We start from the raw sequence: 144179 nt of genomic DNA, 5'->3' as shown, positions 1-144179 counted from the left end.
AACAGCTATTTTGCTATAGATCATTATTCAATCTTTATAAAAAGAAAAAAAAACCATAACATTGATCAATGGTCTATTTGTGTACATGTTAACGTTAAATGAAAAATGCATTTTGACTTTATTTCTGCTAACATTTTGGCCACGTTTAAACAAATTTGCAATATGTTTTATATAGAACTGCATATTATTTAGTCCTGGTATCTATGATGAATTTATTAATGATAGACAGTGTAAACAATATTCAACAGTTCAAATTTTTTTCAGCAGAATTAAACAAATAAACACGCTTACAAGAATGCATATGCTTTATACTACAAATAGCTATGGAAGTATTTGTCAAACGTTATTGCATTGATTCCTGAACACATTTTGTAGGAATATGTAAATGTTTTGTGGCAGTCAAAAGATAAAAAATAACTGAAAAAATTAAGCGTATGTTTTATAATAACGCAATAGCAATAATACCATATCTTCTTATTAATATAATTAATATACATTACTGGCTTTATTACAATGCTTTGCTGAAATATGGTACTAGTATCATATTTATTCTCGTTGGAAGATGGTGCAAAACTTTTTAATTATTACTGTTATCTTTTTTATGTATTATGTATGGCCACATATTGGCGACTTCGCAATAAAATATATGACAAACGTGAGGATTGAACTTTTCCAGTTGTTAACTTTCAATTTGTCAGCAGCAACATACCTCTGCCTGAGCGTATGTCATTAGCATGATAATTAACACAAAAACAACTGAAAGAGACATTGCGTAAGTTCTACGGTCATCATCCCGAATTGGTTGAGAGAGTAAATGTATCAGGTCAACTAACTACAAATATGCGAAGGTATTCGAGATACCTGTAGAACTTCTACTAAAAATCAAAAATGTGGTAATTTTATTCAGTTAATCATATATTTGAAAGATATATGACGAATAAGTGATGTTATTCTATCACTCAAATATAATGCATAACCCCTTTGAGTAATTACTGCCCTTATTCACTCACAAGATACATTGGGATAAAAAGTATGATTTGGCACTTGCATAAGAACATGATTTTACTTGCAAATGAATTGAATGTGTTGGAATATTAATTTAGCTAGAAAGCTCATTACCATAATAATTAAAAAATTTCCACAACATATGAATATGAGTTTATACTACGTCAGTATTACTAACATGAACAAACGTATGCTTAGTGTCTGAATGTGTTTTTTTGCTATCTGTGATTCTTATTATTGTTTCATTGTAATAATTATTGCACTATAAGTAAATCTTAATTCAATAGATTTTCAAAGAATTTTTGAGACTGTGCAATTAACTAATGCATTTATTGTAAAATCAAAATGAAAAGAATTTTACATCATGATCCCAGCTAAAAGTTTCTTAGAATTACCATCTTAGTATGACACAATTGCCATTTCCTTTGCATTCTTTCAAAACAACGTATACGTACCATACTAAACCAGGACAACATTATGTTCCAGCCAATACACGGTTGTACATATTCGTTGTATGTGAAGACATTTCGCCCAAGCCATAACACACGTATACTATAAATAAACATATAACAAAAGGGATACGGACTTAAGAATATAGATATGCTTGTTCGTAGTTTAAATTAATTTAAAGCCTGTATCTTTGGTTAGTTATTTTTAAACTTTAGTTTTTCTCAAAGGTTTATGATATTATTAGACTTAGCAGGTATTCATGTCCTGAAAAATGACAGCAAAACACACACAAACCAATAAGATTGCTTTACAATGAAAGATTGCGAAATACGCAGCTATTTTAGCTATTCACCTCAACGATAAAATTGACTAACGATTTAGGGGTGTTTTGTTTTACAAAATTTGCTTAAAAAGCAATTATTTATATACGTTTAGCGGCTGAGTAAAATGCAATATTTGGTTACAAGTACCCTTATCATTCAACTATTATCAAGTTTGGTTCCTGCTAAACAAGGCGTTCGGATGAAGTTCGACCTAGTTCAGCTTACCTATACATATATAAATGGTTCTGCCTCATAATATTTTAATCCGTTCATGTAAAAATATGAATTGTTTCTTTCTATCCCGATTTCTCTATCTGGACAATCTTTTCTGTAGGCTCGTGTCAATGGAATATTCATCTTGAACATCATGCTTAGAAGCAACAATTGTAATGTGTCTGCTTGAAAAGTTAGTTTTTAACTACAGATTCCTAAATATAACATTATATTAGTCGTTATAACAGCGGAATGTTCATTTATATTAGCTTTTTAGTAAGTTCTTCCTTTGATCAATGTCTTTGCTGTGAAGATGAAGTTCCACTCTCTTCACTTAAACCTTCTTTGACGTTGTCAAGAGGACTGGAAAAAAAAGAAAAAGTAAAGAATAAAACACAGGGAGATACTTAGCATTTTAGAACATAGTACTAGTGTAATGAATGATTTGATTCAACACTGATTGCTTACAAATGTGACATATTTTGTGTTTGTTCTGTTTATAGTATCAAACTTGCTTGCTCTATGGTCGGGTTATTGTCTCTTTGACACATTCCCACTTTCCATTCTCAATTTTATTTCATATTTTTTTTTATATTGAAAGTTCAAATTTTAAAACACTTGAATTATCCGCGTAACCGATAATGTTTCCATCATTTCATAAGGGACGACATCAAAAGTTCAATGTAGGATAAAAAAAAACTTTAATCATATAGTTTTTTACTGACCCACCTCTTAACTTAATTTGATAAAAATTGATTGACCAATAAGGATATATATAAAATCGATGTCAATTAAACAAAACTTGCAGCAATTTTGACCCCCCACCCCCAAACTATGAAATAAGTTTTATTTAGTCTTCATTGAATTTTTGATGTCGTCCCTAAATAAATGTGTTCGAGATTATTTATCCTTCAACGTTTAGCAGGTCAGGACCACTACCTTATATGGAAATGCATAAATTAGCATACTTATGTTCTCGCACATGTAATTGTTTATTTACATGTGACGCAATTCATTTTTACCTAGGTTTTTGACCAATCCACTTAATGAGTCACAATGCATGATGGACTACTACGTGTTTACAATCAACCAAGAACACGTGTTATTTACTAAAATACAACACATTTTTTCGTGCAATGCGGGATTCACAATTTCGCTTAGTTTTTCATTTTATGTATCCCCATTCATAGTTCATGATATAAAGTATTACTTCCATGCTCAGATTAAAGAAGAGTTGTTTCTATGCGAAGAAAAAAGGGTTTGAATTTCCCGATATATAGCCATTAACATGTTTGATGATGGCACAGAGATTTCATGTATTTGTCTACCAGAGTGAGACAACATCGAAACAACAGCGAAAAAACACAATTACCCATGAGACAAACTCAATAGTGTAAAGTAAGCCGTCGATAACAACCGGTGCTGATATTCACGAGTACAGAAATGCCGGTTTAAAAAATAATTAAAGCGGCAAATGTGGGATCCTTGAATTTTGTGTTCGTAAAAAAAGCGAAGAAATATTTACATACATGGCAGTGTTAACAAAATCTATAAGTATTTTATTGTCACATTTCAGTATATGGGACTTCCAAACTGTTCCCTTTGTTTTGAAGGTAGTGAAGTCAGCAACTGTAGTTTCAGTATGTTAGTTTTTTAACGGGCTCGGACATTTGCCAAACTGAATAAAAATATTACAGCTGATTTCTCATACCTGCGAAGTAAAACTTTGGTTGGCTTGCTTGCTTTGTTTGCATAATTGTTTATACAAGCTTTGAAAATAAGATTGACATCTTTAAAAAATATAGGTATATAGGCATAATTTAACTTGTATATTTTATATTTTGTACAATATACAAACAAAGCAAGCAAGCTAACCAAAGTGTTGCTCTACATGCATTAGGAAATAAGCTGTAATGATTTTATCTAGATGTATGTTCGACAAGGTTGAAATTTTGATATATTTTGTGAAAATTGCGGCGTTGGATCTATAATAAAAAAGATGTGGTATGACTGCCAATGAGACAACTGTCCACAAGAGACAAAAAAGACACATAAATTAACATTTATAGACCACCGTACAGTCATCAACAATGAGCAAAGCTTATACCGCATAGTCAACTATAAAAGGCCCCGGTATGACAATGTAAAAAAAATCAAACGAGAAAACTAACGGCCTTAATTATATAAAAAAAAAATGAACGAAAAGCAAATATGTAACACATAAACAAACAACCACTGAAATACAGGCTCCTATACAATTTTTTTTTTTTTTTTTGAATAGATTTCTTGTCCTTTTACATATTTAATTGGGCCTGGTTTTTTTTTGTTTTTTTTTGTTCTTTGGATTGTTTTACACAAGTAATTTTTGGGTCATTAATAGCTTACTTTTCAGCATTGAACCTATGACTGCTTACTTTACTAAATTATGTCTTTTTTTGAAAGATGTCTCATTTGACACTCATATCTCATCTTCTTATTTCTATATACAAAGCACGTTTTAGAAAGAAAAAAATAATAATTGATATGGCACCCACTATGATCCAGAGACTTTTAATATTGGAGATATTTTACATATGTCAACAGGACAGCAGCCGAACGACAAAAAAAACTCTGAGGTATATTTTGTGATAAAAATAGCAACAAACGGATATTAGGGAGCTACCATTTGATTTTTAGGGGAGGGGGGAGGGGCTAGGATGAAATTCGAAAAAATAGGCAGGACAGGAGTTTTGAGTAAAAAAAAAATTGGTAGCTCCCTTATCGATGGATGAAACTATTAAATATGGATTGAGCTATACACCGTACCCGCTCAGTGGCGGATCCAAAAGGGCGGGGGTTCCGGTGGATGGACCCCCTTTTTAGGACGATCAGTGCATTTGGATGGGGTAGTTTGAACCCCCTCCCCTTTTGTCCAGGGTTAGGCCCCCTTTTTTTGAAATGGCTGCATCCGCCCCTGCCGCTTCCATAACACATATTTTTTAAACATAATGAATATCGTGATGTTCTTACTATTAGTTCAGGTCCTGATACACATTCAGTACAGAAAAAAGTGTTTCAATGAAAGTTTCCGTGTTTTTCTAGGCATAAATGATTTTGGAATGAATTTATACAGGTTTAAAAGAGCTCAAATGATTTTCGTACTGGACAGTGGTCACTTCATTTGATATTTCACTGTGTCATGTCGTGAAATTAATGCAGGTTCAATTCATAACAATGCACAAAACCGGTTCAACTACTTTTGCAAGGCGAAAAAGAAAGTCGAATCGTGAAGCCAATAAACAATATTTTTTTAATCTGAGCGTGCAAATTGAAGATTACGTTATATATTTTACATTAAATATATTTGCAAAAAAAAAACTTTGGTAATGAGAGTCCCAGACAATATATTAATTGACTGTTTTCCCACTAATTCCACGTGTTTTAAGTAGTAGTTTACTCGTAGTAGCCCACAATGCATTGTAGTTCATTGAGTCGATTGGTCAGTTTTTCAAGGCCATATTGGCCTTGTGTTTTGGAAATTACTATGCAAATATATTCTGACGTCAGAAAATCTAGAGTTCTCGACCTGTTTAGATAGCATGTGAACTTTAAAAATTATTGAACACTGATCACATGATAAATAACGCCAATAACTGGAGTGAAGATGCAATATTTAACATTATCAACATATAGAGCAGATTGAAAACCCATTTTCTTCTCCATTGTTTGAATTATTAAGCAGGCCGATAATTATAAAAATATTTATAGAAGAATGTAATTGATCTGTCAATAACGTTATGCTTTATAACAATATTTGCCGGAAGGTTTGTGCCAAATACATTGATAATCAGCGTTTTCGACTTTATATGGTTGTCAGAATTTATGTAGAATTAAAAATATAAGACATGAATCAAACTTTATAGGTAATTTGATAATTTATTTAGTACCTTTACAATTTACAGGCTTTTAAAATCGTTTAATCGAAAAAGGAAAACAATGAAATAACAGTAAGCCTGTATAAGATCTCAAAACTATACAATGCTATATAAAATGACATTTCTTAAGAAACGAAAAGTAACACATTACAATAAATAAGCTAACTTAAGATAAACTTCATTCAACAAATCAGTCTTTTTCGATGTCTATCTATTTATTTATTATATATCTCAATTTTCTCGGACTTCATACAATTAGTCTTATTCAGGTATTCCCGGGGACTTGTGTAGTAATGATGTTCATAGGCGGATCCAGGGGGGGGGGGGGGCCTGGGGGGCCCGGGCCCCCCCCTTTCGTGAGAAAATTTTGGTTGATTATATAGGGAATCATTGAAGCATGACTGGAGTGGGCCCCCTCTTAGGTCAGTCAGAGGGCCCCCCCTTAGGAAAAGTTCTGGATCCGCCACTGATGTTATTACTTATTTTAGCTTGTTATGTCATGAAAATATGTTGTTTCTGTCGCAAACAAAAATAAGTCACGGACGAGTTTTTTTTTAACAAAAAAAATCCGCTTCTTTCAGAGCTCTATCAAAATTCGCCTTTTCAGATTTTAAAGGACTATGGGTAATCTAGTTGTTCGTACACCTAAATGAAAAAAACGTAACGTCATTGGTTGAATTTTTATTGTTTTTATTGTTTAGAACGTTTTAAACCAATCGCAACGTTTGGGTTTACACTTTTGAAAATATAACCCAGAATGCATTAGATTTTGAAACAGCGAATTTGCGTTTAGTAAAGATTGAATCAAGGATATTTATAATCTAAATATGCACGTGGAAGAACATTATACTTACACGCATTCCATTCTGCTAACACTAAACAATCGCAAGAGATATGACCGTTGTTGGTTACTTTGTTGAGTAGTTGGTACAAGGAGGTATTGTCCAGGGTCAAGGAAGAATCGACCAGAGGTCTCTCTGTATTCAGCATAGGTTTCTTCATTCTCAGGCATAAGTGGATCATTATGATCAAAAAATGTTTTGTTAAGTGCTACAGTTGGTCTGTTAAAAAGCTGAAATATGGATAATACAGTTTAATTTGTTTATCAGAAATATGAAAACATGTTTCATGATAAGTAGCCTTACTTACGAGACTATGTTTGCCTGGTAAGAAATGTACATTTAGAAAACGGATTCACTACCAGTGTTTGTATATATCTTTGTGTGTGAGTATTGAATTTCAGGGAAAAGATATTCGAAATCCCCGTATATTTTCTTAGTCATCAGAATTCAATTAAGACAAAACGTTAATATAACCACCTACATACCTGAAAAATTTCAAATCCAATGGCGAACATTTCCCCGCCATCCAATTTATGCTGCCTTTGGAAGACTTGTAATAATGATACAACAACCGGAAGACGACCGTTAAATCGTCGCTGAACGCTAACTGAAAAATGTATAACAATGTTAAGTTTTAGATATAATGTTGCATACACATTTCTTTAAACAAATGAATGAACATTAACTTTGTTCCTTTTCCTCAAACCATATCGTAATTGTTTGGATTGTTTTTCAAATGTACACAAATTTCAAGGAATAATTCTATAGTGAAATCAATAGAAACTGAAATAAGATATATAGCGTCAAATTGTGTTATTGTTACTAGAATGATATACTTACTGTCTGTATGGAGGGTAAGTATGTATTGTGGATTTGTATGGAAGCTTTCACACTCAAGCCATCCACCAGCATTTATCCCACGTGCCCATCTACCATAAAGATTTAACTGATACTCTGTAATTTAAACATATAAAAAATTAAGATGTGGTATGATTGCCAAAGAGACAACTCTCCACAAGAGACCAAAATAACACAGAAATTAACAACTATAGGTCACCGTACAACAATCAGCAAAGCCCATACCGCATTGTCAGCTATAAAAGTCCCCGAAATGACATAGTAAAACAATTCAAACGAGAAAACTAGCGGCAAAAAAAGCATGTCCGTTTAAAGTATTTGAAAGAATTGGTTCACGAACTTTTAGTTTTGTTTTAGTAGTTTTCTGTTATCGACCATTGTTTTATCGACCAAAGTTTTTCAAATGCTCATTTTGTATCTGTTTTTTGGATTTTTTTCAAAATAATTGTTTGTTTTGATTTATTTGTCATTCTGCTTGTAGATAATTTATGCGGTAAAATTACTTTTCAGGGTCAGCTTGAAACCATATAGCAGAATTAAAATAACATAGAAAAATTACTATCTATATAAACTCATCATCAAGAGCAACATCATATAAGCAGATATTTGATTTTTCTTGTTATTCATTAATTAAAAAAAAACCACTCATGTACGATATAAAAAGATGAAAAACGTAATACCAACATAATATCTTTGTTTTAGCTTTTTGTTATTATTTTTTTATCAGAGCCTTGTCAGCAATAACATCAATAATTACCATTTTAGAAATAAATTAAAGGTTACTCAAATAACTATCTAATATACTAAAGCGCAATGTCATTTAAACTTTATTTCAATAAACAACTTCTGAATTGTGTCAGCCTTTGAACGAGATGCGTGACGTCAATCAATTTAAAAAAAGCTAGATTTTCCAGTAATATAAAATAACTTCCGTGAAATCAAAAAGCTTCAAGTATTTATTTTATGTAACACTCGTGTCTTCTATGATGAACATACATGATCAGATTTTATATTTGATTGTTCTTTGTTGGTATTTTAGGAATTTAAATGGATAGAGATAAAATGAGAATGAAAAAAAGAACGCAGTTTATCAATAGACTTTTGAAGATATTGTTAAAGATAAAAGATAAAAGCCAAAGAAATAAACGTGGCATTAATCAATTTTAAATATCACGACAAAAGAAAGTTTGAATCAGTTACTTTAGCGTTATGGAGCTTAAATAATGATATTTTTCACGATCACAAGGTGTGTTTAACACAAAACAAATATCAAGTTTGAAATAGTGCATAGATATTAAGTACAAACTGCAAGATCTAGATCGAATACTCATCGGTGTTTACATTAGCCAATAAAACAAATTTATCCCAAATCAGGAGCCTCTAGGTTAGTGATTGTAGTTGGTCTATGTCTTTCATCTGTTTTTCGTTAATTATTTTGTAATACATAAGGCCATTATATTTCTCAAACGAATTGTTTCATATTTTTCATGTCGGAGCATTTTATAGCCGAATATATGGTACAAGATTTTTCTCCTTGTTGAATGGATAACAGTTGACTTAAATTGCTGGCATCCACTTCATTTCACTTTGGTGTATAATAGTCTCATTGGCAATTATTCAACATCACTTATTTCTATTAAGAACTAAAAAACCGGCAAATTAAATTCACATTTTACACAGAATTCCAAACAATCTATTGTTTCTTAATACGATAACATGGTAATACTATTATAGTTTTTGAATGTTCTGTTGATAGTACTCAAAGTTGACATAATTCAGTGTGTTATTGTTCTATGGTAAAATGTTTGTATTCTTGTCTTTCATTTCTGCTTATGTGCTTTGTCTTAATGCCGTTTTGTGTTTCTTTGATACATATGACGTGGTTCTGTCCTTGTCTATATGCATATTTGTGTTTGTATGTTACATGTGACGTGGTTTTGTACTTATACACCCCGTCATTGCGTAGCTGTGTTTTGGTAAATTTTTGTATTCTTGTGTTTCTTTTTTTGCTAATGTGCTTTGTCTAAATTTTTTGTGCTTGTTTTGTTAATATTTTATTTGTTTGTATATTTTTTAATATGTCCCTTACGTCGTAACTACAATCCTATTTCTATCATGAATATGACCTCCCGAATTAGACTATTTACCGGATTTGTTATAACATAAGCAACACGACGGGTGCCACATGTGGAGCAGGATCTGCTTACCCTTCCGGAGCACCTGGGATCACCCCTAGTTTTTAGTGGTGTTCGTGTTATTTATTCTTTAGTTTTCTATGTTGTGTCATGTGTACTATTGTTTGTCTGTTTGTCCTTTTCATTTTTAGCAATGGCGTTATCTGTTTATTTTCGATTTATGAGTTTGACTGTCCCTCTGGTATCTCTCGTCGCTCTTTTATTAAGATATTTGCACAATTACACAATAAACTGCTGATTCGCTATTTTCGAACATCGTTGTCAATATAATGTAATTTTATAAGACTGTTATTTAAGTGAGAGGTTTAGCTAGCTATGAAATCAGGTTTTATCCACCATTTTCTACATAAGAAAATGTCTGTACAAAGTAAGGACCATTGTTTAAGAAGTACAATTGAAAACAAAAACAATGAACCAGATTATCTAAAGTAAAAATAATAGTCGAAACATTTGATTTAAACCAACACTCGCCAGGTTTCAGTTATATTTAATTTTATGCAGTCATTTTCCTTCAATTACGCCATAGGGACTTCGAGTAAAATGAATTAATGACAACATCAACATAGACTGAATAAAACGTCAAAAGTGCTATTTGTTTATTTCGACAATTTTACACTTACCATTTTCTCCTTTTATCGCTAAGACTCGATAATACGCATAATGTCGGATTAAAGCAGGTTATATATACCCATGCGGGGATAAGAGCAAATTTATATTACTACTGGTGTGTGTATAACACAAAGTTTTAAGGATTATGATTATAAACATCTAATAGTTTTTTGCATAATCTGTCCCTTATTGTCTCTGGCCTACACATATAAAGTGTTATTCTTTATCAAAGTACTATCATTTCATAAAAAAAAGTGAAATATGCTTTTCTAACTAATGTCAGCTTTATATAACTAATTATCAATATATATATATATATATATATATCGCAATGGTGAACATACGCGTCATGTGGTTAAATCGAAAATATAAAATTATAAGAAAAGCAATATCTTGAAGACAAGACCATGTCAATTTATTAGTAGATGCATAATATACACCTTTTCAAAAAGTAAAATCACAAAAATACTGAACTCCGAGGAAAATTCAAAACGGAAAGTCCCTAATCAAATGACAAAATCATATGATTAAACACATCATACGAATAGACCACAACTGGTTATGCTCATAATTTTTTTTTTCAGTTTTGAGACTCATGACCACATTTAAGTCGTTTAAAAAGCATAAATTTAGAGTGCAATCTATTGCAATCAAATTCTTTACAGCCATAGAGTGGCAATGTGTCTTTGTTTGTGTTTGATTTAAGCGTCACTGAATATGGACTGAATAAAATGCTTTCAGTATGTTATTTCTTTTAAGGGCTTTAACCACTGTTTAATCAGGATGTTTGGTCTAATTTTCTTTCTTTTTTTCATTAGGAATAATGTTCTACAATAATATTAATAATATTGATTCAGTCTGTTGTATGTTTATTTTACTTTAATTTCGTACATAGGACTTTCTGCTTTTTACTTGCCTTCCGGGTATTGATATTTTATTTTCCTTCGAATGACGTTTTTCCTTTATCTTTTACCTTTTATTGATTTAACTACACGCAAATTTTCGACAAAATGTCATTTCCTCGCAAATAACTATTTGCCCTTTCAAAACAATCATAAATGATTCTTCTCAAGTTTCCTATTGAGATCCGTTGCTAGCTATACGGCAAGTAAGTTTAAGCATGTTGCAAAATCACTACACGAACTTACCATTTCTTAAAATTAGTTATACGACTGTTTATAATATAAACAAACTTTTAACTATATCTGGCAAAGACGATATTTATCAAATACTTGATTAATTGGCCGGACTTCATTATCACAGAATAATATTTACATTTTTTTCAGGCATTGGGCACCAAGATTGATAATTTAACAGGATAATAACAACTAACACCTCTCTGTAAGACCAGTACGGCCTCTAGTGTACTATTTGGTGGTGCCTCTCTGAAATTAATATGGAATTTATTCTATGTATGAACATACCTGCTTTGTCACTTATTCCATCATGATCAAAATCGGGAGACAAGTTGCACACAATCATATTGCAGTATTCTTTCCTGAAGTCTCTATAATTCATCCAGAATTCCCCATCATCTTGTGTCTTTAATTCTAATTCTAATTGCACAGATTCAGGTACGTGACACCACTCGTCACTCCTTAAGAATAAGATTTTATATGTATATGTATTTACAAAATTCCGTACATCGCATAATTGACAACTTGAAGAAGGAAAGCATTATATTGGGTCACTTTTGTGAGGAAGAATGAAGCAATATCCATTTGTTGTGCCATAGTTTATTATTGTAATATTACAATATGAATATTATCTAATTTGATAATTGATGAAATAATAAAATAGCTTCATAACTTTATTTTATTGATATAGCTGCAAAATTTAAGATAATATTTGTCATAATATCCATGGATTATCATTCAGTAACATTTAAACATTGAAAAATAAAGTCATCATAGATACCAGGATTGAAATTGTATATGTACGCAAGAAGACTCATCAGTGACGCTCGAATACAAAAATGTTAAAAAGGCCAAATAAAGTGAATACACATATGTGCGTGCCTGTTTATACTTACCCGTCACACCAAGCACCGTTCCACTCGGTATCCCCCCAAGGATTTCTCATTCGGATAAGTTTAGCAGTATTTTGTAAGTAAGGTATCTCTTCCACTCCAGTAATGACATAACTGTGATTAGACACCATTCCTTTCTTTTCTCTTTCATCACGATCGCCTTTATCCTGGATAGAAAAACGTCAAGATTCGTGAAGGTTTCTTACATTTTTCGTTGAAAGCAATTTGAGAAAATAAAACATTTAAATAGTATTTCTTGAAAAAAAAACTGTATTTACTTATGTTCAAAACTCATAAATCTATTATGAATGAACAAACAAAAAAAATGAGGGAATAGGATGAACTCAAAACAAAGTGAGAACGAGTAGACACTGAAGATAGATTGATACGCATGATCAGTCATATGTCATTTTCTACAGAGAGTTTGAAATGCTACCCTCTAACGTATTCCATTTAAATATATCATCTAAAGTCAATAAATCAATTTTCATCAAGTCAATTATTCCTGCATTGTCGTTTTCCACCTTTTTATATTTGTCAATCTTGATGTCGAATATTACTGGTGCCAATTAATAACACATTTAAAGTCAACTAGCCATTATAAACACATAATTTGCATATCTCGGATAGATGCCATATTTTATGCGTCTAATGAAAAGTGTTTGGTACAAATATCCACATGCACGATACGTCTCCGTGCAATGATTTTCCACAGATATATGAGGTCCAATGTTTTTCTGAATATTTGTTGTATTTTTGAATTTTTTTTTTTACATTTTAAAAAGTTTTTAAAAACTATATAGAACAACCGTTGTCTTTTTTTTCAAATAGAAGGGACTGATTTCAATGATAATCAAGATTAAACTGAATTATGTGTGTTACTCTTAATAAAATAAATATGAAATTGGACTACTATGAGATGTTTAATAAGAAAAGTGCAACCTTGTTCTAATAGGTCCAAAAATAACACAGTTAACTTGACAATGGTGGTACACATACGAAAAAAACTTATTGCCATAACTAAATGTGCTGCAATACAACAATATGCAAAGCAAATATATTAGTCATTTAAATCTCTTGTCAATAAATTGGTAATTGTCAATAAAAAATATTTTGAGTAAAAATTCAATCAAACCATGATTCTACACTTATGTAAACATATATGTTAAGGCAAAGTCGTACTGTTCTTTTTCCGGGAAAACACGAGTCAATCCCTCGTATATATAATTTATACATATATTTTGTTTAAAATTGGTTTGTCAAAAGATTAAAATACAAAAATAAAAATGAATATATATGTACTTGCAAATTGAAATGATAATTGCAGAAAGTAGCTAAAAACATATTCCGTTAAAAGGAAAGAAAAGGTTTGTGAAAACCAAAAGCTCTCTCAATGATCTGTAAATTTGAATAAAAGTTCATGGTGATTACTAGGTACATGCATTAGTGAAGCGATTATTCTAATACATGCAATTATTAGATAAAGCAATGGTTGCTAAGGGTTGTAGTATTCTCTTTTTTCCATTATGTCGAAAGATTGACTTAATCTAACTACTAGTTACATCATTTTCACTTCATTGTTTCTATTAATAAATTATTCTTGTGACGTTACCCTTTGTTTGCTTCAGGTTATTTTTTCCCTCCGTTATTAAAAGTTTCATTGTGACATTTATGTAAAATTTGCCTGGTAGGAGTTGGTCATTATTTATCTTCAAATTGACAGTTTCACTAATAATGAGATTTTAACTAAAAAACCTTGACAGTGGTCATTTGGTTTAAACAAAATCTATGTATATGCAAACTTGAAAAACTCGGATACGCAAAAAGGATGTATATGAGATATTCCAAAAGGGTACGCATGAGGACGCCCCTGTAAACTGTCCTGAACTCGATTATTTATAATATCTGTTTATGATTCAAACCCGACAAAACAAACATTTCAAAAATTGCATTACATTTTAGTAGTTTTTAGTGACGTTAGGTGTTAGAGGGACAATCACTTCGTAATGCTGAACATAATATCTAAATGTAACACTAACAGTACTTTATGAATTTTTGTTTGGAAATAAATTTACGTGACAATGCAATTGTGCAAAAAATTTGTTGTGAAATGAGTAAAACAAGACAAAGGATACATGCAAATAACAACTCAGAAATGTTACAGTTATCATTGTACATATGAGGTGTTGTTTTGTTTTTAACTATTATTTTCAACCAAATTAAAACCAAATTAATACGCAAATATTATAGAGCCTGAACATTTCTAGCTGATACAGAATTTTAAAAACCTACTGTATATATCTGCACAGATAATGACTTAAAATAGTACAAACTTTAATTAACGGAAGCTAAATGAAAACTTATATTTATGATTTTACACACATTGAGTGTGACAGCACATACATTAATCTCTGAATTCAATTGATATGGTAATATGCACATCCTTGTTCATGCTAGAATATGACAAACACTTGAGAGGTTTATGTTTATATTATGTTCATTTTATCATCAAATAATTATTTTAACAGCAATATCAAATGAAAAGAGGCCGAATAACATCCTTAATGCATGACTTCTCTTTTCCTTTTGTCTACTTGCTACTTTTGTGCCACATTATATCAAATTTACAGACACTTTGCATTCTTTATTCCTCTTTATTATTTTCAAATTGAAAATAGAAAGCAAAAACCATGATTACAATTAGAGTAGTGGTCCTATCATGCACATATACATCAACTTTATATTTCATTAGCACTGAAGGAAAGTTTATTAACAAATGCTATATAACGTGTATATGTAGAATTATCGTGATAAGTACAAAGTTAATAGCAAATGACAATCATTTATTGATGCCAAAACAGTTTTGTCTTACCTCAACTCTGATTCTAATTCGACATCCCTGAAAGAAACACAGAGGATAAAAGCGAGACAGAAAAAGTATAAAAATGCCAACAATTGGTTCATTTGAAATAATATCGTGAAAAGAAACATCACTTTTTCTGTTCCGGATACTATCCAGCATAAACACATTTTGTAGGTGATATGGGAAACTTTTCCTTGACAAGTCCTAGGCAAATGCAACAAAACAATAGAAAAGCAGAAACTCAAAAATACTATAACGACTAAGAATAACAAATAATGATATTGTGAATAGAAACATGAATGTGAAAATTACTAGAATACTAGATAGAACTTTTCCTTAACATAATTCACTTTAGATGGACGATGATAACCTGTATAGGAGTAAATTGTAGAACAATGTACACCGTCGGAGGATCATACGACCATCAGATTGTCAGTAATCGGAAAACGTGTGCGCCAAGGAAGTGGGAATTCACAACTGTACGAAAAATAGGATCTGTTGTTTTGCCCACATCATCATATATCTTATGATAATGTAGCGTTTTGTTATAATATCAAAAAGACATTTTACATCCCAAGTAATACCTTCAAAATAATATACCATAATAAATCAACTCATTTTCAAAAACTAGAGATTTAAGATATCAATTGCTCTTGATATTTTCTGTCTTCACTCAAGATTGCACATAGTTATATCGTGACAACTCATGTCGCTAGAAATTATCAAAAAATAAAAGGAAACTATTACAGATTTACAGAATAATAAGAACTATTCGACTGATAGTATGTTGTCTCTAAAATGCATTATATATCTAAATCAATTTGAAGCTGAATGACGACTAACTTTTGATAAATCTAGTGCGTGCGTCCTAAGCGCATGTCTTGATTATAAAAAGAAGACGTGGTATGATTGCCAATGAGACAACTATCCACAAGAGACCAAATCACAAACATAAACAACTATAGGTCACCGTACGGCCTTCAACAATGAGCAAAGACCGTACCGCTTAGTAAGCTATAAAAGGCCCCGAAATGACAATGTAAAATAATTTAAACGAGAAAACTATCAGCCTAATTTATAAACAAAAAATGACAAAAAAAAATTAAAATATGTAACAAACATAAACAAACGACAACCACTGATTAACAGGCACATACATACAGAATGTGGTAGGGTTAAACATGTTAGCGGGATCACCAATCAGCCCCATAACCTTGATCAGTGGTGTAACAGTACAACATAAGAACTAACTATAAAAATCAGTTGAAAAAGGCTTAACTCATCAGATAGATACACATACATTAGATTGATTAGCTTTCAGCAGGAACACCCAAATTGAAAAACTTGCAATTGAAAGCCATTCGTGAATAAATACGAAGACTCATTCGGAGTTTTAAGACAAAATTGCAAAAAAAACCTAGTCAAATTCATCTATGGTAAGCTATTCCGGAGTATGTTGAAACTTTTTCTTTTAATAAGGACATAACAGTCAAACAAAGAAGCGGATGATACCCACAAGTCTATCAAAATTTAGAACATGACAATAAAAAATTATAAACTCCAAAATTATTGTCTAAAATACAACATAGACAAACAATACCAACAGTACGTTTGCAATATTGATATCATATAAATGCTTCGGTACGGGGAATTAATACATGGAAATATGGTGACTTCAATCAACCTGATAATGATGTAAAAACGACTACAACAACGTATGCCAAAATATGCATGATACCATTCACATCCAAAAAGAATGCATATTGAAATTGAATAATAACGCTTTTGTTAAGGGTATCTCTTAATTGTAGATAATTTTTTTGTTTTGCAATTTTAAGATTCAAATGTGAATACAGTATATAAAAAAATGTCGAACTGCATAGTAAATTAAAAAGAAGGAAAGTCCATCAAAAATGACAAATTAAACGTTATCAAACAACAGACCAACAGAAGGAAACAACTGTCATATTCATGACTAGATTCAGGCATTGCCATAAGAAAATGCGGGGAGATAAACCTAGTTTTATGGCCACCAAGGGTAGCATTCCACAATAAGAAAATCGAATTAAAACTGATACACACGATCGTATTCTATGCTAGGCTTTATAATATATTAAGTCAACTGTTTGTGTCAGACATGTGCATGTATGTAATGAGCATCCTCCATAGATTTGATTTTCAAAAGTTAGAATGATGAAATATGTTTCATTTTTTTGTGTATTCATGTCAACATTCTGCATTTGTTCACCATAATATGTTGCAAAAAGAGGTATGAAATGGCAAATATTCCCCCGAAATTTGGTTCAAACTAAAATGTTAATCCCTTTGAGTGATATATTTTCTGAGACTATAGGCATTAATTATCTACCTTCAAAATTTGTTACAAAGTTCATGGGATAAAAATTGGAAATAACAACACAACCATTTAATTGGCCAATTTCTTGAACAGATATGAAAATACAGACTGTCACATAGAAAAACAGCGCATAATAATACATTACAAAATCTTGATGTTCCTACAAACACACTATGAAGGTTATATTAAACTTCGGCTATCCAATAATCATTTCTATTGCACACTAGTTATTATATTTGGAAAATCTATAGAGGCCAAAATGCATAACACACACCTAGCTGTGAGATGCTAAATACACATCCCGTTTGTATGACAGTACGAAAGATCAGAGTCAAATTGCGGCTTATCAAACAAAATAATAAAACACAATATTGGAAACATTTCAATATTATTCATTAAAAGTAATCTAATTTTCATTGCTTGTGCACCTACCGTATATATATGAAGTCGTGCATTTCAAATTTTGATGAGAAACATGCCATCAACAATGTCAACAAACTTTTAATTGCTCTCTAAAATATGGTATTTGTGCTGTTTATTTTTATTTTTGCAACAACGATTAGACATAAAAAGGTAATTTTACAAATTGTAATATATCGAAAATTGAGTAGAAATTAATGACCATATTTTAATTGTTTTTATCATTCAACTGATAATGTCCTTGCGTCTGATCAAAGACTTCTCAAGGTTGCAATTTATAAAGTAAAACCTTGGTATTATCGATGATCCTGTCTGTTTTAGTATGAAAGACTGCGAAATATATCTCTAATGAGTTGAAGAAACCCATATCATGCTTCGGTCAACAAAGTCGTGACTGTAATGCAGTGCTGATTTCAGTTTTTTTATGAGTAAAATGGAAAGTTGACTATTACAAACTTGAATTCACAACGTTTGCGTTAGAGTTTAGTTTAAAGTCGTCCATCTCAAGATCTTGGTCAAGATTTCAAGCAGACTTTGACTTTGGCTAGCCGCAAAACCAGGTTCAACCAACCATTTTTTCTTAAAATGTCCTTTACCAAGTCAGGTAAATGGCAATTGTGATCTTATACGTTCGTTTCTGTGTGTACTGCATTGTCGTTTTAGTTTTTTATTGCACTTCAGTGTTTCTGTTGTTTCATAAATTTCTTCATATAATATATATCTTCTAATATATGTGATGTGTTTTACCTCAGTTTTAGTTTGTTACCCGGATTTGTTTTCTCTTAATCGATTTATGACTTTCAAACAACAGTATACTACTGTTGCTTTTACTGGATTGTATTTTTAATTTTGGATTTACTTATATATTTGAATTTCAAGCACTAATTGATTGATTGATCGATTTATTGAGCGATTGGTATTTATAGCCACTTTCAGTACTATTGTGTTTTCGTGTTTGTCTGTTTTTACCGGTGAATAAAGCTGAAGTGACCGGAGATAACCACCAACCTCCGGTAGTAAAAACTGACAATCCTGGTCAATTAGGATTTTAACTCTAACCAGTGTTGACAAGCTAGTAATACAGTAGTTCGACTCCTCAGATCACCCGGTCACCGAGATTCCCAGCACTCACTGAAATGTGGTCGGAGTCAGACGGTCTTAATCTCAAGCAGTTATCAATATATTTCATAACAATCAAATATGGAAATTCAAAAAGAGGCATACAGACAGACAAAGATACGCACAAAAAGTCACGAATCACTACGCAAAATAAAGGCAACAGTAGTATACCGCTGTTCAAAACTCATAAATCCATGGACAAAAAACAAAATCGGGGTAACAAACTAAAACCGAGGGAAACGCACTAAACATAAGAGGAGAACAACGACACAACACTAAAATGTAACACACACAGAAACGGACCAAGTATCAGACAAAATCCCACGAGAATAACAAATATAACATCAAAACCAAATACATAAATTTGGGATAGACAAACAAGTACCGTGACACGTACTATCGCAATGTGAAATTACCCTAAAAAAAAGAGAAAACAAACGACGCAACGTTAACATGTAACACACACAGAAACGAACAATAATATAACAATGGCCATATTCTTGACTTGGTACAAGGAAAAAATGGTGGGTTGAACCTGGTTTTGTTGCATGCCAAACCTCGCACTTTAAAGGCAATGTTAAGTATAACAAAACGATTGAGCAATAGAATATTCAACTAATCATATTCATATACATGTATAAGCCATTATAAGTGTTAGAACAGGATTTTTATAATAGCAAAGTTTTTTGAGAATGCTCACAGCTCCTGGAAGCTTATTCAAAGCCAATAACAGCTAAACCAAGAATAATGTGTCTAGAACCACAATATTAAGTGTAAAGATGTAATCAACAGCTTAGGAATAACATTATTTTGTGCAATGTCAAAGTAATAATATTGACATAATATAACATATAGAAATAATTTAAGGTTATTTTTTAATATTCAATTTAGATCATTACATTTTTTTTCAAATTCCGTACTAAATATAATTTAGTTGCGGATGTCGAAGGACTAAAAAATTAGATATGAATAAAATGAGAAGCTGTACATACGACAATGAGACATAAACAGAAAGACAGGATTCCAGAAGTCGAAATATAGTCCCCAACAACAGACACGCTGCTTCCTGATAATTTAAATACATTGATTAGATGTAGTTATGTTTTCGCATTGTTTCGTTAGTTTTGGTTAAAGAGGGACGAAAGATACCAGAGGGACAGTCAAACTCATAAATCGAAAAAAACTGACAACACCATGGCTAAAAATGAAAAAAAAACAAGCAAACAATAGTACACATGATAAGTGTTTCGATACGAAAAAGTTTTAAATATTCCACATTACCCTGTACTCTTTTATAAAGCAGATGTTTTGTGGATAAAGTTAATTAAAGTGACTTATTATCTGCTTAAGATAAACATCTATAATTCTAAGTTTATGCATATAATACAAAAACATACACTGGAGTTAAGGAAGACTTAACCGAAGCCCAACAAACAGTTTATGTGTCCACGTTTACGGATTGGTTTCCTCTAAAGACTAGAAATACTATCCAATGACACTTTAAGTTATTCAGCCAAATGAGGTTTGCCCTATATATTATGTCATAGGATGCTAATAGAAATTTACTACTGAAATAGGTTTACGTTAATATGCATAAAAAGACACTTCAGTAAATGGGAACAGGTAGGATGTATGAAATAGAAAACATTATACATAGCAACAGTGCTAGCTAGATAGCAACTACACAGATGAAATTACCTTGAGTTTTTGATATAAGAAAAGATTGATATACGTGGGGGTTTATGACTTTAGAACACAAAGAGCGCCCTATACAAATAAAAAAAAAACAACTACAAATATTTAAACTTACAACACTCAAGCATCCAATCACAGCTCCGCACTGAAATGCTGCTCTTATGAGGTAGAAATCTTCTTCTTTTAAATCAGCAGGATTGTACCACTCGGCAAGTCCCCCAGTCAAATCAGTGAAAGCATCAGCCTCGAAACCATACTCCAATGCTTCGTATGATCTGTTAAGTCTGAAAAAAATTAATCAACATATATATATCATAAATATAAATAAAGGCAACAGTAGTTTACCGCTGTTCGAAAGTCATAAATCGATTGAGAAAAAAACAAACTAAAACTGAGGGAAGCACATCAAATATAAGATATCAAATATAACTACGACACAACAGAAACACAACATGAAATTGAACACACACAGAAACGAACTTCAATATGACAATAGCCATTTTCCTAACTTGGAACAGGACATTTTAATAAAAAATAAATGTTGGGTGGAACCTGGTTTTGTGGCATGCCGAACCTCCTGCTTTTATGGCAATGTTAAATATAATATAAATGTTCTGGGCGAAAAATCAATATCGGTGATTTTACCTAGAATATTTTTTCAAAGAGCTCCATTTTTAAAGGACGGAAAATTTGATAGTCATCGATACACTCAAAATCACCTGCCATATAGGCAAAGTTTCAGAATAGAATAGCTTCTTCTACTTTGGTTATAAACAAACCACACACACAGTTATTCTCAATTCAAGAAAGATTTTATCAATAAGTAAGCAAACTGCAAAAAAAAAGAAAAAAAAAAGTTTTCAAATAATTTGATCTTGAGCGTCACTGGCAGAAACCCTTTGATTTAAAATTTGTCTTATTTTTGATAAATTAATAAAACACTAAATGTGCATTGTTATCAAATTGTTACCCCACATGGTCGTCTTACATCCCGTCGGTTCTTTTATTTTGACATTGAAACAACTACCTACCACTTCACACTAAATCTTAGGTGTTCTGATTGACATTTTAGTCTTGGTTATTTATCTTTTAGTTGTAAAAAATTTCAATAACTGTGATTAGATACTTCGAGTCAAATACTTTTGACTATTTTATCGTGCTGTCAAAACACTGGCCCAGATTATGGGAAGGTTGAAAGCTTACAAACATATGTAACCCCTTTGTGTTGTGTATCTTCCTGACGTAGTAAATTGTCTCTAATCCAGATGGATTTTGCTGATTGCTATCTGCCATAAATGATATTCGTTTATTGTTTTTTTCGTATAAATTGTGCTTTCAATTTTCTCTTTTCTAGTACAAAGCACCTGGTACTGTGAAATGTTCAAGTCTTACACAGTGATGCATGGACGTTGACAAGTGATAATACAAAGTAGAACAACACTGGATGAATTTCGTGCGTAAATGTGTTTTTATCGATTCACTTGTATCAGGGCCGCTCGCACGCAAAAATTATAAGGCCAAGGATGTTCATTGTTTCAGTACTTGAATAATTTGCATATAAAAAAGACTAAAAGAAAATAGCCAAATTCATCTAACTTAAAGTTAATCTCAATAAAAAGGAAAATGTTTTATAGCTATTTTATACAGAACTTTTGTATTAATATTTGAATGAATACGGATAAAGGTGAACATTAATATATGCATATACTTACTTTGCATAGGCTTTTTCAACTAAGGACACCCAGAATTCCGTAGGATCTGATGAATGAGCAAAGAGAATATCTCCATTCACAGTTGGTAATAAATCGTCTATATATACATCAACCCACTTTCCAAACTGCCAAAACCGACAGTGGAATTTCCCATTGTATGATGGAGTTCCGAATGTGTTGTCTACTGGTATGATCTAAATAAAAATTATTCATTATATAATCAACAAAAAAAGTTAATTTTACTACATGTATATGTTTAATACAAGTTGCAATATACACATTATAATTTTTGCTGATTATTTTGTACAAGTTGTCAGTGTTTTATGAAACGCTTAACACAAATGGATGATGCAAGCACATAGTCTTTTGTTTTGCATATTTCTGTCATACTTCCAAAACTACATGATACTGTCTTATGCTGAGCATTGACACAAACACATTTTAAGAGCACAAAAAGACTTTTAATGGATGTGATTTTGGTATAAGGAGAAACAATGGGCCAATATCTTTCCAGACAGTTTAATAATATCTACAGTATACCCATCAGAACCAGGACTTACTATTTGTCATAAATTTTAAAGAATCAGCACATTCTTTAAAAGTTAAATTTCCTTCAAAAAGATCTCTTTGTTTTTCTGTAAGCTTAATGTTATGATTAAAAAATGATGTATCATTGCAATCTATTTTTTTGCTTCAGGACATTTTTATTTCTTTTAAGTTCAGCAATTGTTATTCCTTATGTATAACCAATAATCTTTGTATTTTTTTTTATGAAAACCTGATACGATTCGCAAAGATCTGTTTTTCCGTGAAGTAATTGATTATTTGCTTTCTATCAATTATCAAACGTTTTGCCAATGACAGTCATGTCTGCAATTAATGGTGATAATGGCCTTATGTATTTTTAAAGGAAGCAGCAATTTCAGCATATGACATAATTTTTATCAAGTACCTTTTCCATTAACTGTGGCTTTTCCGCAATCGCAGACAGAGTTGAAAGGAACCAACAGTCATTTAACTCTCCTTGCTTCATATCATGTCGACTGGTTCCGTCTGATACTAAGACGGGATTAAAAATAATTTCCTGTTAAAATAAAATGTATGCAACATTTCACTTTATACGTGTCACTTTTTCTCTAATTTATATTTTCTATGAAGAAATTATGAAAAAAAAATGTTTTAAATTATTGATGAACATTATTCCATAGCAGAAACTCGAGAAAACTATTGTACCAGTTTTGCATATTTTTTTCAGTCATTAATCAATTTTGTCTACTTTACAGATAAGTCTGAACCGAATGTGAGTTTTCTAACACTTCCTTTAATATAATTGTGCTAGAAGCAAAAAAATATTTCTCTCATCTTTTGAAAGTAAGTGTACAGTATAATTGATATGCTATTGAAATAAATATGGTTAAGAAGCGTCAGTAATATGATTGTACTGTGCATGTAGAAAATTAGGTAGACAAGAAATATATCATGTTGTACCTGTGATTGTAGACAATAAAGCATAAAATAAGAATATTATGTTGTACTGTGCTTGTTTCGGAGCAGTAAACAAGGAGTATAGACTTCTTGCTCTGTATTGGTTTTACAAATAGGGTTAGAATTAGAAATTTTATGAAATTTAAGTGTAACAGAATCTAAAACTATTTAATTAAAAAATGTTCCATTTTTGATATTCATGTCAACATTTCGGTGTTGACATGAATATCAATAATGTGGTCATTTTTATAAATTTCCTGTTTACAAAACTTTGAATTTTTCGAAAAACTAAGGATTTTCTTATTCCAGGCATAGATTACCTTAGCCGTATTTGGCACAACTTTTTGGAATATTGGATCCTCAATGCTCTTCAACTTTGTACATGTTTGGCTTTATCAATATTTCGATTTAAGCGTCACTGATGAGTCTTATGTAGACGAAACACGCGTCTGGCGTACTAAATTATAATCCTGGTACTTTTGATAACTATTCCAACACTTGTACATATGAAATTCATAGACTGAAATGTTAGTTATAGTCCTACACTATGGCCTTCGGGATGTTTTTGTTCAAATGTTAGAATTTTGCATGTTGTATGCTCATCTTGAACCTGAACCGTAATATGTCTTTTACAGAAAGTGCATTGGTTAATTTTATTGGACTTTGGGGTTTAAATTTTAGGTCTTTTTTTCAATTCATTTTAGATAATACTGAATTTTCTTTCATCTTTGATTAACAGTTTAATATTTCCTAAAATTCACGAGGAAGATAACATGATATGATCATAACATTAAAGTACGCACATCTTTCTAGCTGCAACATTATGACTAAGTGTTTTTGAAAAAATACTGAGAATTCACTTCTTGCGATCATTAGTTCAGTTTAAAAATATTTATTTATAGTGGATTGAGTAAAATTGTGCAACTTATATTAATCCCTTTCTAACTTGCGATCATTGCAAACCTATCTACTTAAACAGAGAACCAGCAAGAAGTGTAGATAGTTCGTTCATGATCCCTTTTTTATCTGGCATTAGAACCAGTAAATTTAACAAACCATTGTTTTCCTGTCTATTACTGGAAGATTGTACAACTAACAATAGACTTAATAAAAAAGAGAACCAGCAAGAAGTGTAGATAATTCGTTCATGATCCTTTTTTTTATTTGGCATTAGAACCAGTAAATTTAACAAACCATTGTTTTCCTGTCTATCACTGGAAGATTGTATAACTAACAATGAACTAGATAAAAATTAACGTGATCATAACTGTCTTGTAGTGAATGATTTATTTGATTTTTAATAACAAAAACAACGCCTAACTACTCCTTAACTTGTTAAAAGGATAAACAAACATAATATTTGATATATAATAATTAATAAATCCGACAAAGCTAGCAGTTATTTTTAGAGTGTAATACATAAACTATCATCGTATTTTTTCCTGATATTGTTTTCAAATTGATCGAGATGAATAATTTACTTTGTTTTGTAGATTTTCACCACGGGGTTTATTATACGATTATTCTGTGGGCATACATAATTGATGAAATTCTTTGTTTTTCACTCATAACTTCTTTTAACTAATGATAACTTTCTACACAGATCAGTGACACAGGTTGGTCACAATACAACTTTGGTTAAATGAGTTAAATGTTTATAATATTATCACGTTCAAAACTGTCCGTTAGCTTAGTAACTAATATTTCATTGCAAAACTTACATTTGGTCGTTTCCAGATTATCTTCTTTGCTGTCACCTTATGTTTAAAAATGGAAGACATATCAGCACGAAAGTCTGGATCAACAAACAGCTTACCATTTCTCCTTGCCTTCTGAAAGATTAATTTTTAAAATATCTTACTTTAAACTATTCGTGTATGGCATTTCAAGAATTCATGTAAGAATTGAAAACTATCTTCAAGACCTTCCCCTATTTCAAACCTTGACTGTTAATGATTTCACCATTAAATATAGCAGTGGTCCTCCTTTGTCGTTTTTGTTAGTTTATGTGTTTATGCAATAGCAAGAAACACTGACAAATATATACAAAGGATATGATAGTTTATCTTTTGATTTGTGTATACTTTCAGAGGTTATTTACGCTCTTTGTCGTAGTTGTAATAGACAAGTGTTTTGATCTTAACCAAAATGTCAAATAACTCAATTAGGTTACCCCCGTAATCGACTCTTCAACCCGCTAATGTAGCCCTCTCAGAGCAGCAAATATAAACGACTGAAGCATTCGTGTAAAAAACAATAAAACATATAGTGTCAAAAATCATGCAATGAATTATTAAATTTACAACTCATTCAAATAAAGCTTATCTCAGACGGATTTGGCTGTTTTATTTGGGACGTCTTTTATTTTTATTTAATGATTTGTTTTAAACTTTTTGGCTATCCAAAAATTAAGGTCACAAACGCATCTGATGAAAGTAATTCCAGAAAGACGCGTTGTTTGCATTGCTATATGACCATTTTTTTTTTACCTTAAGAATGACAACAAGTCAAAAGAAAGAGACCCCCTCTCAAACTAAATGAATAATAGCAATAAATTGTGAAAGAAACCTGACTATATAGCAGGATATATCTCTGAGTTTTAAACAGTTCTATCGATACCGTTGTATTTATGAGTTTGACTGTCCCTTTGGTATCTTTCGTCCCTCTTTTTGTACTTAATTAACTTGGAGAGTACCGAACAAGGGTGGCTTGAAATTTTTTCTGGATTCACATTTATCCAAGCGACCAAAATTTAAGATAACGGGGTAAATGAAATTAAAACTCTTGATTAATGATTATTGTTTACGTTAATTGGTAAATACACCATGCATATTCAGGACGACAGAGGTGTCATCATAAAAGCAAACACAAAATAGACACCGTAAGTCAGCCATCATGTTTTGAAATTGTTTTGACAATCAACTACTAGTATATGATTCGCAAAGCTTTTATTTGGACATGTGCAGCTTTGGGCACATTTCGAATATTTGAATTAGACTACAAAATAATCATCGAATGGCAAATAGAGAAATAAAAAGACACAGACACACCAGTGCTAACATTTCTTTCTTTTTGTAGGAACACACAAAATCACATGTTTTGTTGGACAAGTTTCGGTACACAATATTCTGTAATTTTCAAAAGCAATTAATTCTATTTCCGTTTGCAGATATTAAATGAACATATCTCCAACTGACAACTTATCATTAACCCCGTGTCCGACATATCAAATAAGCGTTATAAAGTAGTTTGTGAAATCGGAAAGGAAAACGGAAATTTCACAAATATCACTATGTTGCATTGTATGAAAATTGAAACACTTTCCATTATAATGCATTATCTTCGATATAAAGGGTAAATTGTCATCTTTACTTTAATCTATTCAATTCATTTGACATTTGATATTCAGATAAATTAAATACAATTTACGAAGGCTGAAGATCAATATTCCATAATTATCCTGCAAATATCTTTAATTGTTTTCTACTCTTATAACATATAACGTTAATAATTCTGAATATTCCATTTCAATTAGTGCATTGATTTAAAGGTCTAAATTCGGAACTTAACTTCACGCTTTGTGAAGCATATAAAATTCAGATTTAACAAAATGGGTTGTCGCATTATAATAAGTTTGATACATTTCCAAAGAACAAACGAGAAATAGAACATTTAATTGGTTTTATAGTTAAAAGTTCATATTTTTAAAACAAATAATAACCTGGAAAGAAGGTAAATGCTTTTTTCAAAATTATTTGGTTACACTATTTTATATTACAGTAGTTGTTTATGATATTTTGCCGAAAATAAATAAAATATTATTAATCCATCAAATATTAAAAATCTTTACAAAGCATAGAGCTATAAAAGAGGGACGAAAGATACTAAAGGGACAGTCAAACTCATAAATCTAAAACAAACTGACAACGCCATGGCTAAAATGAAAAAGACAAACAGAAAAACAATAGCACACACGACACAACATAGAAAACTAAAGAATAAACAATACGAACCCCACCAAAAACTAGAAATAGACAACAAGGGAACAACAGAAACACTGAACTGCTACAATAGCAAACACCATCACGTTTGAGACGGACTACTTGATAACAACTGTCATATTCCTAACTAGTTACAAGACGTTTAAAAAGAAAAGACGTGCTAAACCTGGTGTTATGACTAGCCAAACCTCTCGCTTATATGGAAATGATAAAATATAGCTAAAAGGATAACATAACGTGACAGGAATACAATACTAGTAGATACAATTCTTTGCAAAGCACAAAAATGACGGCATTCACCTCAAAAGCTAACCAAACCTTTTAACAGACTTATCCGGAATGGATATAGTTATGATACTGCCCTAAAAATATGTTTTGATGTAAGATGATTTATGTATCAAATTCATATATCAAAAGAAAAAAAAAAGAAAATAAACTGATTTCAACTCCTGACTTAAAACTTATTTTAGACAACATTATGTAAAATTGCCATATAAAGGCTTTAATTTAACAAGTTTGAAACGCGATCATGCGATCATGACATTAAAACCGATACTTATAAACTGCTGTGTACATTATTTCATCCAATTCATTAATGAATTACACCCATCCTATTTTTACACGATTGATTTCGGAAAGTTGGGTTCTCGATGCTCTTCAATTTTATTAAAACGAACTTTATTTCTAAGTTAAATGGTCCGTGAAATTTGAGATCAAAACATTAACACGGCTTTGAGAGTACAAAGAACTTATAATAGGGAATATGTGTACTAAGTTTCAAGTTGATTGGACTTCAACTTCGTTAAAAACTACCTTGACCACAAACTTTAACCTGAAGCGCGGTAGACGGACAGACGAACGAAATAGTAAAATCACAAAAATACAGAACTCCGAGGAAAATTCAAAACGTAATGTCCTTAATCAAATGGCAAAGTCAAAAGCTCAAACACACACCAAACGAATAGATAACAACTATCATATTCTTGACTTGGTACAGGCATTCTCTATTTTTCTATGGTAAGTGAATCGTGAAATTGGGATCAAAACTATATACGACTTTAAAAGTAAAAAGAACTACGAACGGACGAACGGAAAAAACATAAAGCCAATAGATGGGGCATAGAATTATTATACAAAGCATGGAAGAAAGTTTCAAGAGTCGACATATTTCTTGGGTATAAAACTGTTAACACTAAGAGAAAGTTTTTTGTCGCGTTTTTGCATTGTAGCAATGTACCATTTATTTATATTTTGCCAAGGAAGGATTGGGGGGGTGGGGGTGGGGGAGGGTTAAGTCGTAATAGCGGAAACCAACCACAAGCACAACACTTCATAAATAACATTCAAAATATGTTGTCTTGAAATGTTACTTTATCAATTGCAGATATCTACATTAAAACAAAATAATCTTGTAAAACTTTTTTTTATCGAAAGAACATTTAGTTCATGGTTTCGAAAATGAAACCTTTCATTAAATGCATATGATTTAATAAACAGAAGTGCAAGGTAAATATGTATTGAACAAAAACAATCATTTTGGTACCAGTTATTATTCGACATCTCTATTGACCTTTGTGTGCGGAAGTGTCTAAACAATATCAAAGTGTTCTTTTATCAATAAGATTAACTTGGTTCTGAAAGGTTTTAAAAGAATAAATGACAAAAATACAGAACTCTTAAGCCTCGGTCACACCTTTAAGCCTCGGTCACAACTTAACGGATAGCTCGAACGGATAACTTTTTTTTTCAATCCGTTCATGTCCGTTAAACGTCCGTTCTTATCTGTTAGACGTCCGTCCATATTCGTCGCATGTCCGTTTAGCATACGTTTTAGCCGTCGACGTCCGTTCTGTCCAGTGGAAATTTTTGAGCATGTTCAAAACTTTGAACGGACGTCCAACGGATTAAATGTCTGATGAACGTCCGGTAGGCGTCCGTTTAGTACGGTACTCGTCCGTTTCATTTTCATTTTGTATCTGTTACGTGTCCGTTATACATCCGTTGGAGATCTGGAATATAAATTCACCAACGTACTTCTACCGGACGTTTAACGAATAAAACGGATGTTGAACGAATGAGAAACGGACTTCTATCGGAAGTATAACGGATAAAACGGATGATGAACGGATCTGAAACGGATAAATGCCATTTGAAAATTTCGCATCAGAAATGCCAATTAGATTTCTTTAGGTTCATGAATTCTTATCTTTCATATTCGATATTAGAGTAAGGGCACATCTTAACAATCAAGCAGCTCTTATTCAGGCCAAACACTGGCCTTTTGCGGCATTTTGAAGAACAAACCAAAACCAGTTACACAGAAACACTTTGAATATTTATGCGATTTACATGTATTTTATTGTCGCCTAATTTTTCCGTATATCTTGTTCATCCGTTTTATCCGGTACGTTTCCGTTAGGTGTCCGTTTTATACGGTACTTGTCCGTTGGATGTACGTTCGACATCCGTTCTGTCCGGTACGTTTCCGTTTCTCATACGTTACATATCCGGTGTGTGTCCGTTATGCATTCGTTACGCGTCCTTTTTGTTTTGTCAGTATATGTGACCGGGGCTTTAGAAAAGTTCATAACAGAAAATCCTTTATCAAATGCAAAATCAAAAGCCCAAACACATCAAACGAATAGTAACAATGGTTTTATTCCTGATTTTATACAGGCATTTTGTTATTTAGAAAATGGTGGATTAAACTTATTTTGTTAACTAGCTATACCTCTCACTTGTATGACATTCGCATAATATTCCATTATATTGAAAACAATGCGTGAGAAAACAAACAGACGTATTATGTAAAAAGTAAAAAGTAATGAGTTCAGCAGTCAACATTGTGTTATAATTGAATCTCTTTAAAAACACACATATATGTCAGCAACAAAAAAAATTGCAAATTGACACTCTATAGATTAAGCACATAAACAAAAACGAATGATAGGAAAACGAAAACTAACCGTACCGTTATAACAAAATAAAGGAGTTTACAACTTCTTTTGGCAATAACAATGGCCAAATGGTGGTTATTTAAGACCTTGTTCTTTTATCTTTTTAACTCATCGGTGACCTATATTTTTTTTTATTTTTTTCAAATAAGCTATACTCTAACTAAACTATCGTAAAATTTAAGCGATTTCTGTAATTTAGTACTTTTTTTAATTTTGATATTACCTCTATTTCTTCTATTAGTTCAACCGAAAAAAGTACATGTACAAAAATGTATGCTGCTTTCGAAGACAGATTGTGAGCTTAAATGAACGGTGACCCCATTTTTTATTTTATTTTTCTACTTCAGTATATGATAAAGTTCATTTATCGGAAAATATAGCAAAATTCTATATTTAAAAAAAATGATACCCGCGAGCCCCCTTAAGCTGAATAAACTGATTATGAAAAATTTTAAGAAAGATACATGAGGTAAAAACCAAGAAAATGCAATAGTATATGAAAACATTCAATCTAGTAGGAAATTAAAGCTTTAATAAGAATCTATTTTTAGTCATTCAATTTGATATTTAAATATTTTTGTCTATTTTAGGTGGTTACTAGGATCAGTTTCCTCTAGAGTGTCTTAATTCAGCATATAGACTGTTTATTAATAGTAATTAGTGTTGTAACATTACTGCAAATGCATTGATATGTACTATATGAAAGGGACTTTAAAATAAAATCAATTGGGACACACACACACACACACAAAATAACATAGGTAAAAGATAATGACAATAAATAAGGTAGAATAGAATTAAACATTTCTTAACATTGTGCAGTCTCGTTTTATATATTAACAGAAGTTTTGTGTTTAACACCGTTTTAGGGGTTGGTACTATATTTGGCTCATTATGTTCGTCCATCCATTAGTCCATCAATGCATCCATAAAGATCTTTGTCATCTTTTCACAGAAGCCACTTCATAGAATGACTTAATATTTGGTCAGCAAATTGATATTAACGTATGCACACTCTTGGATACCTACGTCACCTTTCCGATACTTTGATTTTTTTTTCTAAATATACATTTTCAATTGCGAATGTGGTATGATAAGCAAAACAACGCGAAATGTATATTTCTTATAATAACCTTAAGAACCCTCAGTTGTTATCAAATAGTCGGTTTCTATGTATGTTGGCGTTTATTTTTTTTTGCAGTTCATTGTTTCTGTTGTTACGTTGGTTTCCTCGTATAGTAAATGTGTTCCCCCTGGGTGGCAGATTGTGGACCGGATTATTTCGCTTACGCGATTTATGCCTATTGAATAGCGGTACACAACTGTCTTTCTTTATTCAGTAAAGCTATATACTTTACAAAAGGTCAAACTAATAAACAGTTTTTAATATGAAGAAAATTATTGATGAGTTGTAGTAGATTTCATAGCGCCCATAACGACACATTAGATTTACATTAATTGGTCAACGCGACTGTTGAACTACAGAAAGTCTTGTGTTTCTTATCGATTAATCTAGCGATGCTCATGTTTATTCCGAAAACACATGAGGAAACAGAGAATTCGATTTCAGATGACAGCATGTATGGAATACATTTCAATTTTATGTTGGAAAATAAATATTTACCTTTTGCTATACGCTATCGTTAAGCAATTATACTTGTCGCAATTAATCTGCTAGACGTATTTTTTCCTGTATCACAAACGTTATAAAGCATCGAACTAAATTGAATACAATATCTGATATGTAATGACGTCAAAGTTGAACTATTGTTTGATCCTTAATGAAATACAAATATTAAAATTGATACTAGGCGTTATTCGTTCATCATATCAATATCAAATAAAAAAAATCTGCAGAACTGTAAATTAAGGTAGCATTGTCTAAAGCCGCCCAATGACCTGCACTTGTGTACAACTTTATGTTTTAGTCTCGATTTTTATATTCGGTATGAATATATTCAAATTTTTGTCTTATACATTTCTCAAGAGCTTGAAACTTTTATTATGTAATGCCAAACTGCAAACAAGTGAAGATTGCATGTTTTTTTTATAACTTGTCATTGATTTTAAAATGATGAGGTCTTAAATAAATGTATATCTTGATGTAAAATCATTCATATATTCATGTAAAGATTTGGATATTAACTGAAATTAACCCCTGACCCATAGCTTATTTCAAAAACATTTTTAATGTAAAATTGCCTTGTATGTATATATTGTTATGCCTAAGGGTAGGAGTTAAGATTGATAGGTTTATATGTATCATGTTTCTTTCTTTTCTTGTGTTGCTCAGAGAGTTCATTTCTACTTTCACTTTCATTTTCGTGTTCCGTTACTCTGAGCTGCACTGTTATATTATGAACGGAAGGACTATTCATATGAACACTTTTATTTCAGGTATCGCGGCCGTATTGTATTGTATTGTATGTATTACATTATTGTTAATATGGGAAATATTGATAGGACAGGGTTCGTTCTCACTGTTTGACCAGAGGGGTACTTTGACATGATCCCAGCTTTAGTTTGACCTGTATATCGCTTGTCCCTTTTGCTCACCTGTTTTATTCAATCACGTTAAGGGTCTATATTGTAACCAGTGTACGTTCCCACTAAGGGTTATTCTTGATAAGCCCATATCTTCCCTTTTTCCTCGACAGTTGTGTATTTCTATTTGTTTTTGCGCCATGTTCCATATGGGAACTTCCGGTTTTAAGGACCAATCGGAATGGACAGAGATAATCTAGTTTCCAGAATCCGGTATTATGTATATTTAGAATTACAACCAATCGCTACGTTATTTTTACGGACACACTTATCGTTATAGTAACGGACACACTTTCTGTGTCCGCAGACTTCCGGACTATATAAACGGTTGTAGCAGACGATTCTGGACAGCTCAGCTCACATTACCTTGACCATTTGAATAGATATACCATTATTACCAGAGCCTATACCACTTGTGAACCATTACCAGGTTAATGATAACCCTGATTTTTATGATATTTACGACCTGACAAGTGACCTATATTATTTACTACAATACTATAAATAGTAAAACCACTTTCCCATGTTTACGCACGACGATTAACATCCAAGGGGGGCTCTGAACCGTTTTTGCTTTGTGATATTTATTTATAACATGTATATATACTGATTTATGACTGATTAAATAGTCATTGCTAAACTTATAACTGTTTTTGTTATATTTTGTCTTGAAATGAATAAGAAACCAGTGTCTTAGATTACTCAGTCCAGCTACCAAGGTTTGCAAGTTACCATTGCATGTTTCACGATTACCAGTGAAAGTTTATAAAAGGCCTGCTACCAAGGTTCTAGTGTTAAGCAAGTAAACACACACACACATTTAAATATGCGAGACGTAATGCTATACCAGAGGCGTTACAATATGAATACGTCAATTTAACATGTCGTTACGATATCATGATATTAAACCCAATATTCATGATTGATTGATTGATTGATTGTTGGTAGCTTTACGCCGTATTAGCACAAAAAGGCGCGGCGACCCCACTATTTATAAACTAATGTCCCCATTCATTAAGGAATAGAAATAATCCCATTTTGTACCCTATTGAAAGCTTTTCGAAATTTTGGATCCTTAATGCTGTTCAAATTTCGTACTTTATTATTCATAATAATGAATTGCAAAATGATATCAAACTTCATTCCAATACTTTAAAAGAAAACATACGAGTAAATCAAATCAGCATAATGATTCCACATTACATTAGGTGCTGTACACAAAGAACCATGTCGCAGAATATAAAAAGCAACAAAAGAATAAGATGCTACCAAACTACTGAATGAGATTAATCCAAAGCAGCATGTGTGCTTGTGTACCTACACACATCTTCTATATGATTATGATAATGTCTCATTGTACATGCATCTGTCACAACAATGACTATACAAACTTAAACGTCTTCACCAAAAGTCGATATACACTTATGTTATTGTCATTCTGACTTTGATTTCATGTCAGAATGAATAGATTAGTTTCAGGAAACATGATTCATCATCGTCACCATGATATTGTATACTATTTCAATTTCGAATTACCAGTAGTTTATTACTACAGAAACATTTATTGGTGATATAACTATTCTTTCTCATTTTTTTTCCTTATTATCGTAAAATCTTCAGGGTAAATTATTCACTCTTTATTTACCTTTCTTGAAGCCATTTTTTTTTATTTTTGCCTGTCATTCTATTCTATAAATCTAAGAGCAATTTTTAGCACATTCAGCAGTCCAAACTTGGATATTTTACACAGTTAAAAATCCATGATATATCTCCAATAGTAAAATAAGGATACCTTTCTAAAACATTATTGTTTGCAGTGAAATGATATCTCCAGAAAAGTGGAGGCTTTATTTATCTTAGTTGTTTGTTTAAAAAATTCAAAATCTGTCGAACAAAGAGTTACTCTTCTTGTATGTTTACTTAATTTCTAACAATATTGTCTCAATCAAATTTTTATGATATTGCGCTTTTAAACTTTAATTCATTTTTTAAGACTATTACCAAATGGGAAATACATCATTATGAGAATCACACGACGGCGGGGATATTGATTAAGATCTCTATTCATCTCCTTCGATCTTAATCGGAAGACTAACAAACGTGTTCATAAAAGAACATACAATAAAATTGAACAGGAAAGCTTTTAGCGATGAAATAAAGGTGAAATAGATATAAAATGTACGAAAGCACAAAAACTTAAGTTTGATTCTATCCATAAAAAAAGGTATGAAAGAAAATTCCGAAACGTTAAGGCAAAAAATAAAACAAATATGATATCTTCATCCTTCAGTAAACACATTTATTAGAAATGAAAATATCACGTCAATAAAATCAGAGACAAACACACGAAAATCGAAAAAATTGGAAAATTTGCATTCCATTTATGATCATATAGAATATATGATGAACCATACTAAGCAATGAGGGGGGAAATTATCTATAAGAAATGAAAAGCATTCAGTTTATTAATGAGTATTATCTGAAATTCTTAAGAATAAATGGTGCATGCTTTTTACACCAAGAAATTTATGTAGGTACATGGAAAAGATAACGTGTTCCATGTAAACTAGTATTCCTAAAAACATTCAGAGACAACCTCCTGCAAGAACCAGTTCTGGCTTTATACTGAGTACAGATATAGCTAAACTTCTCTTCACGATTCATAACGAGTATTGTATTGTAGTCTTGTCATGTAATGTTGTCATATTAATGTTATATGCAACATTGCCATAAAAGCGGGAGGTTTGGCTAGCCACAAAACCAGTTTCGACTCACCATTTTTTTTTTACTTAAAATGTCCTGTACCAATTTAGGAAAATGGCCATTGTTATATGATAGTTCGTGTCTGTGTGTGTTACATTATGTTGTGTTTCTGTTGTGTCGTAGGTCTCCTCTTATATTTAATGTGTTTCCCTCAGTTTTTTTTTTGTAACCCAGATTTTTTTTTCTCAATCGATTTATGAATTTCGAACAACGGCTACTACTGTTACCTTTATATAGCTTTATTCAAAATAATAACTCACTTCATATGGATAAACAAAATTACACAGTTCATTGAAGCAGCAATATAACAAGTGTATAAATACAAATCAGATGCATTTATGTAGGTCATCTATATACGGTTAGACATGATGTTTTCAACAACAGAATGATGACTTATAATACACGTGTGCAATTTATTTTTTAATTTATTCGTTTTGTTCTCTTTAGTTTTCTTTCAATCATCTCTTCCTTCCTTTAATCATCGTTATCATTCTTTTTTCCCTGTATATTGTTGATGAATGTCATATAATCATAAGAGAAAAAGATAGTGTGTGTTTAGAATCTATTTCTATTGATTTCAAAACTTCAGAAACAAAAAGTTTCCAATTACAACGATTATACAAAGTCATGGTTATGCATAATTGCTTGCTGTAATAGTGCAATGACGTCATTAAAAGTCAGAGAAAAACGAAACATTATGCCATGCCAAAATATAGGTATTGACAGATTGCAGTACCGTGAAAGTACATGTGAAATGTTTAGTATGGTTTTAATGTTAATACTGATAACAAAATCAATATCTATACCAATAAAAACAATATTGACTCAAAAAGATTATTCCATTTCATTTTGTTTCATTACGAATATCTATGTATGTTAAAGCATGGCTCTCGTTTTATGTAGTATTGTTTTACAATTAATAAATATCGATTGTACTTATAAGATGAGACTTGTATAAAGTGAATATTACATTTAACGCTCCTTAATGTGTGTCATGTTCGCTTAAATTTGCAATAAAATTAATTCAATTTGCAACCAATTCTCCCAAACTGTCAATATGTTATAAGACACATTATTTTTTTTTCTATATTTTTATTTTGCCTCAATTTCCATAGAATATATATAATTAATGAATTATTTTCACGTTAGGAAGTAATCAACGGGAAATTATATTTGTTTGACACACGGCGTCTTAATTTCTCTTAAGATAAGTTTTCTGCACGCGTACGCGTGAATCTTAACAGTATTATTATTTTCATTTGGTATTCGAATCTATTTTTATGAGCATTACTATATAATTATGTATACACGTCATAAGATATTATTAGCAGGTATCACAATTTGGTTCTAAAAACATATACAAATTTCAAAATATGACAGACGCATAAAACTCCATTATATTGACAACGTTGTGTGATTAAAACAAACAGACATACAAGTGAGAAGTTAAGCTAGCTGTAAAACCAGGTTAAATCCATCATGTTCTGCATAAGAATTTAGCTTTTAATTTTGTCATTTGAATACCGATTTTCCGTTTTGAATTTTCCTCGGAGTTCAGTATTTTTTGTTATTTCACTTTTAAGTAGAAAGTATGAAATATTAACATGATATCGTCCTGAGAACGCATGGTATAATTGCTACCAGACGTTCAAAAAATAAATATCTTCTCTGCAACATGCTGAATCATTCATTACATTGAAATAATAGATTGAAAAAACTTGATTATAAGGGTTCAGAAATGAATCCAGTGCATATACCAACATCTAAACGCCCAAAGAAGTTTTGTCTTGATGCCTTCTCTTTAGGATGTCATTCATTGTCATCACAGACTTACTGAAATGGTCCGTTTCTGTGTGTGTTAGTTACATTGTAGTGTTGTGTCGTTGTTCTCCTCTTATATTTATGCGTTTCCGTCAGTTTTAGTTTGTTACCCCGATTTTGTTTTTTGTCCATGGATTTATGAGTTTGAACAGCGGTATACTACTGTTGCCTTTATTTTACGAAGCTACAGCCAAAGGTAGATTGCAACACTGAGAACATTCATACTGTTGCTAACATAAATATTTGCTCTTTGCGTCATCTTTCAATTAAGGATGAAACATAACAGTATTTTGTTACTTTGCAATATTATAATAAGTTCATAAATAAGGAAATTAAAAAGAGAAATGGACATTATCAAACCATTGTTAGCAATATCTCCTTTGTACGACGTATGGATTTATGTAATTTGTTTATCATTTGTATGGAAAGTATACATGAGTACCTTGTTTTGATTAGAATTGATTTTTACAAAAACAGCATATCTCCTTTTTTTAATCCTTCTAAAGAAACGTATATTGTAAAAAATAAAACATTAATGTAGTTCCGTTATCATGACATAAATTGTGAATAAAAAGTTGTATGATAATATAATTTTTATAATGTTTTAGTTCGTACAGATCAATATAGACATTATATTTTAACATACCTTTTAGCTTTCGATAAGAAATTAATCGATAAGTATTCTAAAAAGAATTCTAAACTATAACTGGACTGGATCTAGCTTTTATGATTAATCTGAGTTAAAGAGTTGATATATCCATGCAGTAGATTAAGGAATAGACAAATCAGTGTACGTACATGAGTAGAAATCAATTAGCAAGAGGGACAATACAAGTTCGAGTCAGCTGAACACCGGACCAGAAATGTTGAGTCATATAACGGCATAGCTTCATCAAACAAAGAATACCTTATCTTCATGTATTCAATTATAACTCTATTCATTCATTACGTTCATTTTGGGGGGCTTTCGGTATTTTTTGTTGATGGAAATCCCGAAAAGCGCTTCGGATACAAAAACCTTTAAGCTTGTATTTTATTCAATAAAGAAAATTCGATGCGGCTGCTGGTGATTTGCTAGTGTAAGCGATCAATAGTCAGTGCTTCAGTACTGCCATGATTAAAAGCAATAGAACACACCCGCGCCATCGCGTGTCCGTGACGGCATTAAACTACCTACGCCTTATTTTCAAGCTGAAATTTTAGTATTCCTATTGTCATTTGATAAAGTCATGCTGATTATAAGTATAAGGTGAACTTTTTCGCTGCTTTCAACATCTTTGCTGAAATTCGACTTGGTTTTCTACTTACAACCAGAAACTACTTATAGATATATTTTTGGTCAATGATTGAATTTACTAGTGTCAATCCGATAAATGGAACCTTTTGGATCTTATTTAACAGAAATTATTAGGACGAATTCATATATGATTATGACCAATGTAATTTGGGATTTACACCGTTTGGTTGTGCGCCTGACAGGTGGAAGGTACATATTAGGTAACAGGTAACAGGTACTATTGGATTCGACACGAAACTTGCTAATTATTGATAATATTAATTATGTGGATAACAAAAGGGCCAGGTATAAATGTAATTTTTAATCAACACCATTGTCCAATACTTGCAATATATGAAGTTGAATTTTTTGAATCGACGTTTTAACGTCACGCTGACTAACAATTGTACCTCGTTATTTTAGTTAGTTCTTACATTCAAACTTATAAATCATAAAGAAAAGGGACGAAAGATACCAAAGGGACAGTCAAACTCATTAATCTAAAACAAACTGACAACGCCATGGCTACAAATGAAAAAGACAAACAGAAAAACAATAGTACACATGACACAACATAAAAAACTAAAGAATAAACAACACGAACCCCACCAAGAAACTATGATTCCACCTACTTAGACGAAGTTGACCTTAGATGGATTTTGTTAATAGTTATCAAAGGTACCAGGATTATAATTTAGTACGCAAGACGCGCGTTTCGTCTACATAAGACTCATCAGTGACGCTCATATCAAAATAGTTCTAAAACCAAACAAGTACAAAGTTGTTAATCTTCCCTGGTATGTTCCTTTAGGTCCTAAGTTTTTCATTAATTTACTAACTTATACTTATACAACCTTGGCTTTCGGTTTGGTTATTTTTAGTTTAAGCGTTGCTGATAAAAGTAAATACAGAAAAGCTTCCAAAGCACACATAATTCATATTGTGTTTTTTTTTCTCTTCATTTTCATGCATGTTAAAAAATGCATATAACTTCAAGGGTACAGCTTTAATAAGCCGTGAGAATTTCAATCAACACAGACATGATGTTAAAGTTTGCCAACGAAAAGCTTGCTCGGCTTTGGTTATACTTTTTGTACATTTACGTTTATAAACTCTTAATTTTTTAGAATATTTTTTGGATTTTGAAATATCTAGGTACCGGGTTTCGCTAACGAGACATTTATTGTCCAAATCATAATCTAGTGCAGTAATATTTGAACCGTTAAGGTTCTCGCAAACCTTAATAAGCAATTTTATCAAAAATTAAAAAAGGAGCACAGATGAAATTCGAATGTGAGAATTTGAATTCTTACTGTGAGATCGGTTAGTTATGTGTCTTTTTTCATTTTGTATCATGTGTTTCGTCGACTTATTGCTTTGCTTGTTCCTTAACTTCGTGACATGAGGATCTACATAAAAGAAATCTTCTATCAAAAAAATATAACGGAAAATAACTGACAAGGAAATTAAAGTGTCATTGGTGTGCTATGTATTTTAAGTATACGTATATATAAATTAATAATGCTGCTGCGGCGAAACACAGATATATTGTCCGGGTCTAATACAATGCGTGGGTGAACCACCACCTTAAGTAGAAATAATAAACAAAGACAAACAAACAAACAAACAAACAAACAAACAAAAACAAAACGAAACAAAACAGACAGGACCAGTTTACCAAAGGTTTAATTCATCCGAAACACTGATTATTAAAAAAAAACATGTTTCAGTTTTTATAAACTGGCAATTCTTAGATTCAAGTACTACACTTAAGCCAGAAGTCACTGTGCTAGTCTAGGGACAAAAGTTGCAATGGTACATATACTTTAAAATATCGACCAATTGTTATTGTTATTTAAAACAACTTTAAAAGTAAACAGTTAAGTCGCGGTTTTTTACTCCGACTGATTGCATTCTTGTTTAGTTGTTACCAACGCAAATATGTAGTTGCAGTAACATGTTGACTAATTGTAATTATTGTTTAGTTGTTACCAACGCATAAATTCAGTGTGTGGTCATCAACCGTTAATGTTCGATATGGAAATAAACATTTAAAATGGTAATAAAAAGTAAATTCCATCCGTTCAAATGATTATTTAACACATATAAAAAGGGTTTACCGGTGGATGTCGAACCGCTACAATTTTTTTTTAAGAAAAGTTTATTCAACCTTGTAATGAAAAAAACCCATTCAAGTATCAACAAGGCATTTGAATAATAATGTACAAACCCTTGGTATCAATAAATAATTGATTGAAATATTATATTTGGAAAATCACTAGAAACGATTTTTTATATGAAGATACCAGTTTGATGACATTTAGCATTCACTTATAGTCGGTTAAAGTCTGATATGGTCAGTTTTTGTTGTTGATGTCTGAATCAGAATCATACACGACCTAAGGTATGAACTGTCCTCGATTAAATAGTTAATGATTAATCTTACTTTATCTTTCTTAATATTGTGACATTCTATATTTCAAATAAAAAACATTCTTTTTTTTCTTTCTTTTTTTTTTTTAACTTTTTTTAAAAAGGGCAAATTAAATAAAGACTTGCATTTTAAATTTTCATGACTAATACAAGAATAGAAAAATATTTTTTTTATGATTTTTCTATTAAAAAACATGCATTTACAGTCACTATAGCAATTAAAATGACCGTATTATCAACTTTTAAAGAAAGTGAAAAGATTAATTCGGATTGGTCGACTTGGGAAGACTAAGTACAGTCGAGTTCTGCCCGTTTCAGGGTTTTTGCTGGTTTGTAGGTATTAACATTGAAATGTGATTTTGATTGAGGCAAATTTACAGAAATAAGATAGTATGTGATTGTCGTGTATTCTTATACAATAATGGTAATTATCTATCAATTTCTTTCGTGTCCGATAACAGTTAATCATTTGTTTTCGTATTCAAATTAATATTTTCACACTAAATGAAAGTCGATACAAAATATCATATGCTAGAAAAGTATATAATGAGTATAACCAAATAACACTCGTAAAACAATTATAGTCAAAATGGACATTTCGAATCCTATTAATATGTTCAAAATTGTTAAATTCCGATGCATAATAAGAGTGGGAATTGTTCTGAATGAAATGAAAAAATTCCGAATTTAATGAATCATTGATATTGTTTCTATTAAAAGACAGGTTAAACATATAATTTATAATTTGTTTTTGTCCTTTTATGCTTCATAAAATCATATCATTTTCTACTAAACAGTCTGAACAATCACCCCTAGATGTCTCAAATGGTAATTACATTCATAAAACACAATCTGCCTCTAAGGTCTTGTTTAGTTGTTGTATGTGCATTACTATAAAATACAATTATTTTCGTGGCTATTAATATTTGTGGTTTGAGAAACACTTGTATTTTCGTTGATATTCGATTTGTGTTTTTTCCAATATCTCCACATAACCTTTTAGAAAATATGGAGCTCGTTGAACATTAAAATTCGTGGTTTATCTGTACACACAAAATTCACTAAAATTGGTACCTAATGAATAACAATGAATCCAAAGTATTTACTTTTTTACAAAGGATTGTCCTACACATCATTATATTTTCGATTTTATCAGAGTTGTTAATAGTGTATACTTATAATATAATTATTATAAATTCAAGAGTTTAAATTCACAACTTCTTAGTTTAAAAAAAAACCAACAGTTCACTCCTTGTGTACATGCTTTGAACAGTTGCACTTTACACGCGTATGTTCCCCGGCACAGCAAAGATGATCAGAGTATTATACTATTGTGTTAAAACAAAATATTTTGTTTAATTATAACCAGTTTATCATACTACTGTCTGCAGATGTAGAAGACTTTACCTTTTTTCATTCTTAGAAAACTTGCTTAATGAATTATAATTAAAATATTGGAATGTTCGAATTCTTTTCTTTCTTCAATATGCAAAACCAAACAAAAACTGTTCTCAACTTCAAGTTCACTAGTGTACTTGAAAATTATAAAACTTAAAATGTACACACTGTAAAAATGGTAATGTACTTACTCCGGCCCCTCCTCCGATGCCCCCTGCCTTGACCACACTTGTCCAGTTCCGTGGTGTTAGCTTGTCCTTTCGGACTTCTGTTTGTTCAGATGAGTTGTCAGTTATTGTTGCTATTTTAGGTTTTATAACATCGTGGGTTTTTCTTGAACTAATGGTTATTGTGCATCCCATTTGAGGCATAAGTCATATTTCCCTATGGCATAATTGTTTAATATGTATTCCAGGTAGTCATTTTAATCTAATTCCGCTCTATTTATGTCGATTTAATTTTCCAAATGATGATCTTACTCGCTTTTGTGGAATTCAACATTCTTTGTGTTTGTATATACTACTTGAGAGCCCAATCCTATAACAGAATGAGAGGTTTACTATACTTCACTATCCGTTAGCCTGTATTGATAATACCCTGAACAAATACGCTTAATAAAAACAAACTACCTAAACTAAATGAAATCAACATCATCAACACCACGTGGTTAGATTTCAGCAGGTATTGCAAGCGGACCAATCAATACGAATTTTACCTGAGTTTAAAATGCTTTTAGTTGTCTCCCTTTAGAAAAAGAAAAAAAAGTATTGTAATTTAACCAAATATCTGATTGTTTCATCAATCGATGTAAGGATCCTGTGTCTATGAAATTTTGCCTTTTATAGCATTGGATCGATACGCTATTGAATTTACAGAAGTGAAACGCATTGAAACTATTAAACGGTGATTGGTTTTCCATAACAGTATAAATAATAAATGAAATATCTGACGTTAGAATATTTAATGTGATTAATCTCCAATAGAACATGGTTGAACATGCAATACAGCCATATGAATAATGCCCTCGAGGTTGCTTAATTTACGTTTTGTATTGACTCTACAGATGATATACAAAGGTCAGAGCAAAGAACGAACATTATTTTTCCATTCTTGCTTGCAAGGACTGATCAATACTTTCATTTTGATAAGTCTTGATTATTGATAAACATTGTTCGATTAAAAGTTTTTAAAGGAATAAGTGATACGAATGTACATTTGCATATAACAAATATTAGTTTTATTTTTAATTACTTTTTCAGGTAGAAATACTCTTAAACAATCGTCATTGACTGGTAACCTCCAGGTAGCATTTCTAAGATTCTTCCAAAACTGTGACGTAACAAAACTGTGACGTACACTGCTAGATGACGTTACATTAAAACTAATGATTAGTTTGAAATTTTCCAAACTAATTAAACTATTATTGATTATTGACAACAAGACATTATCTTTCCATATCGTTTATTTGTTGCTTATGCTGTTAATTGTAAAACAAAAAAACAACAAACTAAAAACCACACAAATGAATGCAAAATACAAACTGGAATCGAGAACTCTGAACATGCTTAAATTAAATTAAATTTATGTCAATTGTCAACGTGGTCCTTTTCTAACATTAATTTATACAACAATTATTTTAAAAGGAAACAAACTTAAAAATCAAAAGACAAGTTCTTTACAATTAGACTTTTAACAATGCGATACCTTTAAAAAAAATCATGAATGGAATTGGGTGCTCTAGAAGAGCATATCTTGCTAAAAGTTGTTTACATTGAAATACAATCGGTAAACCATTTTGATCTTGGAGCTTTAGGTTTCACTTAGTAACAGCACACACTTAATTGGAAAGTATTAAAAATAACGATTCTGAACATCCGCTTTATTTTAGAGCCTCGAGTGCTGGTAGCCTTTCGGTTGAATTCGGTCCCTGATCGGGTCTAAGCAAAGACACGAAAATTGATATCTGCTGCCTAAATCCTAAGCACGTTAATAGAAAAGACTGGTTGGCTAGAATTTCGAAATAAATGTCCTGCAACGGTAAACTCTCTTCCTTTGGAATTTTAACTTGAGCACGTTACAAATCGGCGTCCGTGTGTTAGTCTAGCACAAAGTCAGGAACCTGTTGTTCAGTGGCTGTCGTTTGTTGATGTGGTTCATAGATAAAGGCAACAGTATTATATCGCTGTTCGAAATTAATAAATCGATTGAGAAAAATCCAGGTTACAAACTAAAACTGAGGGAATCACATCAAACATACGAGGAGAATAAGGAGAATAACGACACAACAGAAACAGTAAAATGCAACACACACAGAAACGAATTATAATATATTAATGGCCATTTTCCTGACTTGGTACAGGACATTTAAAGAAAAAAAGGTTGGTTGAACCTGGTTTTGTGGCTAGCCAAACCTCCCGCGTTTATAACAATATTAAATATAACATTGAATTGACTACATTACATGACAGGACTACAATACATATAAATGGAAAAACGTACAGAGGACAGCGAAACACACAAAAAAACACAATACAATACAACAGCACGACATTGTAATAGTTACTAAAGATACCAGGCTTATAATTTAATACGCCAAACTCGTGTTTCGTCTACATGAGAATCATCAGTGACGCTCAGCTCAAAACAGCAAAGTATGCCAAATAAATATGAAAGCCTTGATGACCGAAAATTTTAAAAAGTAGTGCCATATACGACTTAGGTTATTCTCGTATTTTTTCATATAGATTAGACCGTTGGTTTTGTTATATGATGTGCTTTACATTTTGTGGCCCTTTACATCTTGATGTTTGGTGTCATCCAAGGCTCCGGGTTTAAGGCCGTACTTTGGCCTTTAATGATATAACTTTTTATGATTGTGATTAATATGGAGAGTCTCATTGGCACTCATACGACATTTTCTTGTATCAAATACCGTTTCAAGAATGCTCACAAATGCTTAAAGAAAAGAGTCAAACATACATAAACGGATGATCAACTCATGCCGTCTTTCACTGTACTAAACGTTGCAACAAGAACAGGAAGACATAATCAGGTAATACATATACATCATTTCAACGAAGAAAAATCAAAGAAAACGTTTTGTCTTGTTTAAATACAAAATTAGGGAGTCATATTATTAGAAAAAGAAGGCGTAGTATGTTATTGACTTTCTAATGCATAGTGAACATGATTTCTAAACACTCTCATGTTGACATACACATGTTTGTTTAGGGGCCAGCTGAAGCATGCCTCCGGGTGCGAGTTTTTTCCCGTTATGTTGAAGACCCATTTCTGACGTTTTCTACTCCTTGGTCGGGTTGTTGTCTCTTTGACACATTCCCCATTTTTTAAATTAACTGTTTACAAAATGTGTTTGAATTTTAGAAATACTTAGGCTTTTCTACCTCAGGAGTAGATACCTTAGCTGTATTGGGCAAAACTCTTTGAAATTTTGGTCCTCAATGCTCTGTAACTTCGTACTTTATTTGGTCTTTTTAGCTTTTAGGGATTCGAGAGTCACTGATGAGTCTTTTGCAGACGAAACGCGCGTCTGGCGTAAATACAAAATGTAATCCTGGTATCTATGATGAGTTTATTTACCACTGTGTTGATGCCACTGCTGGTAGAGTTTTAACTCCCCGAGGGTATCACCAGCCCAGTAGTCAGCACTTGTGTGCTGACATGAATTGTCATTGATATGGTCTATTTCATAAATTAACTGTTTACAAACTTTTCAATTTAAGAAATGCTAAATGCCAGGAGTAGATTAACTTAGCTGTATTTGGCAAAACTGTTTTGAAATTTGGTCCCCAATGCTCTTCAACTTCGTACTTTATTAGGCATTTTTAGCTTTTTGGATTCGAGCGTCACTGATGATGAGTCTTTTGTACTCAACAAGCATCTGGCGTAAATACAAAATTTAATCCTGGTATTTATGATGAGTCTATTTACAATCACTGGGTCGATGCCACGGCTGGTTGAGTTTTAATTCCCCGAGGGTATCACTAGCCCCGTAATCAGCACTTTTGTGCTGACATGAATTATCATAGATATGGTCATATTGATAAATTAACTGTTTCAAAACTTTTGAATTTTAGAAATACTTAGGCTTTTCTACCTCAGGAGTATATGACCTTAGCTGTATTTGGCAAATCTTTTTGGAATTGGTCCTCAATGCTATTCAACTTCGTACTTTATTTGGCCTTTTTAGCTTTTAGGGATTCGAGCGTCACTGATTAGTCTTTTGTAGACGAAACGCGCGTCTGGCGTAAATACAAAATTTAATCCTGGTATCTATGATGAGTTTATTTCCATTCTCAATTTTATTCTTGATTTGTAACTTGTTGATCTTTAACTTGAAGTTTTTTCTTGAGAACCGAAACTTCTCATTGGCTGGCAGTGATAATAATTACACTGAAATTTTCGCCCAAAACGTGACTCAAACAAAGAAATTACAATTAACAAAATAATAAATGTAAAAACACATGAAACGAACGAAGAAAGTACGTTAACAAATTAAGAGATTGCATTCACACATTGAGAAGTTATATTACACAAATGAAAAAATGTAGAAAATCATAAAACGAATGTAGATAATACATGTTTAAAATTAAGAAATTATTTTTACAAATTCAGAAATAAATAATTATGGCAGATATTCCTTTCCAATAAAATACTACTTCCCAATTAATCTAGTTTTTTTCTGGAAATTAAAAAGATTACTGTCTAAACGATAACTTTTCATTCAATACTGCATAGATAAACAAACATTTAAACAATAAAATTTAATATTTTCATGGTATAAATGAGGTCGCTATTTTATAATGTATAAATAAGGTTATTGTATTATAATGTATAAATGAGGTTATTGTATTATAATTTATAAAAAAGGTTATTGTACTATAATGTATAAATGAGGTTACTGTATTATAATGTATAAATAAGGTTATTGTATAATAATGTAAAAATAAGGTTATTGTATTATAATGTATAAATGATATTACTATGTTATAATGTATAAATGAGGTATATATTATAATGTATAAATGAGGTAACTGTATTACAATGTATAAATGAGGTTATTGCATTATAATGTATAAATAAGGTTATTGAATTATAATGTATAAATGGGAATACTGTATTACATGTATAATGTATAAATGAGGTTACTATGTTATAATGTCTAAATAAGGTTACTATAACATAATGTATAAATGTGGTTACTATATCATAATGTTTACATGAGGTTATAATATTTCAATGTATGAATAGGTCATTTGTTCGGAAGAACCACAGAACAAGTTTACATGGTAAGTAATAGAAAATGTAGTACACTTAAGAGGTTTCACTGTAAGTCAAGGATAAGATGCACCATGTATATTTCTTTTTTTGAACTTTAGTTATTGATCTAACTGTATTACATATCGGTATACTCATTTGTTAAGTTTTAGCAAACATCTTTTTGTTATAGAAGTTCTTATGAAAATATGGTATCAAATCAGAAGTTTCCTGTGTATTTTTGAAAATGATGTTTTTTGTTTTAATAAATAGATATCAGAAAACCACGAAGGTTGACATTTGTACATTAACACATAAACCTTGTTGTCTTTGCAGTGTGGTTCTATCATAATGACATTTTAAAGTTCTATGATAGTGCCTTGAGGATGTCTGTTATGGCCCAAGTCAACGTCAAGGAACATTTCTTTTTCGAGGTTTTCGTTACAGCCAGAGTTTACGTGTGGGTCTCCTCAACCTGAATATGTACAGATTCACAATTAAGTGGTTTTTACAAACGTGTTTTACATAAGACAAGAAAACATGTTTAAGACAAGCCATAAAAAAGTAAACTTCATATTCATTTCTCAGGACTTCAGTACATAATCAAAGCAGCACATAGTTTAGTCTATTACTGTTATCATCCATAACATTTTTTAAAATCAAAATATTTTACATGACATGTACTTATTTGGTTGCTTCAATTGGATATTGTAACAGACGAATGTGAAAACAATGTACTGGAATAAGGGAGATAACAAGAATTAGCTCCACCAGAAGATAGTATTATGCCTAACTAGTTATTCAGCTTGATTTTGTCATTACTGTCCTTACTACACATGCGTATAAATGTTTTATGACTGTTCTCTTATTTTACACATATAAACTATTGGTATTTTATATGAACAAAATCTAATGTCCTGTGTTCACAGTAATCCATAAATTTTGAAAAATTTACAAACAAAATAATTGCTGCAATACCATCTTTGATGACAAATTTTATATAAGAAGAATGTTATATTTTAGGCGCTTAGCAGATAAATAGAATAAGCCTATCTTTTTGAAGGTAAAACTAAAAGACTTTAAATCTTAAGCTCGATATAATGACAATGTAATATGTAACACATTTGCATTGTAAAACATGCATACTATAGTGAACTTATCACAACAACAACAAAAATTCTGAAAGGAATTTGCTGCGATTAAGATAGAAACTTAGACATTGGAAATGGGGATGAAGTAGTAATTGTGTACATTGATTCTTTTAGAAATACATTATTGCCATTATAGATAAGATTTTGAATAGTGTAAAAGATCACATTTTGTAATGCTTTAGAAATTTGATACAAAAGGAATTATATTAAAAACTACTAGTCTTCTTGCATGAGTAGAACCTATTTTACAATTTGTATATACAATTTACTATTTGTGTATACTAATATAATTTGTTTATAATTATAAACACTATTGCATTTAAATGGCCTTTATAATTAGTGCCATCGTAAATGGGAATACCTTCTTCCTTGTTTACGTACTTACTATTCATATATACATATAATTGGGTCTTCTTTTAATATATTGAACAATGGTCAAAATTTCCAAACGGTGCACGTAAATTCCTTAGCCCTTTTTGAAAATGATAGCTGTGATTTTTTCCTATCTTAACTAAGGTAAGGACAAATGAATCGGGTTTTTATGTGTATGTGTGTGTGTTGTTTTTAAGGGGGAGGGATTAACAATTTTAACCATATTTCAGAGCCATATTTCAAAAAAGGAATAAAAAATGTACGATTCTAATACTATATTACACGATACCGAAATATTTTTTTATGAAACCTACATGAATTCAGATACATCAATGCACATTTGAAATAAAGAGAAGGCAAACGAGAATTAATAATCTATAAACTGTAAGTACTCGTTGCAATTAAAATGTTATTCCATTTCCAAATTTTTACATTTTCCTCTCAATTGTTAAACTTATATGCCGAATCCTTATATCGTTGATATGTCAAGTCAATGTACTGTTATTAGTCAAGTCAATGCACGATGATTGTTTTTATACTGCAATCTAGAACAAACATTTGCAATTGTTGTTTAATGTGTTAATGTTATTTATTTGATTTAAATTTTGGGAAAAATCCCCCTTTATAAAAGCCTCATATCAGGCGGAGAAATATACAACACAATGAAATGTACATTACCTGTCGAAACTCACAATCGATAGTGAACGAATTCGTTTGAGTATGGACTAAAATATCAACAATAAGCATAAAACAAAATGATTTTTAGGTTTCAAACCAAAAATATTAACAAGTGAAATACGTTTTCCCAAAAGTTGTAAATGAATAAGCTTGAGTCGTTCCACGCTTCGTTGTATGCAATGGAAACAAGAACAGGCGGAAGAGGTCGTATGCATAATTAAATATAGTTTCGGCAACTTCTATTTAAAAATTCCTGAGGAAAAGGGATATCGGATCAGTGGTTGTATATTACATAGAAATATACAGTCAACGCATTTTGACTGCTCAAATAGAACGAGTGCAAAAAGTAAAATAACAAATGGCAAAATCAAAAGCGCAAATATATCAAACGAATGGAAACAACTGTCATATTCCGGACCTGTTACAGGCATTCCCTTAAGTAGAAAAATGGTGGCTTAAACCTGGTTTTATAGCTAGCTAAACCTCTCACTGATATGCAATCCCATAAAATTCATTCCATTGTTGACAATAATGTGTGCGAATAAAACACAAAGACATACTAGATAAAAAAAAAGTCGAAAAAGGGGTATAGCGGTCAAAATTGTGTTATAACTTAACACCTATAAAACAAAAAAATATGTCAACAAAGAAAGACAAAATGACATAAAGACAAAGTACATAAGCATAAATTAAAGAAAATTATATAAAAAAATGACCATAGTACAAAACACAATGGTTGGAAGTATAAGTACAGAAAAAAAATATTTTCCAGAGCCACTTTTGTATGGTTTTATATTTAATTCTTCAGGGTTCAATTCATTATTTTACTTAATGAAAACTTAAACAAATAATATGTGTTACAACATCGGTTTTGCAATAAGTTTATTGTATTATACAGAAAAATGAATAACAGGAATCGCTAACAATATTACACATAACATCAGACCACAACAGTAACCAACAAGCTCAGCAAAAAACAAAAAGACATACAAACAAAACCAAACAACACACGGTAAAGTTAGAGTCACTAATGTAATTGTATGTTTCATATAAACCTCATACTGTTCAATCAAGCTAGGATAACAAGTGTACACACAACAAATTAGCATAGTAATAATTCCCGTGCCTAATGTATATTTCAATACAAATACAAATAACTTTTAAGAGGTTTTTTTTATATCAGTTAAGCTTTTCATGGTAAAACCAATTCTGGAAAAGATGAATCTTAGGATTTGCATAGCTTACTAAGGATATTCGCTTCACTGACTGGCCAATTAACATTAAAATTCTTTTAAATATGCATTCAAAATTTAAAAGAACTGTAAAAAAGCTTCTTATAGCAGAATTTGAACATGGCGATTGTCAGATGAGGATGAAACGATTACTTAAAGAACCCTTGCGTTCACCACTTTTCTTTTAAGTATTTTTGCTGTTCAGCAAAACTGTCTGTGGTGTTTTGTGGTGGCTGATATTCTTGTAGGCGCTATAACGTTATTGCTGATGATTTTTTTTGTATCTCACAATGCCGTAGTAGTTTGACTATGTTTTGTTATATTTTAGAAACGGCTGTGTAGTTCGTTTCAAAATACAAGTGACATAATGACAGGATGCATCAAATGTCTAATATTTCTTAGCTTGACGGGTCGAGTGTTTTGTCAATCGTAAGTATTTATATATATATATATTCAAGTATAATTATAGTAAATCAATTTAAGGATGCGTTTTTAAATTACTTATATAATTTATTGAAACGCACTTTACGCCCATATGGGATAACAAACATACACAAATAAAAAAAAATGAAAATGAATAATACATATACATATACATATATATCTTATAGATATGATGAGTGTTTTTTTTTTCTCTATATAAATACAATAACACAGAAATATTCTTAAGGACTTCCTACCCTCAGACTTTTTTGTTTAATGGAGCATAATTCGTTGGTATTAGGAATTTGTTTTAATTTATCCATATGGTGTGAGTTCCTTTTAAAAAAATCTTCCTTAATTTTACATTGAAAGAACAGACATTGTCAAGATACTCGTTTGTTAAATTATTTTACCTATTGTCAGCATTCCTATTGGAAGAAACTATGTATCTCCTTGCTTGGCTGATTCTTGATTCATATTTGGTGGATTCAAACTCTTAAGATGAATAAGCAGCTTAGCTATCTATGTCTTTGTGAAGTTGTTTCATTGATTATATCTAGATGTTGAGATATATCAGCTAACGAATAAAATAGTTATAAAAAGAATTGCCACTGCTATTCCCCAATAGTGAGTGACCACTCATCAAGATAAAGTTTAAGCTCGAGCTAGAGCTGAAAACGAAGTTTGAGTAGACAATGCTCTATATATAAATAAAACATTAGAGTATTAAAGCATATCAATGATCATTCTAAACCTTTTTGTGAGGCTTATTTTTCTTTGTCATCAACACTTAATAATTTCAGGATATGTGGGTATTATTACACAGTTGCTGTGACAACATCTGTTTCGTGTGGTCCATGGAGAATGTTTGGATGCTCATCTCTAAGGTATGTATGGTTTTAGAAAGTTAGCATGACAAAGAAAAATTCCTTGTGTGTCTTTCCGGGTATCAAAATCGATATGTACGATATTTAAACAAAGGAATGATTAATGATACATAATTATTAACAAAAAAATGATATAAATGAAACAAAATAAAAACAACAATACATTTGTCATGGTCATCTGTAAGGTATGCGGGTTGTTGTCCATGTTCTAACATCAATCATTGCAACTACATTACACCTATGTCGGATATGACAGCTTACCTTTTGAAACCTTCTAGGCTCATGGTATCTTTTTTGAGCCCACCGTTATAATGTATCTTGTATAGTTACAAATTCTGTATTTGTCCAGGTATATATTCGAGGTAGCTGTATTGTGTCCGATATTCGAAGAGTTAATGTAAAATGTACAGAAACAGCCAGTTCGGTCCGTGTATATCTGCGTCCATTCGTTTTTCGTTTTGAAATATCAAAAACAAAAAACAAAAAACGAAAGTGTTTTCATTTTTCGTTTTTGATTTCATAAAAACCAAAATGAAAAACGAAAGTGTTTTCATTTTTCGTTTTTGATTTCTTAAAAACCAAAGCGAAAAACGAAAGTGTTTTCATTTTTCGTTTTTGATTTCTTAAAATCCAAAATGAAAAACAAAAGTGTTTTCGTTTTTCGTTTTTGATTTCACAAACAAAAAACGAAAAACAAAAGTATTTTCATTTTTCAATTTTGATATCTCAAAAACTAAAATCGAAAAATGAAAGTGTTTTCATTTTTCATTTTTGATTTCACAAAAACAAAAAACGAAAAACGAAAGTGTATTTATGTTATCTTTCCAACACAGTTTAATTGTCATTCAAAAAATGACAATGTTGTCATTTGTCATTCATTTAAAGGTCGTTAAAGTATACATGCACAGCGGTTGTCAGATGAATACTACTTTAATCGAAGATAATGTCGACGGATGCAAAAGTCTTTATCAATCTAAACAATAAGGGTGCGTGATCTTTACTTTTAAGTTTGGAGTGGTTAATCTAAGATGATAATATTGTAGCGTAACTAGCCTCTTTTACAAATAAAGCAAACTATATATTGTTGGCGAGGGAAGGGCTCAAGGACTCCAGAAGAACTGGAAAAAATGATACAAAATCTTTCACACCCTTTCTTAATCTAAAGCGCAAGTTTTAATTTATCTATTTTATTATGTTCTGGTCTCGGAGCAAAATATATAGATACAGTGTAAGACTTTTAGTATTTACATATATGAACAATATCAAAAGACATATGTAGGATGATGAAAAAAATAATGTAATCCACAAAGTCAAGTGTGTGGCTATTGTTAGTTTGAACATATTTATTAATAGTGGATTGGAAATTTTCTCACTGGAACGGGGATCGAACCAGGAACTTATGTTTTTGTATAGTCCGATGCACTAACCTATGTTACTTTTGTATAATGAGGATCAATGGTCTAGTTCCTCGTTGAAGACCCTCCAGCTCCTTTCAAGATGAAGAACAGGCATAAAAGCCCTGGACTGGGTTGCACAAACGTCTATTAAAGTTTATAGTCTATTAAAAGTACACTTAAATTTAATAGTCTATTACTTGCGTTGCACAAAATTTAATTAACGTTAATAGTCTATTAACTAACTATCAAATTTAATTGAACGAAGGAGCGCTATTAAGTCCTTAATTGTACATTTAAAATGGATGCCGTGACAGGCTTCTCAACTCGATGATTTGACGTGATATCCCACATTGTATGATTTCGTCACAAAAAGAATTGTTTTTGTTATTATTTAGATAATAATAGAAAGAAAAGATAAAAATTGATAAGTTTTTGAAGCATAAATAAAGATATAATTGTAATTCTATGATTAACCATTTTCATTATGAATCTATTAGGGAAACAATGGTTTTATTTTCAATACGGCCAAGTGTCGTTAAACTGAAGAAAAAAACTTTTGCTCATCCTTGGAAGTATGCTTTGTTCAAACTGAAATAAATTTCTTAGTATAAAATCCATTCTCCAAAATTAACAATTTTTAGAAGGCATGCATGGACGAAAGCATTGGACATTTGAAAACCTTTTATAACAGGGGTGAAGAATGTGCAATTTTGTTGACGCTTTGATAAAGAGTGCTTTCTTTCACGTCCGCATTTCTGTTAAGTATGGCATGCCGGGTTAACACTCTAATGATTACTACAGATTGGAAAAATGAATAACAGAACAGTGCACAATAACGTACAATAACATACACTGTTATTCGTAGGAGATAAAAGAAACTACGTGATAATGTTGATCTTTTTTTTTATTCAAGATGGCATGGTATATATTGTCCATAATATTTATATCCAATACATATTTAACATTTTATTTTTTTGCAACTGAAAACTGTAATGAAGATGAAACAAAACTATCTGACACTTTGGTATCTTGGAATGGATATAAACTTAAAATAAATATCTGATATTCACATGGGATAGGGTTCATAATAACAGAAATTATTGGACTTATTTGGGGTTACCCAGATATTCCGAAACATCATTATTCCGAAACCCCACTGTTCCGACACCCCAATAGGCCGACAAAGGTTAATAACTGCAGTTATAGAAAATATACTTCATGAGAAGAGCTTCACGAGGGTGTGGATGTGGGTTTACAGAATAGAGAATAATGGGGGGAAATTTAAAGAATAGAGAAAAATGGACCAATAACAAAGAATAGAGAAAAAAGAGGTGTTTAAATATAAAGATTAGAAAATAATTGGCAAAAAGTATAAAGAATACAGATAGGAATTAACGACCCCCTCCTCCGCAATCCAGACACCCCTTCATAAAATAGTTAGCACTGTCACAGGAAGGTTCCAGTTTTTATCATTTCGATTTACCAGCATTTTTTGCTGTTGCAAACTTGTTCTTACAGATTCCTCATATGTGCTCATATGCATAGACCGCGGTAAATTTTACAAAGTTCTATTTGGTTTAACACTGTCTTTAGAGTTCAATGTATTAACTTTAAATAATTCACTCTTGAATTAAGTAGTGTATAAACATTGTTGTATATAAACAAACTAAACTACTGTTCTTTTCAAAATAATTCTGTATAAATGCGCGGATACACCGGACTGAATCGTACGATATCAATATTCATTGATTGGGTCAAAGGAAGGCGTCCCAGAAAAAAAATAAAATAGCCTTGCCAGACGTCAAAATTATTTGGACTATGTCAATATTATAATATTGTCAATGATTTTACTAGTCTTTGCTATGCAATAACAAATATGGCAGTTTTAAATTACAGCCGTAGTTTTTCTTCGTAAAATTCTACATCCAGCAGATCGATATTGGTGTCAACATTGAAAATTAATACACATTTCCCCTGAAATACGATATATAAACGAATAATGTGTAAATGTAATCTCCATTGACGTTTTGATAAAGAGTGCTTTCTTTCACGTCCGCATTTCTATTAAGTACGGCATGCCAAGAAAACATTTTAATGATTACTACAGATAAGATTTTTGAAACACAAATAACAGAACAGTGCACAATACCATACATTGTTATTCGTAGGACATAAAGAGAAACTACATGATAATTTTTATATATTACACAGTGAATTAATTTAGTTTTTTTTTAAATAAAGATGGCATAGTGTATATTGTCCATAATATTTATAACCAATAATACATATCTAACATTTTTTTTTGGCAACTGAAAACTGTAATATAGATGAAACGAAACTATCCGTCACTTTTGTATATCTTGGGTATAAACTTCAAACAAATATCTGATATTGACATGGGATAGGGTTCATAATAACATAAACAATTATTGGACTTTGGGGGATCTCGCAGATATTCCGACACCCCACTGCTCCAACACCCCAATAGTCCGACAAAGGTTAATAACTGCCGCAACAGAAAATATACTTCATGCATAGAGCTTCATGAGGGTGTTGATGTGGATTTACAGAATAGAAAATAATGAGGGGGGGGGAAGAATAGAGAAAAATGAGGTCCTAAAATAATGTGCAAAAAGTATAAAAAATAGAGAAAATGGCTAAAAATTTTAAAGAATACAGATATGAAAGACCCCTCCTCCCCAATCCAGACACCCCTTGGTAGAATAATTGTTGACATGGTATTTGAAATATTCGTTCTAATATCACAGAAACAGATTTTAGCATGCCACCTATCGGGTATAAGTATCAAAGAAGTACCATGACCATATGCATATAAAGAACTTTGCAAGTTTTGGTTTAAGAAAATGGGAACACATTCAATTAAAAAAAAATGTCATCAGCAGTGCAGTCTCTCTTCATAAAGAAAAATGTTCACATGATCAGGGAACGACCATTTAACTTCAAGGGGAATGTTTTTTTTCCTAAAAAAATATTCTGATCCCCAATTTGATGGAAACAAATATTTCTGGTCAAGCAGATGAAAAAAAATATTTTGAATGCAGATTCCCCTTACCTTATATAGTGTTAAACAAAACATGCAAACATGCGACACGAAAATTACTCTAGCAACCAACACCACCCCTTTTGACACTCACAACGGAAGGTGCCAGTTTTCACTATTTCGATTTACGAGCATTTTTTGCTGTTGTAAACTTATTCTAACAGATTCCTCACAGAGAACGCGGCAAACTTTACAATGTTCTATTTGGTTTACCACAGTCTTTATAGTGCAACGTACCGCGTATTAACTAACTCTTCAATTAAGTAACTGTATAAACATTGTTGTATATATAGACAAACTCAACTAATTTTCATCTCAAAATAATTCTGTACACTAAACTAAGCATCTTGCATATAATCGTCTAAGCGGTAAAGCCTAACTGGAGCCTTAACTTTCTAATTTCTCTGCTTTGGGAGAGATACATAGCTGTGTATCGTCATGTTAGTTATTCGATAAAGCTTCACAAAGCTTATGTAGTTTGACAAAATGTTCGCTACACCGCGTCTCATTCATTCTTTATTTTCGGGGTGAAAATATCCGACCACTTTCACTAATACATATCTACCTACCAACCGTGATTGCCTGATGCTGCTGCAAGGCAAATTCGCGGCGGTTCCTATTCAATACTAGTGTGTAATGTCATTGTCTAGTGTCAGTTCAAGTGTCATTGACCTTTTTTCATGCCAAATGGCAACTATTACAGGGCCTATCTATTTTTTGTTTACTGTCAACTGATTGTTCTCGGCCTGAACATGCATGTCAGTAATATTTGCCACTGGACATCACGCAAAATTGAAATATTGTAAGTACTTTATGAATGTTACTTGTATCATTATTTTTAGTACTATCAGGAGGAATAGGTTTAACTGATGGGATTATTCTCTTGAAATCAAAATTATTTATTTAAAAAAGTTGTTGAATTATTCCATGTCAGACTATTTGGGGTATCGGACTATCATGGGGTGTCAGACTAATGGGGCGTCGGACTATTGAGTTGTCGCACCAATGGGTTGTCGGACTAATTGGACATCTGAATAACGGGGCTGCCCCGATTTATGATACTTAATTTCTCCCCTCGTGTATTTTTTCCGAGAATTTTCAATCCCTTGCAATGACAACACAAGCAATTTCTTGTATCTTGTTTGAAATAAATTAGCGGCTAAATTTTTCTCATGGGAGATTTAAAATTTTTGATTTTACCACGATTGTGCCAAATACTATAGTAATTTATTTTAATTCCCAACCTTCCATAAACGAAGTGAAAAATCGACTTAGATTGAGTCAGACTCTCGAAATGGAAGATATAAATATAGCAGGCTGCAGTTGTCAATTTTCTTTTGTAGACGTCGACAATAAACTTTATATTTAAATTAGTAACATAATGGAATTTAAGACTAATGCTTTTTTATTCCCCTATTCCCCTCGTGTTTCGAGATTTTTCTATCTTTTTCAATACAACATATGCAATTTCTTGTATTTTGGAATTGGACATGTTTTGGTGTCAATTGAAAGTAGAACCAGGGTTGCGTTCACTTAGATGTATGACTATTGAACGTGTTGCTAGCCTAGCACCTACGTAGATATTGATAGCAGCTAGGCTAGCTACACGTTCAATAGTCATAAATCTACGTAGCACTACGTAGCATTATTTAGCTGCTTCGATGTTGAACACAACCCCGTTGAAAATTGATGAAAATCGCTGAAATCGTGTTGACGTCATGAAAAATTGATGAAAATCATGAAAATCATAATGACGTCGTGAAAATGATGAAAATCGAGAAAATCGTGAAGACGTCGTGAAAAAATGATGAAACTCACAGAATTAAATGGAGCTTAATTGACTATTGAAATGTTAATAGTCACTTAATTGTCTATTAGTTAATAGTATCCTTAAAAGTGATTCGTGCAACGCTATTAAATCACTCTATTAACTAATTGTCAATTAGATATTTAATAGTCTATTAGAAGTTAATAGTCTATTAACTTAATAGACGTTTGTGCAACCCAGTCCTGTTCATTAATAATTTGTATTTTTTCTATATATTGTGTGCGATTTTGTCCCGTGTCCATTTACTCCACATCTCTTTATTTTTTATTTCGGACCTGGACACGGCTCAATGCTAGTTTAGACCTCCAATGTTAAAGGTCATATGTTTTTTTTTAAATTATATATTCGATGCCGTGAGATTGGGATTTTTAGCTTTAATGTAAACCATGTCAGGTTTTTAACTTGTATTTACAGCAAAGATAGCCAGTTTTGTGTTCTGTAATATACTGTAACAGTTTAATTTTACTTGTCCGGTCGCATCGGAACTTCTCAAAACATCTTCCGAACAATATCTGGACGTCGGTTTCGTGGTCATGTACAATTGCTAAACCACACATGAACGTTCTTTAGTCTTCGTAGATCTATTCCAACTTGAAGTCTTTTTGAGTCTACGACAAGCAGAATATGATATTTTATACCATTAAATATTGAAGCCATAGTCATGAAGATCGATTACTTGATTGATGTTCCGTTAACGTAGCCGCAGAACAAAATCGCGAGAGCTACTTTTGAATATTTCTACAATTTTAAGTAGTTTTCCACTCACAAACACAATAATATTTTCAACATTTATCAAATATTTTTTTATTACACTTTTTAACTTTTATGTTGTTTTAAAATATCAATTTGACTTGAATTTGGGATCCCGCTAACATGTTTAACCCCGCCACATTCAAAATGTATGTGCCTGTCCCAAGTCAGGAGCCTGTAATTCAGTGGTTGTCGTTTGTTTATGTGTTACATTTTTGTTTTTCGTTCAATTTTTGTGCATAAATAAGTTAGTTTTCTTGTTTGAATTGTTTTACATTGTCATTTCGGGGCCTTTTATATCTGACTATGCGGTATGGGCTTTGCTCTTTGTTGAAGGCCGTACGATGACCTATAGTTGATAATTTCTGTGTTATGTTGGTCTCTTGTGGAGAGTTGTCTCATTGACAATCATACCACATCTTCTTTTTTATATTTATATGAGTATATTAAATAAACATGTATATATAAAGCTAAGTCAGTTTATATCTTGTTTTTCGTCTGACTATACAAAAGGCGAGGAGAGCTACTTGATAGATCAGGTTGACTGATAAGCTGTCTGATATAAAGTAATGGGACAATGCATGGCATGAAGACATCACCAAATCACCGTATGCAATACTCAAAAAGACATCCAGAGCTTACCATATAGTCATCAACTACCCACCAACAGGCCGTGAGCTTTGGGAGGCTCTTAACTCAAATCCAAGAGCACAGCAAAATGTCAAAATATTCTATTCAAACTGGGTGACCTGGGAGAAAAACATTGAAATTTTCCAAAGAAACACACACACCCCTCAACTTTTAATGAGGAGATTTGGTATTAATGCAAATGAGTCAACTATCCAACAAAGTTCAAATGTAGTGGATGTAAGCAATTATATATAGGCAACCATATAATCTTCAACAATGAGAAAAAAAACATACGGTATTGTCGGCTACAATAGTCCATGAATTGAAAAATATGAAACAGTTCAATTGAGAAAAATAACAGCTTATTTTAAAACAACATGAATTACGAAAAACACATATAAAAGACATCAACAAACGAAAACCATTGAACTACATGCTCCTGAGTTGGAGCAGGCACATGCAATATATTGTGGCGTTTAACATGCTTGTAAACAGCCGGGACAGTTTTGTTACAGCACAGCATAAGAACAAACTATACAAATCAGTGGAAAAGGGCTTAACGTATGAGATCGATACAAAACAGAAGGGAAAAAAAGGTCTAACAAAAACACATACCGAATGTGGCAGGGTATTTTTACCTCGTTTTAAAACAATCAAAGTACTGAAGTACTGAACATCGAATGACTGCAAGTTCTTTTGGATTGTCACAAGCACTTGTCTCAGAAAAAAATCCCATCTCTATACTTGAAAGTGAAGTTAATGTACAGATATATTTTTTTTGAAACTCAGTACACATATTCTATATCATATGATCTTTTTAATTTCAATGCCAAATATAGAGTTCTGACCCTCAATTCCACGGTCCACTAGACATGGAAAATGATAGTGCGAGTGGGGCATTTATGTGGTATGGACACATTCTTATTCAAATCCTTTATTAAAGAAGTCAGTAAATTTACTACAGATAACACTACATTTGTAAATTAGACGAACTAATCTAATCAAAATGTATATCTCTAATTTCGTAATACTTATGTGTATGAGAAAATTAATATATATATTAATTTTAATAAGATTGTTGAACGAAAGCGTTCAATCTTAGGATTTTATTCTTGTCAATTTTTCCGACCGAGCAGAGCGAGTCGAAAACAATTAAATAGACGTCTTCCTAGCCAAAGTTAATATGTTTGCTATACACACATATGATTTTATTAAACTTGGTTATCAATTGTTAATCAAAAATGCAGTCCTAGATAATAAAAAATCATGAAATATTTGGTCTAATAATAAAAAAATCACACAAAAAACAGTAGTTGTTGTTTGTTGATGTCGTTCTCGCTTCTGGTTTTTTAGCTCACCTGGCCCGAAGTGTCAAGTGAGATTTTCTTATATCTTGGCGTCCGTCGTCCGTCGTCGTAACTTTTACAAAAATCTTCTCCTCTGAAACTACTGAGCCAAATTCAACCAAACTTAGCCACCATCATCATTGGGATATCTAGTATAACAAATGTGTCCGGTGACCTTGCCAACTAACCAAGATGGTCGCCATGGATAAAAATAGAACATAGGAGTAAAATGAAGATTTTGGCTTATATCTCAGAAATCAAAGCATTTAGAGCAAATCTGACATGGGTAAAATTGTTTATTAGGTCATTATCTATCTGCCCTGAAATTTTCAGATGCATCAGACAACCTGTTGTTATGTTGCTGCCCCTGAATTGGTAATTTTAAGAAAATTTTGCATCTTTTGGTTATTTTCTTGAATATTATTATAGATAGAGATAAACTGTAAACATCAATAATGTACAGCAAAGTAAGACCTACAAATAAGTCAACATGACGAAAATGGTCAATTGATCCCTTAAGGAGTAATTGCCCTTTATAATCAATTTTTAACAATTTTCATAATTTTGTACATTTTTACAAAATATTTTCCACTGAAACTACTAGGCTAAGTTCATTATAGATAGAGATAATTGTAAGCATCAACGATGTTTTGTAGAGTAAGATCTACGAACACATCACCATCACCAAAAACACATAGACCAAGGTGAGCGACACAGGCTCTTCAGAGCCTCTAGTTATATATAGAGTTTAGACCTTTGGTTTTCCCGTTTGAATGGTTTTACACTAGTCATTTTGGAGGATCCTTATAACTTGCTATTCGGTGTGAGCCAAGGATTCGTGTTGAAGAGGGTACTTTAACCTATAATAGTTTCCTTCTACACACTGTGACTTGGATGGAGAGTTGTCTCATTGGCACTCATACCATGCACATCTTCTTATATCTATATATTCTTTCGATATTTTTGATTGGGGTCTGGAGCTGGCATGTCAGTTACTGCTAGTAGTTCTTTGTTAATTTATGAATCATATTCGTTTTGTGTAGTTTCTTTTGTTTACTATTTTGTCATCGGACTCGGATTTCTTTTAAACTGAGTTTCTCTGTGCATATTGTTGTGTTTGTTTATTCTACATGAGCTAGATATAATTGTATAGCGGGAGGGTTGAGATCAAACAAAGCATGTTTAGCCCCGCCGTATTTTTGCGCCTGTCCCAAGACAGTAGACTCTGATCTTTGTTAGTTTTTTTATGTTTTTAAGTTAAGTTTGACGTCCATTATATATTTTTATTTAGAGACCAGCTGAAGGCCGGATTTTCTCGTTGTGTTGAAGACTCATTGGTGGCCTTCGGCTGTGCTCTTTGGTTAGGCTGACTGTTGTTTCTTTGACACATTTTTTATTTCCATTCTCAATTTTATTGATTGATCAATTGATTGATTGATTGATTGATTGATTCATTCATTCATTGATCATTTTACTACAAGCAAAAGTCATGATCATTTGAGAAGCCTTTATTTGTATTGTAGTGTTAATTTCACCAATGAAACTCGACATTAATGTTTGTCTTAATATTAAATTTCTTTGTAAACTCTAAAATTACCGTCTGATTATAATAAGACACGCAAGAATAAAAAAAAATATTTGGCCTTCAATGTCTCAACCTTTTTTAATGTGAGTAACTTCAGTGTTCACTTAGATTTCGATTTTGATATTGTTTTTTCAAGTTTCCATAATAGATTTCCGGTAATTGTTCTGCTTAAAACCCTATGGGAAAGCACATTAACTAAATTTTCCAAACGTTTATTGGAACCTAATGATTTGGCAATTTGATGTAAAAAAAGTTACAGCCGATTGCACTGAGTGTGTAGGCAAAGGTAGCCTATCCTTGGTTAGCTTGCTTGTATTATTAGGTTAGGTAAACTACCCTCCTTTAAGAGTAGACTAGTTCGACAAATAACCAATCAATCTGTCTGTAGGACTAGGCTCCTTCTACAGGAGGGTGGTATACCTTACCTAGTTACTTCATAGTTCAGCTAACAAACAAGCGATCCAAAGATATTACCTTTGTCTACACACTCAATGTAATCGGCTGTAATGAAAATGCGGAGTTTGTGAGACCAGGCTCAAGCAACCAGTCGGTAGCAGTCAGTTTTCAAATATATAAAAACAAATATTGCATAAGACTCAAACGTACTGAAAATGTTTTTATTAATGTATAACCACTATATCATCAGTTTTTAAAATATAATTAAGCAGTCAAAGACACTTTTCAATGAATTTTAAAATTTCATTTCTGGTTTATTTAAGAATTGAATGCTTTTTTTTTGTTACTTCATTGAGGTGTAAAGCGATGACCGAAATACATTTTGTATGAAAAGCGGAAGCGCTTCATTCTGAAAATGTACGCACGGTCAACGCTTTTACAACCCTATGAAGTTACAAAAAGAAGCATTCAATATTGATAATTACATGTTTTAGCTAGGATCATGAAAACACGATTTTTATCAAGTTTTTATTAAATTCACCTTTGCACTTTATTGTGGGACCTCGTGTCATCATGAATAATGATTTTCGTTGTGTAATGTAATATGAGATGTGCAGTTAGCCAATCAGAATAACGAATTATAATGAAACATACATCTTATGTTATTATTAGTTATATAAAGCCAAAATCAATCGCTTTCGATATATTACACAGCGTACTGCCCGCTTTACATTTTAAATAGTCAACACTTGGAGTGTTTATAGAATCGTAAATAATTATGATTTTTTTGTAATGATGGCAAAATTGCACTATTGGGTGCAATAGCTTTCCTTATTATCGGCATCCTGTCAAATAGTTCATGAAAAGTAATAATAATTCTGCATTAAAAGAAAAGAAAGTTGCACTCGTACTTTAACTTTTTTTTTGCCACACAAAACTGTTTTTACAAAACTTTCTACCTCTGAACTAGTGGAGTTGGCTTAAATATGACTGGACAAAAGGTTTATTTTTTGTATTCAAAGTATGGTGGGCAAGTAAATTATTTATTACCTTAAAAAAGATTGATCCGTGCTATAAATTAACTTGTAATTTTGATCAAGTAGGCCCTAGATCTCTAGCTTACGTTCTCACCTAGAGCAGATAAAAGAACTAGCACAAACACATAGTACTCGAAATATTTACTGATAAAAATGTAAAAGCATAGTAAATTCAAAGATTGAAAGTACTGTTTATATATGTCGTAATGTTTGATTCAGCACATCCATGTATTTTTGTGCCAATACGACATGTGCTCAAAAATACATGGATGTGCTGAATCAAATTGATCATTGAAGTGATCATGTGCACGGAATGATTCCGGGCCGCTTGTAGTACTCTTGGATTCTGCTGAATGTAGTAATGCCCAAAGATCTGGAGAAAATAGGGAATCTGGTGAAATACCTTTGGAATTATTTACACTGCAAATATCCCCGGTCTTGCGTCCACTTAATTCATCGTACTCTAATAATCATCGATTTGTTTCTGACAAACAAAACTCCATGTATGTGCCTTGCCACAACTTTACAAACTGACTTAAATCAGTTATTAAAGCGATCAATATTTGGTAAATAAAGACAACAGTAGTATACCGCTGCTGAAAATTATAAATCGATAGAGAAAAAAAAACATATCCGGGTTACAAAATAAAACTGAGGGAACTGCATCAAATATAAGAGGAGAACAACGAAACAACAGAAACACAATATTAAAATGTACTACCCACAGAAACGAACTATAATATATCAATGGCCATTCTTCCTGACTTGGTACAGGACATTTTAGTAAAAAAAAAATGGTGGGTTGAACCTGGTTTTGTTTTTTCGGTAAAATTATGAAGCAGAATACTATTTACTCTGAAATAATCGCAATTAAGTTAAATCCATGTAAAACGGGATTTTGTATTATCAATATATATTTTTTCAAATATAAGATTTCAATATCAAAAATATATAAATTTAATTTACGAATATGTCCAAATTTATAAAAACTAAAGTCCACAGGCAATTGTCTTTAAAACAATATTCACATTTACCTTACTATAACACAAGGTACGTAACTTGCATTTTTTGTAATGTCACCCGGTCGCGAAATTCCGTTATGTTTTGATTAATCGGTTGTCTATCAGAACATAAAACTTGTTATGCCGTAAATCTAAATGAATTTATCTACACAATGGTGTATAACACGCCTACCTTTGATGTTGGAATCATTTGTGGCAGTCCTCTCAAAAGTTGTGAAAACGTCTTTGACATAAAAGGGAGGAGTCTCAACATACAAGTCAGTGTACAGACGTGAACCTTAGTTTAAACCTTCCCCATTCATATATGACGATTTTTTTTAAAACCAACCCGTTAATATATTTCATTGCAAATTTGTAACCCATTCCTACATTTCTCACTTATGAATTATACGACCTATGACATCTTTAATTAGATTGAAGAGTATTTACAGACACTTTACTAAAGGAAGATGAAAATATATGACCCATTGATATACTCAACATATAAAAAGCAACCCATTCCAGCGACATGTCTGCAAATATCTTCATACATGAAGAGACTCCCCGTGCTATGGAAACTATCTGCTATTTTATTCTCAACATAAATACGAAAGGCGATTGAAAATCAATTGCATTACGGTATCAACATTATTTTAAATGGCAAGTCTTCAATCTTGGCAGTATGTTATCACTTTTTATGTGTGAAAACAATAGTTTTTAAACTATGAAAATATCATTTACTGTACTCATCCATCTCCGCATTGAAAACTTTGCCCAATTGACAGACTGATTGACTACTTACAATCGCTTGTCGAAGTCTAGCTATCGTCAAATTTCAAATGTAACTGTTTTTACACATATATATATTTTTTCCAGTGGAATTGGTTTTAGCACTATGATTGTCACGAAACTACAGGAGCTATATTTTCACGTTGACCTCATCTTTCTTTTATATGAAATATATGGGGGAAACACGAGACAAACACAAATGTCTTCAAACTATCAATTATTGGTTTGTTGCCACGAATACTTGTTAAATGCTTTTTTTTCATTTCTATTTTTTTCCTCCGTCATTTGAATGCAAATTTAAATTCATTTATGGAACTTTTTGCACTTACAATTTTAAGCAACATTGTTGATCGTATTGTGCCATTTCATTTACCTGTGCAATATAAATGCACTATTATGGTAGCACAATACAAAGATTTGTTCATTCCCAATCAGACAACTTTAAACTGATGTAATTCATTTCATCCTTCTTTATATTTTATAGATGAGGTACCAACAGAAAGAAGAAAGATTAATCTTTCAAATTGTGATAATTTCATTATGACATAATTATTACATAATTAATTATTATGTAATTAGTTGCTATATTGTGATGTCCACACTTGAATGAATTTAGCGTCTTTGTTCTTTATAGCATCCCAAAATATTTTATAGATTCTTGTACAATACAGCTTGACCTCCAAAACAGTGTCTCAGATTTCCAAAAACATCAATAGAACAAATGTTATACCCAATTGAATTTAGTGGTCTCTTATGAATTGATGTTGCAAACTTCATTGAAGATTTATGAGAGAATGAAATACAATAGGAAAAATCTGAGACACAGTTATGGAGGTCAAACTGTGTTGTGCAAGAATCTATAAAATATTTTGGGATGCTATGAATAACAAAGAAGCTAAATTCATTCAAGTATGGACATCACAATATGGCAACTTATTAAATAACAATTAATTATGTAATAATTATGTCATAATGAAATTATCACAATTTGAAAGATTAATCCTTCTTTTTTCTTTTGGTACCTCATTTATAAAATTTAAAGAAAGATGAGTGGAATTACATCAGTTTAAAGGTGTCTGATTGGGGACGAAAAATCTTTGTATTGTGCTACCTTAAATCTGTCCAACGATAAGAAAAGTACATTGATTTTGAATTTCTATAGATACGAGACAAAATATGGAGAGAAGTGTTGTGCTGATTACAAATCCTATCCACATTGCTACCGTAAGTTATCAAACTTTATATATCATAATACAGGGATGATGTGTTGTTCCTTCCTTATAAATTAGTCATTGCTGTACACACGGATGCAAAGATGCCATTAGAAGGTGTAAGGATTTCATATCTTTGGATTTCGAGCGTTCCTTAAGGAAGTAAAGCGCACATCGGCCGCACCAAAATAAGTAGTTATTAGGTTATTATTTTGACCGTTATATCAAAGGGTCAACAGTCATATGTAGGTCCCGATTATATATGCAAAACCCTATTTTATTGTCATACACCTCATTCCGAATACCACATGTCAGTGCTGAAAAATTCTAAATTTTGGTCAGGAACAATGTTGAACAAGAAACAACACTACTAAATCATAATAAACATGTATCCGTTTTACGAAAGGGAGACATACATAACAATTAGTTTTTTTTTTATTATAGGATTAAACGCCTTTTTTTTGGTGTATAAACTCGACCAACTCACTCACAAAAAAATAAAATCCGAAGGATTTTTACATTTTTTACGTATGTGAGTGACTTGGTCCAGTTTATACACCAATACATTCCTTTATAACGGTGTTTATAATCCTTATAATTCTACTAAATTGGAGATAGGGAATGTATTTTTCAAACTCTAGAACACGTAAATTGTATGATTTTTATGTATGTCATTGAATAGGCCTGGCGCATAATTATGTTTGTTGGCTAAAGCAAAAATATGTATTCATTTAAATTTGCTATCTGATAAAAAAAAAACTGCAAACATTCTTATTATCATTCAAACGAATGTTTTTGAGTTAATTATATAATTTAACGATTAACGTGCAGTGAAAATAAATTTTGTTAACTTCGGTTTTATTATCGCCGCCATTTTGTTTAAATTGGTTACGAAAAGAAGTTCGGTCAACGTCGTCTATCGAAAGTAATCAACGTCAAGATCAACTACCGGAAATTCTCTCAACCAATTAATCAACGTATTTCCTAATATGCAAATCATATAAGACTTATTAAACTATATAGATATATGTAAATATCAAGAACAATATTTGAAAAACGGCAATTTGATACTGTTTATACATATTTGAAACACGTTTTAGAATCCTAAATTTTTATTCAAATAAAGATAAAGTTATTAGAATTCAACAGTGTTTGTTTTTATGAACTCTTAAAAATATACTTTTTGATACCCTACATAAACATGGGTAAACTACAGTTGCCTCAATTAATCAGTTCATTAGAGTATACTGATAAATCAAAAGCTTTATTTGTCAATGTACTATCTACACAAACTTTAAATTTTAGCGTCAAGCAGTGTTCCATCCGTAGAGTCCGCACTTATTGATGGACAAATATACCCGATACCGAACTTAGAGCCTACGCCTAGCCTTCAACCTGTTTTCAGGTGTGTCGTTGATGACACATGGTATGGAAACTATACTATGGATATTAAATGGTCTATTAATGGAGATGACATCATAACCTACACGAATGTATCGTTCACAGACATTAACGTAACAACAATTCTAAGGGACACTGATTGGATTGATACACATCAAATGAACATGGAGGTAAAATGAAAATATGAAATATGCATGGCCTTCGTTTACAACAATCATCTTTATCAATGTCAATTAAGGATACAATATATTTTTTGAAACATTGATGTAAAATTATACCTGATATCAAACTTTAATCCTTCCCCTAGTCTTATTCCTGTTTTAAATGTGTCGTTGATGACAAGTGCTATTGGTATTAAATGGACAATTGATGGAGATGATATCAACACAAGTGCAGGGGGTAGTACCTTTAGAGTAATTTCAGCTTCTGTTCAGAAGAAGCGATCAATCTTCGAAACAGTACAAAAAAAATCTTTTTATTGCGTTTGGTTATCTTTTATACAATAGCACATTGTATCAGGGTTAAGCGATTTTCCTGCACCGATTTTATGTTTCATGTCCTTTTAATTCAATTACAGGTTCAATGTGCTATAAAGGTAAATGATTCGGGAATGGATCCAGGACAATTCATCTTCAGTCCAGTGTTCAAAGCAGGAATTTACGTATGTTTTTAAAAACTTTAATTTATAAAAAGGTTATACCAAACATCAAATTTTGACATAATATTATTCTTTGACCCTTTGAAAAAATAAATCCAAATAAATGAACCATGCACTTTAAAACAAAAATTTCAATGGACAAACAATAATTATGATCATTGAGAAGCTTAATATTTCCTTAACAATAGGACATGATTATAACGTTCAGCTGATTTTTCCATAGTTATCTCTCTGTGGTGTTATGTACCACTTAACTTTCAATCATGCATTACCACACTACTTAGGGAACATTCTAAACTAAATGGTATTTGTTTTGCATCTTTATGGGAAACGATAAAAGATACATGTAGCGACATTCGAAGGAGACTAACTATCCAAAGAGCTGTGTGAGCAAAGTAATTTTTAAGGGATTTGAAAAAAATCTACCTATGATGGTTCACCATGAAAAAAAGAATTTCAGCCTTGCAGTTTATCCCTCTGTTCTGTTTCAATTATGTTTGAATTTGATATAAGTCGTCAGGCGGGATCATCTGACATATTTTTCTTAATCTTGATACCCACGTATAAAAGTGGCAAAGTGTGATTCAATTGTCGATAGTTTCACGACAAGAAACAAAAATATCTCACTTGGACTGGTAAGCAAGAAAGACCTTTGTGTTTAAATAATGAAGTTTGTTTAAGAAAGGTATACCATATTTACGTTATTTGATAGTTGTTTCTGTCAGACACCGGGTTTATATTTAAAAGTCCATAAACTGTGGCAAAAAAAACCCATCACGCTTCTTCCCAAATATTTTATCCAACAATAATTATGTTTTCATCTCAATTTAGCCTGAACGATTTGAATACACCGTTAAGGAAGGGGAGTCTATCGATATAAACTTTACAGCGACAGTACCAGTAGGTTGTATATCCTCAAACAATCTAGTACGTGCTCACTGCGATCAAAACTTTTACATATCTCAACCTGATTATGAAAAGAGCACAATTCAATGCTCGAACAATGATGGAAATAGGAATATAATCTTCAACAGTGAGTTTTGTGGCATACGAGTTAAAAGTTTGGATTGGGAACAGAATAACATTCTTCAAGTATATGGATTCATTGATGGTCTGTATAATTACCGAGATCGTTTGACATACATTCGAATATCAACGTCATCAACGTCGACCCCTAATGAAATCTGGAAAGATATAAAAGTTCCAGATATAAAAGTAAGTAAATGTATGTATGTTTAGCATTTTATTTAGTTTATCCTAAGAAATGAGAAGAGAACGTTTTAAAATAAATCTCAACTGAAAAGTTCAGACATAGGAAGTCTACATTCTTCAATTTTCTTTTTGAGTTGAAAACATATTTTTTTTTTAAAGTTTTTTAACAGAAAATAAACTCCAAGGTATTTTAAAAAAGGGGAAGTTAAAAACTAATGACAACAGTAGTATACCGCTTTTCAAAAGTAATAAATCGATTGAGAGAAAACAAATCCGGGTTACATGTACAAACTAAAACCGAGGGAAACACATCAAACATAAGAAAAAAACAAAGGAACAACAGGAACACGGAGGGGCAACAAAACAAAACCGCCAACATACATAGCAACGAACTATTTGATAACAACTGCCATTTTCCTGACTTGGTACAGGACATTTTACGACAAAATGGTGGGTTGAACTAGGTATATGGCTAGCCAAACCTCCCGCATGTATGGTATGGTAACAAATATCGCTTAAATGACAATACTACGTGAAAGAAATACAGCAAAAACAAATGCAAGAACACTCATCAAAGATAAACGCATAAGCAAATAATATAATAGTCGAAACAACATACAAACCGCAGAATGACAACGAACATCATCCATTAACGACAGACAGCACTTATGTAACGGATATGCAATCTTGAAATTCATACACTTATTTTCACAATACCAGTCCAAACAATTATCATGAAAATTACGGTATTGATGGTATTTTATAATTATTTGGACTACAGCAACACATTTTCCTATCGAAACTTCAACATAAATATCATAAATAAACACTTGAATGATGAATGTATAAAATACCGAATCATCCATCTGTGTTTATATTGTCGGCCAGAAGTGATGCACAATTAATACCCATTGGAATACTGACTGTCTGTTGAAATATCAATCCTCCAAACTGAACAAATATATTGTCGATTAAACCGTCTAATATTTTGATAATAGTAATTAGTATGACCCAGAACAAAAAAATTATATCTACGAGTTTCATTTTTATAGAAAAGCTCTGTATAATGAAATGATGAAGTCGACCATTCAATTAAGCATCGGGAAACGTAATGTAAAATACTGTAGAATTAATAGTAGCCAACACTTTAGAATGATGTTTAGTCGAACATCTTGATGATACAGCTATGTAGGTAGATTAGATTTCGTTTTCTTTGATGTTAATACCAAATAAAAGAAGGACAGATTTGTGATTTTGTAAAATTTCATCCTTCATAAATAATGTTAAAGAATATGTATGATTACCAGTTGTGCTGTTTATTCCAAGCTCTTTTGTGAGACATTGTATTTTTACATACGAAGACAATATTGTTGGAGGCTTTATCCGCCGGAACAACGACATATTTTTGTTTAAAACAGGATAAAGCATCCACAACCTCTGGGTTCTTGAATGGGTTAGAAACAACAGTTAACAACTGACAAAATCAAACGTTTTCAACCAACAGAAGGAGTGAAAACCAACTTTCATAGACCTGACTAGGAACAGGAATTTTCCGAGGAAATGAAGATGATATTCAATTAATAACTGATGAACGTTCTTATGTATACCTTACCCAAATTATTTTTGTAGGTGAAGGTCTTGGACAAAGATGTAGTTTTAAAGAATAGAATTTGCCAGTCATTTAATGATCCACATATAAGGACGTATGACGGCCAATATTACCATTATATGGAAGTTGGAGAATTCGTTATGTATCGTAACAACAAAGGACCATATTGGGTACACAAACTTAAATGCTTGTTAAACATTTTATGGCAATAATTTAAGAGATAATTTTATTTCTAAAATCATTTTGTGATTTCTGAGTAGTTCTATTTCATACAAGTGAAACTAATAATTCATTTTTTCTTTATTTTGAAACTAATATGTTAGTATCTTAATGTGTAAACCATACAATTTAATAATTGAACAATGTTTTTCGGAAAGACAATTATACTAATTAATTAATGAAAAAAAGCGAAATAAAGAAAAATATTCAAGAACATATGCACAAATACATTTAACAAACATTGTTTTTATTTTCGTTAGACTCATTTAAACTCACTGTAATGAAAATATTCATATCTTTTGACACACATTGCAAGTTGTTAAAATCAATCGAAATAAAACCTTTATAGATTGCATTTAAAATTTAAAAAGATCAGTAATTTCAGTGGATCATTTATGTTTGAAGTATCATTTTATTGTCTCTCTATAAATTTATATCCGCGCATTTAAGTAACAACCCTTACATTCTTTTATTTCAAAAATGTTCTTGTTTTAGGTTCATGCTTTATTCACAAATTGTGGATTCGGATGGGCAGGTTCTTCATGTCATTGTGGGATAGCTATAAGAAGTCGAAACTCATTGTTCATTTTGCGAACTTGCCAGAGTATCTCAAGAACTCAAAAACATTTACTGAGTCAACCGATTACTCTATTACGACGCTGTGATGATTCAGATATAATTATAGAGCAGACAGGATACAAATATAAAGTAAGTTCCGAACTTGCTTTTCCATCTTGTTGTTGATATAAACAATTTATTCCGTAAAATTAATTATACCTTGTAATGCAATATATTACTAAATTGATTTAGAAAATAATGATATTGTTCCATTCTGTTTAAAAAATGCTGATATAATCAGTTTTTAAATCGATTAATTAAATTAATTACAAGTCAGAATATAGTGAAAGTATGGAACACATATGAATGTAAAAATCTTATTTATGAAACTACAGATAATGTATTAAACTAATAATTATTCCCACAAGGTAACCCTGCCTACAGGAACACAGATACTATTTACAATATCATCACGGTCAAAGTTTATTACTGGGATATCAATTAAACCCTCAATCCCCGACTTAGAAGAGGCAAAAGGTTTGTGTGGATTTCCGAACAAAGTTAAAAACCCCAGTGATGACTTCATGCACCGGACAGAGGGTGTAGTGAGCAGCTACAAGGAATTTGCAGATTCGTGGAGGTAAATACAGAATATTCAAATAAAAGCATTTACAAAGTATAGTATTTTTTATATCTAAAAGATAATTATAGATATCATAAAAGTTGTGAATAACCCAAACTCAGACACACTTTGTTGTATTATATTTACTACTTATAAACATTTTTATGTACAAACGTTACCGTTTACAGCTTGCCAAGCTTTATAGACGTTTGTACAATGTAAGAGGCTTTATGTGGAAATCAACATACATATTTCGGTTAACCTGTGTCGTATGGTTGAAAGCTAAACGACATTTATTTCACCTTTCCTTTTATGAATACAAATTAGACCGTTGGTTTTCCCGCTTGAATGGTTTTACACTAGTAATTTTGGGGCCCTTTATAGCTTGTTGTTCGATGTGAGCCAAGGCTCCGTGTTGAAGGCCGTACATTGACCTATAATGGTTTACTTTTTTAAAATTGTTATTTGGATGGAGAGTTGTGTCATTGGCACTCACACCACATTTTCCTATATCTAAATATATTATTATTTGCATTTCATTGAAATTTACGAGGAAGCAATTGAACCAAGAGTTCCAAGTAGTGTAGTCGAAGTCATACCTTCGAACATTCGGCTGCCACATCTTATTTAGAATCTGCCTACCCTTCCGATGCACCTGATATTACCCCCTGTATTCGGATGGTTTGTGTTGCTTCGACTTAAGTTTTCTATGTTGTATTTTGTGAACAGTTGTATGTCTTTCCGTCGTTTTTCATTTTTCCAATGCTTTTGAGTTTGTTTTGGGCTGATGAGTTTGAATATCCATTTTGTATCGTTCTCAACTCTTTATCATTAAAAGTACTTGATGTAATTTGAACGAAAAAGAAAAATTAAAATCATTTGTATTTGAAATTTTAACGGGTACTATATGATTTGATACTTTATAGATTTAATTGGAACATCATTGTACAATCTAAAGAAAAGATATTCATAAAATTGCATACTGTACTTGTACTTTTTTCGCGGGTACTTATTTTCGGGAATTGTGTATTTCAAACACGTTCGGGGGTATTTATTTTCGCGATTTTATGATTATTGCCTTTCAGTTGAATGTTTTGATTTGGATTCGCGTGTATTTATTTCACGATAATAAACCAACCGCGAAATTCGTGAAAATAAATACACCGCGAAAATAAGTACAATTACAGTATATAAAACGAAATAATGATTGTGTTAAAAGTATTAGTAATGGAAATCGAATATATTTCTTTTTGAAGAATCGATGACAAGATGAACGATGAACAACTCTTCGTTGAGGAACCAACATTCTTATCAGAAGACATAAGCGTGGAGGTTCACAACAAAACAGCTTTAGCCCACTATTGTGTGTGCGATCAAGAAGCTTCAAGCACCGTGCCACTAGACGACTTCAATACTCTACACTGTAATCTAACTGAAGTTACAGACTACTGCATAGAAAACTCCCAGTCATCAACAGGCAGCCTATCTTCATTCTACACTGGTTGTAAAGACAATGACAAGACACGAAAAAGACGATCCCTCATAACAAACTCTCCTAGTTCACTAGAAGGTGATGATGATTTTGAATTCCAACCTTTGACTTATGAGAATGATGTATACAGCGAAGAAGTCTCGGTATGTATTTTTTCAATCGGTATCATTCATGTAAAAATGAAATGCTGTATTAATTATAACAGAGGATGAATGGGACGATTCATTTAATATTTGCACATAGTACATATGATTTTTGAGTAATATAAGCTATTTAATTATAAAAAGTTATGCTCAGCTACATGATATTGATGACTGTTTAATTATACATATCATCAAACATTTCTAATGAAGGCAAATAAAAAAGAACAAAACACGTTTTTCTACCTTTTACTTTGGATTATTTTCAATAGGTACCAGATAGCTTCAGAAACGGCTGGACAGAAGAAAGTGCTCGGCAGTCCTGTTTAGAAAGTATACGCCATGCCGTGCCTTCTAATTTATACAGCGATTTTGGAGATTTATCAGAGGAGTTTTTCGTTCAGACATGTACTATGGATATAAAGGTAGAATGAAAAATTAAATTATTCTATTAATAAATCATAAATAAAAATAGTATACGTCAGGTTATAGTTTACATGCAAAATTCTAGAATGAGGAAGATGGAAGTTTTGAGATTCCAAGTCTATTTATAAAATAATACTTGTGATAAAACAAAAGCGAACTAAATAGAGTGGAATTCAAAACAAAATTGCGACGCATTTATTTTATTTTTTTTGGGGGGGGGGAGGAGTGAAGTTAAACTGGGTTTTGCTCATGGTTTTATTTTGTTTCGTTCTCAGAGGACAACAAAAATAAAGTTTAACTAGACAATTCAAGAGAAAAAGAGTTATATTTAGATTTTCCCCTCACCCTTTGTAGCTCAATTAAAAGATTAACAAAGAGGACATAGATAAACGTAAAATTGTAAAATTAAAGAAAAAACATTTGAATATAGTACCTATAAAAAGACTTTCAAAACAGAAGTACAAGGGACACAAAAATAATCAATGATGTAAATTGTTAAGAGAATTTTCTTTATAGTTAGTTGGCGATATGACTTTTCTTGCTGACACCATTGATGCTATGGTGACCAGTATTATTATAGAAGCAGTACGTAACGAATCTTTGTACATCGAAGAGACTGCATTAGGAAACGAGACAATATTAACTTATATTACAAGTCTTCTTTGCCCAAGCAACTGCAACAATAATGGCAACTGTACTTCAGGTGCGTATGATTTTCTTTTACTTTCCTGATCCCAAAGGGTTGAGTGGGGTTTAGAAATTCACATCTCCCACCTTAAGTCTTCCTTGCAAAAGTGGCGCCACAATCAATCAATCAAGTATAACTGCTTTCTTGTGTATGTGTACAACTGATTTCTGACGTCATGAAATATTTGAACTTGATTGGAAGTGAGGGTATTCCAGTGAATTGTTACTCAGGCAAATACAAATCGGTGATTACTGTCATTCCGTGATCTCACACTGGAAAAGAAGAGCGCGGTATTGTAATTACGACAACTTGAACATATTCGTGGTGTTATGTGACCAAGATATTCCATAACAACAACTAGCTAACTCGTGATTATGTTCATAAACTTTTGAAAGGATGACTTACACTTTGAACCCTAGTTGTTAGCAGCAATCTTGGCATGACACAAGACATAGTCTCTGACTTTGTATACCGCTTCGGTGTCCTCACGATCGCATGCTCACATGGAATGCAAGAGGTCAGACCAAAGACTTGACAACTGGTATATGCTGCATTAAAGGGATCAAGCAATGACTGTCAAATCGGAGTAGAAGTTATGTGTCCGAATAGATCGACAATAATCTCCATTCGAACTAATACTTTGCTATCAGCATAAAATACGACTTCAAAGCTGGCTAATATTTCAAATATATCTCACTCATAATGTTTTGTCCTGATATTCTTGATGGATTGGTGTTAAACATCAAGAATTATTATATTTAAACTATTCATCAATCAAACCTTGTGTTTAATTCCTCGTGAATTTTTTACTGTTTATTTAATTTACATGTGCTTTATACGTCGCTCGTGCGAGTTCTGGAATTTATCAAGCGTATTGTGTGTTTTGTCCACAGTAACATGGTTTAAAACGTTTGTCTAAAGGTAAAACATGGACTTTTCTGGCTACCGAATTGATTGTATTGTTTTCTGCTGGCAATACATATTAAGTGATGTTTTTGTTTCATGTCATACTAGTAAACAATATCGTGGCCATCAGTGACTTCTTGAAAATGTTTGCTTGAATTTTGGAGAAAACTTTATCCAAATTTACTTGGAAATTCTTAACATTCCTTAAGCCGTATCACATTTTACAATCACATACGACTACACATATACATATCTGTCTTCACTAAATACCATCACTTTGAATGGGGGTTATAAGGTCATAACAACACCAAATTACTATATGTCCCACTTGGTCATTAGTATGGTGTGAATAAGTAAACAAACTAATAACAATTAAACGTATCTAAAAAGTACCTATTACGAAATAACACAAAAGTGATGAAAGATGCATTAAAACATCAATCATTCAAATCAATCATTTTTTTTTTTAAGTTTTTGGTATTGTTACAGGCGTTTGCATTTGCAGAGATGGCTACATGGGTAGCGACTGCTCAAGGCAGACATCTGTGCCACCATCTGGTGTCAGCATACAGTACAATGGTATTTGTTCGAGCAAAACACGATCCTGTGTGAAATCAAATGTTTATGGCGATTTCCAGTCAACTAAAATTTGGTATAAACGAAGGAGTTTTCAGGTTAAGTAATTAATGTCTTTGATAATGGGTTCTAACGTATTTAACAAAAGTATGCTCGTGTTTTACTTCTACAGAAATGACAATATATATATATATCATAATGTACTACCAATGTTTGAATAGTAGTAAGGGCTAATATGTCCTATTGTTCATCATATGTCGAACTTCCGCTATACTATACTTTGTCTTAGTTTAACTGTAATATATTGTTTTTCATCTGTTAACCAATTAGCCAATTCGGTCATATCTTTTTCGGGGGTTCATTTTTTTTCTCAATATTTATTCACAAACGTCTAATCGACATTAACAATATTAATAATCCTGTTTTGTGCACACATCATTCTCAATATTATGGAATTTAAAGCAACTGGCATACAAGTGAAAGGTTTAGCTAGCTATAAAACCAGGTTAAATCCACCATTTTCTACATTAGAAAATGTATGTACAAAGTCAGGAATATGACAGTTGTTATCCCTTCGTTTGATATGTTTGATCTTTTGATTAAGTCATTTGATTTAAGACTTTCCGTTTTTTCCCGGCGTTCGGTACTTTTTTATTTTACCATTTACTTATGTGAGTAATTCTGATATTCATATAAAATTGGAAGAAAAACATTATTATCCAAAAGCAACATGTATATCTCTATAGGACGTAAATCGTATCTGGAGTTCGAATATCAATCTGAGGTAAGAGTATATATAAATATCAGATGTCAATGTTTAAACAGACACCAATGAATGTTAAATTAATTGAAGCCAGTCGTATCGACAGGAAACGTATCTCTTGCTATACAGGGATCATCACCGTCCTCGATTGAAATTTAGAGAGAATCTAATAATTCCTATTCACCTAAATTATTGAACCGTGATTATTAAATCTTTTTTTTTAAAGAAGAACAAAACATTAGACATTCAACTGAAAAACTAACGAACAGTTACCCCACCGATTTACTTATAATTGTTATTTATGAATTATTTATGAATATGTTATTGAGTGAAGAATAGAGCCGTGATGATGCCTACATTTATTGATTCTTACTTTAAAGACTTCCATTTTGCTAATTTTATAGATCAGCCCCGATTGAGCACTGGACTGAGTTGTGCAACATGATCTTTAAAAGTCAAATGTATTGCCATCGTTTCAACAACTACAAATTCTTAAGAATTTAGATAATACTGAAAGTTCTCACCCTCAGAAATTCGATTAATGGTATAATATGGTGATCCATTTCAAACCAATCACATAAAAAAAACAGAAATTCGACCAGGAGCGAGATCATTACTTAACTAAAAATCATATATTGCTCAAGGGTTTCATAGCAATTGGCGCAAGGCGTTCCTTTGTGTAAGTTTTTCAAATCATTTATTTCTGATACAATGTTATATTTGTAGATTCTGCAAACCTCCATTCTGTACACATCTGAATTCGAAATACTCAAAGCTGAGTTTAGAAACGTTTTCATGGTGACTGTTGAACTGCAATCATCAAGACGTAAAAGATCTACTCAGTCGACAACTACTCCAGAAGGATACGAAATAAGCTTATCAAACGACGGAATCCACTTTGGAGAAAATTTCAGCATAATCATATACGATGAAGATTGCTATTCGTGTAATTCCACATCGGTTTCGTGTATTGTTTCGGTAAGATATTTTGTATAAAGGGTCACATTGCATCTTCCCTACAAAATTTTGCCTTTAGAACCATTCAATAACGGCAAAACGTCATAAGTCTATACGGACTGTAAACAAGGTTTCATAAAAGGAAAACTGCTGATAACGCCCATGGGAACCTTATTTATTTTTAAAAGCATTATGTCCAAATGTACATGTATATAACTACTCTTTTTGCTGACAAAGGGAATAAAAGACTAAACAGATTAAACTTATAACCCTAAAGCATCATGAAATTTCCAGTTTATTTATATTTGTATTATTTAACCTGTAGGTCATCATAATATTCGCTCATATTCACGAAAGGTTTACATTGAACTGTACTGTCGATGTTTATTCATGCCTATTTTATGTATTTTCCGGATATTTTCATTACCACAAACGAATATATATGAAGACACTGGCATAGCTACCGAAATCGTGAACGCAATAATGTAATGAATAAAACAATATTGAAATAAAAACTAGAGTTATCTCTCTTGACACAAAAAGTAAAATAAAAAAAATACCGAACTCCGAGGAAAATTCAAAACGGAAGGCTTAATCAAAAGCTCAAACACATCAAACGAATAGATAACAGCTGTCATATTCCTGAGTTGGTACAGGCATGTGTTATGTAGAAATAAACTCATCATCGATACCAGGACTGAAATTTTGTATTTGCACCAAACGCACATTTCGTCTACAAAAGACTAATCAGTGACGCTCGAATCAAAATAGTTAAAAAAAAACAAATAAAGTACGAAGTTGAAGAGCATTGAGGACCACAAATGGTGGATTAAACCTGGTTTTATAGCCAGCTTAACCTCTCACTTGTGTGACAGTTCCATTAAATTCCATTATATTGACAAAGATTGGTGAACAAAACAAACAGATACAATAGGTAAAAAATGTCAAAAATTGGGGCACAGTAGTCAACATTGTATTATAATCCCAATCACTATAAAAACAAAAAAATATGTAACAAAGAAACACAAAAAGGCATATAGACAAAGCACATTAGCAAAATGAAAGACAAGAAAACAACAATTTACCATAGCGCAATAACACAATGACGGCATTTAAGTACAGAGACGCAACGTCAGATATTGCTACCATTTAGTGTAACAGAAAAATGAATCTAAATTGGAAACAATCACTATCTAATTCTTTCTGCTTTCTTTTTTGGGTAAATGCAAAGTATAACACACAAGTATAAATGCAGTGAGAATCCAATCCAATATGATTTTATAATTAACATAGGATATTCAGTTTTGCTGCTAGTAATTATGCGTTTTTGGAGGAATATTGCTGCATAATTTATTCAACCCGAGTATGATTTTATTCAAGCAGTGACATACAATAGCTTATAGTTATGATACGGAGCTTTCCTTACTTTTTGATCGTCTTATAGATGTGTATTTTTGTAATGTGTGCATCATTTCGTTTTGTTGAAAGCAGGACATTTATATTTAGTGGAGAAAGGAAAACGCGAATGCAGTTCATGCCGTCCCTAGCTTATTACGCTTGTGACGACGTCAAATTATGATAACGAAGAAATTTGCAAGACATTTTCATTAATCCGGGTTTTTTTTTATAGATAACCCTGTAATCTTAATGCTATTTTGGTGTACCAACTTCAACTTTTAAAGTACTTTTTATTGGTATAGTTATCAAAGCCGAAAAATAATCTTCACGAAATCAAATCATTGTTTTTTTGGCCGTAAAAGTTTTGTGACGGCATGAAAGTTTAACTCGGACATTTCCGCAAGACATTACAAACCTATTGTTTGAAGTGAATAAGTAGATCTATTTATTTTTAATTCGAATTTTAGGAGCTTACACTAAGTACAAAACCATCGTTCTTACAATTTAATGATCTATATTAAAAAAAAAAATTTGAACTGAAATGTTTCAAGTTTCCAACTTAAATTTCCGATGGGATAATTCCGTACATCATATTCTTTTGATAATATGTATGCAAATTTTAAATGGAGACAGCCATGTTAACCAATACTGAAATATATCACGTCACAAAATGTTCATGCACAATTTCGAAGAGTTGCGTGAACATTTCGCGAGTTGTTCGAGTTTTATGTTTCGAGTTTGTTACATGGGAAAACGCTAAGTAAACGTTTTTTCGGATAATCTGTGTCTTCCTAAGTCTATGAATATAATATGTTTATTCTTTCTCTATCATAATGGGAAAATTTAAGAATCAATCTTTATTTTCATGTAGAAATTGAAATATTTATTTCAGCATTTCTATAAAAAAAAAAAATCCCGTCAAATATTTACTTAACGCTATTTTTCGTGGTAGTAGCAATATCTAACCTTGCGTCATAGCCACGTCATATGTAACAAAGAAACACAAAAAGGCATATAAACCAACATTATTGCTTATATTTTCAGGAGAGTTGTCAAGCAACAGGAGACAGTCATAATGGTAAGTATAAAAGGTTGCGAACATATAAAACAACAGAATAAACTATACTATCCGGTTGTTTATCTAGGTGCCGTTTATCATAGTTGACTTTAAAGCTCACCATAGATACCAGAATTATAATTTAGTTGTTTCTTTGACATTCGACAACGTACAATATTTTAGCTGGAAATAAAATTTTGACAATAAAAAAAACATCAACAAAGTGATACTTTTAAAAATGACATTGACACTAGAAATCTCAACTTATATCTGTTTTTTTTTATTCAAATCTAACTCTGTTTATTCCGACATCTAATAAAGTTTTAAAAAAAAATCTAAGTTAGTATTTACATAATTACAATACAGGTATTACTTTCAATGCAATTTACTCGATTTTGATATTTGAAGGATATCTTTACTTTACAGATGAGGTAAACATTGGGACAATCGGAATTTCGGTGGGCATTGTACTAGCAGTGGCTGTTATTGTAGCTGTAATTGTTCTTTACAAATGCAAATCTACAGAGTAAGTAAATTGGAAAGTAGTCATATATTAATATGTAAACAAAACCTACAAATATCTGCTCAATATAGATGACATATAGCTATGCTTTCCTATGATAAAGATGCATTATAAAATGAGAGAATTTATTATCATTAATTTAAAGAAGTGTAGATATCGTGTAGTAAAAGGAAAATTCACAGCCAGCGGCAGGCTGACAATCAAACATTTATATCAGTATTTGTCTCCCCAAGTTTTCTGTTTTGTTTCCAACGGTTCATAGTTATAACAAAGATACTATGATATTTATTATATGAAAACGTTATAACTAACAAAATAATGTAGACCAGATTGCCTATACATGGAAGGAGATCGCCCTCAGAGCAAGAATGCAACAATAATGAATATACTTTTTCTCTCGGGTTTTCTGTGTATTTTCGGAAACGTTGTTATAATCATTTTTAAACTTTTAAAATTTTATTGTCGCTTGATATATTTTTATGGGGAAATAAATTAGAAAAATCAATTAGATAAAAGAAATGAAGATAAAAACGTTTCCCGCCAAAATTCTATTTGGCAAATGGATAAGATTATTTTACACGCGGAGTGTATTCTAGTGGGAACAGAAATGAGTGTTGCCTAAAATATTTTACTTATTATATACTTATTATGGTAAATATCTTACATCAATTTTAAGATTATAACTTATGCTGAAATAGTGATTATTTTGTTACCCAGGAAGAAAATTCATATAAATTCAACATCTGAATGTAAAACGGTTACTTTTACCGATTTGGAGACATTTGATGATGCTGAAAGCAGATCTAGAACACCAGTTGATTTGTTTCTAGTAAAACAGAAGTGATATGATTATACAGATTACTACACTGCATAAATTATTCGACATAGATATTTCTATCCGTCCAGTTATTATTTTAGTTCGTGTTGCATGATATATGTTCTTATTTTTTGCTGGTTGATTGTTTTCTTTGGACTCATATTTATTACTAAAATGTTGTTAATATTTTTTATATTTTTGCTCAAACCTAATTTTACCAATAACTTACGAAATACATGTTTTTGTATGATTGATGTATTATTATTGTTCGTTTACCACATTATCAAAACTCTCAGCATTTGGCTTTCTATTGAGTTTTCATAAATAAATACATTTAATTTCATCTTTTATAACAACAATCTACAATACAGTACATCAGGCAACAAAACACAACTGTTATTAAAACAATTCATGTACATACCAGATACATGAAAGGTAAAATCACAAAAATACTGAACTTAGAGGAAAATCAATTCGGAAAGTCCATAATCACATGGCAAAATCAAATAACAAAACGCATCAAAAAACGAATGGACAAGAACTGTTATATTCCTGACTTGGTACAGGCAGTTTCAAATGTAGAAAATGGTGGATTAAACCTGCGCATAAAAATATATTTTTTGGTGCTTATATCATGTTTATGATTGAGGTGACATTATTGTTGCTAGTCGGGCAGTATGAGACAAACACCCGGTTATGTAATGTATGTTAAACAATCCATCAACACCATCACAAGTAAATAAATCGGGGCCCTATATCAAAAAGTCATTAGAACTGAGGACAGGGTACACTGGGCTATTTACTATAAATGAATTATTGTGTATATATATATATATATATATATATATATATGTGTGTGAATTAAACTTATATTGTTTACTTATTTTGTATGTCACAGACTTAGTGTTTAAAGTTTAAATGGCAATAAATATTTGAATTTGAGTTAATATATACATTGTATGTAGCTTTGTTCTTTCAAAATTTTCAATGTTGAAATTATTTTGATTTTCTTTACTCACTTTCTTGTTAAGAATGCAGCAGTATCAGACAAACAACTGATTATGTAATGTATGTTAATATATATATATATGTAGTTTTGTTCTTTCAAAATTTTCAACGTTTACATTTTTTTGATTTGATTTTGATTTTCTTTATTGATTTTCTGGTCATGATATTGTTTGTATCTTTACTATATTTGAAAAATCACGAGGACATGGTACCCATTATGAGTTTTCATCATAATCTATTGATACCTTGAGTTATGATCATCAGCTTTTCACTGTAGTTAAATACCCAGGATTCTTTTCTTAGTCCATCACATGTCTATGGTCTACAGACATACACATCTAGTTATGCTATATAATTATATCTGCATATCTGCTACGACCATGACAATTACTATCAGATTATGGCTGTATTAGCAGTAAATCCATTGATTACACGTATTTTTTCATATTGATATTGACCCGACATTTACCAAAAACATCTGAATTATTGTTATTTTGTTAAAGTTATCATATCAAATCTACCCAAAAAAATCGATTGAGATGGGTCTTTTTTAACAAAATGAAAGAAGAATAGCAATCAGACAAACGTTATTGCCAAATACAATTTATCATTGTCCATTACACAGTGATTTGCAAACTACAATGTATTTATGTGCAAATAAAATAAAATCAAAATTCCATCCTACAATCAATTCAAGTAACAATCACTACTCAACTCAAGACTACAATCTTATTTACTACAAATAGATAGTATACGCGTACACCAAAAGCAATAATTCAAGAGAAAAATATATATCTTAACAGTACGTTTCTCTCTAAAACTTGATTAAGCTCTGCGATTTTGAAGAGGGGTAGCATTATTTAGATAATTGCTATCCATGCACAAGAAATTTGATAATATCTTCAAATCTACATTATCAGAAGTTCGCTGCATGCCATCAAGGGAGTAATCGTTTGAGAAAATTCCTCAAATCATTAGATAACAAGAATGTGTCCAAAGTACACGGATGCCCCACTCGCACTATCCTTTTCAATGTTCCATGGACCGTGAAATTGGGAGTATAATCTAATTTGGCATTAAAATTAGAAAGATTATACTATAGGGAACATATGTATTAAGTTTCAAGTTGATTTTGGACTTCATTTTATCAAAAACTACCTTAACCAAAAACTTTAACCTGAAACTCCCACTTTCATTTTCTATGTTTAGTGGACCGTGAAATTGGGGTTAAAAGTCAAATTTGGCTTTAAAATTAGAAAGATCATATCATAAGCAACAAGTGTACTAAGTTTCAAGTTGATTGGAATTTAGCTTCATCAAAAACTACCTTGACCAAAAACTTTAACCTGAAACTCCCACTTTTATTTTCTATGTTCAGTGGACAATGAAATTGGGGTCAACAGTCTAATTTGGCTTTAAAATTAGAAAGATCATATCATAAGCAACAAGTGTAATAAGTTTCAAGTTGATTGGACTTCAGCTTCATCAAAAACTAACTTGACCAAAAACTTTAACCTGAAACTCCCACTTTCATTTTCTATGTTCAGTGGACCATGAAATTGGGGTCAACAGTCAAATTTGGCTTTAAAATTAGAAAGATCATATCATAAGCAACAAGTGTACTAAGTTAAAAGTTGATTGGACTTCAGCTTCAACAAAAACTACCTTGACCAAAAACTTTAACCTGAAACTCCCACTTTTATTTTCTATGTTCAGTGGACCATGAAATTGGGGTCAACAGTCTAATTTGGCTTTAAAATTAGAAAGATCATATCATAAGCAACAAGTGTAATAAGTTTCAAGTTGATTGGACTTCAGCTTCATCAAAAACTACCTTGACCAAAAACTTTAACCTGAAACTCCCACTTTCATTTTCTATGTTCAGTGGACCATGAAATTGGGGTCAACAGTCTAATTTGGCTTTAAAATTATAAAGATCATATCATAAGCAACAAGTGTACTAAGTTTCAAGTTGATTGGACTTCAGCTTCAACAAAAACTACCTTGACCAAAAACTTTAACCTGAACGGACGAACGGACGAACGGACGAACGGAGGCACAGACGGACGGAGCCACAGACGGACGGAGCCACAGACCAGAAAACATAATGCCCCTCTACTATCGTAGGTGGGGCATAAAAACTCTAATAAAGAGCACATGTCGCTCACCTAGGTCTATAAGCATCTTCAATAATCCACATTCAAACATTGTAGACAAGAATAGAATAGAATTGATGACAAAAGTTTCTTATATTATATTTATTTTCTACTGCTAATCATTTTTTCTGTTGACAATTTATCTTGTTTAGTTTTTTTTGCTTTTTTCAATTCATTACAATTTTACTTCTTTGTAAAACAATTTAGACGTGTAACGAATTCTACATATTTTCTGTCACTATATCTATGGTAAAATATGTACACAGGCTTAACAAATTGGACAAAGGGTTACTTTATGATGCTTATGTTTGTAACAAAATTTTAGATGCAGAAAACATTAGTTGTTGGTATTCATCTATGAGATATGTACTTCAAGCACTTGATATACAAAATTTAGATACAAAGCTCAATAAATTAATTAAATTTGTAAAATGTAAACTTTGTAATAGTTTTAAAACATTTTGGTTGGTCAAAAGATCTGAAACGTTATCACAAGGTAATAGTAAATTAGAAAATTATTTCAACCTCAAGTCTGACTTTGTAAAGGAGGCTTATTTATCAATTAAAGATTTTAGTATAAGAAGAGCTATATGTAAAATGAGAATAAGTGCTCATGATCTTAGAATTGTGAAAGATAGATATAGTAAAAAATGCATAGAGAGAACTCAACTTCTATGTCATCACTGCTTATCACAGGGATCAAGTTCTATTGAAGATGAGACCCATTTTACAGTAAATTGTCCATTATATAATGAACAGAGGAAATTATTATTTGATAAAATTATCACTTTTTGTACTAATTTTAAAGAACTACCTAATGATAAGAAATATTTCTGGCTGTTCACAAATAAGCATTTACCAAATATCGTGTGCCTAGGAAATTACATTATTAAAGGTTTAGAAATAAGATCCAGATGTTAACAAAATATATGAAATAATATAAGATTTTATTGTTATAAGATTTAATATAATAGTTATTTAAAACACATGTTGTGTCAGGCTCTGATCCTGTCCATAACGTAATAGTATGGTATTAGTTTTCTGTTTTGCTTTTTCCAATCATAGTGTGTTGTAAAATGATGCCCTTTATGGGTTCTTGATTAGATTAATAAAATTCTTATCTTATCTTATCTTATTTGAAAACTATTTTTTCTTAATGAAGTACAATTAAGAATTGGTAAAACATGGTATGGAAAAACAATCTAAAATGCAAAGTCGTAGAACCTTTACAAAAGATAACCGAATTAACATACCAGCAAACATACTAAATTTAGTGGTAGTGATCATATCAAATAAAGGCAATAGTAGTATACCGCTGCTCGAAATTCATAAATCGATTGAGAAAAAAAAACAAATCCGGGTTACAAACTAAAACTGAGGGAAACATATAATCAAATATAAGAGGAGAACTACGAAACAACAGAAACACAAAATTAAAATGTAACATACAATATAACAATGGCCGTTTTCCTGACTTGGTACAGGACATTTTAAGAAAAAGTTTGGGTTGAACCTGGCTTTATGGCATGCCAATTCGCCAAACCTCCCGCTTTTACGGCAATGTTAAATGTTACATTAAAATGACAAAATTACTTGACAGGACTACAATACAAATAAATGGGAGAACATGTAGGACAGAGAAACACAAAAAAAAAATAGCTAACAAAAGGTACCAGGTTTAAGATTTAATCCGCCAGACGCACGTTTCATCCACAAAAACATACGTCGATCAAATAAAAAGTATACAAATCCAATCTAACAGGTTCACGACAAAGTTCTAGACGTCACAAGCTAGAACAGATCCTGAAGGAGAAAATGCATACATTTGGATTAAAATACCTCTAGGTATAAACATAAACATGAGTTATGAATACTTTAGTAAACAAAAAATCAGGTATATGGTAGAAAATATTTGCTGGCCACCTGTGGTTGACAACAGACCACGAATACAGCACGACAGGTGCCACATGTGGAAAAGGATATGCATTCCCTCACTCCTAACCACCACTTTTTGGTGGGTTCGTGTTTCTCAGCCTTTAGTCTTTCTATGTTGTGTTTTGTATACTGTTGTTTATCTATAAAATTTTGTTCTTTTCTTTCTTTTTTTTTACCATGGCATTATCAGTTTATTTTCTACGTATGAGTTTGAATGTCCCTTTTGGTATCTTTAGTCTCTCTTTGTCATCGTTAAAACTCACTTGCTTTATGACACAGGTTGATTTTTGACGAATAAGGAGTGGCAAATTCAACTGCCAATGAAAAGCAAACTAAATGTACAGACAAATATGACGATGAATCTAACCGCCTGTATATTTTACTGTATGTATAAGTTGTGTTCTGTACCAAGAAATTAAATTTTCAACGAATGAGAAAAATTCTATAGGCTTGTATGCCGACTTGGACAAAATTACGAACATGTAAGTTTTCCGTAATCCACGAAAATAAACGAGTCCACAGTATGCAGGTGTCATTTGTGTACCTGTGGTATCATAATAGTTATCATAGATTGCTTAAAAAATAATAATTTTATCATTCTATTTGAAATAGTGAATTTATTTAATATTTACAATGGAAAGAAAAATTAGCGTAATATTTAACTACACCGATTAGCGTCATAAGGCGTACGTCCTTCCAATGAAAATATGATGCTTGTTCAAACTTTACCTCCGCTATGTATATATATTGGTCCAAGTTTCTCTGTCCGAGGGGAGGCTTCAGTAAGCGTCCTCTTGACTGTGCAGGATGTATAATTACACAGCATTTACCATCAGAATGGAGACATCAAATCCGAATTCCCGTCAAGAGAGAGCGTCACTCTTGTATTTGCAAGAATGCTTGTCATAACTCTTTTAAAAGTGATCCGTATGTGGCATATTGAAAGGCAAATGTCTGCCCTTCTCCTAAATACCTTCATTTAACAGTTACAGTCCAAATGTCTATGAAATGTTTGCCGTTGAGCAAGCAATAATCAACTTATCTGCGTTCCATGTTCTCGGTGAAACGTAATCTCGTAGTTACACTTTGATCAATGATCCTGGAATGTAAACTAATTTTAATGCAATCAATGTAAGCCTCTTGTACTCTTTGTATTTAACAGAAGAAAACCAGCATAGTCAACATCACAGGGGACTTAATCTAATAGAGGAATGCTTCACTTGATTTTTTATTGAGAAATGTTCTATTTATATGTAAATGAATACAATCTGTTAAATATCTTCTTCTGTATCTGTTCTTAGAAATTGATATCAATGAATCTAAACAGAACCAGAAGGAAATATTTACTTTGTTAATTCTAAGTTCAAATAACATAGGAACGCGAAACAAAAGTTGTATTTGGGAATTCTTGTTGCAAAATTGTTTTCTATATGGATCTATATTGTGAAGAAATTAAATTATTGTATGTTATAATGAGTAACTGTTTTAACTGTTTTACACTCGTCTGAAGGGTCTCTATACCAAATCACTTTGAGTCAATTATCATATCCATTTTTATTTCAAAATCTTGAGAACTTGAAAGGTGAACACAATGCAATTAATCGATCAATGATAACTCGATATCAATAATTATAACTTAATTTTAAGTGACTGTTGCCAGTAAAAAGAATATACTATTATTTCAAAATGGTTGAACAATCAGAACGTTAGATACTTCTTTAAAAAAAAAACTTATTCGAATATTTTGAATTCTAAGTAAAAATGCCTATGACAGAAGTTTATTCATTTTCACTCGTCTGTATCTAGTACATTTCAGAATAAATTGTATGGATATTAATTGTGTTAAAAATGTCAGTAGCTACAATCATACATGACTTACTTACTGTCCTCCCGTCCTGACTACTGTATTATGTTTATTTATCAGTGTGTACTTATTTGTGTAACAACTACTATCTTTGACGCGAAGCACTTCGATCAAATGAATTGGACTAAAAAAGGACGATTACGAGCCTTCATATACAGATGTATTACAAAGATGTTTTATATATGAAAATTTAACCATGGCGTTGTCAGTTTATTTTCGACTTATGAGTTTGGATGTTCCTTTGGTGTCTTTCGCCTCTATTTCTGTTGATGTTTAGTTGTCAATAATAAAATACCTTGTAAAATGGTAAACTTTAGCAATTGTCATTTATCAATAAGATATTAGATTGCTGTCAACGTCAAGTGTCAAATATCTCGTGCATAGTCAGGACGAGAACAGGTAACATCCAGGAGTTAGTTTCTTTCTAGTGGGGTTGAAATTCAGAATGCCACTAGAACATAAAGGTATGTGAAATAGGGGCAGACATTTTGTCTTACAAAATACCATCCGTCAATGCGTTGTTGAAAGGTGTTTTTTCACGTGCAAAGAGAACAGCACTTTCCCTACTTAAGTCATCGGATTTAACATCCCCTATGATAATCCTGAAGACGTGACTGTGTATTTATACATCCAAAAAGACATCAAATGCCATATAACAACACCAATTCAAGCAGCTTCAACAAGGTTCAAAGGTACCACTTAAATAATCAAAATCCCATCATTGAAGTTCTTAAAGAAATAAAACCCCAAAGACTTCATTTACAAATTTCTGCGGGAGACACATGTTTCTGAAATAGTCTGCAATAAGAAGCTCCAGACCAAAATTTGTACAACAGGCAAATGGAACACGCCTTACTGGATAAAAATCCTAGTTACACTAGCTGCTTTACTACATCACTATCAGCACCAGAATATAACAATGATATTTGATTGCATATCGGAACAGAAAACGTCATCAAATAGGACGAAAGCAGGGATAGTACAAATTGTTATGTGTTATAATACTTTCAATAAATCGTCCATGTTGCTCAGTTAAAACACCTACGGATTATTTAAAGTGCAAACGATTAATATAACTAAACCTGAACATTTAAGAAATTGATATTTGAAATATTATGAAGTATTCAGATTATAAACAAAAAACAAAAGCCACAACATAAATTTTCCAGTGTCATAATTTCACAAATAACTCCATGTAATATAATTTACTGTAGCGCACTACATTTGACGTGATGTGTGACACTGATAAAACAACATTACCTACTGTTTTGTCACGGTTCGGTAAAGCGAATCGATAGAAGTCAAGACAGGTAATGTTGATAAAAATTACGTTTTCAACCGGAAGGAATATGTTCTAAGGTATACACGGAACTCCTTCCTGTTTTTCAAAAATTGACCGGTGTATCGGATGTTTGTAAATCTGTGATCTCTGTATGTTAAACTAATGCGGGTTATTATCTGTATATCGATCAACCTAAATTGCCTTCAGTCATTATAAAGACAGTAACGCTACCCAACACACATGGAATGAAATCGGCCATATTTTTCTATTATTGAAGAACAGTTATATTTATTAATGTTAGATAGGATGTAATTGTACGGATTTAAATGAATTCATATTTGTATCTTGGAATCTGACATTTATTAATATAATTATGTGGGTATTTAAAATGTTCTGATAACAGTAAACAATTGTTTACCTAAAATGTCAACGTAGTTCATCAGGGTATTGGATATTGTGTTTATAAGGAAAATCAATATATAACAATTATGTAGTTGCATTCAAAAACAAAACAACTTTAATTCATGGATATGAGTGTGGTCCGTGTAGTGGTTACTTTACTTTTTACAGGTACGTATAATAGTAACTGTTGTTTATCGATGTGTATATGTCTCCACAACGTACACCTCTTTTTACGTAGTCCTCGAACTTCATATAGTATTATATTAATGTATAAAATATACGAGTGAGGCACGTTCCTGAAAGGCTTAATATTTTAAAATTAGATCAATAATTTTAGTTCACCTCAATTTATCCTCTTTATATAAACTTCATTTGGATTTTTTATTTATTAAAACTGGTATATAAACATGATAAACTCTAGCTGACTTATACATTGAGACAGTCTGACGGATGAAGTACTGAGCCATAGTACTATAATACGTACAATTATTCTTATCTTTTCTATCTTTGATTAGTGTAGTTGCATTTCTTAGCTACAATCGGTCACGAGAAAGGCACGAAAGGTTAACCTATTTATACATCATATACACATATATCAACACATATGAACATGTGGGAAATTTTCTGTCTGTTTACATTTTTTTTAATCAAAAATAGGGTGCTAAGGGAGTAAATTCTAAGTTCCCAACACGGCAAACGTTAAACATTTCATCTTTACATTAGTGAAGCAGCAGCACCTCAGAATTATTACGTTGCGGTTAAACTGCCAAATTTTGGTAGCGACGAGTCCCCCCCCCCCCACTAAAATATCTAATGTTCGCCCTAATTATACTCTTTTCACCAAAAACATTTCACTTGAAAACGTGGTGTTTGTCTATTATTATGTCTAAATACACACATCATAAAATATAATTCTTTACCTAACATGTTACCCATGAATAAGTTTTGAAATATGTACCTTCTTATATTGACTTTTCACGACTTATCAAATTTGAAGCAATTATTTTAAGTTGTGGAAAAAGTAAAACAAAGATCATGCAAGGGTGGTATGATAGCTGAATTAACGAATGTACTGCACCTTTTTGTATAATATTTCACTTCCATAAAATTCTTATGAATTTTTAAATATGACAATACCAACACTTATCAATCATTTATATTGTACATAAATTGACCACAAAATTTACAATTTTTACATATTTCCTGGGAAAATTGTTTTATTAAAAGACACAAAACACCCGAGAGTATTATTATACGAGTACAAATGTAAACTTTTCATTAAGATGTCATCTTGTATCTACCTTTCAAACAAATCAACACTGTATGTACAACCACCCTCATGACCCTAGGCTAAATTGTAATTTGCAAAAATATGTATTGATATTTAACAGTTTAAATACATGAAATAAAACAAGCAATAAAACAAAATTCTAATCCAATTATGAATTATGTATATTAAAAGTGATTAAACGAAATTAAAGCTTAGACATGTTAGAAATTAATATACATTTTTTGATACATGACCAGTTTGATTTTAAATTGGGATTTATTTTCATTTACCTTCTACCACGCATATGTCATGTATGTCTACTAACAGTATTATGTAGCAGCAGAGAATGGGTTATGGTTGCACTGGAGTATAATAGACCATGTTCTTTAGCTTTACCTTTTCAAGTACAGAGTTTATCATTTGAGTCCTCCTAGGAATTTACTCAAACCCTACTTACGGTAATGTTTGTGTCTCATGATGAAATGAAATCGTTTTTGGAAACCAGTTGTTGACATAACGTTGAATCTTGTGAATGTCAAGTATCTCCTCCAAAAAGATATAATTAACCATGTTTTGTATATTAGCTGTATTTGCTTTGTGTCATAACCGTAAATATTAAAACGCCCTCTTTGCATAGTCTGAAAAGTCTATGTCAAGTTTGAACCCATTGGAACATTCAGTTTAAAAGCTAAATCTTCTTTATACTACGCCCTACGTTTTCATAGGTGGATCCAGGGAGCCCGGGCCCCCCTTTCATGGGAAAAATTTGGTTCATTATATAGAGAACACTGAAGCATGACTTTAAGGTCAGTCAGCGGACCCCTATACAAAAAGTCCTGGATCCGCCACTGGTTATAGACTACACTGAGTTGTTGGTTTCATGTACTATTTGTCGATGGACGCAAATGGAAACTATCGTCAACACTTGACAAAAATCGGCCTACTCATGTAATAATTCCGTTGTTAACACCTTAAACTTGCACTGTTGATAAGCACAATTCAATGCAAAGGGAAACTCATTTTAGTTCGTCATCGGATACGGTTACGGCATTGTGTATGCTCCTTGTCCCATCTGGATATTATCAAATTTTAGTTACTCTTCAAAACGCTTCAAATCCTGGCACATGTTGTCCTTCATCTGTGTCATGCATGTAAAAGTTTTCTCTTATTGATGTTTCCCTCAAATATCTTTTTATCATCAGAATCATATTGATTTGTGTTAATTTAGGTATGATAGTTGCATTTTATTCAGATTTATGAAGTAGACAACTAAATAGGTTGACACAATGTAAAGACAATTGACTTTTGTTGAAGACCTTTACTTTACTAAGTGGTTTGAATGAGTTGTTGTCAATGTTGTGTTTCTGTCTCATTGACTTATAATATAATGTACATCTGACATTGGTTCAGAATTATGACTGTTTTCAATTTTATATTAATATACTTTCATTTCTCTCTCTATATATATATACAAATGCGTCTTGTTTAAATATACTTTTTCACTTTTTTGGTCTTTTGGAAAATGTTGTTTGTGCTGTATTTAGACCCTTCTACAACGAAATTTGATTTACATGCACACGTATAAAAATTTCGGTTTTTATCCAACGCAATCATAGGTTTGAACGTAGTTTTCAATTTAGACTCGTTTATATTTTTTCGTTTGGGCTTGTATCATATTTTCCCTCCGGTTTATATGATCCGTTCATCCTATATTGACTCTTAAAATTCAAGAGTTTATCTGAAAATGAGGGTACTATTTCTGAAAATGAGGGTACTATTTCTAAAAATGAGGGTACTTTTTATATGGCCTTCCAAATACCGCATCGATCCCTATAATCACGGAAGAGACATTTATTGTCGGAATCCGGATCTGGTGTACAAAAAAAATATTGACACCTTATAATTGTGGCATAACATCGTGGCCGTAAGTTAATTGTTTTCTGTTTAGTATTAAATTTATATTAAGATCCATTTTGTTACATCTTGTGATTAATTTTATTTGACAATCGCCAATGGCAATCAGCAGGGTTAAAGGACATCAGTTGTTCGACCTGTTAGTCAAATGCGTCTTGTTTAAATATACTTTTTCACTTTTTTGGTCTTTTGGAAAATGTTGTTTGTGCTGTATTTAGACCCTTCTACAACGAAATTTGTTTTACATGCACACGTATACAAATTGCGGTTTTTATCCAACGCAATCATAGGTTTGAACGTAGTTTTCAATTTAGACTCGTAATTATTTTTTCGTTTGGGCTTGTACCATATTATTTTCCCTCCGGTTTATATGATCTAATCATCCTATATTGACTCTTAAAATTCAAGAGTCTATCTGAAAATGAGGGTACTTTTTCTAAAAATGAGGGTACTTTTTATATGGCCTTCCAAATACCGCTTCGATCCCTAACATCACTGAAGAGACATTTATTGTCGAAATCCGGATCTGGTGTACAAAAAAAATATTGACACCTTATAATTGTGGCATAACATCGTGGCCACAAGTTAATTGTTTTCTGTTTAGTATTAAATTTATATTAAGATCCATTTTGTTACATCTTGTGATCAATTTTATTTGGCAATCGCCAATGGCAGTCAGCAGGGTTAAAGAACATCAGTTGTTCGACCTGTTAGTCAAATGCGTCTTGTTTAAATATACTTTTTCACTTTTTTGGTCTTTGGAAAATGTTGTTTGGGCTGTATTTAGACCCTTCTTCAACGAAATTTGTTTTACATGCACACGTATACAAATTGCGGTTTTTATCCAACGCAATCATAGGTTTGAACGTAGTTTTCAAATTAGACTCGTTTATATACATATATTCAACTCGTCTGAACATCAACCTAACAATGTCATGAATGTTAGATCTATAAATTTGCTTTCGCAAATGTTTTGTTCTTCCCTCGCCTTGATTCGAACCCATGCCACTGAGATATCGTGACACCAAATCGCCTGCACTGTAGCCGTCCTGCTTGACCACACGACAACCTGGGCTTCACAAAAATAAAGCTTTCGGTGGTCGTGTGTTACCTCTTCGTCAGTTTTAATCTAGCGTCGTACTACAGTACATAATATATAAGACATGGAGATGTTATTGTTACAGATCAGCTCAATTGTCTATAGTAAAGGATCCTACAAATTAATGCAAGATAGATATATTTATAACCATCGTTCATCGTACAAAACCAACAAAAACTGTCTCTCACAAGACATCTTCGTTCAACGAAACATCCTTTTGATAATGTTACTTTCCAAATCATAGAAGTCAACACCGAGTGGGACACAACGGCGAGAAGGAGAAGAGAAAACTTTTGGATCCATCAACTCCACACTTTAGAACCTGATTGTCTAAACGAAAAAGACGAGAAAAGATACAGGAAAGATAAAGAATAACTTACTACAAAGCATCGTCCTTTTTATCCCGCAATATAGGCCAATGGACGTTGCTAACTTCAACTACCAATTATGTATTTTCAAGGCAGCTATATCCAAGTGCAACATATACATTGAGCTGCAAAATTTTCTTATTTTCAAGGCAGCTAAATTCAAGTGCAACATATGTATATACATTGTGCTGCAAAAGTTTCTTATCATCTACATCCGATTTCACCAGGATAGATGCACGCTTGATAAAGCTAGTTGGTCTAGCGAAATATTGCAGTTATTTTCATCATTTTGTAAATATTTTAAACATTCTTATATTTACATACTAAATAGTGTGTTAAAATTACATTGTTAGGCAATCTATAATTTTATTTATAAAATTGAAAACAGTCATAATTTTGAACCACCGGAATATCATATATGCATTAAAGATTTATATCCTATTGTTGTAGAAGGGGTGCGGTGTAATTATTCTTGCAGCTTTCTAAATGGACTAAACACAAAGCAGAATGACGGTGCATTTATAGCTGTTCTTCATCTCAAAGTAACGGTTATAGATTTAAGCTTGGACCTCACACCTCATTGTAAATCATTGTATGTTCATATCTGTCGCTTTCACCTATTTCGACCGAATTATTTGATATATGACGATTACCGTCTAGATTCGTGCATTCGTGCACTTTCAACTTGTCCTACAGAAACTCCCGTAAATAGCAAATATTTGCCTGTAGCCTGAGAGTACGACTGTCGATCATAAAAAAGACTAACGTCAAGTACTTGTAAAATTAGTGGAATTAGATATGCATGCATTATATATACATTTTGTACATGTAAATATAATTGGAAAAGTCGGTAAATGTCTTCGTTGGAAAGGGGGGATAGTGCTTTGAACGTATAAAGATTTTATCATTAAGATAAAAAGATTCATATTAAAATGATCCCATGAACAACATTTTTGAAGATAACTTATTATCTAAAAAATTTAAAAGATAATTCCAAAAGACATCCTACATCCTAAGTAAATATGTTCTATCTTTGCATTCTATACACTGGTAAAATACGTAGGCAATTGCTTTTGATTTAAACTAGATGTACTTATAGCAATGTGTACTATCTGAGGTAATTTAAAAGTATATGTAATAATCATGATAATTGGTATCAATAGTATTTAGTTATATAATAAGTTAAGTTGTCCAGTGAACCATTTTACCACCACCACACCCAAACATTCTGAGAATCCAATTTTATTGGCCAATGTTAGCGGAAGGGCATTCAAATTTACCCTTGTCCGTCTGTACGTCCCAAAATTGGTTTCCGTTCTCTAACTCTATATTAAAAGAAGATGTGGTATAATTGCCAATGAGACAACTATCCACAAGAGACCCAAATGACACAGAAATTAACGACTATAGGTCACCGTACGGCCTTCAACAATGAGCAAAGCCTATACCGCATAGTCAGCTTTAAAGGCCCCGAAATGACAAACGTAAAACAATTCAAACGACAACCACTCACTGAATTACAGGCTCCTGACTTGGGACAGGCACATACATACATAATGTGGCGGGGTTAAACATGTTTGCGGGATCCCAACCCTCCCATAACCTGCCACAACCAAACTTTATCGTTCTCTAACTAAGATTGCCTCTACTAAATGTGTTGAAACGTATTACCACAAAGCTCAGATCAGGTATACATTTGGGTAGCATCACTTTCACCGTTCTTAAGTTGTAACCCTTTGTAAATGCATATTGGGCACCATCTGTGTCCCATGGACACATTCCCCATTTAATGTTTTAAAGGTTAATATTAACAACTTGTCTACATTTATTCTAGGACGCATAATATTGAGTACTGAAATAAAAAAAAAAAAGAATTTATAGAGGAAAGTTTAAACTCAATAACGTTTTCCAACTGACATGCACTTATAAATAAAATGTCGACCAATCCAAAACAAAGACGGAATAGGGCCAGCTAAGTACTAGGTTTAAAATAAATACGGCCATGATAGCAATATTTTTGTAGCACACAATGACGTTTGACGTAAAATCATGTGCATGTCCCAAAACGTGATAATTTTAGTTTCAAATTGTATATTTTCCAATTCTGATTACTAAATAATTTTCTTACGTTCATTTGTTAAATCATTTATTGTTAAATCATATCTCTGAAGACTTTTTAAAAACATGTTTATGTATTTAGAATTTAACATAGCAATGAAATAAACACTGAGAAGGGTCTACAGTCTTTCAAACACGGAACTTGGTTGGAATTTAGGAGTTTTACAAAGTTACTCGTAAACTCTTGTGACATCTGAAGAAACCAATCTCCGACATTAGTCAAACTAATGAATAAAGAAAAAGAACCATCACAAGAAACATATAAATGTAAATAAGACAACTTAATCCATTATTCCGACTGGGAAAATATTTGTATCAGAAACACATAAAACATGTACTTAACTTCCGATAATGCGAAGCACCTTAAAGGCAAATGTCGCAATGTAATTACATGGGATATGGCTGATCTTAACATAAACAAATCCGAAAGTAGTATTTTATTCCGAAGTGCTAAATTACTAGACAAATATTGTTCTTTTGAAGATAAGTGCATCGGTAACACTATGGGATAGATATAATGCATTGACTGTCGTGCGGATAAATGTTTTGATATATTCATGGTTATGTTTAAGGTTACATTGTCGAATCATCCATGAAGGCTTTTAAAAATATATGTATTACCATTTGTTAAGTGTCAAGAAATTATAAACATTGAAATTTTGCTTGTAATTTTGTAAGAATGCTGAAGAAATCTTTACAGATTTATATATATATGTATATCGGTTTTGATAAAAGTATTGTAGTATTTACATACATGTATATAATATGTACTGTATAATGGTATATAGAAAGAAAATTCATGCAGTCCTGTACCAGGAAAGTAACATGCGTAAATGACCGTTTTCGTTTTTGCTTCCTTGTGCAATAATGGTGAGTCACCGACCATAAAAAAGAGCAATTTCACTAAAAGAAACCGTATAACAGACGAATAGATTATTCAATTCAATCTAACTTGTTGTAAGCTCGGAAGGATGTTTGACACGGCTTCATGTCGGGAACCGTATTTTTTCCAATTAAATTAACTGTATAACTGAAATCACTGCTCAGTCTCATTCTTGTTTTCATTATTGTCTGCTGTCTCCGTAAAGATGAAATTGACAACAGTTGAATCTTTGACTGACACAAATTTATTGACTAGCCATTAAACCAAATTAGATTTTATAATTGGCATCTGTTTTGAAAATGTAATTACCATTTAACGTTAACAGAACTTCAGGTTGTATGGATGAATTTGCGGTGTAAAGCTTATTAGCGTTGTAAGGGACACGATTAGTGCTAAGTAGATATATGTATAGGGACAAGTTGTTAGAACTTTAATGACATACAATGATATTTTGACTTCCGCACGATTCCAAAGTTGTTTTGTCTTGTCAAACTTTGGATCAGAGATCTGGTAGGATAATAACAAAGATATATACTTTGTTATCATGGTTATGTATACACCCAGTCTACAACACATTACCATGCATGGTGGGAACTGTTTATAATGTTCTGAAGAAAAAAAATCTGTTACGAAGTACAACTACCATGTGTATTCGATTGAAAAGGGAGAAGGTTGAGTGGTTGAATGATTTAACCTCATTGTCTCATTTTTTTGGGGAAATTGTTGAAAAAATATTTACAATTTTTTCCTCCTTTTTTGGATCAAGAACACGACATATTTTATCGACATCTGCAATGACTCATGTTTCTAGACAAAGAGGGGCAAAAGATACCAGAAGAACAGTCAAACTCATGAATCGAAAATAAACTGACAACGCCATGGCTAAAAATATAAAGACAAACAGACAAAAAATAGTACACAAGACACAACATATAGGAAACTAAAGACTGAGCATCACGAGCACCACCAAAAACTGGGGGTTTCATCAAAATACTTATTCTGAAATAATTTACATGATCCCGATTTACGTGAATCGTAAGATACCTGGTCAATGTTCAAACTTCCCATTTTAGGAGGAAACATAACTTATATAAATGGTTACATAAATCTTTTTTATGAGTCTTTCCAATTGCAGGTGTTTAAACAAAGGCTCAGTATATTTTATTTATTTGCGCAATTAATTATATTACATTTCTACAGAGTCATTATTGATTTAAACGTACAATATATTTTGAAACATAAGAATTGTTTAAAAAAAAAAGCAGAACAGCATTTTCTTTATAAGATACAGTTTGATGTTTAATTGATGATATGAGTCACCCTTTGAATTAGTACTAAAAAGTACCTTAGTAAGAGATTCAATTATATTTATTTATAAGTGCAAACAGAGGATGTGTATCTTTAAAATAAAATGACAAACTGACACTATTAAAGAACTACCAATGAGACGTATTGACCTTCCCACAACTTAAACTACCTTCATTATTTTTAATTACTTTTAGTACTAGTACTGAAATATAAGTATTGATACATTATTATATAACTGATTAAACACAACTGGTATTGGGCAGAGGAATTAAAAACGAGTACTTTAACGTAGGATTCGTTCTTTTGTGTAATGGAGCTATTGATTAATATCTTCTTTCTGTTTCTGATTCCAGTATGTCATACATGGGCACAACCTCGACTCAACACTGTTTCGACCACCATTACACAGACATCCGGGTATTCGGCTGTTCTCAATTGTCAGGTCCACGAATTGGGCGATGCACAGGTAAAGTAAATTATTTGAATGTTTTATGAATCTGTAGTTACATGATACTTTACTATGGCAATTAAGATGTTTGATTATTGAAACGATGTACGATATTGATAAAATCGGGACAATTTTGCTGTTAATACCTTGCAGCAATCTTTGGGATCACAGAGAATAATTGGTCACTCTTATGCATACAGGAAACTGAATTGGGCGTTTAGAAAACGTAGAGACAAAACAATATTTTAAGACCTAAGTTATTCGTGTTTGTTCCAGGAAAAGTATCTAACAACCCAGAAACTATCATTGTTAACATGAACTGCTCAACAGCATTTATTCGATAAGAATAAAACATAAAATACGTATTTTACTCACTCATGAGATTGCCGATCTTGGGACAGCTTAAGATGGAAATATCTCCCCCAAAACTCCTACCAGTGGTCATCAAGAGGAAGATGTACTGTTCCTTCTTTATTACAATTATTTCATAGACACCAATAAGATTTCGCCAATTTGCTGTATAACTAAATATCTTGCAGTTTCTATGGTCTACCAGAACGGTTATTCTTTAGTTTTTAATGTTGATCTTTGGATTGTGCATCTACTCTTCCTGAGCTCGCTGGTTTTCTAAAATGTCCTTTGCTAAATTGCAACTTCAGCGATATGGCTTTTGCTGATCAGTGTTTTAGCAAGAATAAGATGGCATTCCATTGAAAGGGGCAACTTAATGCGATAATTATTATTCAATTTTGTTTTCTTTATTTGTTTCTTTTTCTTTCTAAAAGAATAAATTGTGAATTAGTTTATAAAACAGTACCCTTTACAGTTAATATCTAATATGAGTAGGTAAAAAGGTTTTAACTGCATTGTTGATGGAGGTTACTCCACAATATTTAGCTCACCTGGCCCAACGGGTCCGTGTCAGCTTTTGTTATCGCTTGTAGACGGTCGTCTGTCGTCCCTCGTTGTCGTTCATCGTACGTTATTTTTTACATAGATAATCTCCTCTGCAACTACTCGGCTAATTTGTCTATTACCTTAGAAATAATAGATAGACAAAATCTGATATGGGCAAATCCCACCGAATTTTTGCGCCTGTGTCTAGTCAGAAGCCTCGGGCCTTTGTTAGTCTTTGATATCCGGGCTTGGGACCGGCAGGTTTGACCTGGCAGAGTTAACAGTTTAAAAATCATTACAAAGCACAATACATATCACATTGATATATGTTTTAAAAAGTTTATATACAGCTAAAGCTAGTAAAAGTAAACATTCTAAAGACATACAAACACGTATGTAGTCATCACATTATTTATACCACATTATTTATGTATGTGCCTGTCCCAACTCAGGAGCCTTTAATTCAGTGGTTGTCGTTTGTTTACGTGTGACATATTTGTTTTTCGTTCATTCTTTTATATAAATAAGGCCGTTAGTTTTCTCGTTTGAATTGTTTTACATTGTCATATCGGGGCCTTTTATAGCTGACTATGCGGTATGGGCTTTGATCATTGTTGAAGGCCGTACGGTGATCTATAGTTGTAAATGTCTGTGTCATTTTGGTCTCTTGTGGACAGTTGTCTCATTGGCATGCAATCATACCACATCTTCTTTTTTATAATCACAGGTCAGTTTTCGCTTGATATCTGAAGCCCAAATTATTTTAGAAAAAATGAAAGAACTGATGCATGTAATGTATGAAGTTATTAAGCATTGGAAAGAATACCAAAGGATCTTTTTTAGTTTACGGGCAGAGCAGCGTAAGGTGTATGAAAATAATTATCATGATAACAGTTAGGAAGAACTGACGTATACAGCACGACATACAATTTTATTGTCTCAGTCAGAATTTGTTTAGGGAAATAAGACATGCGCTAGGAGTGTGAAACTAAACTGTTAAGCTGTTAAAAACATGAAGGATAGGCATAAAATACTGTATTACAATAAGAAATTACCATAAAAATTATCTTATGCGTTGATGAATTTGCAAATTCTTTTGATGAAATATCCCATCGACATTGGACTTGATATTGGAATCATTTATTGTAGTTTTATTTTTGAAGAAATTCCTGGTATCATTTCTGAAAACTACCATATTAAGAAATCGTTCATTTCGTTATGATTCGATCATTCGAAGGATAAAGGCATTCTTATTTATCTCCGTATTATCTGTCAACAATCTTCTATTTACAGGTAATATGGCTTGGTCCCTCGGGAATGCCGTTAACGTTTGGCCGAAGGCGAATTACGACGGATAAGAGGATTTCTGTGGAACAACCGTATAGTGTTGATTGGAATTTACATATACGCCATGTCAAGCCTAGCGATGCTGGCGAGTACATATGCAAAGTAGATACATCGCCACCGCAAACAAAAAGAGTCAACCTGAAAATTAAGGGTAAACAAATTAGTGTTTATGATTTTTGAAATTGCATTGCCTTATACAACTTCGGCAGTCAACAAACTTTGTAGAAATATATAGAATTCTTATAAGTACAGCTAATAATGACTTTAAGAATTTTTCTCATTAGAAATGTTTATAATTTGCATGAGAAGTCCAGCTTTGAACAATAGATCATTGGCAAGTTTGAAAATTCTCTAAACTCGATATAGTTGGACAGTCTTATTTTCTTAATATACATGTAGTTAATACAAAGTAGATGACGTACGATTACCTGCTATCATACCAAATATCAAAGGATAATAATTGTGTGAACAAATACAGGTCACAATACGGCCTTAAATATATAATGATTAAACCCATACAACAAAACAAATAACGGAGGTACTGCTAGAAGCGTAAGAAACAGTCATTCTTATCATATACTTTTGAGGCCATGAAATAATTTATTTTAAATCGTAAAAAATGTTCAAGGGAAAGGACCATTTCTAAAAAGGGGGATTCCAACAAAGGAGAAAAGGGTTGGGGTTCCAAATATATGTCAACATTCAAATGCACATCTTCGCTAGCCAAGGGTTACGATCCACTTCCCTTCTCTCCACGATGAGAGGAGGGAAGTAGATCGTAAACCTTGGCTAACGAAGATGTAAAATGCATTGATCGTCTAAAAAAAAAAGGGATTCAAACCACCGGGACCCTTCACCCTGGATCAGCCACTGGGACAAAAGTTGTTCATGATTTTTTTAATTTTCTTTCCAACTTTAAACTGCACTGGTGCGAAGTTCTATACGGTTAGCATGTTGACTGAAATTGTTTACATAAAGTGAATATGTTCAGACTATATGTATATGTAAATAATCTGCCAAAAATCAACGCATATTGAGAGTAGTTGCAACAATATGATAATTGACAATGTCAAGAAGCAAACAATTTACACCAAGTCCTTAATGTAACAACATTCCAGACGTATCTGCTATTATAACTCATTGACTTTTACTTTAGATATCAATTTCGTATTTTCAACAGTTTTATATCTAAAAGCCATGCAATTATATTAACTTTTAATCTGTTATTCCGTTCGATTAGAAAGAGAGAGCTTATTTTCAGTCATACAATGTGAAAATAACCAGTCAAGCGTCAATTTGTATAAGGTTTGTCTTTAATGAGAGCCTTACATAGTGTTGTACATTATTTCCACTTCCTTCGCATTCGCTACTCTTCGCGTAAAAGTTTTGCATGTGCTGCCTGTGGCAGCAGAACAAATTTATGAAAGTACTTGAATGTAATGGTTTACAAGACTTTAGAGTCACTTTTTTTGGGAGCCGAAATTTACAGACCAGTAATATACAAGTCATATCTACACAGTGTTTTACCAAAACGGAGAAACTTGTTTTTTTTTCTTTAAAATTTGTTGGGAATATACATGTACTTGTATGTAATAACTACACCAATCTTTGTGCAAAAATTCACAAATAAGTGGATAATTTAGTGCATGCAATATTTCTAAACATATAACGATGAGTTGCTTTGAATCAAAACCCATGAGTAAACAAAGCAGAGTTGGAATACCGTTAATGTAATCTACTCCGAGTTCATGATAAAACAACTATATTACAAGATTGATGACTTCTAAAGCCTCAATTTATATTGCGGATTTGAAAGTCCAAATAATGTCCAATAATAGAGTATCAATGTACTTATTCATGACACATAATAAATCATATAATGGACAGAGATAAATTGTTGTTACAGATTTAATATTTCACTTTCAGTTTCATTCAGGATGAACATTTTATTAATGAAAACAATCATGTTTCCCTGTATGAAAGCTAGTTAATATAATTATTTCATCTGATTTATCTATTATAAGTTAAACAGCAATCCAAGTTTTAAAATTTCGTATTACCATTTACGAATACCGGTATATATATTGAACCACAAGGGTGTCATCTGCTTGACAACACTATTTTTCATCAAATTGAGGATCAAAATATTTGTATACCCCCGCCGTTTTACCCTTGTCCGTACGAACGTCCCAACGTTGGTTTCCGTTCTCTAACTTTAGTTTGTCTCAAGTTATACACAATGCTTATTAACACAAAATACAGATCAAATTTGAATTTGGTGGTGTCACTTTAACTGTTCTAGAGCTATGCCCCTTTACAAATGGAAAAATTGCTAAATTTTTCGATTCCGTTCTTTAACTTTAGTTTGCCTCAATCAAATGTTATGAAACTTATACACAATGCTTATTACCACAAAATACAGATAAAGTTTGAATTTTGTGGTGTCATTTTAACTGTTCTAGAGTTATGCCTCTTTACAAAAGGAAAAAAAGATTGCTGAATTTTTCGTTTCTGTTCTCTAACTTAAGTTTGCCTCAATCAAATGTTATGAAACTTATACACAATGCTTATTACCACAAAATACAGATAAAGTTTGAATTTGGTTGTGTCATTTTAAGTGTTCTAGAGTTATGCCTCTTTACAAAAGGAAAAAAAGATTGCTGAATTTCTCGTTTCTGTTCTCCCTAACTTAAGTTTGCCTTAACCAAATGTTATGAAACTTCCTATACACAAAATTTATTACTACAAAAAAACTCAGACCAATAACACATTGGGTTGCGTAACTTTTACCGTTCCTCAGTTATGTACCTTTATAACTATATAAGATATGCAATCAGGGGCATCATCTGTGTCCCATGGAAACATTTCCGATTTATTTAAGGAATACCCCCTCCCCCTCCCTTGAAGTTAAATTGTCGTTCCCTAAAGCAATATTACGTTATATGTACCATAGGTTTGTCCCCTCCGTGAAATACCTAGTATGCCTTCGGAATATACAAATATTATTGTCAAGAATTTCAATAACGACCGGGGAACAGACTTTATGTACCAATACTGATGGTTTTAAAATAAAAAAAGGTATTTCTTACTGTTTGAATGTCATTATGTACATTGTAGAATTCACAATATATTCAGACTGAAGGCGTTTAATTGTATCTTGTAATTATTTTAGATTTAAATATAGGTAAAACATTTCCTAAAGGATAAATGTGTAGGTTAAAATAATTTGCATGAGGGATTTCTGCGAACGGTTTACATATACAAGTTATATTCAAAGTGTAGGCGCACATAAATAGAAAATATAATGCTTCTAATTTACTTCCTGCTTAATGATTATTCACTTTGTCTGTGAATTTCTAGATAACGAATTGCGTAATTGTACAAAAATTATTGTGATTACGCTTTAAAGCGAAAATGATATTACATGCGTTCTTATAAGGTTATATTGCTTTGTATGATTTCTTATATTTTTGTTTTTTCATCATTATTGGTACCATAGCTATTCTAGAAATGTGTACCGTGCGATTTTATACATGTTTTGTTTTCTACTTTTTTACACTATTTTTTAACATCAGATTTAACAAAAATGATTCATCTAGATTAATAGAGCAGACACCCATTGTGAACGACTGGAAAGCTACGACGGATTCAGGTTTCAAGTTAAATTGAAACAAAATGGTCGAACTTGGTATTTTAAAATTGACAACAATCACCAAATTTCTCTGATATAGATGTTTTAACAAACTAAACAATTACTAAATGTTCTCGACAGCTGGAGCAATGTACGATAAAATCATGTTTGTCGATTTTGCTTGGGTGATCTTTTGATTGCCTACGTGATAATAGAATGCATCTTTTCATCAGCGATCTGAAGGCTCAATATTTAAATTGGTCTTTTCATCTTGGTGACACTAATCATTATTCAGGATCGATGTAAATAGTAAGAAACGACAGGTCACTCTACTCAAATGCATAAATGACGGAGATAAATTTATTTCTAGCTTCTGCAATCAATATTTTCTCGTTATTCAGTTATATACTCTTTCAATCCTCAATTTTGATATCTGTCATATTAGGAACGCTACACGTGTTAAATTCCCATGAGCAGTATGTTCATGTCTGTAAAAGTGCATCTTTTGAACAACTTTCACGGCAAAGCGCAATGTAGCAAACATTTTAAATTTGTTAATCACGTTTTTCTATGCAACTTTAAATGCTCTTATTACAATGAAGGGAAAGAGCATGTTACTGATTTCCAATAAATTACTTCATACAAGGTTTTTTTTTCAAAGTCCGACTAACTACAAGTGTATATTGAATCCTCGTTTACTTTTATGCAATTAAAAGAATGTCTGATAGCTATGTCGGTCAGTCGATTTGGAAATATCGCTTTAATATGAATTAGATATAATGATGGTGCATGTGAGTGCTGAACCACGTTGCGGTATACAACCTCGACCAATAGATGTGTTGATCAATTTCTTGTTAGTGGTCCTATCGTTTCTTTAAGTCGGGGATGTATAAAATGAGAGTGTGGATATACGACAAATGAAACAGCAAAATCAAAAGATAATAATATTTCAGAACTGAATTATGATTTTTGTCTGTAAATACACACATACATGTACTCTTATCAATATGTTCAAAGGTGCATTAAAACCATCCGAACACCATTAAAGAAACATTATAAAATAAATGTATTACTAGACAAAAAGCCAATCTGATTAAAGCCAGGGGACATTCAAAATAACGGGAAGTGCGGTATGGTTTTAATTATATTGGACAAAAGTCCGTCTTGTTATGGTCAGATGTCAATATCACTTGGTGTCAACTGAAGCTCTATTAGACATATCTATATTCAGATTGAGTAATGTAATTAATCGTATAAAAGTATGTCGCGGCAATATTTGATAATTTAATATCTACTTGTAAATTATTGAATAGAATCGATCAGTTTTGTCAATACCAAGTGGCATATTAGGATAGTGATGTAGTAATTGCATGGGTGGTAAACAAATGCATATGTCAAGGAATTATATCCGGTTTTGATATCAACGTCGTTTGATTTGGGAAAAAATGATTTACCATCGAAAATAAATCACATTTTACACCGAAATAGGACGTCAGTTTAGGTAATTTGTGTAAGAAAAAAGTGCGCTTATCTGCATTTTGTGTACAGCGGTTTATTTTTTTTTATAGATTTGGGAGTATTTTGAAGATACGTTATCCATGTGTACTTTCTACATAATATACTAATGAAATTCATCCAACTAATTTATCTTTAACTGATTTAAGTTAACGGCTTTCTTTTCTGTTGTGTTTTCTTTGATAATAAAAGACAGGACCGTCCAATGCCCTGTAGTTGTTAAACTGGTCCGCCATTCCATCTATAGCTTCGCACCGAAGTGTAGCGATAAGTGAACACAACAGGGGTCCAGTTTATGTAGTTGTAAACATTTTCGTCATTGTCTTTCTGTTGGATGATTTAAACCAGGTTTTATAAGACCTCCGACATAAATTACAATCATAAATTGTTTGAAGATGTTTTTACTTGACGGATTTTTCTTGATTGCAAGCCAGAATAGTACTGAATTTTCCGCAGACTGATAACCGAAATCCAAACCATGTCTATAGCTATTATTAAATAGATTGTTCTTTGATTATTAAAATTAATTATGATCAACATTTTTAGTTCAGTTCAACATGTTATAGACGGAATTAAACCTTTCCATTTTTTTCTTACCCGTGTATATCCATCCTAACTAGATCAATGAGCATCAATGTAAAGGTAACTCAAGGTCACAACTATTTTCATTCAGAATATTAATACGGAGAGCGTGAAAGATAAGTTGAAAAACTGTGTGAATAATCGACTATATATAAAGTTCGTCTTCAGAGATAAAGAGGCTGTGAAATTTCTACCATCTCTTCACTATAAGTATGTTGTTGTTCCTGCGATCAAAGCTTCAAGTAATATTGTCTTTATATGTAAATTTTACTACTATGAGAATCTTGTACAAGAATAAGGAATAAATGAGCACCTAGATGATCCCACATACAAAAACATGGATTGGATTTTGGCGAGTCATAAGTCCCTCGTGGCTTCATAAAACATTACATTTAACATCAAATCGAAGTAGTCCTTGGTAAAAACTGCATATTTATACATGTATCAGTATTTTATATGTTTCAGTTGCACCTACAATTAACCATGCACTTTCAACAAAGAATCCCCTTTCGGTAGCAGAAGGAGAAAATGTTACACTTTTTTGCAAAGTATCAGCATTACCTGCCGCAAGTGTCATGTGGTTTTATTATCACCCTCAAAGACCGAATAATAAAGAGCGTAAGTTTAATGTAATTTGTTTAATATATAGCGCCGCATAAACATACAGCTGTCCCATTCCGATATTAATTTTAGAAAGACATAAACGCACGAATCTCTCAATTACATGTGTTTCCTAATTTACTAGAATTGTCTACGAAACGTCACCAACGCCGCTTAGTTTATTTATGCCATGCTTTATTTCTCTCTCAATCATTGTTCAGATCAGACATTGCAAATATATATTATAGCGGGTGGCAAATACACAAGCACACAAAAAGGAAACAAGAAACTATTTTAAAAGTTTAGCAGGAAATACTATTGGTATCGGATTGATCACACAAAATACCTTAAACACTCACATTTGCATAGAATACATTATACTCACATTTGCATAAAAAACTTTATACTCATATTTGCCTAAAATACCCTATACTCACATTTGCCTAAAATATCTTATACTCACATTGACATAAAATTTCTTAAACCATGTCTATCAAACACAGAAATGGTAAAACAATAAGCATTATCAAAGTCACTAGTTAGTGATCTTTATATATATATGAGCTTTTGAGCTTTTCGCATTGATATACCAGTATATGCATTAGACAGTCGTTCTCGGCTTTGCATCTTGAATTAAAAAAATCGTTTAACTAAATACGTAAATGTGTCCTAGTATCCTTAATCAATAATAATTATTTTCAGAGCCTAATTTTCCTGCCTCTGTTACTGGAGAAACATTAACAATCCACGATATATCTAAAGAGCAAGCTGGTATTTATGAATGTCTTGCATTCAATGGTGTCCCTCCAACAGCAGTCAAAAACATTACAGTTAATGTTGAATGTAAGTATTTGGTATACCTACATTTTTTGTGTTTCAAAAATATTATAAAAACACATTATATATAATATACATTTGTGTACATAAAATGTTTCACTAAAATTCCATTTCAGTAAAGTTACGCGCCGCCTTGTAACACAGAGGTCCCGAGTTCGAGTCCCGGTGGACACAAGCAATTTTATAATGAAATTCTTGATATCCGGTTACATTGGCGCCTACCTTGAAAAAAACGATGGGGGTTAGAGATGAATTTTAGCTAGGTTAGTTTGTGTGAGAGTCATAATGGTAAGATGATTCTTGAGGTGGGGGAAGTGTGACGGGATTGCTTCCCTAAGAAATTGTGGTAGATAATTATATTGGTAGGCAGCTGTAAATGGTTGAGCTAAGGAAGTTCTTTTTAGCTCAGTCGGTTAACGCGCTGCCTTGTAACACAGAACCCCGGGTTCGAGTCCCGGTGGAGATCAGCAATTTTGTAATGAAATTCATGCTCTCCAGTTACATTATTAACACTTTCCTAGATCAAACATAATTTGCTGTTATAATTTTCTAGTAATATATCGACAAAGATTTTCTTCAAATGTTGTTGTTAGCTTAAAATCCATAGTAAATGTTTCGTATATTTAGAGGATATCAGTTATTGAATCTAGAAGATGGGTAAATCAGTTCGGAAGTGGATAAGTTCGACTGCAAGTGGAAATAAAGAGACTGTTAAAGTTCTTGTACCCCCACGTACGATTTAATTTCCGTGCTTTTACATAGGTAGAGGGCAAATGCATTCTCCCAAAAAAAAAATAACGCTGTTTATATTTCGTGTGTCTGATGCACGTTCTTGATTTAACAAGCAAGACTTAAAACGAAATATTGTTTTGTCTTTTCTGTTTGACCAAAAGGAACTTAATAAGAATTGCCAAATTCATCTAACTTTGCCTGATGCAGTCGGAACCTTAGTTGCTTAATTATATTTTAATTAATCTGACATCAGGAATTAAAATTGTGCATACTGCTTTCATTTATTTCTGTGTCTGATATCAAGTTTACTTAAAAATATTTGTAGATTATCATTGGTCATCTCAACGAGATTGATTTTCTCGCTTGAGCCGGTACCAATGATAGTATGTTTATCGCTATTTTACCTATGACGGCGTTGTCAATTTCATGTCAATTTCATTAGCAACACCACGTGCCTCCTTAGCTTCAAGGGATAATTGTCCATCTCAAGCGAGTAGCATGATATGAAAAATTAACGCAAAAAGATCAAGTAAAAATGCACAAAATAGCGATAAGGCAATTAAATAAATAATTTCGACTGTGGATTCCATATCTCAAGAATGGAAGCTCAGTGATATCATCCAAATCAACCATTCAATGTAAGTAAATCAACCAAAGCAAAATACATACATTACTAGTTGTTAACTTCTATGTCGTTTGGTCTGTGGTGGAGAGATTCATACACAATATTGTCGTTTGGTCTGTGGTGGAGAGATTCATACACAATATTGTCGTTTGGTCTGTGGTGGAGAGATTCATACACAATATTGTCGTTTGGTCTGTGGTGGAGAAATTCATACACAACATTGTCGTTTGGTCTGTGGTGGAGAGATTCATACACAACATTGTCGCTTGGTCTGTGGTGGAGAGATTCATACACAACATTGTCGTTTGGTCTGTGGTGGAGAGATTCATACACAACATTGTCGTTTGGTCTGTGGTGGAGAGATTCATACACAACATTGTCGTTTGGTCTGTGGTGGAGAGATTCATACACAACATTGTCGTTTGGTCTGTGGTGGAGAGATTCATTCACAACATTGTCGTTTGGTCTGTGGTGGAGAGATTCATACACAACATTGTCGTTTGGTCTGTGGTGGAGAGATTCATACACAACATTGTCGTTTGGTCTGTGGTGGAGAGATTCATACACAACATTGTCGTTTGGTCTGTGGTGGAGAGATTCATACACAACATCTTTATATTTTTATAATTCAATTGAATGTTTGGTGCATTTTTATGAACACAGAACATTATAACATCCGACTGTGTTTCACATTAATGAGTTGTATACGTTGAAATACATCTATTCAAATTTAAAAGCTTTCAAATAACCAGTGTATATGACACACATGAAAATATGCAGCAAAATGTTCATAAACAGAAGACTTGGACATATACGTATCATATGTTTCTCTTAAAAAAATCAATGTCTGTCAGAGATATACAAATATGGTCACCTTAGATTAGGTGGAGAAGTTTATACACGTTAAAGAAGCATTGAAGCAATACTTTGAGTTTGTTGCAAGTCGTCAAAGTATTTATTATCTGCCCCTGCTAATGTTTAGCATTATCCTAGATGTCCGCCCTTCATCACGGTCCACTCGGTTTTCAGTACCGTCCTGTCCAATAATTTATAGTCCAGGATATGTGTGAAATATTTGTCACTGCACGTTTAGCAACCAATAATAAATAAATCCATCCACTTTGAAAAATGTATTTATATATACCATTCTTACACTTAGGAATAGTAAGTTTACAGTACGTATCACTATGTTTTGCAGTACTGTCCTGTCAAATAATTTGTTGTCCAGGATATGTGTGAAATGTTTATCACTGGACGTTTAGCAACCAATAATAAATAAATTCATTCATTTTGAAAATAATATTTATATTTACCATTCTTAGACTGAGGATTAGGAAGTTAACAGTAAGTATCACTATGTTTTGTGTGTATACTTTGGTGAGATAATAAATCATGGATAATCAAACTTTAATTCGATTTTGTATTTGTTTTGAATTTTTTTTTTCTATTTTCTATTTTAGTTAAACCGATTATATCTTCAACCAATAAAAAAATTCGGCAATTAAGAGGTAAAGATACTATTCTGGAATGTAATATCAAGGCATATCCGCCGGAAATAGCAATATGGAAAAAGGGAAATATGGAGATAAAAGAAGGAGAAAGAGATTGGAAATACTATCCAACGTTATTCAAAAACAGTGAATCAGAATTCGTTTTAGGTTTACAAATATATTCGTTAGAAGCTGATGATTTCGGAAATTATACATGTGTAGCCAGCAATCAACATGGAACAACTTCTGTACAAGTTTTAGTCGAAGGTAAGAGAAACAAATAAAAATGTTGTGACCAGATTTCCTCATCTATAAGCTTTAATCGTTCATTTATAAGTTCGTTTTCTTCAAAAATTGTTATATATAAGTTTTCTTATACAGCATGTATACCCCTGTTTTTGCATAATAAAGTAACATCACAAAAAAAAAACGAACTCCGAAGAAAAATTCTAAACAAAAAGTCCCTAATCAAATTGTTATTTCAAAAGCTCAAACACATCAAACGAATGATCTACAACTGTCATATTCCTGACTGGTTACAGGCATTTTTTATGTAGAAAATGGTGGATAAAACTGGTTTTATAGCTACTTTTACCTCTCACTTGTTTGATATAGTCGCATACAATTCCGTTATATTGACAACGATGTGTGAAAAAATAGCCAAAAAATGTAAACAATGTAATCGTGAAAATTTTTTACTGGCTTAATGAGGGTTTTTTTTGCGGCTAAACAGATTTCTGAATGGATATTGAGTAGATAACAAATATCGGGTTTGTAATAACATGAGCAACACGACGGGTGCCACATGTGGAGCAGGATCTGCTTACCCTTATGGACGCGGCACCTGCGATCACCCCAAGGTTTTGATGGGGTTCGTGTTGCTAAGTCTAGTTTTCTATGTTGTGTCTTGTACATACTATTATTTGTCTGTCTTTTTTAGCCATGGCGTTGTCAGTTTATTTTCCATCTATGAGTTTGAATGTCTGTTTGGTATCTTTCGTCCCTCTTATGTAATACAGATGATAGCAAGCATTTTGTGTTATTACTTGTATTCATTATAATATAAATAAGAAAATGTGGTATGAGTGTCAATGAGACAACTAGCTACAAAATGTATCAAAGTCTAAAGATATACATGTAATAAACAAACGAAAGCTCTCTTCCAGGCAAACAACCCATTATTGTAAAATATAAGAGTTGAATGGCATACAAAATGTTTTATAAGATTAATAAAGTGCATATATACTTAACTATGAAAATCATTGCGTTCTATCATTTTTTTCTTCTTTTTAAGAATTGGTAATTAAGCCATCAACAACAACTTCAACTACCACTACAACGAGTACTACAACTGTCACCACCCCAACATCAACATCAACGATACCAATGACATCATCAGTTTCAAATAAGACATTATCGTCTATTCGGACAACACCAAACCAAATTAAATCCACTACAACACAGAAGGGTGTGATTATCGATGATAACGATTCCTCGAAGGGCGATAAAGATCCCGGATATAATGTGCTTACAACACCGGCTATTTATCCAATTTCTCCTGCAGAACAAGGTAAACAAATTGTTTTTGAATCAAAACAGTTGCTTCCGTGCGACATGTCTGTCTTTTAAGCCATTATATTTTTGAACTAACATTATGCTTTACCTTCATCAGCAAAAAAAAAATATACATAGTGGTCCAAATATCTGAGACTAACACAATTTTTTTCAATCATAGACAAATTCTTGAACAATCTTCATGCATATTTGGAAGGGCAAATACATACGTGTCGGATAAAGAAAAATTTACGCATCCCTCCATTTTAATCCCCATTGTTTAAAGAATATCTGTTTTCTCTTAATTGAGAGGTAACATTTCATACAAGTACATGTTCTACAACTATATTTTAGTTATATCGAGAAATTCATGGAATAGGCTCTTTTAATCATTTGTTATTTGACAAAAAACTTCAATTCAAAGAAGATTTGTCCTGATGTATCAGGATATAAATATAGGACTAACAGAAACTTTATATTGAAAGAGTTTGTTTTTTTTACGAAAATGAGTTATTGCTCTTTAATTATCAAGTGTGAACTAACCAAGACGGAATATAATGCATGCATTGTAAGATTTTAAAAATCAGATGATACACCAAAGGTTGCGATTGGTTAACAACCGTCCTTTTGGGCCCTGTTGAATGGCGTATTGCTAAGCAAGTTTGAGATACGAACAATCAAATAAACTACAATCCTTGAGATTAGTGAATGGAGAATTTCTGTAGAAATTTGTGTTTCATCGACTATGTTGATGATATGCAATACCACCTAAATAGTACGGACAATCTCGTTTTTATACGACCGCAAAAATTGAAAATTTTTTGGTCGTATATTGGTATCACGTTGGCGTCGTCGTCGTCGTCGTCCGAAGACATTTGGTTTTCGCACTGGGAGTTTTGATCTTAACAGTTTAGGAATTAGGGGCCAAAAAAGGGCCCAAAGAAGCATTATTCTTGGTTTTCGCACAATAACTTTAGTATAAGTAAATAGAAATCAATGAAATTTAAACACAAGGTTTATGACCACAAAAGGAAAGTTGGGATTGATTTTGGGAGTCGAGGTCCCAACAGTTTAGGAATTAGGGGCCAAAAAGGGGCCCAAATAAGCATTTTTCTTGGTTTTCGCACCATATCTTTAGTTTGAGAAAATAGAAATCTATGAAATTTAAACACAAGGTGTATGACCATAAAAGGAAGGTTGGGATTGATTTTGGGAGTTTTGGTCCCAACAGTTTAGGAATAAGCGGCCCAAAGGGTCCAAAATTAAACTTTGTTTGATTTCATCAAAAATTGAATAATTGGGGTTCTTTGATATGCCGAATCTAACCGTGTATGTAGATTCTTAATTTTTGGTCCCGTTTTCAAATTGGTCTACATTAAGGTCTAAGGGTCCAAAATTAAACTTTTAGTTTGATTTTAACAAAAATTGAATCCTTGGGGTTATTTGATATGCTGAATCTAAAAATGTACTTAGATTTTTGATTATGGGCCCAGTTTTCAAGTTGGTCCAAATCGGGGTCCAAAATTAAACTTTGTTTGATTTCATCAAAAATTGAATAATTGGGGTTCTTTGATATGCCAAATCTAACTGTGTATGTAGATTTTTAATTTTTGGTCCCGTTTTCAAATTGGTCTACATTAAAGTCCAAAGGGTCCAAAATAAAACTTAGTTTGATTTTAACAAAAATTGAATTCTTGGGCTTCTTTGATATGCTGAATCTAAACATGTGCTTAGATTTTTGATTATGGGCCCAGTTTTCAAGTTGGTCCAAATCAGGATCCAAAATAATTATATTAAGTATTGTGCAACAGCAAGAAATTTGCACAGTATTCAGCAATAGCAAGAAATCTTCAATTGCACAGTATTGTGCAATAGCAAGAAATTTTCAATTGCACAGTATTGCGCAATAGCAAGTATTTTCAATTGCACAGTATTGCGCAATAGCCAGAAATATCTAATTGCACAATATTGCGCAATAGCAAGAAATTTTCAATTGGAGTTATCTTTCTTTGTCCAGATTAGTAGTTTAATCAACTTAAATCATTGTTTTATACAATATACAATGTATATTCACTTTTACTACCAACTGATAAATTAAAACAATCTTTACCATTCAGTGATAACAAGCACTTTTTTTACATTTTAATATTTTATGATGTATTTAAATAAGTAGCTATTGTTGCAAACTCCATTAGAAATTTGAATTGAGATCAGTTTTGGAATAAGGGAAAGGGGGATGTGAAAAAAATTTGGGGGGGGGGGTTCAATTTTTCTCATTTCAGATTTCAAAAATAAAAAGAAAATTTCTTCAAACATTTTTTTGAGAAGATTAATATTTAACAGCATAGTGAATTGCTCAAAGGCAAAAAAAAATTTCAAGTTCATTAGACCACATTCATTCTGTGTCAGAAACCTATGCTGTGTCAACTATTTAATCACAATCCAAATTTAGAGCTGAATCCAGCTTGAGTGTTGTGTCCATACTTGCCCCAACCGTTCAGGGTTCAACCTCTGTGGTCGTATAAAGCTGCGCCCTGCGGAGCATCTGGTTACCGATTGTTCTGTAACTTTTTTTAACTGGTAATTTAATATCCGGTATGTTTTCAAAATAATATATACCAAATTCAAAGAAGATGTCAAAAACAGGTCTTAACACATTGTTTTCTATTTTCAGATCCTGGAAACAGAGGAAATTGTTTAAATTGGAAATTGTCGGGACTTGTAACTCTAGTGTTATCACTAATCATATTGTGACTTGATCTATGATGAATTTGTCTCCTTTGCGCAAGTGCTACAAACTTTTCTAGTCAGTTGATAAGATATTGTACATTTACGGAACATTGTATGCCTAAGTCTTAAGTTCTATGTAAGCGAAAAAAATATTTATCGAGTCATTGTGTCAGTATTAATGAGAACACATGGTGTTCTTTTAATTTATAATGTTTTGTCATTCTGACGTTCTTTGTACATGTAAATAAAGAAAAGATCTGAATATTATAACTTTTTACTGAAGTGTAGATGTTGTTTTTTGTTTCTGTCGAAATCCACGTAAAAGAGTGCATTTCTATTTATTTTCAAGCGTAGGCTTCATTTGTCATATTTGTTTAAAGGCATTTTGTCATATTTGTTAAAAGGCATTTGGTCATAACTGTATAATGTTTATAAATATTAACCTGAAATAAAAGTTGTTTTGACATTAAGTATAAGATTGTAGTTGACGATTTTTGTAGGATTTCCATAAGAAATAGAAATGAAAGTGAAATGTCTTAGTCTACATGTGATAACTTAATTATATAAAAATGACTAAACTACATGTAGGTGGAAAGATGACCCTTGAAGCAGTACATTTTACATGATAACGCTTCCTATTTTAGAGTTCGAAACCGGACTTAATGTCAGATATGAAATGATTTACATAAAAGGTGAATAGATCAAACCATATATGAAAGTATGTAACATTTGGTAGATATACTCGGGTTTTATATACTTAAAACAGGGATGTCATAACGAAAACTCGTTTATTTTATTTGTAATTTATACAAAGTATGAATAAATTTGTTTATATTGTTTAAAATACATTTATAGTAAATTGTTCTATATCACAATTAAATATCTTTCATGTCAAACATCCTGAAAATTTGAAGAACTGTCTCGATTTTAATATATATTGGTAAACTGGGGAAAAGTCACATTTTTTAAGGTCACAGACTTGATTTCTTGTTGAAAACCAATTTTCTACTCAATTGCAAAAGCAATAAAAACAAAGCTAAGGAAAAATTATGAAGTGATAAAATTTCTCTGTACTTTATGAGATGTGTATGAGGCTGCGTTCACATGCACATGTAATTCGAATACGATTCGCATGAACTAATTCAAATTAGTTTAATTCGCATTCGAAACGTTTTACGTCCGAACGTAAATATCTAATTCGAATTGCAATGCGCGTCGAATTCGCTTTACTGTTTTAATTTGCATTATCAATTCATAAATTATAATTTAATTCGAAAAACAAATAAAGAAATCGTCTTCGATCACTAATTTGTATTAACGAAAACGCATTTCTAATCACTAATGCGAATCGGATAATGCATGCTAATAAGCCAATTCGAAGTTTGATTCGAATTGAAAAAAAAAAAGAGTGTGTGAACACGATTAGCAAATTCGATTCGAATTCAATTCGAATTAAATGTACGTGTGAACGAGGCTGGAAATTCTTTTAACTTGTTGTCTATGTATTGATTTAGAATTATTGTATTTCAGTGTCTTGAGTTACTACGGCGTATATAACGCGTGTATGAGCAAATAATCGATGTGCTATTATAAATGTTTTCTTTTGTGCCAAAGAATGATAATAATCAAATTGTATGTTTATATGTAAAGATGTGAATGTGTATCATATAAGTATATGTTTAACTGCATTTTAAATGTTACATGAATAAACTGTCGCCAAGTATGTTGTTTATTTAACTTATAATAAGATCGTCAAAATTTGGACGGGACGTATTATGGTATGTCCGGCGTCTGTCCGTGTGTCTGAATGTCCGGTGTCCACATGTCACACCGTAACCTGAGATGGACAGGGATATGATTCATTTGTAAAATGTTAAATCATGTGGTGATTTAAATGAAAAAACGGAAAAAAAATATTCGAAATGTTTTTCATTGAATAAAATTGAGAAATGAAATGGAAATGCGTCAAAGAGACAACAACCCGACCAAAGAGCAACAACAGCCGAAGTCCACCAATAGGTCTTCAACACAACGAGAACATCCTGCACCCGGAAGCGTGATTCAGCTGGCCCCTAAACAAAAATGTTTTGAAATATATGAATGAACTGAAATTAAAAATTATACAAGACTAACAAATGCCAGAGGCTCCTGGGTTGGGACAGGCGCAAAACTTAATGGCCAGGAGAATGTGTCTATTGGACACATATGATGCTCCCGCTTATATATATAACGCTATCAAAGTGTATTTCTCCCAAGAACGGTAAAAGTGACGCCACAAAATTTGAACTTGAACTTTGTTTTGTTGTAAAATGACTTTTTTTCATAACATTTTGTTGAGGCAAACTAAAGTGAGATATAACGGATACCAATTTCGGGACGGACGGAAGTACCGACAGACAAGGATAACACGTAATCCCCCCCCCCTTTTCCAATGACGGTGGGGCGTAAACATACTTTTCTTCATCGAATCATACATGTAAGTACAGTGATTTTAGTCGGGTTTAGTTTTAGTTGACTAAATGTAAAGTCAACAGGAAATGTTGAGAGGGATTTTTTTGCATTGAAGATGACCGGATGACTTTGTTTTTGTTCTTCATGTGAATATCTGAAAAAGGAAGGAAACGAGAAATTTTCCAAAACTGTAAATGCTTTTCCATGTAAACACTTGATTATCATGAGTATTGGTCATTGTGACATATTCGTGCGATCTTACAAAAACTTTAATAGAATACAAAAGAGAGGGAAAAACTGGGCCAGATCAATCCAAAAACTTGTTGGTCACATCCATAACCGTACATCCTTCGCGTGTGGTTTAGCCTTTTATCTAATTTGTATATAAATAAAATGTGAAAAGAATAATTACATCGTTTATTCACAGACGAAGAAAAATGTCAGTAGGTTGTCGCTGTAATGGTTGCAGACGAATTATCAACAATAAAACTGCCTGTTGTATTTCTACGTCATGATAACATGATATGTGCTACACCGCTAGAGCATGTAAGAAATGGATTAGATCACGAACTGATTTAACATACTTTTATTTAATATTTTAATGAAAAAATGAATGTTTTGGGCGGTGTTTTGTTTCTCGTTGCTTTATATCCATCTAGTGCACAACAATATGTTAATACTGTGACGGTCACACCTGGACTTGCAACTGCATTGACATGTCATGTCAAGAATTTAGATAACAGTAAAGAGGTCAGTTTTTTTCTTAACATAAAAATAACGTTTTACATATATATCATATATATTCATGTGTGTAAAAAAGTATGTCATATCAAGGATTTGTATAGAAATATTTGTCTTACTAGTATATAAATCCGTAGTCATATATAATCTATAAAAAAATGTACGTTTTCTTCACATCAAATGCTGATAAAAAAAAGTTAGCATTCAAGATTAGAGAGGGTTCAATGCTCACAGACGTTCGTTCGACACGTCATATATATGCAATATAAGCAGTTTTAAGGGTGCAATCATTTAACTTCAAGAGGGGGTATTGTTTTTGTCCGAGTCTTTTTCAATCAAATTATTATTATTAGCTATTGTAAAATACCACCTTTTACTATTTTGGCTATAATGGATACCAGTTTCTATGTGTGGAGGAATCAAGAGAGTGCCACTGGTATTTAGAAGGAAAACTGGCAATAATTAAGATCGGGGTCAAACATACCTCGCATTGAGCTTTAACTTCAGACTCTTAAGATCACAATAAATTAACTACTAAGACCCCTTTTTAATTCCTTCCTATTGTCTTCAAAAACGCGTATTGCTAGTTCAAACAAAATCTGCAATACTCCTCATGCAGGCTACATGAACTTGAATTCTAACGTACATAAACATTTAGATATTCAATTATTTCCAATATATTGCAAGATTTTCAGTGTTATTACTTTCTACTTTTTTCGTTTGGTATCATCATCAGGTTATATGGGTCGGACCTTCAGGAAGTCCTCTAACCATTGGGAAACGTAATGTAACAACAGATTCACGAATTTATATAGAACAACCTTATGCAAATGTCTGGAAGCTACACATAACCAGAGTAAAACTGAGTGACGCCGGAGATTATACCTGTAAAGTAGAATCGACACCCCCTCAAGTTTCAAAAGTAAAGTTAATTGTTAAAGGTAAGGTTACGGATACTGTATTGCAAATCCATAAATAATAATAATACTTTATTCCGTAAGCAAGTATAGCTCATACTATGATTTAAAAGATACACAAATTATACAGTTTACATATACATATACAGCATTAATGTCATAATGTAAACTATTTCTAACATATAGCGGAGTTTTGCATACAATTTACATTGGTAAAAGAGGTACATATAAACAAACAATCAAGTGTTACGAATTTTCTCTGCCTCATAAATGTATTTACACAGAATATTTAACTCCTTGATATTTCTTACAGATAATAATAAACATGCGCGTAGCTACGTTTACGTCAAAACGCCCGGGCGTACACTTGAATTTGGTAAAAAAAATATTTTCATCTAAATAAAAATGAAAGAATTGGTTAACAGTACATCAACCTTCTAAAGTCTTTCTTCAATGGCTTGTAATTGCGAATAAAAGTGACCAAGATTAGTATCATAATATAAATTTGATAATTTTTCTGTCAAAGTCTAAATCTATACCGTGAATTTTATACTCACTTTTTTTTTTTAAAGGAATTCATTATGTGCTAAGATTCGATAAGTGGTTTGCATTTTTTGTCGAGCCATTGACATTTATGTCGCGAAAGCGAGACATTTCGGTCCTAAATTTCGTCGGCGGAGCCATTAATATAACTATGTACATGTATGTTTATTACGTGGTTAAATTTTGAAGATATCAATAACGTTGTTAAACATTCATAAAATTTTACGGTAGCTGGACAAAAACTGTTATTTGGTCTCTTGTGGAGAGTTGTCTCATTGGCAATCATACCACATCTTCTTTTTATATATTTATGGTCAAACGAGAGCATAATGACGAAATTATATGACGAGTTTTATCGTATTTTATGGATAAAAGGAATTTCTTTTGCATTTACAGTCTAAGGTTAACAAAAAAATTTCATATCAATTACTTTTTTAAACCTTCGTCGAATCATAGCCTCCTTGGTCGAATTTAATTAAACTTTCTTGATATTTTTTTTTCATGGTTAATTTCTAAAGCAAAATTGTTTTCGTTCATTATTCAGTTATATACCGACTTCAGCAGTGTTATCTTTGCGCAATTTAAATCAGACGATCTGGCCACCGTTTAATAACATATTGCACAGGGAGGCAAGCTTTCAAATACTTGTTTTCATTGAAATTGATACGACTTCGGCTAAGAGGGCATGGTATATATTGTTCATTACATATATTAACAACACTTTGTACACAAATAAAATATTCTTTTTGAAGACAAAAACAGTTAAATGTATTAAACAAAACAATCCGTCACAGTGATATAAGGGTCTGGATTTGGGGCAACATGGAAGTTTGGGGGTCATCATTTTTATATTTCTTTGTTCTGTCATTCTGTTGGTCATTCTTATCTATTCAGTAAGACATATGCTTATTAAATTATGTGTTCCTTTTGAATTTGCCACTGTACTACACAAATGAATCCATTTATCAATTTTGATTAATATCTGATTGAAACAAAACACGGAAAAATATAAATATTTCGATTTATTTGTGATAAATTGGATATAAGGGATAACAATCAATAGATCAGCTGAAATAAGTTATGTCACCCTGACGGAGGTCGGGTGACATATTGTTATTGTACGATTCTTTTTTCCTTCAGGCCCCTCATCGAGGTTCGGGCGTACACGTAAAAATGACCTAGCTACGCCACTGATAAACAGTTATCAAAACTATGTGATACACATTACATTGATTGAACATTTACTAGTATGACAAAAAATATTACACTGACATAGTAGATATATAAGTAAACAATCAAAGGAAAAGCATCTAATTGTTGTTCTTTGCCTAGAACATCGTTAGCACCTTCCATAATACGTAAAGCATTTTTTTCCCAGGCAAAGACTGAACTTCGGGAAGTTTATTTCTCTATTCGGTGAGATAAACCCGATAAATGTTTTAATCTTATCAAAACATTAATTTTCCTTTCATTTTCCTTATTCGTTCATTTATTTTCTCATTGTATCTCGTATACACGAACTATATATGTATAATCATTAAACAAATGTCAATTTTCCTTTTTTTTCTGGATGTTGAAGAAATTTCCACGATAATTTAAGTATACGGAACAAACAAGTAATAGCTTTTCTAAAAAAAGCTAGCCGTCTCTTAGCTGATGAAAGTGGAAAGTGTTCTTGCTTTGAAGATTTATTCGTTCAGGATGTTCTTGCATAGATTTTTTCTTTGTTTTTTTTTTGGGGGGGGGGGGGGGGGCATAGAGGGACTCTAGGCTCTTTGTCGTGTAATCTGATCCTGTCATTTAAATTGCCCAGTCAGACACTAATCAATTACGTTTTCTGGAGAGAAAAAAATAAGTGATATACAATTCATTATTTATTTGATAAACAGTTTTCTTCATGTCAACATTCAATAAAGGGATGAATTGTTAGGATTCGTTTTGATTCATTTTGTTTCTTTTCATATATTTCTTTTACCAACAACGACTATGCCATGAACAATAGATACACTATCAACATCGACAAATTCTCCAACACAAACAGGTAACAGTAGTTATTTTATATATATATTTTATTTGACGAATATGCTACACTAATCGATTAGTTGACATGCATTTGAAAATTTAAAGTTCTGGTCAAACATTGCTACAGTGATTTCCTAATATAAGTTTAGAACTCCATTATGTATGTACAATCTTTCTGTGGAGTTATACAAATCTGCGACGTAACCTGTGAAGGGGGTAGACGGAAGATACCAAAGGAATAGTGACTATAATTCTCATAAGTCGAATACGAGCTTACAATGCCATGGCCCCAAAAAAATACGAAAAATTATCAGAAAACAGTTTACAAAACACAACATAGAAAACTAAAGATTGAGCAACACGAATCCTACATAAAGCCGATGGTGATCCTAAATGCTGTGGATGGGTAACTTAATATTCTTCTCCATATGTGGCTAATTTGAGTACAGACCCGGTGGTGAGTCTAATTTAGTAGGTTACCTTCGATGTAAAAATATATTGTGACGGGATAAAGGTTACAATTGGAACATATCCGTCGTCATCTATGGAACGCCACAGCTGCCTTATGATAACAATAACCATTTCATTAAGGGTAAAGATATTTCATGTAGCAAATGATCTATACTATAACAACATTTGACAATAATACTCTGTCTATTTGCTATATCACTAATATACATTTGACGTATAAAAGATGAAGTCGCAATCCTGCACTCTTTTTCTCATTAATTACCATATATACCATTTATTACCTCTGCTGTTATAATCATGAGCCGTAAGATTGGTTATACTTAGGAACTAATTGCCCTTCAGAAGGTCTTCAAATTGTCACGGATTATTGTCAATGGTGTTGTGAGAAATAAAACAAATGTGAAAATGTGAAATTATCAAATTTGAATAGCAGTATTCCTGAATATAACACACTAGACATATCAAATAAATAAATGCAAAATCCGATTGTATAATCATGGAACGGCGGAACACCAAGGGGAACGTACGATATTGTGTGTTTGACTATATTTATTACCTTGCAAAACATGCATGCCAATTTCTTTTTTGCCTGAAAACAATTGATACAAATTTAATAGCTTTATAAACTCTGCCTACTAATGAAAAGAAAAAAACCAACAATACAATGTATTGGCTGGCTCGTTTGTCATAGAGAGAACGAAGTGAGCAAAGAGGAATAACTCTGTTATGAAAAATACGCCAAGGTTACAAGAGCGCAATTATTCGTAATGCATTTTCCATAGGGTACCACTGGTGTTCCGTATCTTTTTACTCAAAGACTACACAAACTAGGGAAACACGGGTAGCAGTTCTTGTTACTAGAAATGTCAATGTTGCATTACAACCCAAAAAAAATACATTATGGCCATGCGGCAAAAATTTACTTAAAATGCAATTGAAAAAGATCGTCTAATTTTCGCCGAATGAAAAAGGTATATTTTTAATGGCTCCGATGTGTAGAAATTGAAGATCTTTTCTATACTTTGTAAAATGTGAATACAATTCTCTGCATTTTTTTAAACCTAATTGGATAATCTTTCGATTAAATGTAATTCCAATCCCGTATCATCCAATCAGAAGCCATATAGGATTCTTTTCTGAGTACCATCTTACTTGCCAGTATTAAAAATGTAAACAAATAATTGCGCTTTTGTAACCATTACACTGAATCGATATAATTTAAGCTAATTGTTTCACTTACACGCAGTTATTACTACACGTTGCATATAGCTTTGATATACAAAACCGACCCGAAAAAACATATATATATAACAGCGCATATTCTGTGAAGCACGTGTTACTTTCGACTGTTTGGCTGCTTATATCTACTATTTCTTCATTGTGTTGACACTTATTTGAGTTACCATTATTAAACTTTACTCTTTCTTTCCAGATCCAACTGGTATGGCACCGAGTTTACGAATGAAGAATTTCGAAGTTTTTTGTGCCATTTTATTACTATCATTTCTAGTTGCTCAATTATTGCGATGAACGTGTAAATACATCAATTACATTAATTTCTTTGTTTCCGACGCACTTTCTCCTGAAATCAAATGTATTACAAATATCTAGTATTAAGAGTATAGATTTGAAAATATTCTTTAGCATGTCCTATTGTCTTTGATAGATACAAATCTCATTAAAATCGTATCAAATCTTTATAGTGAATAAAAGTGGACCTATAGAGATAAATACCATCGTTTTTTTCTTCTTTGTGTTGGCACTTTAATTGAGTTATCATAAGTAAATTTTACTCTTTCTCTCCAGACCCAACTTGTGTGACACCGAGTATACGAATGAAGAATTTCGAATTTTTTAGTGCCATTTCATGATTGCCATTTTCATCTTTGTCGATATATAATGATCTGCGTATACTGTGTAACACCCCTAGAAAAAACCGACAGAGAAGGAATTCACTGCCACTTGCCATAGTTCGATATCCGTGCTTGTGGACTTATAACCCCAGAGTGTATCATCAACTCTGATATATTAGTGCTGCGGTGCTGACAAAAAAATCGAACTTTAACGTAATTCTACGTAAATTCCGAAAACATACTGAAACTAAGATTCTAACTCTCTTCGACAAAGTTGCCTATAGTTGGATTTGGCCACTTCTCTAAGGTCCTTTTTGTTCATATAGCTCTTCGCGTGTTTAGGTCGCATACATGTACCTCATTGGCTTTCATTTATTTGTCTATAAAATTAAGGATGAAGGTAAAACAAGGACGACGCTTCGGACACATGGAATTAATAAAGTGATATTTCCATTCTCTAGGGAAAAACAAATTACATGTACCAAAGGTTTATATATTTTGTAAAAATCGAACGTTGAGACACGAACTATTTATTGATAGATTTTTATGTTTTTTCGTGATGGTTGTTACAAGAGGAACAATAACTACCTAATCGAGTTCCTCAGTTCGTCACTTGTTGCTCAACCTTTTGTGAATGTGTCTTGTTTTGTGGACTTTCTTTGTGCTTTTGGTAAATGAGTCATTTTTCTTTGTTTCTTTGGAAAAAGGAAATCAATGTACGAGATTTAGGCTGCTTGGATTTTCTAGTTGTTTATATAAAAAAAAGATGTGGTATGATTGTCAATGAGACAACTCTCCACAAAAGACCATATCACACAGAAATTAGCATCTATAGGGCACCGTACGACCTTCAACAATGAGCTACGCCAATTCGGAATAGTCGGTTTTTAAAGGCCCCGAAATGACAATTCGAGCGAGAAAACTAACATGTTTGCATTTTTTTCTCTCTCTCGATTAGCTGAAGATTAACATACTAAATGTGAAATGACGAATTCTAAAAATGTATTATAATTTATTCATAAAAACATGAAATAAAACAAACCCAAGAAGTGATTTACAAAACGTTATATTGTATAATGTCTTTATCTACGGAATTCACGCTTGATTAGTTCAAAATCAGGCAACCTTGCATAGCACCCATTCTTTTCATTAAATTCCTGAAAATGAATTTTTTTAAAAATATAACGATAAACAAAAATTGAAGACTCTAAAAATACAGCAAAAGTATATTGTTTAATTTGAATAATTCATTTAATCATTGAAATTGTGCGCCTTTAGTCAATATCTCATTTGAAGTCAGAGAAATATGTTTTTCTAATGCAGAATCGTCATGTGGAATAATTGTTATTGCACTCCTAACAATAATTTTGATAATTCTTGTAACAGATTCTTAATTTTTAGAGGCGGACCTTTATTATTGCTTGTTATCCCGGTCAATCATCTCTGTCGAACCTTGCTATTCGTTAATAGTGTATGGTCGTCAGTATGTCTGTAATGGTTTCTACTGGACAGTTAAGAAGCACAACAATTAATTAATATTGCAAGTTGTCAATTTCATTCCATCTGTTATATATAAGCTTACAAACGTAACCCTGTCAAATCTCACTGGGGTAATGTTGATGACCGTGGCAGATGAACAATCAGGTCAGTATTTTTATTGTCTGTTAAAGTGTTTCTATATTATTTGCTATACAAAGCATACATTGGTATGATGTAAATTTATAAAAGATTCATATGGAAATCACAAATCACTAAATGTGCATGAAACAGGAAATTCGATTTGTAAAATCTTGAATCGGGTAATTTTATAATAGACTTAATCTAATGTTGACTCTGATATCAACAGTCAACATTTTTCTTAAAGCTCTTGAAACACTCTACATCCAGTTACATGTCAAATGCTCAAGAATTCAAGAATATAGTAAATGAACTAACCTGAGGCATGGTAAACTGGTATTTGCTACTCATTCTTTGCACAACAGTTTGTATCGGTATGATTGTGTGTATACTACTATTACTGAAATGAAATGAAAAATACATTAAATTTTGTACATTGTAAAGCATTCTGACTTATTCTTCCTGCACATAGTCGAATCTTTATTCTTCATGTTCGGTTACATTGTAAAGCATGCTGACTTATTCTTCCTGTACATAGTCGAATCTTTATTCTTCATGTTCGGTTACACTGTAAAGCATGCTGACTTATTCTTCCTGTACATAGTCGAATCTTTATTCTTCATTTTGCCTTTAATATTATCTCTCATCCATTTACTTTCTTTATTTATCAAACAAAAAGTTGTAATATTGTGATACACATGTGCGTTTGCAGTTAGGCAGTTAACAAATGTAGTTCTTGCACTTGAGATATTTTTTCTACTATCGTGTATTGTTTGTTTGCTGACTCAGACATTTGTTATTCTTATTTTGAAACCTTTTTTTATTGTTTGTCATTGATGCATATCGTGCCAGCGACAGTAAAGCAACAATACAATTTAAAAATCAACAAACTTTTTTTGCTTCAACGATAGTTAACAGATATGGCATGACACCAGTTTATATGCAAATTACTTACACATGCGTTGGAGAAAGTGTCCTATCATTCACTTGGAATTCAATCATTTTGGCTATGTCCTGTTCCAGCTTAAACAAATACAATGAAAAAAGATTAATAGAAAAATTAACTATTGTGAATGAAAAAATAAAAGTTTTGTTTATCTGTGCAAAATGTTTGCTTAACCTTGAACTATTACACTATTAAGTCTATAACTCTTATAGATATTATCCTGTACTCTGCAATAAAATAGTTTTGTACTTCTTTTGCATGTAATCAGCACCAAAACCTGTCATGATATACTAGTATTTTTCAGTGGCAGTTCAGTAAAAATCAAGCGGCGTCAAAATACCCTTTTCGGTTGTGGAATTTAAGGATTATCTAACTTTATTTGTGCCAAAGTGTTAGAAACGGTCGCTGGGGTTTAGTATCTTTCTCTACAGTGACGTGCTAAATACAATTCTGGTATTATAATTCCCAATTATTTAGTCAAATGAATTGATGGTTTTTGTGTCTGCTTTGTATCATAATGTTGTATATTTACCTTTTTGACAGATGATCTTATTTTGGATTCCTGTTCCAGAAGATCTTGGTACTTTTGTTCCATCCTTTTTGCTTGCTTTAATGTTTGTTGAAGATGTTTCTGAATTTTATTTATTGCTTTTTGTGTAGTGCGTTCTTCATGCGCACTTACAATTATTTCTACTCTGTAATCATTAATCTTCTTTGAAGTATCCAACTTGTATGCAACTTTTCTGTTGGCAAGCCAACACACCTGAAATGTTATTTATTCAAATTAACAAAAATAAGGATTTCTAAGAACTGACTCAAATAATAATTCAATGGCGGATCTAGAAATTTTCATAAGTGGGGGCCAACTGACTGCCTCAGAGAGGGCCCGCTCCAGTCTCGCTTCAGTGATTCCCTATATAAGCAACCAATTTGTTTCCCAAAAGGGGGCCCCGGGCCGCCTGCCCCCCTAATTCCGCCTCTGTAATTATATTTAAAGCATTTATTATAATTTTACATACATTTTTACAAGAATATTTTACAGGGGCCTGGTTTTCGAAAGTATCGTAAGATATGTCATAAGATATGATATCTTAGGACAAATCTTATGACTATCATATGATATGTCATAGAATGCAAATCAAAGCTGTCCTAAGATAGCCATACCTATGATGCTCTTATAACTGTATTAGAATATATTTTCATTCTTTTATTTTAAATAATGATTAAAAAATTATAAAAAGAAATATAAGAATAATAAGTATGAATATTATAAGTATTACCATTCTTATTATTAACGAATCTTTTATTTTTACCCATAAAAATGAACCTGAAATTATATATGAAAAGGATTTAAAATCTGAGTTGATAATTTAATTTTAGTTTGTTTGTATGATAAATCTTGAACGCGTTTATGTAAAAAAAATGTATTGTCATACATGAAATGTTATTTGATTGTGAATACTTTTAAGATTCGGTACATAAAGTACCCGCTTACCGAAATGCCCGTGCAAATACGTAAATAAATTACTATATAAGGAAAGAAATAATATATTAAGTTATTATACAAAATCATGAGTACGAAAAGGAGTCAAAATTTTACGTCGTAGGAGATTCAAAATTTAATTGCAAAGTGGAGAAGAATAAATCTTTGCTATTTAGACAAATGGGCAACAAAACTATTATTTGTATTGTAATGAATATAAAATGATACCTGAAAAGTAATTAAATTTTAGTTGATAGTCATAAGACCATCATAAGTCATGTCGCGAGGTGTCTTAAGTTTTCGACACTAGTTATGATATATCGTAACTTGAGACACTTTCGAAAACATATCTTACGACTATGACATATCATAAGACCATCATAAGACATGTCTTAGTCATAAGATACTTTCGAAAACCAGGCACCAGAGGTCTAGTCATTTTATTAATGTCGTGTCTTTCATTATTTACCCTTTCCATAGTAACTCTTTAAAGGGCCCCCTTTTTGTCTAATTTCCTTTTTCTGTTTTATTTTATCTCACATTTGTATCTATTTATTTATTCAGGGGTATTGGCTGATTGGAATTAATATGATTATTACCTTTTGCTGATCCTGCAATTTTTTGTAAATTTTATTGTGTCTTTTTATCTCCTTTTCCATTTCTTTGATCTTCTTGTCACATTGCTTGACAATCTTTTTGTCAAACCTACAACAAAGAATGTTAGAACATTTTTATGACATGATTTGACGAAATTGTAGATTTCTATCAGGCTAACCATTATATAAAAATAAGGATGTGGTACTATGATTGCCAATGAGACAACTATCCACCAAAATTTAAATAGAGGGGATGTATGCAATTATAGGCAACCGTAAGGGCCTTCAACAATGAGAAAAAATCATACCGTACGGTCGGCTATAAAAGCCCCCCCCCCCCCCCCCCCCCCCACATGAAAATATCAAACAATTGAGAAAGCTAACGGCCTAATTTAAAACAAAACATTTTACGAAAACAAACCAATTCAGCTTTTATATAGCCTATGGTTAAAAAAATTATACAAACCTCCTACCCTCACGAAAACAAAGGATTTACAACTCACAAACTGAGCTTACTTCTTTTATTGACTACTAAATTCTTAAAGAATACTTACATTCCACCAAACACATATTCTATTCCGTACATCCTTGGAATATATATGGTCATTGCGACATCTGTAGTCTCCATTTCTATTATTTTTCTCTGCGAAAATTTGCTGAATATCTGCGTGTATTTCTTTTCACGTCGTTGTGAAGGAAAGAAGATAATAATGGGAAGGGCCGACGTCACAATAAAGACGTCTTCCAGGTGGACGTTACACAACAATATGAACGACGTCGAGACTACTTTCGCCCATAACTTTAAGATTGGTAGACGTACCCTCCTGTTAAACAAAACTAATGGTATGTTACAAATTGAGATGATAGTGATAAGGCTCATAATGAATTAAATAAGGAGATGTGGTATGAATGCCAATGTGAATATTATCCACCATATTTCTTATGAAAATAAAAATTACAAGATGTGGCATAATTGCCAATAAGATAAATCTCCACAAGCGTCCAAAAGACATAGAAGTTAAAAAAAATAAAGGTCACGGTATGGTCTTCTTCAATGAGCAAAACCTCTTACCGCAAGGTCAGCCATTAAAGGCCCCGAAATAATGACAAATGTAAAACTATGAAGTCGACTTAACCGATTACAGATAAACTTGAGGCCTTAAAGTGAAGATTTTTTTAACAGAAACGTTGTTACTCAAATGTTAACCAAATACCCAAAAAACACGACAAAGCGTTGATTGAATGTATGGGGTTTTGTTATAAAATTTAATTGCATGAAACATCCATTGATTTGCCTGTATATCTTCAACTGTAGGAACTAAAAGAAAGTGGTATTTCACAGCAAACTCTTTACAGGCTATCAAGTAAGGAATCATTCTTTAAATGTATTTGATAAGTCAAATGGTAGATTCATCTGATTTTAGTTAAGAAAAAGAACAAAATTTTACATAAATTCCACTATTCCAAAATTGAAAGAAAGTTTTTCGGACAGAATGGCTGATTGAACAAAACCTGGGTTGTAAAATGTCTTAAAAAATTGTTACTAGTGGTGATGTGTTTAGGTAAAAGTAAAATATCCAAAGGACAAGGGTCGAAAAGACCAGTATATGGCCTATATATGATAATCTATAAAACCCCAGGCAAAAAATGATACAGTTGTACCTTTAAGTACTTCACTTGTGAAGAATAAAAGACAAATAATTAATATGCATTAGAAAGTTATTATGTCAATAAAACATCACCAAAATGATACAATTTCATAAAAACAATCTAGGTTTTAATGATTTCGAACATTTTTCGCATAAACTTTGCAAAGGGAATTCGCCTGCGCATTTATTTTTGTTTAATGCATACGTATTCAGATAGTAAATATTTCCTTTGGAAATAAGTTTTTATTTCTCGAATGTCAAATGGGCATGGCACAAATTAGTCAAAACATTCACTTAATTTTATCATCGGTACAAGGTCGACATCATTCGTGAATAAAAATCAACATGCAGACATCTTATACGTATCGATTATTATATGGCATTTTTCATATCAGACCCTTTATCGGCCCCAGGTCATGATATCAGCACAACAGCGGCAGGCATGTGCATAGTATCAACTTTATAATTTTCGGATCTCATTTATTCCTGAAGTTGTTGGGCTGGAACCTGTCTAGAGATGGACTCAAAATGTGGTATATTTTTTAAAACATGGTAAATCTTAATTCATTGTTGCTCCTTAACCCTTATGTGAAAAATCTTAAATCACTTCCGGTTTTCCGCACTTTGTTGTCGTCAAATAATTTTTTGACAAACGTCTGCATGTCATGTAACGTTTACAAACAAATTTCCTGAAATGCACGAAGTTGCATGTAATAAACCAACACGGAAAATAACGTAAGGCAGTTGTTAATATTCCGAAAGGTTCGTTTATCAGCCCGTCTAGGAAATTCTTAGGAATCTGGTTAACCCTTTCATAGCCATTGAATATCTTTCAATGTTATTGAACTGTAAATAAACTCACCATAGATACCAGCATAACATTTTGTATTTACGCCAGACGCGCGTTTCGTCTACAAAAGACTCACCAGTGACGCTCGAACCCAAAAAAGTTTAAAAGGCCAAATAAAGTACGAAGTTGAAGAGCATTGAGGACCAAAATTCCTAAAAGTTTAGCCAAATACAGCTAAGGTATAATTAATGTTTTATACAAGTATATGATAAGTATAGATTATTACATGGCATTTTTCATATTAGACCCTTTATCGGCACTAGGTCATGATATCAGCACAAAGGATTTTAAAGGTCTGATATGAAAATGACATGAAAGATCTTTTTATCATATACGTCAGCAGAAGAAATATATAAAGAACTATTAAAATAGTGTCTCTCTTTCAACTTCAAAATGATATTTTACAGAAAACCAAAATTCGAATTTCTTCACTTTAATTGTTTTTATTAACCGGATTTTTGTGACGAAAATGTCGGTTATTGATTTGGGGATGTACGTCGGGCGGTCGGTCGGGCGGGCGGGCGTTCGGCAATCAAATGTTGTCCGTGCATTAACTCCTGAATGTCCGTGCATTAACTCATGAACCGTTCAACCAAAGCTTTTAAAATTTTGATATGTTGTTACTGACAACTAAATGAAGGTCAAGTTTAATAATGACGATTTTGACTTTTACCGTTTAGGAGTTATGGTTCTTGAAAGACTGAAAAATGGAGTTATCAGTCGTGTCCGTGCATTTACGCATGAACTGTTCTAGGTGTAATACCACCAAATCATGGTACGTCACATCCGGTTGCATACGAAAGTAGGCCTAAAAAAATATTCCCTTGAATTTGACAGTTGTAGAAAATTAACCCTGCATTTCAATGCACTTAAATTTTTCTGAGTCGTAAATATGTATTTTGGGTGTCTGAAAGCATCATTCTTTTTTTTATTTGATGGTCTTATAAAATATTTTGAAACGTTAAGGTTACATAGTTACCAAAGCAGGTAACCAGTAAATAACAGTGTAAAAATTGGTTTGTCTACCCTCGGCGGTGGTTACTTTCTTATATGCAATGAAATGTAGTGTGAAATTTTCACTGTATCGATATCACTGGAAAGGATTGAACTTTACACATGCAAAGTATTTCTTTGGTTGAAATAAAGGTAAATACTGTACGATTTTTTTAAAAGTGCCAATTTAACAAAGACTAATAGGGAAAAATCAATGGTGGTATTACACCTATTTCTACCAAAGCTTCCCAAATTTTTATATGTTGTTACTGATGACTAAATGGAGGTCAAGTTTAATATTGACAATTTTGACTTTTACCGTTCAGGAGTTATGGTTCTTGAAAGACTGAAAAATGGAGTTTCCAGTCGTGTCCGTGCATTTACGCATGAACTGTTCTACCAAAGCTTCCCTAATTTTAATAAGTAGGTACTGATGACAAAATGGAGGTCAAGTTCAATAATGACGATTTTGACTTTTACCGTTCAGGAGTTATGGTTCTTGAAAGATTGAAAAATGGTGTTTCCAGTCGTGTCCGTGCATTTTCTCATGAACCATTCAACCAAAGCTTTTGAAATTTTTATATGTTGTTACTGATGACAAAATAAAGGTCAAGTTCAATATTGACGATTCTGACTTTTACCGTTCAGGAGTTATGGTTCTTGAAAGATCGTAAAATGGCGTTTCCATTCACGCTGTTGCATTTACCCATGAACCATTCAATCTAAGCTTTTCAAATTTTTATATGTTGATACTGATGACAAAATAGAGGTCAAATTTGATATTGACGATATTCACTTTCACCATTCATCAGTAATGGTTCTTGTGATATTGCCAGGACACAAATAAATGTTAATAAATCCGGTTTGCTGTCGTTGTGACAGCCTCTTGTTGATATTACAAGCATTTTATTAATCTTATCACAACAATTATCATGTTCTTAGTTTGAAAAATGTATTTTCATTTTTTCTGAAATTGCCCCCAAATACCATGAATACGTGTGTATATTTTGTCCTTTAAATTGTAATGGACAATTTCTGGCATCTCAATTATGTCTTTCAAAGTATTCAAAGGAACACCAAAAGCTGTCCTAGTAAAACAAAAGCATTATGTTATCAAACGCTTGTAAGACCACTCATGGAATACCCTAGCACCATCTGGGATCCATCTACTGAGGACAACATAAACAAATTAGAAGCTATACAACGCCGATGCGCACGATTTGTTCTTAAGGGCATACGATACAGTTTTGAACCTGTATTTACAAGTTGATGAAAATTTGCATATAGGCTATTTTTTACATCATTAACCCTCTCTGCCGAGTTTTTTTCTTGCTTTGTCGCGCCAAAAGCATCTTGACGTTTCTTATCTGTGACGTTGCAAAACTTGTGCCTCTCTGTAGAACTGCGCTTTCCCGCCGTCCATAATTTTTCCCGCGTCAATGTAGCCGTAAATATGAAAACGATGTATATGAGTAATTTTACGGAAGTTAAATATGCTCTAAGATTGTCATAAACGATGTTTTTATTACAAGATTATTTAAAAATACAACTTTTTACCTTGGAATATATATTTTTTTATCTTTCTTGTCTTAAAATAAAGTGAAAATAATACACCATTTATTATACTAGCTTTAAAGTCGACTTTGTTTTATCTTTATCAAGTGAAATGCATAAATGATTCTTTACCACCTATCAATTGTAATTAAAATATTTATTCTCGTTTTTTTATTATGTCATTGGTATAAATACTGTAAAAAAATCTCTCAAATCATTATATAAACGGCAAAACAACGGCACTCAATAAAAATGAAAATAAAAACAAAGCGTGTACAAATTAATAAAAATAAATAAAATCTCCGAGCAGCTGTTCTATGATTCTATGAACTACTTTTTGTTGTAAAGTATCAAACGTGTCAGATTAAAATTATCATGATTTCAATCCTTGTTTCGGTAGGCGAGGAAATATTTTGTATATAAAAATTATTATTCATATTCATTTTGCTTATTTTTTAATCATGTTTATTATAATTTTGTTGAACACTGTTGGCTCAAAATTTTAGAGAAAACCAATTAAAAAAAACCCAGTAAAAACTAGGAGAGAAATGCTCTAAAACGAATTTCTATTGTCTACAAGTGAACCTGAATCAATAATAATTCATTTACTATGATGAAGTACACACTGTAATTGATCGTAATTGAAATACACGAAATATCTTTAAATCTATTAATTGATAAATTGTTCTCTTCTCAACGTTCAGTGGAAAATATTTCATGCAATATTAAGGACGTCTGAAATTCAATATACAATAAATCTATTGCTCAATGAGTCCTACAAAGTAAAAGATCTGTTGTGAATGCCAGAAAAAAGAGGTTGCCACTGGGAAAGGATATCTGATATATATGATAGGAATAGAAATCATTGTGTCTACTACTAATTTAACATCCCCATTTCGAATGAAAATAAACATTTTTAAGGCAGTGCTTAACAGTGAAACAGGTTTAAAATGTATTGAAATATCGTATGGTAATACAAGTACATCGGTAAACATGTGTGTACTTTTACCAAAAAAATCCTAACGGAGATTTCAATCGTGGTATTTAAGCCCTAAATAAATTATCCAGCTCTTTTAAATAAAGCGTGTATGGTGTATTGTAAATGAATATTAATATTTAACGTAATCAAGTATAACAGGTACCGTTTTTATATTATTATTTATCAGGGATAAGATTTTTGATTTATATGAGATATTCTGATTGATAGATGTACGAAAAAAAACCGTAAAACAAATTTCTCGAAAGAATGCAACATTTTACATAAAAATGACGAACTAGATAACTAGTAAACACGTTAAATAAGTTGGTATTATAATACTAACAAGCTTATGATCCTGTATAATTTCTTGACATCCGTTTTAAGTTTACTTTTAAAGCATTTTATTCAGTTTGCTTCATTCCCGCCAAAATCGCCCTTTTGACGCCGTTTTTTGACGTTGTCAGTGCCCCTGAGTATTGTGACGTTACAATGGACCTTTGACGTTGTACACAATCAACAAGATTTGTGTGTAGAAGCCATAAATGTCCCTTTGGCAGCAAGACAGAGAGGGTTAAATCAAATATGTAATAAAAAATATACCTTCATGTGCTACTTTTTGAGTAAAATGAGTTCGAAATTTTGTATATTTGCTCAAAATTCAGATTTGTGTCCGTATTTTCTTTTCCGAAAGAAAGACATAACTTTTTTGTAATTTGGATGTAACTATTTTTTTCATTGGCTAAAAGTTGCCGTCAAATCCACAGTTGACCAGGCGTATTAACTAAGGAGGGACCCGCCATTTTGAATTGATTGAATCAACAAATGTTCGATTACTACTACATAATTGAAAATAAAACAACACCAACCTCGAATATGCCGTTTTAATGTAATTTTATCCCAATTTGAAGCGTACAGGTAACGTAATAACCTCCAGTTTGTAAGTTTTCATTTGTATGACGTCGCGTTTAGCCATGACGTCTTTGTGCCAAAATCATTCATGAAGTTTCGCGGATTTCTTTCTTTTTGTCAAATTTAGACATTTTTTCAAGTTTTATCGTATTTTTTCTTTTTGTAATGCATTAGAATCGGAATAACAGTACTGTAGTTGAAGAGTTGCCACCGTCAATTTTGATTTGACGGTCGCAAATCTCCGTTTTACTGTCTCCGCTACGCGTCGCCAGTAAAACTTCATTTGCGACCGTCAAATCTACAATTGACGGTGACAACTCTTCAACTACAGTACCGTTATTCCTTAAGTAGCGTAGCATCAATGCTACAGGCACTAAGCTGGAAGACACTACAGGAAAGAAGAGCTCAATGTAAGGTCATTATGCTTTACATGTAGAGTAGTACACGAACTGATTGCAGTACCAACTACAAATTTACAGCCAGTAATATCAACTGTAAGAGGACACAATGAACGATTCCTCGTTCCTTTTGCCAGGACTCCTGAAAGTATATCGTTACTCGTTTTTCCCAGATACCATCAGAATCTGGAATGGACTGCCATAGCATATAGTAAGCTACACAACCATTGAAGCATTCAAAATGGGTGTGCAAGTGGTCCAGCTTCGATAGATGTACAACCTTGTTTTTATCGTTATTTTAAAGAAGCATCGTTTTCACTGTAGATAATCCGCACTTACCCGCACATTTCTTGTTCTCACATCGAACATGTACATAAAACAGTACCATAATACTCCCATTGGAGGCCTGTACTATAAAGGAAGAAGAACAAGAAGATTAAGCAAACCTGATTTACAACGACACATGTTTCAAATTATCGAAATTCAACAAAAAGATTGTCCTTACAGAACAGATATAGTTCCATCAAAGCCAAATTTAGATTTTGGCGTTTATAAATGGATAGACTGAGTAAGATTTTACTTACTTTTTTAATGGTTGCATAAAAATACAGAATTAAATATCAGTAAATGACAAACAAAGAATTTTCGAAGTACAAATTTATTCAGACCTTTGTTTTTTTTAAACTGTTAATAAAATGACGCAAGTGGAAGCTTTGTTGAGTTTGTATGTGTGTGGAAAATGTAATTGACAAGACACCGTGGTTGTCATTTTTTGCTTAGTGCTTTGTTTATATGACTTTTTATGTGTCCTTGTTACATAAATAACGTGGCTCTGTACTTATACATCCCATTATTGTGTTATTTACTATGGCAAATTTATGCCATTTTGTGCTTCTTTGTTACATATTTGTGTTTTTTTAGTGATTAAGATTATAAAAACAAGACGACCAAAGAAACCAGGTTATTTAAATGCACTTATCAGATATATTGATGATGTTCTTTCCATTATAAATAATCCGAACTTTTCTGATTGGGTTCCATTAGTATATCCCCCAGAACTAGAAATTAAAGAAACAACAAACACGGCTTCCTCCGCCCCATTTTTAGACTAATACCTCGAATTTGACATATACTGTCATCTCAGTTCCAGAATCTATGACACACGTTACGATTTTAATTTTGAAATTATCAATTTCCCCCTCCTTAGTAGCAATACAGCAACTTCACCGGCAAATGGGATATATATTTCACAACTTATTCGGTACACAAGAGCTTGCCGTTCCTACTCAGACGTTGTTAAATGCCACCAGTGTCTGAGCAGAAAGTTGATGAACCAGGGGTATGTCCTAGAACGTCTCGTTCTTTTTCTACAAAAAACGTTCATCGGGAGGTACAAAGACCTTGTTGATAAATATTACGTATCAACTTCGCAAATAATACACGACGGTCTTGAAGTAAAGATTCTGCGTACTGAACGTCAGTAATACGTGTTATAGTATTCTTTTATTTGTCTTCATTAATATTACTTTTACTGTTAGGTTTGTTTTTGGTGGTATCCATTTGACGTGGCTCTATACTTTAACATCCGTTCATTGTGTTGTTTGCATTATCTTTCATATTTGCTTTTTTGTTTTATGTTTCTGTGATACACATGACGTGGCTCTGTACTTAAATATTCCTCTATTGTGTTATTGTTCTATTATAATTTTTATATTCTGGTCTTTCATATTTGCTAATGCTTTGTCTATATGCCCTTTTGTGTTTCTTTTAAACCTAATGACGTGGCTTTTTTTTTTAGAAGAAATACCACAATAGGCATAGACAAGCGACAAGAAGGAAAGGTAAACTTCTAATTTACATTCTGCAAAGATATGCCTTTAGAATTATTTATAAGACTATAATATATTCATACTTAGAACGACAAAACTATTGTATACCTCTACCTGTGCAGTCGGAAACCAGGTTGAAATAGAACAAAAGAATCGAAGCTCTTTGTTAGAGAAGGCGATAAATGCTTACTGTATTGTTTACTATAGTGACAAAATTTTTAAAAGTTAATAGAAACAAACAAAATTGCAATTTCTTCTCAATTACGAGTTGTTTTATTTTAAAAACACCATTTGCATAAGTTTTCAATTTATCTAGTACATAGTTAAACAGAACAATTAGATATCAAGTCGACGACATGGGTATCTTTCAAGTTGGATGAAGAAAATGCATAACCTCCGATTTTTATGAAAAAATTACCACGGACGGAAAACATATCAATCTATTAGTTCAGTAATTTTCGTGTCTTCCCTTCCATTATGTGACTGAAGAAAAAATTCCCCAAAATGGGTAACAATTGTATCAAAAAGAGAAAATAGAGTGCACCTTTTTATGTTAGGGCGTGTTTGAGTTGAGTATTTTGTCTTGATATCGTACAAAGTAAGAATATTTCATGCATCGTCTCGCTTCAGATTCTATCATTTTTATATATTAAAGCTACAGGTTGACTTTATAACACAAAAAATTCACAGTACTAAAAGATGAAATATATGGGTCAAGTGAAATACCTATCTAATGAGTCACAAAAACAGAGAAGGTGTGTTCGAATAGCTATTTTTTTTACTGAAAGTACTTGACGACAGTCTTTCAAGTTGGATGATGAAAATGCATATCTTCGAAAAATTCTATTTTTTTGTGTGTGATTACTACGGTTTATAGTCTTCATACACTAAAAAAATCTAGTCCACGAAATATTTTTAATTAGATTTTTTTTAAATGTTTATGAATTTTCGAAAATTCCACCTGACAACCGATCAGACAATAGTTTTAAGTTGAATCAATGCAGACAAGATTATTAACTGATGCTCATTAGCTAGTTGATACATTTGTCTTTTAAAATACAACTGACATATAAGGATCGTAATGGTGCAATGTGGATAAATTTATCGGTTCCCAAGAGCAATATTGGTAGCGCGTCATCCCTACAATGGCTTCCATTTCTACGAATGTGAAAATGAACTGGCGTAATGGGGAGATAATTTTGACGAAGTAGACTCCTGACTGTGTGTTTCGTTTAAATACTGACTTTAAACACAAGATTCTAAGTTAGAGTCCATGTTGGTCTAGCCATTTTTTGGTCCCAATACTTAAGAACATTCAGTCGTTTATGGGTGGATTTGGCATACATAGATACAATTCAAAAATGGGAAAGCGATGGGTGAGGTTGTTAGGTTTGATGTATGCTTTTTTGTGCGTCTTTGTTAAATATGTGTTTGCTTTTGTTATGATTAAGATGCTTGTGGTACTAGTACGTCCTGTCATTTTTGTTTGTGATATTCTCGAATGCGGCGTGGCTATGTGCATGCTTATGTTGCTTGTCTTGCATTTTCTTGCTTTTTGCTTTCAAATTGTCTAAATGACTTTTTATGTTTCTTTATTACATATTTGACGTGGCTCTGTACTCATACATCCCGTAATTGTGTTATTGTACCATGGCAAATTTATGTCATATTTTGCTTCTTTGTTACATATTTGTTTTGTTTCTTTAGTGATTAAGAGTATAAAACAATGTCGAATGCTGTATATCTGACATTTTTATCTATTATGTCTGTTTGTTTTGTTCAAGCGTCGTTGTCAATATAGTGGGATTTGATGCGACTGCCATACAAGTAAGAGGTTTAGCCAGCTATAAAACCAGGTTCAATCCACCATTTTCTACATAAAAAAAATGCCTGTACCAAGTAAGGATTATGACAATTGTATTTCCACCACTGGGGCGATGCCACTGCTGGTGGGCGTTTCGTCCCAGACGGTATCACCAGACCAGTAGTCAGCACTTCGGTGTTGACATGATTATCAATTATATGGTAATTTTTATAAATTTTCCTGTTACAAAACATTTTTCGTAAAAAAACTAACGATTTTCTTATCCCAGGAATAGATTACTTTAGCCGTATTTGGCACAATTTTTTGGAATTTGGGGTCCTCAATGCGCTACAACTTTGTACTTGTTTGGCTTTATAACTATTTTGATCTGAGCGTCAGTGATGAGTCTTTTGTAGACGAAACGCGCGTCTGGCGTATTAAATTATAATCCTGGTTCCTTTGATGACAATTTTCACCACTGGGTCGATGCCACTGCTGGTGGACGTTTCGTTCCCGAGGATATCACTAGCCCAGTGTTGACATGAATATCAATTATATGGTCATTTTTTTTGTTTATAAATTACTATAACAAAACTTAATTATACATTCGTTTGAGCTTTTGATT

At 32.1% G+C, this 144179-nt stretch overlaps 5 protein-coding genes across 7 annotated transcripts in view; 3 read left to right on the top strand and 2 right to left on the bottom strand.

The window, feature by feature from the left end:
* Nucleotides 1-43917, bottom strand: part of LOC139520086 (calpain-9-like) — a 44262-nt gene extending 345 nt beyond the window's left edge. Inside the window, exons 1-12 of one of the 3 annotated variants that reach the window (XM_071312510.1) lie at nt 43473-43903; nt 25810-25920; nt 23556-23687; nt 22604-22797; nt 21007-21175; nt 15311-15337; nt 12442-12605; nt 11834-12006; nt 7588-7701; nt 7233-7354; nt 6760-6977; nt 1-2354 (exon numbers count right to left, since the gene is read on the bottom strand). The exon at nt 1-2354 is cut by the window's left edge and continues 345 nt beyond it. In XM_071312510.1, the coding sequence (XP_071168611.1) occupies nt 2285-2354; nt 6760-6977; nt 7233-7354; nt 7588-7701; nt 11834-12006; nt 12442-12605; nt 15311-15337; nt 21007-21175; nt 22604-22797; nt 23556-23687; nt 25810-25920; nt 43473-43652 (1674 nt within the window). In that variant the 5' untranslated portion in view covers nt 43653-43903 and the 3' untranslated portion in view covers nt 1-2284. Of the gene's footprint in view, nt 2355-6755; nt 6978-7232; nt 7355-7587; nt 7702-11833; nt 12007-12441; nt 12606-15310; nt 15338-21006; nt 21176-22603; nt 22798-23555; nt 23688-25809; nt 25921-43472 lie in introns of those variants that run through there. The other 2 variants (XM_071312511.1, XM_071312512.1) reach the window with 2 other exon arrangements.
* Nucleotides 43918-50119: 6202 nt separating this feature from the next.
* LOC139520085 (von Willebrand factor D and EGF domain-containing protein-like) lies at nt 50120-85301 on the top strand. Its single transcript, XM_071312509.1, has 18 exons — nt 50120-50225; nt 52320-52420; nt 53218-53301; nt 68284-68345; nt 69638-69903; nt 70311-70394; nt 71223-71606; nt 73233-73382; nt 73927-74139; nt 74418-74629; nt 75868-76246; nt 76516-76668; nt 77186-77372; nt 78753-78937; nt 80329-80580; nt 83002-83035; nt 83441-83540; nt 84255-85301. The coding sequence occupies exons 2-18, from the start codon at nt 52359-52361 to the stop codon at nt 84379-84381; spliced, it is 2934 nt and encodes a 977-aa protein (XP_071168610.1). The 5' UTR covers nt 50120-50225; nt 52320-52358; the 3' UTR covers nt 84382-85301.
* Nucleotides 85302-92590: 7289 nt separating this feature from the next.
* Nucleotides 92591-120672, top strand: LOC139520089 (lachesin-like). Its single transcript, XM_071312517.1, has 8 exons — nt 92591-93169; nt 102315-102427; nt 104600-104804; nt 110847-110999; nt 111684-111824; nt 114636-114932; nt 115960-116235; nt 118894-120672. The coding sequence occupies exons 1-8, from the start codon at nt 93124-93126 to the stop codon at nt 118971-118973; spliced, it is 1311 nt and encodes a 436-aa protein (XP_071168618.1). The 5' UTR covers nt 92591-93123; the 3' UTR covers nt 118974-120672.
* Nucleotides 120673-121901: 1229 nt separating this feature from the next.
* On the top strand, nt 121902-127827 carry LOC139520084 (cell adhesion molecule 3-like). Its single transcript, XM_071312508.1, has 4 exons — nt 121902-122150; nt 122878-123082; nt 125604-125642; nt 127527-127827. The coding sequence occupies exons 1-4, from the start codon at nt 122010-122012 to the stop codon at nt 127622-127624; spliced, it is 483 nt and encodes a 160-aa protein (XP_071168609.1). The 5' UTR covers nt 121902-122009; the 3' UTR covers nt 127625-127827.
* A 1112-nt stretch (nt 127828-128939) lies between these two features.
* Nucleotides 128940-133413, bottom strand: LOC139520083 (uncharacterized). Its single transcript, XM_071312506.1, has 6 exons — nt 133144-133413; nt 132593-132698; nt 131043-131273; nt 130520-130587; nt 129883-129964; nt 128940-129104 (listed from the first exon to the last, which is right to left on the bottom strand). The coding sequence occupies exons 1-6, from the start codon at nt 133215-133217 to the stop codon at nt 129030-129032; spliced, it is 636 nt and encodes a 211-aa protein (XP_071168607.1). The 5' UTR covers nt 133218-133413; the 3' UTR covers nt 128940-129029.
* Between the last annotated feature and the right edge of the window lie 10766 nt (nt 133414-144179).

Source organism: Mytilus edulis, chromosome 4 (assembly GCF_963676685.1).
Source record: "Mytilus edulis chromosome 4, xbMytEdul2.2, whole genome shotgun sequence".
NCBI classification, from domain to species: Eukaryota; Metazoa; Mollusca; class Bivalvia; order Mytilida; family Mytilidae; genus Mytilus; species Mytilus edulis.
This window is presented reverse-complemented; position numbering and strand designations above follow the sequence as displayed.

Excerpts from the sequence above, each read along its gene's own strand:
- LOC139520085 (XM_071312509.1), top strand. The coding sequence starts at position 52,359 with ATGACAGGATGCATCAAATGTCTAATATTTCTTAGCTTGACGGGTCGA. Across the intron at positions 70,395-71,222 it reads TGTTCAAAGCAGGAATTTAC|CCTGAACGATTTGAATACAC; the intron begins GTATGTTTTTAA and ends ATCTCAATTTAG. Across the intron at positions 76,247-76,515 it reads TATACAGCGAAGAAGTCTCG|GTACCAGATAGCTTCAGAAA; the intron begins GTATGTATTTTT and ends TATTTTCAATAG.
- LOC139520084 (XM_071312508.1), top strand. The coding sequence starts at position 122,010 with ATGAATGTTTTGGGCGGTGTTTTGTTTCTCGTTGCTTTATATCCATCT. Across the intron at positions 122,151-122,877 it reads ATTTAGATAACAGTAAAGAG|GTTATATGGGTCGGACCTTC; the intron begins GTCAGTTTTTTT and ends TATCATCATCAG. Across the intron at positions 125,643-127,526 it reads AAATTCTCCAACACAAACAG|ATCCAACTGGTATGGCACCG; the intron begins GTAACAGTAGTT and ends CTTTCTTTCCAG.
- LOC139520083 (XM_071312506.1), bottom strand. The coding sequence starts at position 133,217 with ATGGAGACTACAGATGTCGCAATGACCATATATATTCCAAGGATGTAC. Across the intron at positions 131,274-132,592 it reads AATTGCAGGATCAGCAAAAG|GTGTGTTGGCTTGCCAACAG; the intron begins GTAATAATCATA and ends ATAACATTTCAG. Across the intron at positions 129,965-130,519 it reads ACACTTTCTCCAACGCATGT|TAATAGTAGTATACACACAA; the intron begins GTAAGTAATTTG and ends ATTTCATTTCAG.
- LOC139520089 (XM_071312517.1), top strand. The coding sequence starts at position 93,124 with ATGGATATGAGTGTGGTCCGTGTAGTGGTTACTTTACTTTTTACAG. Across the intron at positions 111,825-114,635 it reads CATTACAGTTAATGTTGAAT|TTAAACCGATTATATCTTCA; the intron begins GTAAGTATTTGG and ends TTTCTATTTTAG. Across the intron at positions 116,236-118,893 it reads AATTTCTCCTGCAGAACAAG|ATCCTGGAAACAGAGGAAAT; the intron begins GTAAACAAATTG and ends TTCTATTTTCAG.